General features: G+C 50.3%; 4 protein-coding genes and 5 long non-coding RNA genes across 23 annotated transcripts in view; 5 read left to right on the top strand and 4 right to left on the bottom strand.

The window, feature by feature from the left end:
- NUCKS1 (nuclear casein kinase and cyclin dependent kinase substrate 1) overlaps nt 1-382 on the top strand; it is a 25557-nt gene extending 25175 nt beyond the window's left edge. For both annotated transcript variants that reach the window (XM_070591799.1, XM_070591800.1), the window contains exon 7: nt 1-382. This exon is cut by the window's left edge and continues 832 nt beyond it. The gene's annotated coding sequence lies outside the window, so the exon portion shown is untranslated.
- A 17187-nt stretch (nt 383-17569) lies between these two features.
- Nucleotides 17570-21021, bottom strand: LOC139078907 (uncharacterized). Its single transcript, XR_011532095.1, has 2 exons — nt 20792-21021; nt 17570-18642 (listed from the first exon to the last, which is right to left on the bottom strand). It is a non-coding gene; the product is annotated as an uncharacterized lncRNA (long non-coding RNA).
- Nucleotides 21022-27889: 6868 nt separating this feature from the next.
- Nucleotides 27890-47458, top strand: SLC45A3 (solute carrier family 45 member 3). Of its 6 annotated transcripts, none has more exons than XM_070591795.1 (6): nt 27959-28027; nt 38919-39041; nt 40615-41009; nt 41830-42615; nt 43334-43599; nt 45707-47458. In XM_070591795.1, the coding sequence occupies exons 3-6, from the start codon at nt 40799-40801 to the stop codon at nt 46142-46144; spliced, it is 1701 nt and encodes a 566-aa protein (XP_070447896.1). In that variant the 5' UTR covers nt 27959-28027; nt 38919-39041; nt 40615-40798; the 3' UTR covers nt 46145-47458. The 6 variants fall into 6 exon arrangements, with proteins under 6 accessions (XP_070447894.1, XP_070447896.1, XP_008540725.1 ...); XM_070591794.1 differs by lacking the exon at nt 27959-28027 and adding an exon at nt 38468-38527; XM_070591793.1 differs by lacking the exon at nt 38919-39041 and having other exon boundaries at nt 27890-28027.
- Nucleotides 47459-49713: 2255 nt separating this feature from the next.
- LOC139079011 (uncharacterized) lies at nt 49714-52700 on the bottom strand. The gene is made up of 2 exons (XR_011532270.1): nt 52576-52700; nt 49714-50193 (listed from the first exon to the last, which is right to left on the bottom strand). It is a non-coding gene; the product is annotated as an uncharacterized lncRNA (long non-coding RNA).
- A 7784-nt stretch (nt 52701-60484) lies between these two features.
- LOC139079010 (uncharacterized) lies at nt 60485-63847 on the bottom strand. Its single transcript, XR_011532268.1, has 2 exons — nt 61328-63847; nt 60485-60873 (listed from the first exon to the last, which is right to left on the bottom strand). It is a non-coding gene; the product is annotated as an uncharacterized lncRNA (long non-coding RNA).
- Nucleotides 63848-64781: 934 nt separating this feature from the next.
- ELK4 (ETS transcription factor ELK4) lies at nt 64782-84945 on the top strand. 4 transcript variants are annotated; one of them, XR_011532262.1, is made up of 6 exons: nt 64858-65034; nt 70811-71026; nt 72003-72878; nt 74166-74282; nt 75953-76121; nt 83410-84945. XR_011532262.1 is itself a non-coding variant. In XM_070591792.1 (5 exons), the coding sequence occupies exons 2-5, from the start codon at nt 70820-70822 to the stop codon at nt 76049-76051; spliced, it is 1299 nt and encodes a 432-aa protein (XP_070447893.1). In that variant the 5' UTR covers nt 64782-65034; nt 70811-70819; the 3' UTR covers nt 76052-84945. The 4 variants fall into 4 exon arrangements, 2 of the variants coding, with proteins under 2 accessions (XP_070447893.1, XP_008540726.2); XR_011532263.1 differs by lacking the exon at nt 64858-65034 and adding an exon at nt 70300-70440; XM_070591792.1 differs by having other exon boundaries at nt 64782-65034; nt 75953-84945.
- Nucleotides 84946-90086: 5141 nt separating this feature from the next.
- Nucleotides 90087-123752, bottom strand: MFSD4A (major facilitator superfamily domain containing 4A). 4 transcript variants are annotated; one of them, XM_070591778.1, is made up of 11 exons: nt 123338-123752; nt 114865-115063; nt 113909-114169; nt 110372-110540; nt 109819-109934; nt 108675-108848; nt 96494-96641; nt 93110-93180; nt 91753-91873; nt 90549-90600; nt 90087-90309 (listed from the first exon to the last, which is right to left on the bottom strand). In XM_070591778.1, exons 1-11 carry the CDS (start codon nt 123565-123567, stop codon nt 90213-90215), a joined length of 1638 nt encoding a protein of 545 aa, XP_070447879.1. In that variant the 5' UTR covers nt 123568-123752; the 3' UTR covers nt 90087-90212. The 4 variants fall into 4 exon arrangements, with proteins under 4 accessions (XP_070447879.1, XP_070447881.1, XP_070447880.1 ...); XM_070591780.1 differs by having other exon boundaries at nt 123101-123357; XM_070591779.1 differs by lacking the exon at nt 123338-123752 and adding an exon at nt 120391-120710.
- Nucleotides 113726-123098, top strand: LOC103545582 (uncharacterized). 3 transcript variants are annotated; one of them, XR_011532264.1, is made up of 5 exons: nt 113726-113863; nt 121221-121289; nt 121691-121864; nt 122426-122517; nt 122750-123098. It is a non-coding gene; the product is annotated as an uncharacterized lncRNA (long non-coding RNA). The 3 variants fall into 3 exon arrangements; XR_011532266.1 differs by having other exon boundaries at nt 122426-122529; nt 122750-122884; XR_011532265.1 differs by lacking the exon at nt 122750-123098 and having other exon boundaries at nt 122426-122558.
- On the top strand, nt 123379-125696 carry LOC139079009 (uncharacterized). Its single transcript, XR_011532267.1, has 5 exons — nt 123379-123508; nt 123892-124184; nt 124313-124375; nt 124900-124988; nt 125104-125696. It is a non-coding gene; the product is annotated as an uncharacterized lncRNA (long non-coding RNA).
- The last annotated feature ends 13233 nt before the right edge of the window (nt 125697-138929 follow it).

Raw genomic sequence — 138929 nt, 5'->3', positions numbered from 1 at the left:
CTTGGGGGCAGGGCAGGGAATGGGGTTACCTGACCTTGTTTGAGGGTATGGGTTTTTTTTACTTCACTTGTTATCTCAAAGAGACTCGGAGCCAGCGATCCTTTTATCCTGCTACAGTCTTTAAGGAACTTAAAAAAACAAAAAAAGCAAGGGCCGCCAAAACTTAAATTACTTTTGATTTTTTATTTCATTCTCTAATGGTTCATGTTCTAAAATATATATGTATCTATTCTGTTTCTTGGATAAGATTTCACCAAGGATCCAAAAAAAAAAAAGCCTAGAATTTAAATGGTAAGATCTATATGCATCACAGTGGATTTCTTCTTAAACTGACAGTGTTTAGGTTTTAAGCAAATAAAGTACCAGTTAATGTGAAACTCAATCACAAAGACTTGAGAATTTCCTTTATGAAAAACAGGGAATTGAAATTGTTTTATGCCATAGGTATGCATTCAGATCCCATGAACGATGCTCTGTTTTTATTTGGGGATAGAAGTTTTCCTTTTCATATGCCTATCTTCCCATTTCTTCATAGAAGCGTGGTATGCAGTGCATCTTGGCTTCTTGCTACTTTATCGGACACCACTGCACACCCACTCCCGTGCCTACCTGCTCTGCTATGGGACGTGATTTCTCCTGGCTCTGTTTTTCACTGCTTCACGTCCTGTGCTTGATGGGAGTGTGTCAGATGCTGCTCCCACACTATTCAGTGTGCTTTCATCTTTTTTACTGGTGCCCTTGCTTACTGCTCATGTTGCTTAAAGCAGGAGTTTTTAAGGGGCGTAGCAGGGCTAGAGAAACCGTGCATTCAGGAGGCCTGTGGGCAGTTGATTACAGACTCTTCACATGCCTCGTGAAAGCAGTTGGGAGATAGATCTGTAAGTTTGGTCCTCCACATCCTGATGCCATGAGCTAATGGGAGCAATGTTAGGGGTCTTAGTGTGCTAATAAGTGGAAAAATTAGTGAAATTTAACCTCTGCCTTTTTATCTGGGTTTGCTTCCTTAATATCTTACTTATGCAGTTTTCTTTCTATCTTTTAAGTTACGGCATATTTTTCTCTCAGACAACTTGGCTTTCTTGCAGATGTTCCTAGGACGAAAGGTTATTTAAGGAATACTTTTACTCTGATTTTTAGGACACTTTAAGGAATATCCTTACTCTTTGAATTTTTTAAAAACAGTGGCAGAGAGCCATTTCACTGTTGCACGGTGTGCTAAAGAATGAATTTGGAGAGTTATTGCTTGGCCAACAATGCAAAATTTGAACGTAAGTAGCAGTTGGATTACTGTGTTTTCATGATGGTTAACTTTATAGTTGTGAACTTCGTAATGAGACTGTTAAAGTTGGTTCTGTTGCTTCAGTGGCTTTGTTCAGGTATCAGTTTTAACAAGGAGTTTTGTGTTTATACAGTAAAAGACCTATCAGTGTTTCCACCATGCACTTCTATTTTTAGGGGTTTATAACTCTAAGTCTTACATTCCTAGTGACATTGGGCTTTTCTTAGGTTATGTTTCGTGCAGGGTGAAGGGAGGGGTCTTTTTAAACTTTAGCCTTGGTATTTTATGTAACACGCTCTTTCATGTGTTAATCTGTACTAACATCCCTGTAACATGCACATACTTTAGAGGTGATCGCGTCTTCTAGGTTACTTGTTGCATTTGGTTGGGCTTTTTGTTTGGGATCCCTTTTTAAAAAGTTAATTCATGAGATTAAAAAATGTCATATATTTCTAATAGACTGGACAAAAGGATCTGTATCCTCAAGCGAGACAGGCTCTGAATGCCCTTTGTTTTCTCCACTTTTTATTGATGATTTAAAACACTCTAGTCTTCCCCTCAGATCGTGCATGCAAATAGGAGGACAGCTGTGGTGTCTCAACTGGAAACAGGTGCTCAATAGTCAGGCTAGATAGTGATGTCAGGACAGGTTACAGGCTCTAAGCTAACAGTAACTGGCCATTGGCACCACCCTTGTCTGAACTCCCTCTTTTTCTCTCGTGTGCCTCTGGTGAAATGGCAGTAGCATTCACTGTCTTGTTTTGCAGTGCTCAGGAAGTGGGACATTAACTTTGAAGGTGCTTGTTTGTGTTATCTGAATTCTGTATGTTAGCTCTGTTAGGTTTACCTCTGGAACATGGATTTCGGCAGCTATGCTGACTGACACTACATTCTAGATTCTTTTTTTCCAGACTTCTCCCTAACACACACGCAGCTAGAAATGGGTAGCTCACATCTTAGGAAATCTGTCTGTAACTTGCTGCTGCTTTTAGCCCTCCCCACCTCAGATTGGAATCGATGGAGTGGGCCCAAAGGATACAGTTTAATTTCAGTAATGGTAGATTTGCCCTGCTTTCTGAAACCTCTCTCGTTCCTATCTCTACTCCCTATTGAGTCCATGAAGGAAAATTTAATGGGCGTGTCCTCCTTTAGGGGGGTAATGAGTGGCAGTCTTTCAATGTGGAAGAATAGTTGATTTCCCATGAAGGAGCTTTGATACTGATTTTTTTCCCCCCATAATAACTGGCTTGCCCCAGGTTCAATCCTCAGTTCAATGCTTATTCTCGGTACTGGTTCAAATAGCATTTTCTTATAGAGAAATCTGAAGTTAGAGTTCTGTAAAGTTTTTGACACTCTTGTGGGTATGGTCAGCTAATCTGAACTTGACGCTTTTACGTTTCTTTTTTTATCCATGAACATTCAAGTAACAAGTGGATTTTAGAGGACTGGTTGGGGAAAGGGAATAGTGCTTTTCTTTAAACAAACCAGTTTAGGGGATGCGTTGAGAGACTTAGGAAGGCAAGAGCAGAGTTTAATACCTGGAGCGACAGGGAAAGCTTTGTGAAAGGCCATGTGGCCGTTGTTGCTGTTGTGAGAAATGGGAGTTTTGATTTGAACAGTTCTTTCTGTGCCTGCATCACCAGTAGCTGCACTGAGAAGAAACTATCATCTTAGGAATTTGGAAAGGAAGAAACCTGGGCTCTGGTCTTTATGGCTATCAGACGGATACTTAAACAGAACGGGTAATACACATTTCCTGCCAAGGGATATGGAAAATAAAACAAGATAGTTGCTCTTGAGGTGAGGAAATTGTGCTTTTCTCTGTGCATGGAGCTGGGTTTATTTGAAAAGGGAGTTAGTTTATCGTTTGACTATTGGACATCGAGCCAAGTTTCAATCTGCAACCCATTTTCCCCTTGTCTTGGGATAAACTTGATACAAAGTGACTTTTTAAATCCCTAAATTACACTTTTTTTCAAAGCCTAGTTCACAAAATTCACAGCGGTGCTGACTGTGTATTAACCACTATTGGGAGAAGTCCCATAAACCTGCCTGTTGCCATGCCAATGGAGTGACTGAACTGGTGACATCTGTTTGAGCATGCTTTGTGTGGCTGGTGGAATGCCACCATTGTGCATACACTTTGTACATCAGGGGTGAAGGGAGGGTTTTCTAGATTATGGGGGGAGGGTAAAATTGGGATTCTTTTTGTTATTCCTTTTTCTTTGGGGTGTAGGGGTATAGTACTCAGCTTATGCCCTAAATAACATATATAAAAACCCCCGAAGTATTGTGTGAGTGTGTGTGTGAGTGTGTGTTTGTGTATGTCTGGCAATTAAACCTTTGTCTTCTGGAAATCAGTGAATTTTTTTCTTTTTTTCCTCCAGAAGTATTTGTTACAAGATTTGTAAATAAGAGCTCTACTTAGTTTGTTTACCATGAACATGTTGCAGCAAACCTTATACACCTAATTCCTGCAAGATTTAAGGAAAGACTTTAAGATTTGCCAGGTTAAGCAGCAGCCAAGTTCTCAGTAATTGCCTTGATTCATCTTTCAGACTTCATTTTGCCAGCTCTAAAACTCCCAGTCTTCCTTGATTTTAGTCCTTAATCTTTTACCTTCTGAACAGGAAGGGTAAAAGAGAGGACCCTGCTTAGAAGTATTTAATTAGTCCATGGGCTGAGACCAGGGCAATCCCTTTCTTAATACTGCAATGTTGCTGAGTATGTGATCAGACACCAGAGGGTTGGGCATTCTTGCAATACCTTAACAGTGCTGAAATCTGCAGCATGGCGCTAAGGAAGTAAAAGTTTGAATGTAACCACTTTATTTAAAAGGTTTTTTTAATTTAAATGAAATGGGGTTGAAGTGAACATGATTTTGTTGACCATGTTCGTGAATTATAGATGCAACATGCATTGGTAGACTTGTGTGATGGTCTTTTGTGATACTTAATTTTTACATATCCCAGTCTGTATGTATCTGCATAGACAAAGAAAAAACAAACTCCTGCTTTCTTTTATTGAAGGGTTTCCAGGACTGCGTGTCTGCTCCTGAGCTCTGTTTTAAGTATGTGTATCCTTTGCTTGTATTTTGTATTAAAAACTAAGAAAAAGAACCCTTTATTGTTGAGCATGTTGGCATTGTCCCCATTATTTTTTTTCTTTTTGGGACATATAAAGCAAGTTATTCTTTTTCTGTATCTTTTTTTCTTTTGTAAACTTTTTTTTGTTTTGTTTAAAAATGGCTTTATAAAAGGGCTTTTATAACCCAGATGTGTGCTCTGTGTACTTCTTGTAATACTCTCAAGCAAATACAGTGACTTATTATACGGCTGATCGCCTTGGCCTGTCAGCTCGCAGTCCGCCTGACTTTGGTGGGGAACCTGCTTCCGGAATGAATTCTTGAGAAACTAGCAATGACCATTGCTGTTGTTGGTAACAAGAAAAGAAAACAAACAAGTCAAAAGCAGTAATCAATACTTACTTCAGAGCGTGGAATCAGGAGGCAGTAGAGTTACTAACCTTCGCTTAATCGAGGGGGCTCTGGACTGAGTGCATGCGCATTCCTAGGAACCATTTTTCTCGTGTTCATATCCAAGGTTATGAAGCGTTGTGGAGGGCAAAATTCACCAGTCATAGTACAAACATTTGTGTTCAATTTCAAGTACCGGTAAGAAATATGCTCACTGTCTTGCAATTTAGAATTAAATATAACTTCTTAGATGGAGAGCATGGTACATGATCCCTCTTTAGAACTGGGCTGATATTGTAGCTAATAAGCCTCTTTACTTTTTGACCTTTCCCTTTGTTTACATTCTTGCATTGTCATCCAAATACTGTAATTAACATGCAGACTCACCTTGGCTTTGAATTGAAATGTTTCTTGTATGCTGTTATCCCTCAATGACTAACTTTACTTTTATTTCTTCTGGAGTTGTTTGTCCCCTGTCAAAGTTGGCTTCAGAAGGACGTTAACCAGCCACTTCTCCTCATAATCTCTAGGTGTTTTATGATTAACATACCAAATTTCTATTTCAGTACAATGCTGAAGAAATACAGTCTGATTTAAAGGATTTTGAAAAGCGTCAGGTGGATAAACTTCAGAGGCATAGATGTCGGGTTTGATAAAAATACATTTGGAGCTCCCTCGACTCATCCGTGAACATTATTACTATACAGTAATGTAACACTGTAGCTGTGCAGCATTTTGCAGTTTATGAAGAGTTTTTATTTACTTATTGCCTCATTCAATTTTCCCAATAACTGTGAGATTGGCCAGATGTTTGTCATTCCTCCAATTTTGCAGAAAATGAACTGGCTCAGGTAGGGTGTGATTTGACGTGACTAGTATGTGGTACAACGGGGGTTTGGATGGGGTTGTGAGTTGTGTGCGCTCTAAGTTGGCACAGCTGTCAGTTCTAAAGCCAGCGCCCGCTGTCGTGTGTAATGGGTCCCTGGAGCCTTCTTCCTGGCGGTGGCCCTTTGAGCGCTGTGCTGTTCTTCGGCATCTGAGTGATGCCGGAACCAGTCGAACGAGTTACATCAAAGAGTTAACGGGAGAAGTTTTTTTTCAATGAGGTATGAAAATTTCTTGTTAAATACTTCAATTTACTTGAAAATCCCTGTGGTCCCCAGATACAAAGCTTCAAATTACTTAAAAGCTTTTATGTTGTGATTGTCTTAAGATAGTGACAGTACAGAGGAAAATATTAGTCATCTTGACTATATGGTCCTTATCTTCTGCCAGTAGAGGGCAGTGCTGGTCCTCCATACACTTAGCCAGGGGGGCTGTTGCTCACCTGGTCTCATTTTTAGATACTATCCCTGGGGCTCAGCATGCATGGTATCAGGATATTGTGCTGCCTGTTTGGGTTAAGGAAGTTCTGGGGTCAGTGTGCCCACTCAATATCCAAGTGCATGCAGCAGCAATCATTTCTGGATTTTAAGTGTGAAATAGGATCTCTTGATTTGTGCACATCTGTCTGCTTATGTTGTTTCCTTTTTACAATTCCCAAACTTATGTGAATAACATCCCCAAATCAGTGTATATGTTGAGATTTCAAAATACAGCCATGAACTCTTGTCCCTATTTTGTAACAGGTGTTGTCTTTTGAAGTTGCCCTCCAGCTCAAAAAATCCTGTCCTGCACAAGCAGTACTGATATGTGTTCACATAAAAGTGGTGCCTTGTGTTACTTTATCATGATGACATACTTCTCTTTCCCTCTGTTATCTTAATAGAATGGACAAGTACCCATTTAGATATGCTTTGGCTGGGCCACCACCCGGAGAATTCAGCATTACTCATGAGTGTACCCCTGTTTCAATATTGAAGTCCTGGACAAATATTGTGAAATAAATGTGTTAATTCTAGGGTAGGGAGTCAGGGTACGGCCAGAGTTTCCATCCTAGTAAAGCAAATAATTACTTAAAAATATGATAACGTAAAATGTTGGAAAGTAATAGTATGCCTTGATTTAGCTCTAAGCTGGCACCCAGAAATGATTTGTTTAAAAATCTAACTTTAGGGGCCGGCCCCATGGCCTACTGGTTATGTTCACACGCTCTGCTTCGGCGGCCCAGGGTTTCGCCAGTTCAAATCCTGGGTGCGGACATGGCACCGCTCATCAAGCCACGCTGAGGTGGCGTCCCACATGCCATAGCTAGAGGGACCCACAACTAAAAATACACAACTATGTACTGGGGGGCTTTGGGAGAAAAAGGAAAAATAAAATCTTTAAAAATCTAAGTAGATCAAGGAAGATTACATGTATGTTTTACTATTATTGATAATGGTTTTAGCTATTAAGTTGAATATCTGTATGTGTCTGGTAGTTACACTTTTCCACCTTGGGTAGGAACAAGGATATGTAGTCCGTAATCAGGGCATCCTGCTACAAGAGGTGAGGATGGATGGGTTAGGTAAGGCTCTGAAGGAGGTAGAAAGTCATTGGAACAAGGAAAATGATGGCCTAAATTTTAGGCTGATTACCAGTCTTATGACTGTAGCTGATTGGTTATGTAGTAAGTAATTCTCATCCATAATGAACTGAGCATGTACAGTGATATTATCAATAAAACATAGATTGTGAAACACTTGTCTTTACCCAAAAAGTATGTAGAGACAGGACATACACTGGATCCTCACTTTGTAACTATAAATTGGTTCTCTTGCAGGTCACTAATTCAGCCTAATGGAATAAAATACTAAGCATTTTTAAAATATGGTTTTACTTCCAAAGCAGTTAAGGATAATGATATAGAGAAGCTCTTCTATAAGAACTAAGTGTATTTAGGAGTTGTGGAGGACTCAGTTAACATTCTCCTTAGATCTCAGAACATCATCTGGAGCTGCAGTAACCTGACTTAATATCTAATGCATGCCACATCTCAGTTACAAACTCCAAGCTCCCCCGTCTAGTCTTTTCTTCCTGCCACTGATCTCATTTACTGCTATCTTTTCCTTCTCGTGTTTTTATGAATGAACAGTTTCCATGGAGTTAGTGTTTTTGAGGCAAATATGTTGTTTATACATGAACCAGGTAGCCCTAGGAGTGGTTGGGGAACCAGCATTCCTGCAGAGAGCCACGCAGTTGGCCCAAGTACAAGATAAATAGCATTTCCTGGTAAACCTGGAACAATGCAGAGCTTAGATTCCAAAGCTCCATTGTAGGGAACTGCTGGTGCGACTTCAGGTATGCGGGATATACACAGCACCTAGTTAAAGAGAGTGGTGGTTGTCCTAGACCTTGCACAATGGGCCAGTCTTGGCCATCAGCAAAGCAGGTCGTTCTTTTGCTCATCCTGCTTTCCCTCATTCTCTTCCCACACCCTCAAATGAAGTAATAAGACCTAATATTTGGCTCCTGGGCCACTCACTCTTTAGAAGTCAACACCATTGAGCAGTCACTGAAGCAGGTGTCCTGCTCTGGGAGATTTAAGTCTGAGTGGGAACACTAATAATGGCTGACAGTGGAAATGAGAACTCCTAGAACATCTCTTGCTTCTAGAATTCACCTCTGAATTAGCCAGCAATATTTATTGACAATGAAAATCTTGGTGACTATAATCCAAACCAAAAATTGGGACCTGTGATATGATGAAGAGCTTTGTCCTACTCCCCAGTAGGAAAAACAGTTGAAGATACAGTTTGGATCTCAGAATACTGGCATTTCTGGAATAATTTTATGGCTTAAGGAACTAAAGCATGAAATATTTAAAGTGGGATTATTCCAGGAAATGTATGTGAGTAGTATAAAAACTGCAACAGGTATTAAGCAGCAGAGTTGAGGATAGCACATAATGCTTACGATAGCATGAGAGTCCTTTGTTTTATTGAAACCCACAATTGCCTTTCTTTGTTTTGTGACCTGCTTTCAAGAAGCTTTGGCTGAAGCAGAAGATCCATTTACAGGATGATCTTGGGCAAGTCACTTACTCCCCACTCCCGTATCCCACCCCACCCCATGTACGATTCTCCTTTTTATATAATAGGGATAACAAAGAACTAATTTTCCTCTGCCTCCATGGGACACTGTGAGAGTGCGTGGGGCTGTGTGCACCTAACTCTGGAAAAGAGGCTCTCTATGCACCTAAATTACTGTTGGCATTGTGGACCAACTGGCCTCAAACGAAAGCAACAGAGTACCTCTAGGCAAGGTACAGGGCCAGCAGAAACCTCATTCCTGCAGAACTGAAATCCTTTTAGCTTTGTCTCCAAAGTATAAATGAGTTATTTATTAGTAAGAACACTCTTGCTCAAGGATAAACTTTAACCAGCCCACAATATAGGGTGGCTTTAGAGGGGAGGGAAGGGTGACTAACTCCCGAGGCACCTGCGCTGGGAAGAGTTTTGCTCAGTACTGTCAAGTTCGCAGAACTGATGGGAGTCTCCATGGTCTTCAGCTTCTCATAGGAAAAAAGTCACCCAGTGGTTACAAACTGCTCCCAATTACGGGACATATATTTCAAACGAGGGAGCACTCATTTAGACTGGAAAACTGATTAGAAGTACGTGTCAGTAGCATATTTTTGGTACGTGAAATCACCATATTTCCGTCTCTGGTCTTTCAAGTTTAACACCAGAAAGGAAGCCACAAAACTATGTATCAGAGCCGTTATCAGGGACAGAACCCAGGGGCCCAAATGAAGTGTGTCACTGATGTGGTGGCATCTGTGTTCTCACGGTGCTGGGGCCTCGCTCGATGCTTTCTGTGGAGGGCCCTATCAGGACGCCCTTTTACAAAGGAACAGCATCTTGGCAACTGAACCCCAGGGTCGAGCCACAAGATGGACGCCTCCCTCCTCCCCCACAAACTCTCTTCAGTCTTCAGGGAAGAAAGACCCAATTTCAACAGTAAGTGAGGAGGAGGCCTTTAAAAAAAAAGTTTGATTTATGTAAGTTGAGTAACAGTCAGACTGTGTAAATACTGAAATTCTGGTCAGGAGCCTGTTATCTTGTAATACCCTCTTCCATCAGATTTTTAAGAGCATCGTTTAGACTTCTTGTATAGATAACTCAGAAGTCGAAAGTCCGTCTTGTCATGTTATCTTGCTTAAGGAGATAGAACTGGTCATTTTGGCATTAGTAAAATTTTCACTTTTCTCAACCCAATTACCATCACTGAGTTCTGTTAATGTGCATGACACACGCTTCCCCTCATTAGGCATTTTGGACAAGCATCAGCATTTAAGGTCGTGAGAACTGGATTTTTGTTCCCTTTTAAGCATATGGTATTAAGAAAACTTAGCTGAAAAGTGGGATGTCTTTCTTCCCCCGGGCCGGCCGGCTTTCACAGCGTTCTTATAGAGTCAGCATGCTAGCTTACTCGGAGAGACACAGGCAGACCCTCGCTCTGAAAGCACCCAGTGGGGAAAGACTTCCCTGAGGAGTAAGGAGCCCTGATTTTTGAGGTGCCTTTCCCAACTCTGACAGGTCAAGTCAGTTCTCATGTATGTCAATCAGACTTTCAAAAGACATTTCTTTGTTCGGGGGCATTTGTTTTTGTGGGGTTTTTTTCTGTTTTCAACATAAAATTCTTAATTGAGAATACCCATCTTCATTTTCTAATCAGTGTGAGAGAAGAGAGTAAAAAAGTCTAATCACTAAATGCAACTGTTATATCTATTGGAAAGCAAGGTATTAAGGGTTCTGCAATCTGAGACACTGACTGCCTATGGAAAAGGGCTTTAAACCAGAGTTTCTCAAGATATGATCCCCAGACCAACAGTTTCAGCATCAGCTGGGAACTTGTTCAAAATGCAAAATCTTCGGCCCCATTCCAGAACTATTGAATCAGAAACTGGGGGTGGGGCCCAGCAGTTTGGGTTTAACAAGCTTTCCAGTTCATTCTGATGCACACTAAAATTTGAGAACCACGCTATCACGCCAAAGGATCAGCTGGACCAGATCCTTGCCCCTTTCTGCTTATTGGAAGAGTCAGCTTGGCCTAAGTGATATTACCTGAGACAGACCGGTTATTGCACCCATCTGGGTTTGGCTCCACGGCACCAATTAAAGCCTATAGTTGCATCCTTATTGGCCCTTCCTGGAAGTAATTTTCTTCACTCTTGGGTGCTGCGTCCCTCTGTAGGAGTCACCAGGGACAGACCTGACCCTTTTCTATAAATCCCACTGCCCTTATACCTCCTCTGGCATCTCTGCTTTTTATCCTGTCACTTAAGAATCCTGCCTGCTATTGGACTTAGTGCAGGTTCAGGCCTTGGTTTTGAGTTTTTTTCATTCTCTTTCTGGAGAGACAACTGCACCCAGAAAATGTCTGTCAAGCCACAGATGGTCATGTTCAGGAGTAGAGCAGGAGAACATACATAGTAACATCCTTTAAAAATCTACATCTCACCCTGGAAAACTCATTTTGGTTGTTAACTTGTACTTCTTCTGACATTAACAACATAGCTCATAATAACAGTAGCTCATGTTTTTGAGTGCTCATGTTCAAGGAATCATTTTGAACGTTGACCATGCCTTCTGTCACTGAATCCTCACAATGGTCCAATGAGATACAGGCACTATCACTACCCCCAATTTACAGAGAAAGAAAGTGAGATCTAGAGATGGTTAAACAATGTGCCCCAGATCACATAGGCTGACCACCACAAAACTCTGCAAGCTTTTTATTGACTAAAGTCAATGCTGGTCAATTGCATTTTGGTTCCCTTCACTTGCTTCCCAGAACATCCAGCCTCTAGCAGAAACATCAGGGAGCAGTGAATTGACCAAAACTGGGTGAAAAGAGAGATATAATGAAAAAACAAAAAAGCCTCTAGACGGAAAGGGATCGGGTTCTCCACCAACCAGCTGGGCCCTCAGCAAGGCACTTCCCCTCCTCCCTGAGTCTCAATTTCTCCAACTGTTAACTAGTCAGTAACATCTACTTCTCAGAGTTGTTGTGAGGATCTTAAGTGAAACTGCCTAGCAAGAGGCCTCCTGGTTGTATTTTCTCCCTGGGGTGTGAGAAGTTCATAATGCAGCAGCAGCATAAGCAAGGAGCAGCCTCAGTTGCTGAACCACAGTGCCTTTCATTCTTGTCACAGAGGGAAGTTGTTTCTCTGGCTGTGTTTTCTCTTGAGGGTAGGAGGATAGTGCGATCTAGGTAAATAAGGGCAGAAGAGGAAAGGTTGGGAAGCACCCAGCCAACTGTCTCAGCGCTCCCGGCTGCCTTCCTCTGTGCCTCCCCCAGCACCTTGCTTCAGGCCCTATCTGTTTATTTATACTGCTCCTGCAAAATAGCTGGCAAACAACAGGCTTCTCACGTATATTTGGGTACTTGTAGATGGAGCCAGACAGCGGGCTCTGTTGGAACGCCTTAACATTCAGGAAGGGCCCAGACCAGGCCCGCCTCAAAGCAACGTTGTCTCGGCTGGTCAGAACTCCCTGGAGGGGAGGAGAGGGGAGTGCATGGTGGAAGGGATAGGTGACCAGCACCCCTCATGAAACATTTAATGTGGGAGCTCTGCCTAGGAAATAGGATAATATTCACGCAAGCTGGGAGGTGGGGGCTTGGAGTGGTGTGAAGTCCCACTCAACCTCCCTCTCCAGTGCTGCAATGGATTCCTATAAAGGAAGGAGGGCCGGGTGGTGGGGAGTCTGGAACTTGCCTCCACACCTTGGAGGAGAGACTACAATGGCCAGGCTAGTACAGACCTATGGGGCTCAGTCTTGGGAGGATAGCTGGTGGTGAGTGGAAAGTGAACGTGTGAAGCGTGAAGTAGGGAAACGATCACAAGGCAGGACCTTCCTCTGGGCAGGGGCAGTCCTGCACAGCGTGCTCCTAATGCAACAAGATGGTGAAAGTATTCCACGTGTTCTACAGCACCTCACGTTTCTTTTTTGAGAGTGGCCTGTGCGTGCATGTGTAAGAGAGGAACAGGCAGAGTACCAAGTGTTTATGTATGTCGGAGGGTGAGAGCCTGGAAGGCAGGCTTCTCATCTCTCTGGAGCCCCTCTCTTGTCAATGTAGCCAAAGGACGTGTTTGCTCTCCAGGGTCCTCCCATTTCCCCAGGCTAATTACATGCCTCTTTAGGAAAGGAAACAGTTCCTCAGCTGAGCTGGGAAGCCCAAGTCCCTGGTGCCCCCTCATCATGGTGTCCTGGGAAGGAGAGGAAAAGAAGCAGCTGTTCAGCTTCTCCTTGCTTCCCCTGCCCTCTCCAGGAGTGCCCAGCCCAAGCTGGAGACTGAGAATGTACCCTTCTTCCAGCAGAAGCCTCCAAACCTGCCCGAGCATGGCTGGGACAGGCGTGCATCGAGGAAACCCAAGCAAAGCATGAGACTAGGTGGTGGTTACAGGCCGAATGTCACCAGGTCCCTGAGGAAGTGAGTTGTTTATTCATGGCCCTTCAGCTGCTGCCTGGGAGTGAGAGGGCATGTGGCTGTCCCCACCCCTGCTGTGTACAGCTGCTGGGACACTGCCGGCTGCTTTGAGTTTGGCTGGGGTAGGGGTGGAGGGACACAGTGGGGAGGCAGGGGAGATTGGCCGAGGTCCCGGGGGACAAGGCTGCAAGATCCTCCTGTCCCCTCAGGGCCTCCCTCAGTCAGCACAGTCCCTGGGAAGTGGTTTTAGAAAGTGGTCCCCCTTGGGACTACAGGTGAGGGGGACTGTGGAGGGAGCAGTTACGGGAGCAGGAAACAGCTGGGCTGCCGCTTCCCTAGGAAGGTCACTCATGAAGCAGAGTCCAGGATGTGAGGGTTGTGGGCGCCTTTCCTCTTTCCATTACTGGAGAGAGAGAGAGACAGAGAGAGCATCCCACGTCTGCCGTCTCTTCCATACCTACAGCGAGACGGAAGCTGGTCAGCTGGGAGCGAGCGGGCCAGTGTGGAAGCACACAAGAGAAGATCTCTCTGGCCTCTTCTCTTTCGCCTTTCTCCGAGCCCCCATCTCAGGGCTACTCTAAGGTTCTAAGGTTGTCAATTCTCCTTTACACAAAGAAAATGCCAAAGTTGGGGAGACTGGGATTGGGGAAATCAGGAAGAGGAGTGAAGACGAAGATGAACTCCTGGGCCTGCACTGCCCGGTCAGCAGCTTCTCATTTATTACGCTTCTGTTACGTTCAGCTCAGAGCTAAACAAAGCGGCAGAGAGGAGAAACAGGGGATGTGCTGGAGCCCCTTGAGGGCAGGCGCTCTCTCAAGTCTTTGTTGTCATTGAAATTTGTATTGAGATCATTGTAAATTCAAATGCAGTTATAAGAAATAACACGGAGAGATCCCTTGTGCACTTTGCCCAGTTGTCCTGGATGGGAGCATCTGGCAACACTGTTGTACGATGTCACAGCCAGGCTCATTCAGATAGCTCCTTTTCTTGTGTGCGTGTGTGTACTTGGTTCCATACCATTTTATCAGCTGTGTGTGTGCCTGAGCCATGACAGCCTAGACTCGGAACAGTTACAACACTACAGGGAACAAGGATCCCTCGTGTTGCCGTTTTATAATGACCCGCCCTGCCCCCCAATCCTTGCCAACCACTATCCTGTGCTCCTTTTCTAAAGTTTCATTTCAAACATGTTATATAGAAGGAATCATATAGCATGTGACCTTCTGAGACTGGCTTTTCTCTCAACGTAATTCCTGCAGACCCGTCTGAGCTGGTGTGGCATCCACAGTTCACTCCTTCGTGTTGGTGAGCAGGAATCCGCGGGATGTTCATACAGAGTTTAACGTTCCCCTGTCAAAGGACGTCTGAGTTGTTTCCAGTTTGCAGCGGTTACATATACGGCGGCTCTGAACGTTTGTGTCCAGGTTTTCTGTGAATATCCTGTGGTTTGCTATCCAGCAACAGCACCATGTGGGCACACAGTGGATCCTCAGAGAGCGCTCCTTGGAAACAAAGGACGACAGTGTGCCTCAGCACTTCTGTCCGGGGTCGGGGGAGGGGGAGTGAAGGGGAATGTGAGGATTACGGCAACGACAGAAGTTACCTTTAACCACAAACTGAACATCAAGGCACCAGGGGAAGAAAGGATCAAAAGACACAGGTCATCATCAGCATTAAGCAGCTGGGAAGACAGGAGGCTGGGGTTACACACAGAGTCAAAAGGTAAGGTTCACTCTAGAGGTGAAAGAGGGTGACCAGAGGGGAGGTGGGGGTGGGGGTGCAAAAGGGGTGACAGGGCATGTGTGTACGGTGACAGACGGTAATCAATCTTTGTGTGTGAACATGATGCAATCTACACAGAAAGTGAAATATAATGATGTACACCTGAAATGTATATAATGTTATAAACCAGTTATCTCAATAAAAAAATTTTTTAAAACACACACACAAAAAGAAAGAGAATGAGAACAACTGACAAGTAGCTTAGGACAGTGTGAAATAACACACAAGGACAGCACAGGGATGCTGAGGCAGCCCTGAGAGTGAAGAGAGGAGGGATGTTGGAAGCAGATCTGATTCAAATCCTGCCTCCACCACTCTTAGCTGTGTGTTCTGGTCAAAGTACTTAAATCTCTCTGAGATTCCACTTTTTTTTTTTGTCTGAGGAAGATTGGCCCTAAGCTAACATCTGTGCCCATCTTCCTCAATTTTGTATGTGGGATGCCGCCACAAGATGGCTTGATAAGCAGTGCGTAGGTCCAGGCCAGGGATCTGAACTGGCAAACTGCAGGCCACCGAAACAGAGCACACGAACATAACCACTACTAAGTGGTTGGCCCCTAGAGACTCCACTTACTAATCTGTAAAATGAAGATAAATATCTTTCTCATAAGAGTCATAAGGAATAAATAAAACAGAATATATAAAGTTCTTGACTCACAGTAGCCCCTGAATAAATGTTAGGTTCCTTCCTCCGTCTCCTCCCTAGCGGGAAGTAAGGGTAATAGATATTGGAGTGGGGCTAATCAGGAGAGACTCAGGAGTCTGGCTTAGAGGAAGCTCGCAGAGGGGCACAAGAGTCATAGGAGGATTTGAGCAAAGGTAGGGAGGTTGGACTCAGCAGTGGACTAAATTAGACGCAGGCCACCTCTTGGCAGCACTGGCATTGCCTCAAAGCAGACAGGAATGGGCAAGTGGTGGTCGGCCCCAAGGGGCCACCGGTTCTGCCACCCTTGGCTGAATGCGCCATGCAGTTTTGTCTGCTCTCAAAGTGAGCTTCTCCTTGCTTTATTAAAGGCCTGAAATGGATAGTGGGCGTCCCTCTTTGGAATGGCTACTGGGGTAGGCTGGGTAGGATGTCTTCCCCGCCAAGTACATGCACACTGTCCACCTACCCACCCCTCCCTTCAAATTCCAAGTCCTTGGTGCCTCCAGTGCCTTCCAGAAACTGCCTGACCCCACAGGCCTCCTCCCAGCTGTGCCTTTGATCTCACAAAGATGGTTAACCCTTTGATCCCATCATGGGACTGTCCCCAGCCTTAGGCCACTGGAAAGGGAGAAACAGAACCCTCCTTTCCCTGTTCCCACTCTTGCTTCTTTTGAGCAAACATTAGTTCCCTTTTGGCTCTCTCCTCTGGAAGAGAAGGGGATTGCAGGCTCTTGACACCCTGCTCCCTGTTCTCATCTACTCATCCCGCCTCTGGCACCTCCCAGGTCCAGGCTGGGCCAGAGGCACAGCTGGGAAGAGCCCCTGGCCTTTGAAGCCAGTATTTGGAGGGGAAGGGGCAACAGGCACTGCCCTCCCACGTGCCTTGGTCTGCTCCCTCAGCCAGTTGTCTTTCCCATGGCCCTTTGGGTCTCAGAGGGCTTCCCTCCTCAAGTATGGGGTGGCGGGAGTGAGGTAGGAGAGGGAAATTGGAGACAGAGTTCCCCTTGGGTGTGGCCATCAGAAGGAGCCCTCCCCACCCCATTCAGGGTCCTGCAGGCCACTCTAGTGGTCACAGCAAACGTCCTGTTCTGTCCCTTACTTCTTTGTGCTCATCATCCCCTTTTTCACTGAGTTTATTGATACTTCTCTCTGCCAAACTCCTGCCTCCCAAAGTGATCTTTAAAAACGTAAATTAGATCTTGTCACTCCTCTGTTTGACTTATTCTAGTGTCTTCCTGTTGCACAAGCATGAAATTCACACAATCTGCTTTCTGCTCACGTACCCAAGCCCGTCCCAGCCTCCGTCTCTGGCTCTCCTTCCACTGCTGACGCTCACCTGCCTGCAGGCTGCTCCTGCCCCGGCCCTTTGCATTTGGGTCCCGTTGTCCTAGGGCCTTCCTCTCAGATCTTCCTGGGGTGGGCTCCTCCTTAATTTTCAGTATTCAGCTCAAATGTCACCTCTTCCGAGGGTCTTTTTTGCCTTGACCTCCTTCCGCAGCCACTCCCCAGACCCTCCAATTCATCACCTTGTTTTACTTCCCTCATGGCCACCTAAAGTTATTTCGCATGAGTCTGTGTGGTTTCCTGCTGGAATGTGTGCTCCTAGACATGGGGACCTCTCCTGTCCCATCTACCAGTGTGTCCCCAGCATCTAGAGAGGGCTTAACCAATGTTTGGTTGGATGATAGATGAATCCCCCTGAGGCTGCAGTGGGGCTGGGAAAGGCCCATAATGTGGCCTTGGAGACTAGACAACCACGTACACGTCTGCATCTCAGCTTTGCCACATATTAACTGTGCAGCCCCAGACAAGTCACTTTACCTCTTTGCATTTAATTGCCCTTGTATGTAAAACAGAAGTGCTACCACTTGGCTTCATAAGATTGCGGTGAGGATGAGAGAATTAACGTGAAAGCACAAAATAGATACAGAATAAGCACTGGTTTAAAATAAATCCACATGGTTATCCAAAGACGGTAAACAGAGCCTGGACGCTGTGCCCACTAATCTCTCCTCCACGCCTCTAATCAGCTTTATCAGTCTTTTTATTTAAGGAGGCTGACACACAAGGGAACTGCGATGGAGGCCTCCACAGAAAACCACTGCCGCAGGCCAAAGCCGGAACAAAGCCAGCCCACGGCCGGTTTTTCTACGGCCACGAGTGATGAAGAGTTTTTACATTTTTAAGTGGTCAAAAAGAAAATTAAACGAAGCAGACTGTTTCGTGAAACGTGAAAATTGTATGAAATTCAAATTTCAGTGTCCATAAGTAGTTTGATTAGAACACAGCCACGCCCATTTGTTTACGTCCCTCCGTATTGTTGTGGCTGCTTTTGTGCCACAAGGGGAGAACTAAGTGGTTCTCACAGAGACCAGGTGGCCCCTACAGTATTTCCTATTTGGCCCTTCACAGGAACAGCATGCACACCTCTGGCGGACTCCGAAAGGTGAGCAACTTGTCTGAGAAGCTGCGTGGAGGCAAGCAGAAGGCCCACGAGGCCGGGGCCGCTCCCCTCCGGGGCTCTCTGCCGCCGGCTTTGGAGGGCCTGCTTCCTCCCCCCAACCCCCCAAACCCCACCCCTGGCCACAGCGGCAGCGCCCGCCTCTGGGAGCCCGAGAGGCCGAGGGTGGCACACGCTGCTGAGCCTTCTGGGGAGGCCCAGAGAGTGCCGCACTCGAGCCCGCGCTGCTGCAGCTCCCCTGACCTCCCTTTGCCCTTAGTTCTTTCTAGAAGTTGGGAGGTGGGGTGGATAAAGTGGCTTAACCTCCGGGGACGTCAACTCTCCTACTCAACGGAGGAGCCCTAGGCACTCGCTGTCCTCCTGGAAGCTGTTCCACGTCCGCACCGCAGGCCACAGGCCCGCACAGGAGGCAGCCTGTAAGAGCCCTGCTACGTTCTTCTCAGGGAAAAACAGGAGAGCTAGCTGCTCAAGCAGGTGCAAAGTCTGCTCCTAATGACAGGTCTCTCTCTCCGGGGAGCTTATAATCACCGTGGGAGGCTCTCCCTTCATGTAGCAGAGACGCAGGGGCGATGGAGCCTGTGAGATCGCGGGAGACTGCTGTGTGGCCTTGTGGGTGGGGACGTGTGCGCACATTCTCGGGGCTGTGGAAGGAAGGGACAAGAATCAAAATGAAAATGCAGAGTCTCTGTCCTTGCAGAAGCCAGGGTGCCGGGGGTGAACAGGAGGCCGAGAGCAGGGGGGCCACTGACTGCCGTCTCAAGTGCAGAGTGAGGGCACAGTGCAGAAGTGTGCCACTGCAATGCCTCCTTCCTTCTGGTCCTTCCTCCATGATCTCTGGGAAGTCTGGAGGGCTGGGGCCAAGCCGCTGCCACTGCCCTGCTCCCTCTCAGGAAGACAGGTCTATTTTACCAGGGAGCAGAGACAGACTGTTGTCCTTTCTCGTCCGTGCTCAGGGTCCAGCACCCAGTAGCCTCTGCCCCCTTGGGTCACCTTCCTTAGATGGAGACATGGTCAGAGGACTAGAAGTCAAGGCTGGGCTCCAACACTCAAGGCTGTGTGGCCCAGCAAGCCACTTACTACTTCTCTAAGTTTACATTTCCCTCCTTTAACAACACCTGTCTCCCAAGGTCACCGTAAGGAGCAAATGACATGTCGCACATGAAACCATTTTGAAAACCATAAAGCCCAGGAAGGAATACACATGGCAACGAGCTACGATCCTTGTGCCCACACCATTCCAAGGGACAGAGTGAGCCTACTCATTGTGCTAATGGTGAGACAGGCCCAAAGTGGCTGAGTGGCTTCAAAATAACCTAAGCAAAGCATGCCCCAAGCAGAGTTAGAGGGGCTGGAAGCCTCTATCACGAAGACGTTATATGCAACCAAGATGTGAGCGAAGGGAGGAAGGCCTGTCCCAGAGCCGGGAGGCCCTGGCGATGCTATCACAGGCTCTATCACAGGCAGCCCCCTGCCTGTGGTCTGATGTCAGCATCTCCCTGATAGGGCTCAGCTTCCTGTGTCAGCCCCGGCCGTTAGACGGAGACGGGGGTCTGCTTCCCGCCATCGCTGCCGCAGAGGGGCCTCCTGACCTGCTCTCCTCTGCTGCCCCTCTGCTCAGGGTGGTAGAGTGGCAGCGAGGTTTTGAATCCGTGCATTTCAGGTGGCACCTGTCTCTCCTCTCTTTTATTCTTGGAAGGTGTTAGTAAAGTTCTAGAAACCCCTGTGTGACCCCTGGGGAGCTCAGCACAAAGAGAGTGGGCCTTGGGTTCCAGTCCAGCTCTGTCACTCTGTAGCCACATAACTCTTAGTAAGTCCCCTCTCCGGTGCCATTTTCCTCACCCTATAAAATGCAGAAGTGACGCCTGTCCTGCCCACCCTCAGAGGGGTGAGGAGCCAACGGGAGTGTCTGTGCATGTGCTTTGAAAACAGTGCCACTTACATGCAAGGGACTGCTATTTTTACAGAACGGGGAGTGGGGAAGCAGGCTCAGACTGGCAGGGCGATGGGGGCAGAACCGGGCCCCAAGCCCGGGGTGGGGGTGAGAGGGACGAGGTTGGTGTTATTTCCACTCTGTGTCAGGCATGACACTTGATTCTCACTCCCACACGCTGTGGGATGGGTCCTACACTCCCCTTTTAAAGGGGCAACCTAGGCCCCGCAAAGTTAAGTCACTTTCCCAAGTTTACCGCTAGGAAGGGCAGAGCTGGCCAGCAAGCCCAGGTCTGACTCCAGAGTCCATGATGTGCGCACCCGGCCGTCTCCAGAGAGCCTGTTCTGGGTGTGAGCACAAGAGTGAAATGGGGCAGGAGGAGAAGGGTGAGCTGGAGAGAAGGAAGGGAGAGATGTGGAGCGTTCCTCAGCGTCAGGCACAGCACCTGGTCTATGAAGGTGCCAGGGCTACTGCCAGCCCACATTTTTATGCAAACAAGAAAAAGGTAGACACAGCCATGAGCTCTGCCTAGCTGTGCCAGTGAAGTGAATAACACATACACCTGTACATGGCAGCCCTCGGAGGGACTCTGAAGTTAAAGAAAAGAAAAACCCAACAAAGTCTAGGAAGCGATGGAGTTGGAAAGTAAAGAGTAGCTGGAGATGGGGGAAGAAGAAAAACTGGGAAAAAAGATAAAAATGGGAGGCATGTCAAAGGGGGTTGTCATGCAGAGGAGGGAGGGGGCAGGAGAACTCGGCCTGACCTCTCTGCTCCAAACCCGGCCCAGAGCGCTCCTGTGCGCGCTCCCAGCGCACCTGGCAGGCACACCCGGCAGGAGGGCTTGCTCCCCACTCTCTCACCTGCTGGACCGTCAGCTCCGCATGCACGGGCTGGAGAGGGATGCTCTAGCACACGCTCTTCACCGTGCACTGGACGACAACGAGGCCTCTTTTGGCCAACACGGCTGGAGGGTGCTTAGCCTCTGGTCGTGGAGCCCAGCAGAGAGGCCCCTCCCACCAGTTCCTTCTGTTCCTCTGGGGCTCCAGAGTCTGGGGGCCAGGGGCCCTGCCCAGACTCCTGGACTCAGGCCTGTGCCTCTCTTTCCCGCAGGCCTGGGGATGGATTGTGAAAAAGTGGTACCATACCTTGAGGCAAGAGGTTAGTTCACCATCTAATTATTAATTACTCACTTGCTTATTATCTTGAGCATTGCGTCAGGACCGTGAGAATGGCTTTATAGCCATTTAAGTTAGTGTCAGCTCCCCTCACCCTAGACACACACACATGTCCAGGTACAGTAGTAATTCCTTCCAGAAGTCACGCCAACCCAGCCTATCACCATAACTCCTGGCACATTCAGGCCACCCCTTCCAGCATGGGAAAACCTGCCCAGCCACCAGGATCCAACATCTTCAGATCCCCGAGATGGATCCTTCCCCATGTCATCTCGCCCACCCCTTCCCCCTGGGCTGTGTTCACTGGACGTGGCGAGCCTGTGGGACACTTAGGGAAGGGAGGTTAGAGATTTTGCAGCTTACCTCAGATGCCCAGGGAAGTCCCTCCTCTAGCCTGACTCCCAATCCTCGTGCTGCATTTCTAGTGTTTTCTCCCTTCTCTGGCCCTCCTTGCCTCCGGATGAGTGAATGGTAGGAGAGCACCTACGGGTGAGTAGAGCAGACTCCTCCTCCTTTTATTCCTGTCTTGCAGTCAGAGAGTCAGCCCTACAGGGAAAATGGGAGCGAGACCTCGGGGCCTCTTCCCTTGCTCCCTCCTGCCCCTTGCTTGACCCCTCTGTTTTCCCCACTTGGAAGAAAGTGGAGTCCCAGCCAGCACCAAACCCCCTCTGAGCGCCACGGCCTCCTGACCTGGGCTCTGCCCGGGCCTGCTGCTGCAGTGGCCGCCGCTGAGGCGCGAGCGGCACTGATTTAGTGAGAGTAAGGAAAAGGGCTCGAGCACCCAGGGGGAAGGGGCCTCAGCCTCCAGCGTGCTTCTGCTCTGCCACCTTGGGCAAGTTACTTGACCTCAGTTTCCCCATCTGTAAAAGGACGTGGCCCTGCCTCCCTCAGAGGTCCCCGTGAGAATCCAGCCTGGTGCTCCGGTGAACATGCTCTGTAAGCCCTTAAGTACAGCACAGAAACAGGTCATTACCGCGCACCGTCGCCAGCATGCTGGCCTCAGACGCCCAGCTCGGAACCACCCCACTCGGCCCTCCTGCCCTGCAGTTTTCCCACGCACGGCACTCGGTTCACTTTCGACCTCTGGAGTTGGTCTGTAGCCTTGAGACTTTTGCACTTGCTGACATGTTGCTGAATCGTACTTTTGCACCACTTTCCATTTCCCAGAGTAGACTAACCTCCACTTGTGCAGAGAATGTATCTCGTATGTTCTCTACACAGCATCACATTTAGGATTCTGTCCTTAAGACGGAATGGACAAACGCCTCGAGACTCTCCTCTAAGTATATTATTGATGCAGTGGCCTTCCTTCTTCCCAACACGCTCTGCATAAAATCTGAGACTAAATGAAGTTAAATGACTTGCTTGCAGGCATAAAGTTACTATATCCTAGCACCAGCCTGATTTGTAATTGTTACTTAATAAATGTTTGTTGAATGAGAAATGAACAACGACGGGATGCACAGTAAGTGCCAGTGCCTCTGTCTCACTGCAGAGCCCACGCTCTTTCCACGTAGCACAGAGCTTCTCACTGAGAAGCTGGTGAAAGATCTCGTGGGGGTGTGGGGCTGTGGGGCTGGCAGGCTCTGTCGCCTCTGGCTGTCGCTCCCTGTTCTCCAACCCCACCCTGGTAGTCAGCCCTCGGGCGGTCTGGGCTCCAGAGCAGAATCCCTGGTATTCACACAGTCTGCTCCTCCTCCAGGCATTTCAGAACCTAGCCCAGTTAACTAAGCAAAGCGTCTTTCCCTTTCAGAGACTTCCAGGAAGGTTGTCTGGTTCTCTCCTGGAACCCTTAAAGGGACAGGGAGAGCATTCATTACCTTTTTTGCCTCCTCCTCCCTGCCCTGAGGGAGCCCCATCAGGCGCCTAACGCCAACCCCAATCTATCCTGTCACTTGGGTTTTGGAGAGCCATTGCCGCTCTAGTTGTGGGCTCCCTGACTTGGATCATTCTGCTGATGCCCCTAAAGCATGGGAGGTGAAAGGACTCAGGACTGGCCGTAGAGAGGAGAGGGGGACGGGTTTTGTTGGCTCTCAGAGCTGGAAGGGACTATCATACTCATCCAGGCTCACGCCTTGCCTGGTGCCTGACAGCCCGGCAATCTCCTGGCCAGGCTTAACTCTGCTTAAAGCTGCCTGAGACCTGCCCCTTGGTGAACTCACCTGTGATGGGGCTGCCCAGACTGTCTCCTATGATCTAGGTTGGCCCTCTGAGGCCATTCCCTTTCAACATTGACTTTGCTGTCACCTGTAGAAAAGCCAACACCCTTCCATGGCAGCACACACTCAGCATCTCGCCCCCGCTCTCTGCTCATGGATCTCTCTGGTTTGGAGGCAGTTTTGGTCTTTCCGCTGATTCTCCAACAGGCCTGGATGGGGCAGTGGGGGGACTCAGAAGGAAGTTCAAATCCAGAGGAAGGTTGTCTTCATAGAAAGATTTCTGTTTTTCACAGTCAGATGGAAGTTTCCTGAAAGAAATACCCCTGAAAGTATTTGTTGTTTTAAAACCTTCCTGCATGGGGCAGTACTCAAATTGGACTGCCCCCAGCTGCCTTGTGGGGGCTGCATTCTCCAGCAATTCTAAGGCTCTGCCTCCCAGCAGTGACGGTCAGGGGAGAGCACAGGCAACCCTAGGGACTAGAGGCCATGGTCATCTCCCAGCCTGAAGTTCTGGAGGGACGATGCAGCTGACCAGTTCTCCCTGGGTGGTTTTAATTTCCCCCTCTCCTTGTCCACAGAGAGTTTGGTGATGGTGGAAATATGTCCAAGCTGTGTGGGTATAACCCCTCCAGGTTCTTTCTTCACCTTTCTGAAACTCTGCTCCAGCTTTCTTCTTCACCCAAACCATTCTGAACCTCTCAGTTAAGGGGGGGGGGGGGGCGGTGAGGATGTCTCCTGCTCAGGTCCCTGATGTCCCACACGCCATCCCTGTGAACAGAGGCAGGGTGAGGGGGCCCACACTGCTGAGCAACGCAGAGGCGAGTGCTCAGCCCTCTTTCTTCCTCCTTCCTTCACTTTACTTTATTCTTTCCCTTTAAACTAATAGTATGTGTTGATTCTTTTCTATTTTCAAAGGCAATTTATGATCCATCTAGAAAACTTGGAGATACAGACACGTCCTTCTAGCCCCCCGGTTCCCTGCAAATCAAATGCATCCCTCCCACTCATAGGAACCAGTATTTGCCTTTCGCTATGTCTGCCTTATCATTTCTTCTCTGCAGATACATACCTAATTTTAAAAACTTTTTATTTTGGAATAATTTTAGATTTACAGAAAAGTTGCAATTCAGAGCTCCCATATACCATTCAACCAGTTTCCCCTGAGGTTAACACAACCATAGTGTAATGACCAAAACAGAGAAATGAATACTGGGGGACTAAACTCCAGACTTATTCAGATTCTACCAGTTTCGCCGCTAATATCCCTTTTCTGTTCCAAGATCCAATCTAGTATATCATGTTGCGTTAGCACACACCTAATTTTTCAAACATGTATATCCCACTGTGCATACTATTTCGTAGCTGGCTATTTTCTTTGGCGATATATCATAAACACTTCCCCAGTCAATTAAAATTGTTGTATGTCATCATCCTTTTTAATGGCAGCAAAATGTTCCATTGTTTGGATTGGCCTTAATTTGCTTAGCCAATAGTTATTACTCTATATTTAAATTGTTTCTAATTTTTTCGCTATTATAAAGAATGATGAAATGAACATCTTGTACACACTTCTGATATATATATCTCTGGTTATTTTGCCAAAGAGAAATCCCAAAAATGGAATTGCTGTGTTGAGGAGACCCATCCCTCCTCCTTCCAAGTCCACAGCTAGGACTGCAGCCCCGCTGGTGGCCTTTACGCTTAAAGAGACTGCTCCCTCTCATCCTAGCGCAGGAGGAGAAAGACGCAGAATGACCTCAAAGGGGACCACAGCCTTTGGATGGTGGAGAGGGCAGGAGGACATGGGAACATCAAGGGAACTCCAGGTCCTTGGCAGCTCCTCAGCCTCCTTCCAGGCTGACCAGCCCCAGCTGGGTATCTTATCTCTGTAGAAAGAGGATGATGCTTTATGCTTGCTTTCAGCCCAAGGATAATGGGAGGGGGCTGTGGGTGGGGGTGGAGCAGAAGCTGCTAATGCATTTTTGCCAGCATCTTTGGTTTCTCCGGTTTCTCCAACATCCAGCCAGACTATTAGCAGCTCCCCAAGGACGGCTTTGCTCCTCACATCATCCCCCATTTCCTATAAATGGGAAGTGGCTGGGGAGTAGGGTTGTGCATGGTGGGGGAGGGAGGGGGAAAGGGAAGGGGACACAGTGGTTTTCCCACAGCTGACTTAGTGGGGAACTGAGGCCCAGAGAAGCTGTTACTTATGCAGACTGACACAGCATTGTGAGTAGTATGGGTGTTGCGAGGACTTTCTCTAAGGCTCTGGAGTCACTGTCCAGGCTAGATGACGGATTGCTGCCTCTGCTTTGTTTCTGGAGCCCAGAGACTCTGTATGTGTGTGTGTGTGTGTGTGTGTGTGGCTGGGGGAGGGGGGCGGAGTAGGAATTGGACTGAGGGATTGCCTCAGTTTCTTTATCCAGAAATGATACCCATCTTTTGACTTGTCGTCAGGATTGAACGAGTTAATGCAAGAAAAGTGGGAGGGCTGGCTCCGTGGCTGAGTGGTTAAGTTCGCGCGCTCCGCTGTGGCGGCCCAGGGTTTGGATCCTGGCCGCAGACATGGCACTGCTCATCAGGCCACGTTGAGGCGGCGTCCCACATCCCACAACTAGTAGGACCTGCAACTAAGATATACAACTGTGTACAGGGGGGGTTTGGGGAGATAAAGCAGAAAAAAAAAAAAAAAGAAGAAAATAAAATTAAAAAAAAAAAGAAAAGTGGGGCCGGCCCCATGGCCGAGTGGTTAAGTTTGCGCGCTCTGCCTCTGCGGCGGCCCAGGGTTTTGCCAGTTCAGATCCTGGGCGCCGACATGGTGCCACTCATCAAACCATGCTGAGGCGGCGTCCCAGATGCCACAACTAGAAGGACTCACAACTAAAAATACACAACTATGTACTGGGGGGCTTTGGGGAGAATAAAGAAAAATAAAATCTTTAAAAAGAAAATACATGCAAAGCATTTAGAACAGTGCCTGGCACAATCAGTAATGGTTAACTACTACCATTATTATTATTACACAAGTCTACACCAGCAGAAAAAGGGGGAGGAAGTGTTTTTACAGCAGGGGGCACTATGGCACCCTGTGCTGGGCAGGGCCTGGAAAGTGCCTCCACCTAGCTTGGTAATAAAGGGTCACCTCCATTGGGGAGGGGTGACCAGGCACTCAGGCAGGTGGCCAGACCTCTGGGTGTGGTCCGGTTCAGGATATCACACCACGATGTCTGCTCACCTCCTGAGCTCCCCCAACCCCTTCCCCATGTCACAAGGCATAAGGCCTGTGCAAAAGTCAGGGAGAGGAGGCAGTGCTCCTACTTCTTTGAGGCAGGACAACTCCCTCCTGCTCCTTCCCCAAGCCTGGAAAATACTATCGTCCCATCTCTCCTGACTCTGTAACTTTCCAGCTGACCTGGAATTCCCCCTGACTCCTGCCCTCTTTTCTGGGGCAGAGGGGACACCAGCTCAGGGACCCAGGACTCCACCCCGGTCTTTCTGCTAGCCATAAATGGTCATGCCAAAGGCTTTGGAAAGCCACTGGCGCCCTGAAGGGTCACCTGCTGGAGGGTGAGTGCTCCCAGGGAGGCAGTGCTCAGAGTTTTCAATTTAAACTTGTTTAGCGACTCAGAAGGTGGATTCTTGATTTTTCTCTCTGCCCTCTCCTGCACCCAAGCCCTCTTCCCCATAGCCCCCAGGGCTCTGTTGTGTCCCTCTTCCTTCTCTATCTCCCTTCCTTCTCTGCCTCCCAGCTGGAGGTGCCTGTAGACATATTTGGCCAATTCCTGCTTCTCACAGAGGCCCAGAATGTGGAAGGGACTTGCTCCACATCACACCTGGTTGGCGGCAGGGCCAGCATTGGAACCCACTGCCCCAGTGCCCAGTCCAGGGCTGCAGCCAACTAGGTCCTCCCCTTCGAAGGCATCTTCTTGCGATTTTGTGGTATTCAACTGAACAATCCACATAAACTGGGTCTCTCTCCTCCCCCCACCCAAGGCCAGCCTGGGTCTCAGTTCTCTGTCTCCACCTGCATTGTTCCATTCTTGTCAAAGGCATTCTAGAAACAGGTATCTGTGGGGATCTTGCTCAAAAGCTGACAAAGGGAACATTTTACTGGCAATCAACCTCTCTTACCCATACATACCGTTAAGGAGAAGGAAACATTGGAATTTGGCTTTTAACTTCAGGCAGGGGCATTGAGTTAGCTATAAGGAACCTCGTTCCGCCTCAGAGCAAACAGTAGGAAGGGTAACTCAGGGAGAATGTGACATCGCCTGTCAGGGGCTGGTCCTGGATGGGTGGGGGGCAGCTCTGCCCGGGAAGAGGGGGATGGCGAGAGCGGCGTGCGCAGGTGATGGTCGCAGCCGAGCTCCGGAGGGGAGGTGTGCCACGGAGCCGGGTGGCTTTTCCCTAAACGTTTTGGCGGCGAGCGGCGAGGGGGCGGCGCACCGCCCTAGGTAATGATAGGGCAGTCTGGGAGCCACGCGGGGGCTGCCCGTCGCGGTCGGGGCTACAAAGACAGCTTGGAGACCTCCCGCTTTCTTCCGTCGGGTACCAGCCCCGCCCCTCCACACCCCTCCCAGCACCCCGACCTCTGTCCCGCCTCGCCCCGCCCCCTCCTGGCAGCCCCAGCGCGCATGCTCTCTCCCCCCCGCGGAGTAACCTGGAGATTTAAAAGCCGCCGGCTGGTGCGCGTCGGGGGGGAAGGACAGTGGGACGAGTTTGCACGCGCCAACCCCGGGTGACAGCAGCCCGCCTTGGCCAGGTAGGGGCGCGCCCCCTCTGCTCCCGGGGGAGATGATCCCGCCGCGGGAGAGGGATGGGCGCTGGGCGGCCGGACTCCGCGGGGTCGCGCGCTTGGCGCCCCACGGGATGGGGCCGCGCGGTGCCGTCCCGGGCGCTGCGAGCCGAGCCCCGCGAATCCCAGAGGAGGTGGCGGGGCGGCGGGTGCCCCTGCGGCGGGCGGGCTGCGGAGCGCCGGGCGTCCGCTCGGGTCCCCGCCGAGCTGTGCTTTCTTCCGCGGAGGGCGGGCTGCGCTCGAGGCGCCCGCATGCCCGCTGTCCCAGGCCGGGGTGCTGCCCCTCCCCGGAGCCCCGGGCCAGGCAGCCGGCGGCCGACGGCCGCTCGCTCCTGTTGCAGCCTCCCGCCGCAGAGTTTTCTTTGGAAAGTTGCATTTATTTTCTTCCCTTGTCTCGGCTTCACCGGAAAGGGGCAGGATGAGTCACCGCACAGTCGGGACTTGGGAGCCGGGAAAGGGGCCGGGACGCCGCGGGGTCCTCGGGCTGGGGCCAGCTTGCTCGGGGAAGGGTGAAGGGTTAATAAGGTAGGGCAAGATGCCCGAGCCCTTTCGGACAGTCGCCTTGGGGCCAGGCTCTGGGCAGAGAGTTGAGGCTGGAGTGAGAGTGCGCGCGCGCGCCTTCCCGTGTCCCCTTCCCAGCCTCGGACCTCCCTCAGGGGAGGAGGAAACAGAGAGGCCGCGTTTTCTCCTCGCCTGCCGGGGCTCAAGAGGGATGGGGAGAATTCTCTGAGATCAGCAGACAGGTGCGACGAGTGGGACCTGGGCGTCCGCTAGGGCTTCTCGGGGCTCTGGCTTAGGCGGCGGCGTGGCCTGCCAGAGACGCCCCGGACCTGCAGGCTCTCTCCTGAGGGAGGCTCAGTCCTTCGCGGTCTCCTGTTTCCCTCGGACCTGGAGCCCTGAGTGGTGCTTTAGCCCTTGACCTCTGAATCAGCTTCCATCTTCCCGACGGCCGCACTTGACCTGCTCAGCTTTTCCCCTCCCCAGGGCCACTCCCTTCTGCTTCCTCTTTTCCCAGGGGCCAGAGTTGAGGGTAGGGAGGAGTTTGGCATGGTGGGTACCTGGGGGGGACTTGCCCTTCAGCTGTTATGCAGACCCATCCCAGTGGAGCAGGGCCTAAGAAGAGCCCGCTGCCGGCATGGGCGGTGGACCAGGGTGAGAGTGACTCTTCCTGGGCTCCTGGAAGTGCTGCTCAGGGGTGGGAGTGAGGCCCTGGGGACTCCCGGCTGCTTTTCCTGATGCCCTTAGCAGGTCTCTTTTAGACGGGACAGCCTTGGAGTGGGCTCACCTGCCCAAGGCCTGGGGAACAGGCTGGCATATGGGGGGAAGGGCAGGGCCCAGGAGGTGCAGGCTGGATGGGAAGCCTGAGGAAACCCAGAGAGCAACTTCTCCTCCTGAGTGAGTGGGACATTATTTGAAGTCACAGGTCTTTCTGTTGGATGGGTCCGATCCCCTCATTCCTGTCTTACCTCCTCCTCCCAGGCTTGTCATGCAGCCAGGACTCATTCTAAAAGTGCATAGAAAAATCGAGCTTGAGTCAGCAGGATGAGCATGAGGATAAAAATATAGCTGTGGATGAATGTACAGCTGTGGACATACAAGCCCCAATTTAGTGTTTTCCTGTGTACTCATGGGGTGTGCAGTGAGCTCCCCCGCCTCTCCGAGCTCCTTCCAAGGAGGAGGAGAGGGAGCAGCTGGACAGTGATCCTCGGCGCCCGCTGAGCTCCTTCGCTCCAGGCCACTGGATGTGGAGGGACTGCGCGATTCCCCTCTCTCAGCCTGTCCAGGGCTCCTGAGAGAAAAGGCAGAAAGGCGGTGGGCTGCGGACTCGTGGTAACACAGCCTTATGGATAAAACCCAGACTGTCAGAAAGACAGGGCCCATGGCCTGGCTGCTCCACCAGCTGTGGACTGTTGGGCAAGTTACTTAACCTCTTCTAAGCCTCAGTATCCCTGGCTGCAAAATAGGGATGATAATAATAATAATGATAGTACCTACCGTATAGCTTTGTTATTTATTAAATAACAAATATAACAAATACAAATATTTATAAATATATAATTATGTGTAATATATAAATATAGAGGGGCCAGCCCGGTGGCACAGCAGTTAAGTGCGCACGTTCCACTTCCTTTGCGGGGGTTGGCTGGTTCGGATCCCGGGTGTGGACATGGCACCGCTTGGCACGCCATGCTGTGGTAGGCGTCCCACAAATAAAGTAGAGGAAGATGGACACGTATGTTAGCTCAGGGCCAGTCTTCCTCAGCAAAAAGAGGAGGATTGGCAGCAGTAAGCTCAGGGCTAATCTTCCTCAAAAAAAAAAAAGAAAGAAAATTATAGTTTTATTAAATCATGCATATAGAGCAGTGACTGTTTGCCTGCCATGTGGTAGGTGCTCAGTACACGTCAGCCGGTATTAACCATATCTACTTATCCATCACCTGTCACCGAATGGACCACAGCACGCAGCCTGGGGCTCTGTCCTGGGTTCTGCCGGGACCTGTTTCTTTGGGAGCAAGGCCTCCTGGACTTTGGGGCTTCAGCATGACTGGTTAAGAGGCGGGGCTCTAGACCCGGTTGCCTGGGTCTGAATCCCATTTCTTCTTGCAAAAGTTACTTAACTCTCGGCTTCAGCTTCCTCCTCTGTAGGACGAGGATCACAGGACCCACCTCACAGCACTGTGAGCATTAGACGAGCTGATATAGGTAAGGCTCTGAGCGCAGCAGCTGCAAGTAAAAAGAGCTTGATCTGTGTCGGCTGCTGTTCCTCCGTGACAATGGAGGCAATCACTGTGGTCTCACACTCAGAAGCCAGAGTGTCTCAGCCCAGGAATTAGACTGCATGTAACTGTATGTAGATTGTGAATGGGCACATGTGCGGTTGAACCTGTGGTCCTGTGCAAAGCACACACTGGGACTGACGTCCTGGTCCCTCCCCTGTCAGTGCTGTGTGTGACTTGTTTTTTAATCAGTCTAGAAACGCCTGTCTCGCTCACCTCCTCAAGCTGGAAGTGGGTGCAGGGAGGGGATGGAGGTGAATAATATTCGGAAAGGTTAAGGCCTTCTATGCAGCAAGGATATTTGTTGTGATTTTTAGGGAAACCGTATGCGAGGAAGGGGCTGCTCTGAGGTTGGGTTTCTACTCTGTCTTCCCTCCCCAACCCTTGGGACCTTTGCACTGCTTTCTGGCATTCAGAAGAAAAACCCAGCCTGGCTTTCTTCGAACAGTCAGTGGCCCTGTTTGCTGGACAGTGAGATGAGGCTGCATCAGTTGGTACCAGGCCCAGTGTCTCGACCGCTGATGCCACTTGACTCCCAGCAATAGAGCTGGAGTGTGGAGCTTTGTCCTGTGTATTAAGTGTCCCTGCTTGGGGGCAGGGGCTGGTGACAGAGCCATCACGCGATGGTCTTGATATCTGGCCAGAGCTTCCTGTTTAAACCCTTTTTCTACTACATGGTCTGTGTTTCCTCCTCCATGGGAAGAAATTTAGAGTTTTGCCACCGACTCTGAATAACTTGTGGGACTTCTTGCTTCTGATGATGGAGAAGGGCCTGCCTCACCTGTTGGCCTTGGTTTCTGTGTCTGGAACATGGAGATGATAGTATTCACCTCGCAAGGTTACAGTGAAGATTAATGAGATAGGCGTATTTAGCAAAATGCTGCACAGACCAGGTGCTCAGTACATGCCTGTGCCCTTCCCCTTCTTTGTTCATTCTGGGAATCACTCTTGCTCGGAAGCTGGGATGAGCTGGCCCCTGGTCCCATAGCCCATAGTTCCTTGGTCACCAACTTCAGGCCCCACTCAACGCCTAGCCAAATAGGATGCCCTCTGGAGCACCCAGCCTGAGACAGCAGTCCCGCTTTCTTTCCCTACTGCTCCCTGTCATGCCCCCACGTCCCAGGCCAATCTCAAGTGTGCTTTGAGTTGGCAGACGGTGTCCAAGCCGAGAGTGCCCCGCCGAGCCCTAGGGATGTGGCGGTCTAGCTTCCTGTTCCTGGCTCATTTCTAGAGAGCTGAGCACCCAAATACCTTGCATGTGGCCCAGCCTGAATCCCAAGTACGCTGGTCAGATCACATCAGGCAGGAATCCTGACTCAGCCTCACCCGTAAGGCCTTCTGTCGCGCACCTCCCTTCTCAGGGCCTGGGCAGGGACTGTGCTCCCTGCTTTCCAGGAGCTGAAGGGCTAGTGGGGTGGGGGCGGGAAAGGACTGCAAGCCAGTGACCGGGAGGACCGCAGTAGCCAACCCTGAGGGCTGCCTGGTGAGCTCAGTCGAGAAAGGGGAATTCTTGACAGCTTGGGTTCCAGGCAGCCTGGAGAAGGTGTAGGACTTGAGCTGGACAGAGTTCAGGGGAAAGCCGTCTGCGGGAGGTGACCGTGCTCGACGTGTCCCTGGAAACAAACACAGGCTCAGTGCTGATGAATATTCCCATCTTGGGCCCAGATCTGAGATCAAAACCGAGTCCCGCGATTTTGGGTCTAGTGTTTATTCCACCGCACCTGACTGGGAGAGGTTGTCTGATGAGCGGATCCCCGGCTCCAGTGGCCATGCTGTGCAGGCATGCACCCTTTTCTGCGTAGCTCCTACCTGCTCATCTTGAAGGCTCAGCAACATGGCTGCCTCCCCTGGGAAGTCCTGGAAGAACTGAGCACGCCCCACTCTAAGGACCTGTGTCTTTACACCTGTAGCATCTCACTGCACTCTGAGTGTATGTTGTCCCTTCTGCTAAAGGGGACTGCAGTCATTCGTTTCTGAATTCCCAGCACCTTCACAAGGGGCTTGCACGTACTTGGGCTCAATAAGTGTTGGGTGAATGGGTGGACGGACAGGTGGGTGGATAGGTGGGAGAGTTTTAGTGCTCTTTGACGTTCCTTTGGGGGAGGTTCGGTTGCACTTACTGAGGCATACCTCCTCCAAGGGTGGGTAAACTAGAGCTCTTTAATAAAGAAGTCTTTTTGGAGCCTCCTTGCACCTTGCTCGCCTCTGAGTAACTGTTTTTGAGACCGTATCTCCACAGGACTGAGTCTGGCCCAGAGCCCTCTGATGAGAAAAGGGGCTCGTCACGGACCGTCGGATATCAGGGCTGAAAGGGCCTTACAGAGCATCAGATTTGAGATTCTAGAGGTGGGAGGCGGCAGAGCTGGGACCAGCACCGCGGTCTGACTCCCAGCCCAGGGCTCTGCTCAACTGGAGGTCTGCCCAGACCCTCAACCTTCTGGCGTCTTTCCTGGATACCTCACCTCCTAAGGGATGCCAGGCTGCAGGGAGGGGACAAGGGTTGGCTGTGCACAGATGGGCAGAGGTGCCTGGTCTGGCTGACAGGGAAAGTTCAAGTGCAGGAGGAGGGAAGCCTTTCAGGTTTCACTTTGCAGGGGATGTAGAAAGAGAAGGGAGCGGGGAGGGAACTTCCCAGTGGTCTGGAGACCGAGCCAAGCTCTTCATTCTCTTCCCACAGCCCTCTTACCTCATTCCGGACCGAGGGATTTCTTGGTACTGCTACCCTACCTTGTAGGGAAGCATTTATTGTGGCCCAAGTAGAGAAAGAATTTAGTTACTAATTCTAGTCCAACTCTGGGTGGGAGTAGGGAAGACAGCGATCATGCCCCCAGATGGCTTGGTTGCTTGGCTGTTTCAGGTGACTGCCAGCCCTTGGCACCCTGTGGTCTACACACTTGAGCAATGTGTAGACAGGTGAAGGATGGGTAAGTGCAGCTGGGGAGCCCTTTGCCACCCCGTGCCCTTGTCTCTCATTGGTGGAGGGCTATGACACCCCCTCCCTGATGCCATGTGGGCTTGTCAGTGAGCACTGAGTGGCCTCCGGTCCATGGAGAGCACCCTTCCTGGGGCTGGGGGCGGGGGAGTATGAGATCACATAGCTGTACGGTTGTAAGAACCTTAGACAGCAGCTAGACCAGCTCTCATTTTACAGGTGCGGAAACTGAGTCCCAGAGAGGTGAAATGGCTCGTCCAGGCCACACGGCTACAAAAGTTGCTGAAACTGGACCACACTGTTCTGGCTCTCAGTTCAGAACACTTTCCAGAATTTTCAGATGGTTTGAATTTTCCATTTAATCGTTTTTGTCTGTGCAACCTTGGGCATGTTAATAAATTTCTCTGAGAGTCCGTTTTCGTCCTTGTGATGAAATAGGAATATTAAATACCTGCTGTGCAGGATGGCACAAATGGCAGGAGTTGGAGAAGATGCGTCAGGTACCCAGCACGGGCCAGGCACCTCCCGCAGTTAGTGGGTGTCATCACTGTGATTGTTTTCCCTGTAGATGGGAACCACCCTGTCTCATAACTGGGATGTTTATCTCACCCTTCATCTCCCTTCCCAGCCTCAGACACCAGCCAGGTCTGCTGCAGTGACCTCTCCTTACCTGTGGGGGCCAGCACCTGGGGAGGCGTTTACATTCTTGGCATTCCTCTGGCCTCTGGGGGCTGAGAGAGCGCTGGGGCGGGTCGGGAGGCCCCGTGGGAGAGGGGCGTGGAAGCCGGTCCCCCTCTGACCCCTGCTGCTCCAGTCTGGGAATGAGAAAGCCTTCTCCGGGATTCTCCACTGAGGAAGCCCAGAAACCTGAAGAGGCGTTGCCAGGAGCGTGCACATCCTTTCAGACACATGGCGCAGCTGTGAGGTCAGTCGTGGTAATCTATGTTTCCTTGCCTCTTAAATGGGTCAACTCACTGTACCCATCTCAGGAGGCGGCTAGAAGATTAAAACGCTTGGAAGAGTACCTGGCATGTAGTAAACCTCAACTTAGCTGCTATTATTAATTGCAGATGAGGAAACTGAGGCTCGGGGAGGTCAAGTAGCAAGGTGACACAGTTACAGTAAGTGGTGGAGTTGGCATGCAAACCCAGGTTAGGCCGACTGCCAAACCTAGGTCACCTGCAGGATCTGCTGGGTCCGGGGACGTCTCGGCTCAGGGACCTGTGGCTCCTGGCCGGGAAGAGAGGTCTTGGGTGAAGGGCACGGGCTGTCTTGTTTGGAGGGCACTTGGTCAAGGTGACCCAGTGTGACCTTGGGTTGCAGCTGTTCCACAGAAAGGAAGTCTGCTGGGAGGCTCAGGTGCCTGGAGTCAGATGCGCATCTGTGTTCACTGTGACCATGGGATGCCGGGTGACCTGGGGAGGGGTGCCTCGCCTCCACTGGCCAAGGTGAGGGGCAGGCCAGCTGCAGAATCCCATCGCTGGATCTGAGAGGGGAGGGGAGATCCAAGGAGCTCTGGGACTGCCGCTGTCCTCTCCCCTCCCCTCCCCCACCTCTCACGTTTGTCCCCTTTCAGAAGCGGGACTGTGGCTCTCAGACAGGGTGACAAAAGCAGCTTCCCTCTGAGCCACTGCCACCTGTTGGGTTTTCACACATTGGGGGCCGGGAGGGGGGAGGGAGCCGTTGTCCTTTTCCCAGTGTCCGGGGTGTGCCCCCTCTGCCCCCCCAGGGCCTGGGATTCTCTTTGCTGCCATGTGACAGGGCTCAGGAGCTGGAGCGGGTGGGGGCCACAGCAGCTGGAAGGGGAATTGAGTGGGAAGGGGCCGGCACTGGCAGCCGGGAGAGAGTGTGATGGATTACTCTGCAGGCCGAGAGGTTTCTCCCTAATCCCCCTTTGTGTCCCGGCCTGCAGCCCCTCACTCTCTCTGACAAGCTGCTGAGCAGAAGGCTTCCAGTCCGAGGGAAGAAAAGGCAGCGCAGCGGGCAACTCTAAATCCCCAGCCCCTGGGCCCTGGGGGGCAGAGCTGGGGAGCACGTCTGCCGTGGTGGGTCTCACTCCCCACTGCCCGCCCTTGCTGTTTCCTGCCGTTCCCCTGGGTGCAGGGTTGCATTCTGAACGGTGCTCTTGCGTGTCTGCGGGAGCGCAGCGAGTTGGGGACCCCAGCTATTTGTGCAGATCACCACTGCCTTTTGTAGGGTGGGACCGGGGAAAGCAGACCCTCACTTCTTTGGAAGTATTCAAACCCAGGGAATCAAAGATTGAATGTGGGTTGGAAGTCACCAAAGCCGTGCCTGGTCTAATCCTGCGTCCTGGTCGCCTTAGCTCCCGGGGTGGGAATTCCCACAGCACAGCACCCCTGACCAGGGCACCTGTGAGCGGGGAGAGCTCACAAGGATGCGCTTGTCAGGTCTTCTGGGTGGCCAGCACGGCCTCTTTCTGGGGTCTGGCCCCAGGCTCCTTGCGAGCCGCTGAGAGGGCGGAGCTCATTAAGGGGACGGAGTCCGCTAGGTTTACTAGGTCGGCCGAGGACGTCGGTCTCCTGGGACTGAGGCAGGGGGCTAGTTGGCAGGGATGCTGAGCTGGTGAACCCCCAGACCAATTCCCTGCCCCTAACCTAGGGCGCCTGGGACAGCTCAATTTGGAATGACATTCTGGGGTCCAGTCCCGTGTGGACAAACGGGGGTCCCCACATCCGCGCAGTCTTGCAGCCTCTACTTGTGGGTTGCTCCCCACCCGCCGTCCGGGCCTGGGGCGTGTGTGAGGGAGATGGCCTGGAGTGACCCCACCCGCTCGCTGTCTGCAGCTGAGTCATTGCTCCTCGGGGCCAGCCTAGCCTGTCCCCAGTTTCCTTCTGGGGGCCTGCCCGTGGCGCGGAGGTCGAGGGGCGGCCTTCCTGCGGAGGAGCGCGTGGGAAAGCAGCGCGGCTTTGTGAGTGTGGAGGGAGGACGCGGTCGCTGCTCGGCAGGGTCAGGGCGGGAGCCGGCCGTTTGATGTGCCTGCACGGGGTGGGGGGACGCTGGCCTGCATAAAGGGCCCATAGAATTGCTGCCTGACACTGGCCGCCGCGCGCCCCCAGCGCGCCCCCAGCCCGCCGGCCCCTGCCTATCAGCGAGGGAATCCCGCCCCCAGCCCCACCTCTGGCTGCGGGTCGGCAGAGCCCCTTTGACAGCCCTCAAAGGCCTCTTTATCCAGCCCTCTGACCCTCCCTTCCGAAGGCAGCTACCAGGAGTGGGCTTGTCGCCTTCCCTCCACTCCGTCTTTTGAATTTTGAAGAAAGTTCAGGCCAAGTTTATTCCTGTTGTTCAGTTTCATTTCCCCGTGCTCCCTGGTGGCGCCTAATCTGAAGCTGGGCAAAGGGGCAGGCGCCGGGCCCTCCAGCCTGTGAGGGTCTGTCCGGACCTCCACTCACCACCTTTGACCCCTTCGGAGTGGGTCTCCCTGGGGGCCGGGCCGCGGTTTCAGGGGCGCGTGTGGGGATGGGGGAGGCACTTAGCCTCCATCCCTTACCCTCCCACACCCACTCTGCTTTCAGCTACTTATTCTTTGGGCAAATGGGTCCCAGTCCCTTCTGCTAGGGCCGGTGCCAGAGGGTCACAGTGGCACCCGCTGCCTGCTCTGCGGGTGCCCCGGGTTGCAGTGCATGGGGCGTCTAGGTGGGTTGCAGTGCATGGGGCGTGTAGGTCGCTGCTCTCTGGAGCTGGGGAGCGAGATGCAGGTTCACAAACATGCCTGCTTCTCTGGGCCAAGCCTGCACCCCCAGGGATGAGGAAAGTTGGCCGGGCAGAGTTCGTGAAGGCTCCCAGAGCTTTCTCCAGCTTTCTGGCTGTCCCGTCTAGGGGGCCCAGAGAGGAGGGGAGTTGGAACTTGAGAGGGTCTTGTCCTCCTAGAAGGCTTCCATTCCTTTTAAAGAGGTCAGGCCAGACTCCCCCTTTCTGTACCTCCACCCTCACCCCCTCCCCACCAGGTGAGCACTGGAGGCCAGCCCTTCTGGTTGATCTTCTGTTTGCCAGACAGGCAGAGTGCTCCAGGAGCATGGGGCAGGAGGATTTCAGTCAGCCGCATCTCTGAGCCTGGAGGGTATAGGGAGAACTGGATCCTGTCTCTCTGAGCTGGACAGGGGAGCTCCTGAAACAGGGACTCCGCTGGGGTCTGTCTCGTTCAAGCTTCAGTGAGAAGAGTGCCCGGGAGCTGCAGATAGGAGTGGTAGCCAGGAACGTGCCACCGACCCCTTCTTCTTGTCCCCCTCTCTGAGCCTGGGGACCGGGCAGGGCCTGGGCTTCTGTTTGTGCCCTGGGGAACGAGGCCCTGGAGGGATGGCTCATGGCTGAGCTAGTGCTGTGGGAGTCCTCTGTCGTCTCCTCTTCCTGAGGCCCTGGGGTGGGGATGAAGCAGGGGAGACCAGGGGTCCGGGGAAGACGTAAGGAGAAGAAAGGGGGGCTTTGGAAGGGAGAATATTCTCATGGGCGTGGAATTCCTCAGGCAATTCTGGGCTGGAAAGAGTAAAGTCTGGGGGTGGCAAGAGTGTCCTGGACCCCAAGGCAGAGTAGAAGTCAAAAGAGGGAGGACGGGCTCAGCAACCTAAGGACAGAGGGGTGCAGAGCAGAGCTCGCAGCCAGCCCACTTCCTACCTGGCTCCTCTCAATGAATTCCACAGCTGGCCCCGCCCCTGGTTACCAGGTAAAGAACCTCTAGGGGGCGGAGAGGCGCTGGGGAGGGGGAGGTGGCTAAGGAGCTGGCTGGTGAGCTCCTCATAGCGGGTGAGACGACTTTCCTCTCTTCACCCATTTTGTTCTCCCTTGTGGGCTAGGGAGGGTCCTGCTCGTCAGAGAGTGAGGAAGTCAGGGAGTGAGGAACCAGATTGAGGGAGGGGGGAAGGCAGGCGGGGTGATTAGTGGTTGCAGGAGAGCTGCGGTTTATTTTCAACAACAGGGAGCAAGCAGGGCTTGGGAATGGAGCAGGTTGTGGGTGAGGCTGGGTCTGACACAGCCTCTGTTTGCTCAGGGAGGACCTGGTCCCTTAAAAACCCAGAGCAGGTGAATGTCCGGGGCCCTCCCAGACTGAAGGTGGGGGGTGGAAGGGGCTGGAAGCCTTTGCACCCAGAATCCCTCCCTCCAGCCTGGATGGCACGAGCCCTTGGTCCCTGTGCAGCCTCCTGCTTTCCTGTTGTGGTGCTATGGCAAAGCAGCGACTGGGGAGGACGCGCCTCGAGCTGAACCCACAAACACCCAGCTAAGACTGCTGTCTGGTCCTCCAGTCCCTTTTTGGGGCCACGTGAGTCAGTGTTTTCACTCCTCCCCATGCCACCCCCATAGGAGGCCGTGTCCCTTCTCGAAGTGGATGGCCTGGGTCTGAGTGGGACTTTGGGGAGGAGGCTGTTGGTTGCCCAGCCTCATCTGAAGTCCCCTCCTTCCTGCTCTACCAGCTGTAGAGCCCCAGAAGGCGGTTATGGGATGGACACGTCTTACCCAGGACTGATGGCCGTCTGATTTCTCTGTGGCACAGCGCAGAGAGCACCTCCAACGTGCTCTGTAACACACAAGGCCCTGTGGGGCTTGAGGTTATTTAAAGAGATAAAAGATGTTGAAGCTCCAAATTACGAGATGCTGAGCTTGGAAGAGGAATAAGTGAGCCTGAGGGTGCTCCAGGAAGGCTCTGGGGTTGGGGAGGAGACGGGAGCCAGGCCCTCGGCCACTGTGGACCTTGCACAGGAGTAGTGCTCTTCAACAGCATTTATGGGCTTGAATCCATGAGGCAAAGGAAGGCACGCCAGACTCCAGCCACAAGTGGTGTGAGGCTCTGTCATCCGTCCCCCCGCCCCGCCCCCCTCTCCCCCACATTGGGATGGCTGGCTGGTTAGGGGACTCTCACCTTTTCTCACCATGGCCCACTCTCTACACCTTCTCTTCAGGGAAGCTAGACCTGGAGGCAACTGCCTAGGGGTGGGGGCACGGGTAGGTGCTCCCCCAGTAGGATCTCTGGGCACAGGAGGCAGGCCTAGCAGGAAGGGCTATGGGGATTTCTCTGCTGAGAATGGAGCACTTTGGGGAACAGAGAAAGGCTGCCTGGGAGTGTGGGACATCCTGCCAGCCCTGGGGTCACTGGTGTCACTGCAGTTGCTGCCAGGTGGTGCAGTTTCAAGCCCGTGAGGCTGGGCCCCTGGATGGCCCCGCTGTCCCAGGACAGCTGGGCAGCACATGTGGGAATGTTTTTTCCCCACCAACAGTTGAACGCGAAGAGAAACTCACGGGAGAGGTTTTCAGGCTCAGGTTCGTCCAGGGGAGCGGTCTTGAAGCAGTTTCAATGACAGGTTAAAATCCAGCCCAGCAAACCACAGCCTCTCCCCCCTTGCCCGTCCTCCGTCATCCGGGCACCATGGCCCGTGGCCAGGCCAGGCAGTGCAGAATAGGAAATGCTGCTCCTAACAAAGGGGAATTGAACTGCCGCTCTGGGAGGTGGAGAGAGAAAAGCAAACAAACCAGGCCGGCTGGAGGGTCTCAGGGCACCTTGATGACAGGGCCTGGGGAACTGGGAATTCCATTGGTTTGATTTCTATTTTCCCCCATACTAGCAGGCAAGGGCAATTGCAAAAATATTCCAAAACAGAGAATAACCGACATCTGTTTGGCTCTGGAGTGTGCTAAGCTTTAAAAATCATATTTACCTTATTACTTATGTCAGCCTTAGGCTAATATTAACATGAATTTCCTGACTGGGCAATCGGGGGTGACACCCAGGTGGCAGGGCCACACCATCAGCCTGGGAGTGAACAGGATTCAGAGAATTGAGAGCAAATCCTGGTTCCCAGGACCTAACACTCGTGTGTTTGGTTGTCCCTCCCTTTCAGTGTCCGAGTGATGGGGTATGTGTCCAGGAAGCACCCCATGGCCGCAGGCGTTTAGCATGGGCTGAGAACCTGGACCCACACGGAGGGCTGGCAGAAATGGGCTCCTGGCTGAGTCCCAGGTGGTCGGTGTCAGAAAGGAGAGGCCTGGGTGTCTGGAGCAGGCCAGAGACGAAGCAGTTCTGGAATGCGTGAATGGGCTGGAGCCCTCGCCGCCTGGCCCACCATGGTCCAGAGGCTGTGGGGGAGCCGCCTGCTGCGGCATAGGAAAGCCCAGCTCCTGCTGGTCAACCTGCTGACCTTCGGCCTGGAGGTGTGCCTGGCCGCGGGCATCACCTACGCGCCACCCCTGCTGCTGGAAGTGGGGGTAGAGGAGAAGTTCATGACCATGGTTCTGGGTGAGTCACCAGGCGCTCCTTCCCTCCTGCTCCAGATCTAGGCTGCCCCGGCAGCAGGGCAGCGGGGCCTCTGCCCAGAGAGCTGCTGGGCGGGAGAGGGAGCTGCCTGCCCTTCCCGAGCCTGCCAGGCCTCCATTGCTGGGGAGGGTGACCCTGGGCCCAGGGGGTCCAAGAGGAAGCAAAGAGTAGAGAGACATTCCCTGGCCACTGCTGTTCCCCTGGCCTCTACACAAGGCCTGCCCGTAGGAGCCACTGGAGAACTTGCCCTTTGCATGTGTCTGGCTGTTTATGATTTATATCTACTACCTCATTTAATCCCTTCAACAGCCCTTTGAGTTTATCCATTCACAGAGAGGGTAGAGGAGGCTTATACGAAGTTAGGTGACATAGGCAGGCCGTACAGCCAGCCACTGATTAGTAGGACTGGGGTCTTCCAGCGGGGGGCTTCCTTACCCCTGGGGCAGGCGCTGTGCAGAGGCCACAGAAGGCAGGTGGTCACCATTGTGTGACTCCTAGGAAGAGGGGGTCTGTCAGGATTACAGCATCTGGAGTCAGACTGGCTGTTGAAATCCCACCGCTCACCCTCCGTAGCTCTGTGCCTGTGTACAAGTATCACTTATCAGTTGCTCCATGCCTCAGTTTCCCCATCTTAAAATGGGGCGTTAGTGATCCTGTCATGTAGTGCTCAGCACAGCGTCCAGCACAGGGCTGGCCCTCCCTCTGGGTGATATATCGTGATCCTCTTCTCAAGGAGGTTGGCCTCCTTCCCCCACCCCTTAAGGGCCCCAGCCTCTGGCTCACACTCCTGCCTTTCTTGCAGGCATTGGTCCAGTGCTGGGCCTGGTCTCCGTCCCGCTCCTAGGCTCCGCCAGTGACCACTGGCGTGGGCGCTATGGTCGCCGGAGGCCCTTCATCTGGGCCCTGTCCCTGGGCGTCCTGCTGAGCCTCTTCCTCATCCCGAGGGCCAGCCGGCTGGCAGGGCTGCTGTGCCCGGACGCCAGGCCCCTGGAGTTGGCCCTGCTGATCCTGGGCGTGGGGCTGCTGGACTTCTGTGGCCAGGTGTGCTTCACTCCACTGGAGGCCCTGCTCTCTGACCTCTTCCGGGACCCAGACCACTGTCGCCAGGCCTTCTCTGTCTACGCCTTCATGATCAGCCTTGGGGGCTGCCTGGGCTATCTGCTGCCCGCCATCGATTGGGACGCCAGTGCCCTGGCCCCCTACCTGGGCACCCAGGAGGAGTGCCTCTTTGGCCTGCTCACTGTCATCTTCCTCACCTGTGTGGCAGCCACGCTGTTGGTGGCCGAGGAGGCAGCGTTGGGCCCAGCCGAGCCTCCAGAAGGGCTGTCGGTGTCCCCCATGCCGCCCCACTGCTGCCCGGGCCGCGCCCGCCTGGCTTTCCGGAACCTAGGCACCCTGTTCCCCCGGCTGCACCAGCTCTGCTGCCGTGTGCCTCGTACTCTGCGCCGACTCTTTGTGGCCGAGCTGTGCAGCTGGATGGCATTCATGACCTTCACACTGTTTTACACGGACTTCGTGGGTGAGGGGCTGTACCAGGGTGTGCCCAGGGCTGAGCCAGGCACTGAGGCGCGGAGACACTATGATGAAGGTAAGGCCTCGGCAGCCAGGGATGGGTGCTGCTGTGGGGGCTGCTGTCCAGGGGACGTTCATGCCTAGGGAGGTGCCCACAGCCTGTGTCTCGACTGGTAGCTGTGCATCTATGCCCTGATTTCCCCATCAGGAGAATGGGCCCAGTGTGTAGTCTGTGTGTACAGCTCCTCAAGGGTGCAGGGCAGCCTTGCCTGCAGTGTCAACAGAGCCTCAGGCTGCTCTGAGATTTTGATCAGTCCTTGCCCCAATTTGACAGAAGAAAAGGCTGAGCTTATTTAAGGTCCAAAGGGAGTGGCGGAGTCAAGTCTGGGTCTCAGGTCCGCCTGGCCCCAACGTCAGGGTACCCTCTGTGTCCCCTGCTGACTTCCCAAACCACCTTGCTAGCGCCTTCCAGCTCAGACGTCCTGGAGCTCCGTCTTAGAGCCTATGGGAGAACTGTCTTTGCGTTCCCTGTCTCCGTCCTAGCCCACAGAGCACTAGCTGAGGCTCTAGTCGACCCTTAGAACATCTTCCTCTGTCCTTAGCCAGTGGCTTTGGCCACATTCCCTGGGGTCAGTGGAAGAGCCTAGACTTCCGTTGCTACAGGTAGGGTGGGAAGGTGCGGGGGAGTGGGTCTGGTCTAGAGCAGGTCTCGGGGAGCAGGTGCCTGTAGCTCCTAATTCTGAGCCACTCCCCGCCTTCCCTGTCTGACTGCCTCTCTCCCCACCCGCCTCCAGGGGTCCGGATGGGCAGCCTGGGGCTGTTCCTGCAGTGTGCCATCTCCCTGCTCTTCTCCCTGGTCATGGACCGGCTGGTGCAGCGATTTGGCACCAGGGCAGTCTATCTGGCCAGTGTGGTGGCTTTCCCCGTGGCTGCCGGTGCCACGTGCCTGTCCCGCAGCGTGGCTGTGGTGACCGCCTCGGCTGCCCTCACAGGGTTCACCTTCTCCGCCCTGCAGATCCTGCCCTACACGCTGGCATCCCTCTACCACCGCGAGAAGCAGGTACTCGCCCTGGCCGCTGGGTGGAGCGGGCTGAGGGGAGGCTGACTAGCCCCAGCTGGTCTGGTCCAGAAGTTGAAGGCCTTCTTTGACTGGAGAGGAAGCTCCTCGTAGCTCCAGGGCCAGAGACGTGGGCTGCGGAAGGAAGCGGGTGTAGAATAGACTCTGGGAATGACTTCCTGGTGTCAGGACCATAAAGCACTTCAGTGGGTGATTGCAGGAAGAGCGAAGTCCTTCTCTGGGAATCCTCAAGAGGCAGGCCAGCAGAAGCCCTCAGTCTGGGCCGGGTTGTTGTCTGCAGAAGTAGGGACCTGGGTCAGATGACCTCTGGGGCACCTAGCTTCAGCACATGGTGAGCGGGCATGGTCTGGTGTTGGCAACACCTCTCCTTATTCAGGGGGCACTGTGGCTGATCTGTGCCCTGCTTTGGTCTCCCAGGTGGGGAAGGCTCCTTACTGCCCCCTCTCCTTCTGGTTCATCTTCCTTTTCTGTCTAATTCTCTCTTTTCTTTTCCTGCCTCACACCTTTGCCTTCGTCCCCTTCCCCTGCCCCCACGGCGGATCTCTGAGCCTGACGCACCAACACCACTCACCTGGGCACTGTGTAAGTTGGGGGCCTCACACTAACCAGCCCCTCCAGGGGCCCCCTTGTGTGCAAAGCCTCCTGACCCAGGCTTTGTGGTCACCTTTGTCCCCTCCGCTAGCCTCACTGAGTTATAGCCCTGGGTGCAGAGCTCAGAGGGGCAAGAAGTTGGAGTGTCCCGAGGGAGGAGTAGATGCAGGCCTGACCTCATAGAGCTTCCAGACTCTAGGGAAGACGTCTCTGCCCCTTGTAGGACATGAGTCGGGTAGCAGAGAAACACCTAGCTGGGAGGTTGGTTAACTGAATAGGTAGCTGCATTGGGGGCAGGGGTCGCGGGAAGGGCCAGGGTTTTGGTTTGGGGAACCTGTCCCTGAGACCCCCTTTGGCGCACATGATCAGCCTCCAGCCTCTGCTGCCCTGGCCGGGGACTTAAAGGCTGGTGTCCAGAGGCCAGGCTTGGGCACAAGCAGCCACGCCAGGGAGCATGCTGAGGGTCCTTCCCTCAGACTGAGGAGCATGTTTGTCCCCAGGGGCCTGTCCAGGCTCCAGCCTGGCTGGTCTTTCCTGGGGAGGAAGGCAAGGAAGAGCGGTCCTGGCAGGCCCATTCCAAGCAGCAGCTGCTGGCACACTTGGCCCTGCACTTCTTTGCCCACTTCTAGCTGCGTGACGAGCCCGGGCTTCCCTGGGGTCAGGTTTGAGCTCTGCTGTGGCTCCCAGGTCTAACGCAGCCACCTCAAGAACTCTCCCCTATTAGGCACTAGTGGGCAAGGGGGCAGTGTCAGATAAGTTCTGGCCTTGTCCTTAAACAAGAGGCTCCGGGTGGACGATGAGAAGGAGGTGAGAAAGCTTCAACATTAGCACAGCTGGGCTGGGGAGTCGGGAAGAGAGTGATTCCTCCCATCCACTCCAGGCTGAGTCTTCTGGACCCTGCCTTTCCCCAGACTGGGGCCATGGACCCCACAGTAGGACAGAGCTACAGCTAGGGCCTGTGACCCCAGTGGCAGCAGGCTCCTCTCCGGAGGGCAATGAGCATTTCCCCGTGGTGAAGTGTGGGGCGGCAGGAAGGAGGACGGTTAGGAGAGCCTGCGGGGCGGGTGGGTTGGGCCAGCAGGGGCCCCGCCTGTGGATTTGGTTCCTCTGTTCTCACAAATCTCTTCTCACCTGTCTTCATTCTGCCTGTCTCTTCCTTTACCTTGGGGTTCTGTTCTCTTCCTAACCTGCAGAACTGAGTTTGTCTGCCTCCTACCTGTTCTAGGAGAGGCCAGAGGAGTCCTGGACTTCCGGTTTCAGATTTGTCCCCTCTCTGTCCCCCTACCCTTCTCCCGCCCTTGATGAGGGTCTTGACTAGAAATAGACCAAGCAGCGTTCGCTCAGTTTTCTGACCTGCTGCCAGATTCTTATTATAAAAAGACCTGTTTCCCGGTTTCTTCCAGCCCCTGGGATGAAGGCCAGGGTCTGTTCTCATAACTGGAGGATCCCTTACTTGGGTACACACCTGTACCTGTCCCCTTTTTTCTCCCTCACCCAGGTGTTTTTGCCCAAATACCGAGGAGATGCTGGAGGTGGCGCCAGTGAGGACAGCCTGATGACCAGCTTCCCACCAGGCCCCAAGCCCGGATCTCCCTTCCCGAGTGGACACATGGGTGCTGGAGGCAGCGGCCTGCTCCCGTCTCCACCCGCACTCTGTGGGGCCTCTGCCTGCGATGTCTCCATGCGTATGGTGGTGGGTGAGCCACCCGAGGCTGGGGTCCTTCCGGGCCGGGGCATCTGCCTGGACCTTGCCATTCTGGACAGTGCCTTCCTGCTGTCTCAGGTGGCCCCATCCCTGTTTATGGGCTCCATTGTTCAGCTCAGCCAGTCTGTCACTGCCTATATGGTGTCGGCTGCAGGCCTGGGTCTGGTGGCCATTTACTTTGCCACACAGGTAGTATTTGACAAGAGCGACTTGGCCAAATACTCGCTGTAGACTGCTTCCAACCCACTGAGGGAAGGCCCTGTTCCAGTCTCCAGTCAGCCCCCAGGGCTGAGGCTGGCTTCTAGTGTCTGTTGCTGCCAAAGTGGTGTGGCTCTTTGCTGCCACCCCATGGCCATGGGTGCACAGCTGCACAGGTGGGGGTCTGGGGCTTCCCTCTGGCCTCTCCCGGGCTTTAGTGCTGGGCGACTGGTAGCTTTCCCGGTGGGCTTCAGTCTGGACTCCCACAGGGAAGCCAGAGGGCAGGCGTCTGGTTAGCTCCATGCTCCGGGGGGTGCAGGACTCTGCAGGGGGACATCGAGGCTCAGGATTAACAGCTCGTGTCCTGGTCAGGACATACCCAGAGAAGGGATTTGGGGAGCTGAGTAAACTCAGCCGCCTGGGCTCCCACCTCCAAACCCCCTTATCCCGTAGGTCCCCCCAGTGTTGCTCTTACGCGGCAGTTTCTGGTGTGAAACTCTCCTCCACAGGATTTGAAAGTATGAGAGATATTTGCGGGGTAGAGTCCTGAGGGGAGAGGGGAAGCTTCCTGGCTCTACAGCGCTGCCTTTCTGCTGATCCCCCGCCCCTATGTTTTATCAGGACATGGCTTGTTGGCCCCTGTGTTACCACCATAGGGACACAGGCCTTTAAATATTTAAGTTATTTATTTAACTAAGTAGAGGGGAATCAATTCCCAGCTCTGCCATGTTGGTGTCTAGGAGTTGAGATCCCCAATGATGGGGTCCCCTAAGATGGCTGTTTATCATGCTGAGCATTGCCAGAATCTCCTCCTGGGGTGATTGGTCTGGCCCCCACAGTACCTAACCCAGGAGCCTGGAATCTCTGCTCGCCCCAACTCATCCCAAATCCTGTTACCCAAGGCTGGGGCCTGGAGGAAGGTGGGGAGGGGGGCTCCAGGTTTCACAGCCTCCCCAGCCTCCCCTCCTTTCTTGGCCCAGCCTTGCCCCCCAGCTCCTCTCTGTTCCCTGTAGGCCTGGGCTGATGAAGGAGCTGCCCGCCCCCTGCCTCTCCTCAGCAGCCTCCCTGCCTCTCCTCTGGGCTGTGGCAGGACCAGAAGCACGGAGTTTGGCTCCTGGAGCCTTTATCCGTCTCAGCCCCCAGGGCATATCTGTGCTTGGGGAATCTCGCACAGAATCTCAGGAGCGCCCCCTGCCTGGGCAAAGGTCTAATCTCGGGAGGGTTTAAGTGCCGTTTGCAATAATGTTATGTCTTATTTATTTAGCGGAGTAAATATTTTATACTGTATGTGAGCAATCAGAGTATAATGTTTATGGTGATGAAATTAAATGCTTCTTATATGTTTAATTGGCCTGTGTTTATCCTTTCTGAGGGGAAGGATCCAGAGCGCTCAAATTGTCTGCAGCTTCCGTCTCATTGGAACCCTGTTTCGGCAGCTTCAGTTCCCAGCACCACCAGCAGATGGAGCCACAGACCAGCACTCTGCTGTCCTTTGGTGCTTGGGCGCCGTGGTGCTACCCCCTGGATTGGGGAGTTCTTTTGGGAATGTGGGGGAGAGGGAGGAGGTGGGAAGAGTGCGGAGGGCAAGGGAGTGGGGCATTTTCCTTCTCAAAGGGCTCACAGTGTGACCAAGGAGATGGAGCAAGCACCCATCATCAACTACAGCAATAGGAATGCACCTGTGGGTGCTGGCGAGGATTCCAACACTGCTGTGCCCCGGATCCCGCCGTTTCCCACCTTCACCCTCCCGCCAGGCTCAGGTCAAGTTCCGAGTCTCCCCTGCCTTGCCACCTCCCTCCCCCCTCCAAACCTGAGCGGCCTTCCTGTCCCTTAAATGTGAGCGGTCAGTATAGGTAACACCCTGGGCAAGGACTAGCTTTATTTTTTAAATGTTCTAAATTGTATTTAATGTTTTATTGTGGATATTTTCAAACACACAGGAGTGATGAGCCTGGTAAAATGGGCCGACTTCAACAATTATTAACATTGTGCCATTTTTATTTCACCCTCTCTCCCTCCCTCACCTCTTTTTTTTTCTAGGGTATTTTTAAAGCGCATAGCAGACAATTTCATTTCGCTTGTAAATACTTCAGAGTGTATCTTTAAGAAATTGGACTTTTCAACAAGTTGATCACAATGCCATGATCATATCCAACAAATAGTAATTCCTTATGATCGTCAATTACCTAATCCAGGTACAGTTTTCCCCACTTTTCTCAAAAATGCCTTTTTTTTTTTTTTGAGGAAGATTAACCCTGAGCTAACGTCTGCTGCCAATCCTCCTCTACTTTCTATGTGGGAAACCTGCCTCAGCATGTCTTGATGAGCAGTGTGTAGGTCTGCACCCAGGATCCGGACCGGCGAACCCTGGGCTGTCAAAGCGGAGCGTGTGAACTTAACCGCTGCGCCACCAGGCTGGCCCCTCAGAAATGCCTTTTTACAGTTAGTTTGTTCAAATCAAGGTCCAACTGAGGTAAACAACTCAGATAGATTGCGTTCAGTGGTTCTCTCTGTCCCTTAGGTCCCTCTTAATCTCCAACAGTCTCCTCTTTTTTTTTAATGCCATTCATTTGTGAAGAAGGAGTCATTTTTCCTACAGAATGGCCCATATTCTATATTTAGCTGACTGTATGTTCAGTGTTATTTAAGCTCTTCCTCTTTCCCCCTTTTTTCCCCCGTAAGCTGGTAATAATATCTAGAGTCTTGATCACATTCAGATTTGATTGTCCCATCCTAGGGGCACAGGCCTTTAAATATTTAACAATACCTCCCTACACTCCTCCTACATAATTTTGAAGCAAATTTCAGACATCATATTTCATTCTGAAATACTTCAGAATGTATTTCTAAAAGATAAGGACTTTTATTTCAGAGTCATATAACCACATTACTGTTATCGGACCAAAAAATAACACTTAGTTATATCAAATATGTATAAGCAAATATGCAGTGTTCACATTTTCTTGTCTTACAAAGTTTTTGTATAGTTTTTGTTCAAATTGGAATCAAGATAAGTTCCAAACATTGCAATTGGTTGCTGTGTCTTTTAAATCTCTTGTAAGCCATAGGTACCTCCTGAATTTTTATTTTTTTCCTTATAATTTATTTGTTAAAGAAACAGAGTTGTTTGTCCCTTAGATCATCTGGATTTTGCTGATTGCATTCCCATGGGGATATTTCACGTTTTCATTGCCCCTGTGTTTTCTGTAAATTGGTAATTAAAGTTAGAGACCAGATCAGATTTGTTTGTTTGTTTGTTTTTGTAAGAATGCTTCATAGATTTGTGTACTTCCGTAGAAGGGAATGTGTATTGTCTAGTTGTCTTTTTTGATGTTAGTCGTCCTTGATTTCTTGGATCCATTATTTCATAGGCATTGGAAAATGATGATAGTTTTTTATTTCTTCAACAAGTACTTGACTCCTTCTTTGTATTTATCAGTTTTCTTATTTAAAGATTGGCACCTGAGCTAACAACTGTTGCCAATCTTTTTTTTTTTTTTCTGCTTTATCTTCCCAAACCCCCCGTACATAGTTGTATATCTTAGTTGCAGGTCCTTCTAGTTGTGGGATGTGGGACGCCGCCTCAACGTGGCCTGACGAGCAGTGCCATGTCCGCGCCCAGGATCCGAACCCTGGGCCGCCGCAGCGGAGCGCATGAACATAACCACTTGGCCACGGAGCCGGCCCCAACAGTTTTCAAAATAATGAGCTGATTCCCTGGCCTCCCCCAGTGATGGCGGAGGGAGTTCATGGATTTAAACGTATTTGACGTGGCTCAGCCCTTTGCGGGTATTCATGCTCAGGTTGCTCCCATCTTCAGCCAGTGGGACCCTCTTCAAGCTGATTTCTGAGTCCTTTTGACAAGATCCTACATGGTCTTTGAAGGCTTTCTTGCTTTCTGGCATGACTAGATGTCCTGGCTCGTCTTGTATGTGTCCTGCCACCCACCTGGAATGAGCACTTGCCTCTGAGGCTCTCTGATTGCTTTCTGTGGGGAGAGGTATTTAGAGCCCACAGTATTGGCATCAGGAGTGCTTGTTACTGGATTGCTCATTGGTTTCAGGCCTTTTCAGTGGACAAAACTAGGAAAAAATTGTTTTAATGTAAATACACTGTGAGTTTATATTGATACTTCCAATTCAAGTTCAAGACAGTAGACTTGATGTATGTGTGTGTGTCTATGTATACCTACATTTGTATTTTAGTTCTCTAATTTCTCCCACACTGAAACAGAGCCGAAGGCCTGGCTTAAGGCTTTTGTGTGTGTCGGCGGGGGGAGTGTGATGCGAGAACATGCAGAAAGAACCACCAGTCAGCCATTCACATTGCCTTTCTGCCTCCAGCACCTAGGCCCTGACCACCAGGCGTGTGGCACTTTCTCCCTGGGTGGCACAGCGTTCTCCTCCCCACTGTGGCGGCTGTTTCAGGGTCACAAAGGACACTGCGAGTCCTTTAGCCTCAGAGACACTGCAGTGAGGGCTCCGGAGTCGCCTCCCTTGGGGCTCGGACAAGGCGATCTGGCCTGTGTCCTCACGGACCATTTAATTTAGGTGGAAAGGCACAAGCGTGGGTGAATCAAATGTGTGTGATTGGATTGGGCAGGATGCAAGTGGGAAGCAGACCATGAATCAAAGATACAAATGGGGTTTAGAGGAGGGGGAAATAGGATCTTTGTGGTGGAGAGAGGAGTGGTCAGCCTCCTCCACAGCCCTCTCTGCCCCCATCATGCCGGATCCTGCCCGTCTCCCAAGGGGGCTGGAGCCCCAGGGCCTGGCTCGTGGTCTGAGCCCAGGGACTGGAGACAGGGGGCTGGGGTGGGGTCAGGTGGGCAGTGCCCCATCCTTGTGCATGTCTGGCCTGGGGCGCCCCTCCCTGCAGAGCCGGTGGCAGTGGGAAGGGGCCTCAGGAAGAGCAGGGTGGGAGCATCCTCGGGGTGGCCGCTTGGATCTCGGGTTGCTGCTTGTGCCACTCGGGAAAGAGCCCTTGGTTCCAGGGTCAGATTTGATTACAGTGGCCTGGCAGTTTTGTCACCTTTGGCTGGAGGGCTGATCAAAGCCGAGACTTTCTGACACCCAACACTGTCACTGGATCTCCACACACATTAGGAGGCAGCTTGGGACCTTGGCAATGGGGTCCCTTGGCCCCAGTCTGCCCCTTACTAGCATTTGACCTCTGACAAGTCATTCTCTCTTTGGACCCTGGGAGTTAGTAGGTCATCGACACAGACACAACTCTAGAATTCAGTTGCCCTGATTCTGGGCCCTGCGCCCCGTCTCCTGGTACACCGTGTGGCACTTTACAGTTGCCGATTAATGCTCTCCCTTTCCCTCCTTTTCATCAAATTTGTCTGCTTTCTCAAATGCCGGACCCTATGTTACCCTGGGCTCTGGCAACAAAAACCAGGCAGCTGAGGTGGGGCTGTGACCTGGGTCCTGGACAGGGACCAGGCTCAGGGAAGCACAATGGGGGCCAGCCAGCGAGCAGCCGCGCCAGCTGCCGCCCGGACCCAGAGGCCGCCTTGCCGGGCCTCTTCTGTCACCTGTGACAGCGCCGTGTAGACAGCATGCAGGCACCGCCGACCCTGGGTCCCTTCACCAGCCACCAAACAGGCCTGCGGAGCTGATGCGACTTGCCCGCGGGCACGCCGACTCAAGGCTGTTTTGTTCTACCGTCACCAATTTTAAAAGCTGGAGGTGAGGCGTATGTAGGAAGCCTCGGCGCTGTTTTTAAAGCTTTTCTGTACATCTAATATTATTCTAAAATAAAAAGGTTGTATATATTTTCAAAGCAGAGGACTGTTGACCCTTCTCGTCTGATGAGCACCGAGCCATCAGTCCATCAACCATCACCATTCGCGGGGGGCCTGGAAGGGCTGAGGCACCGCGGCGTGAGGCTAGGAGGGGAGTGGGGACGAGTAGCCGCTGCCCTGCTCCCTGACTGCTGGGTTTCCTCACGGGAAAACAAGACACGCTCAAGTGAAAAGCTATTTCTAATGGTACAAGGCAGTTTGACAAGTGCCAACAATATATAGGAACACAAAGGACGGGCAGAAAACCACTACTAGGAGGACATTTTTAAAACAGGAACAAAGGTTATTTCCTTCTACGAAACAGGCCAGAGGGTTTTTGACTTAATGGACACGTTTGAAATACAGGAGCACTTTAATCGATCGCACATACGTTTTCTCTGTCTCGTGCATTAGTCACAAAGAAAACCCCATGTCTCAGTGATTCCACATCCTAAACCTCCTGCAGGTTGAGTGCCCCATTGCTGACCTCACTGCCACTGTCGTGTCAACTCTCTCCTGGACTAATATGGTCACCACACCCATCTCCCTTTCTCTAGTCTCCACGCCCGCCGCTGCTGCCAGCGTAAGGCCTCTGCTTGTCCGGCAGCCCGAGGGATCTCCCCAACGCCCGAGCTGCGTGCCCCGTGCTCGGTGCCCGGGACTTCAGGAGACTCACCTGCACACGGCCCCTCACGCGTGTCTCCATCCACCTTGTCACCCCCTTCACCACCACCGCCCTAGTGCTGTGGCCTCTCAAACCCTGCATCGGCACAAGGAGCTGCCCCCCACCGTTCAACAAAAGTCTGCTCTTTTGAGCTTTGAGGCCTTTGCACTTGCCGCCCCCCCCCCCCCCCCCCCCGTCACGGAAAACCCTCTGTCTCTTCTCTGTGCACTGAAATTGTGTTTATTCTCCACCTCTCAGCTTAAACATCTCCTGCGCTGGTCCCCGAGGTTAACCACTTCTTCCTCAGTCTCCTCGCAGCCTCCTCGCCCGTGGTACTCATGTACAAAATTTATTTGACTTATTCACCTACTAATTCTTTCCACAAACATTTACGAAGCAGCCAACACGTGCCAGAGCTGTGGCAGCCGAAGAGATAGGAGCAGCCCCCACCCTCTGGGAGGTCCCCCACCAGTGAGGGTTTGGAGATCCACAAAAGTAATTACAGAACGTGTGACAGTGCTGAGATGAGGGACACAGGGCTGGGGGACTGCATGGGGGGCCCCACCCCCGTCTGGGATGAGGCCTGGGGCCGAGGGCCATTGGAGAGGGCCTCCCAGGAGAAATGATGCTAAAGTGAGATCCGAAGCCCACGCAGGACTTTGCAATTGGTTCCCCCACCAAGTTCCTCAGGGCAAAAGCTGCATCTTATCCTCCTTGCATTGCCTCGAATGTAGATCTGTACGTACACAGAGTAGATGTTCAACAGATTCACTTGCTTGATTAAAGGAATTATTGAGCAAGCAAAATGAATGGGCAAACGAAGGCCATCTTCATCTTGAGCAGGTGGACAACCCCAGCCCCACACGCCTGCCCCCAGTGCTGGGCGGCTGGCGGTGGCGCGCTGGCCTGTGCGCATCACGTGGTTTACTGTGGGACTTCCTTCCGACCTTCAGATTCCGTTTAGCACTGCTCTGTGAGTGATGAGTGATTTCACATTTTTTTTTTTAACGAGTTTGTGGTTTTTGTTTCAGTTTGCTATAAAACGAAACATTTCATTTAATTTATTAATATCTATGAATTTTATGGATATTTTCCTTAAAATGCTTTAAAGATTTTTTTAACATAAAAAAAGAAAAAAAACTGAAGTTGTGAAGGGTGAGTGGAAAGAAGTTGTGGGGGTGGTGGGCAGGGGCAGGGGAAGAGGTGGGGTTACCCAGCTGGGACAGCCTTGCCTGCCCGTGCAGGAGCTCCAACTTGCCCGTCTGACAGCTCTCTTGTTCGCACCAGGGCCAGGCCTTTTGAGTGACTGTTGTCTACCTCTATGAGTGTGATGGTTTTATGTGTCAACTTGACTGGGCCATGGAGTGCCCAGACATTTGGTCAAACGTTATTCTGGGGGTGTCTGTGAAGGTGTTTTTGGATGAGATTAACCTTTAAATCGGTAGACTGAGTAAAGCAAACGTGGGTGGGCCTCATCCAATCAGTTGTAGGTCTGAATAGAATAAAAAAAGCTGACTTCTTCTGAGTAGGACAGAATTCCTCCCTCCCATGGCCAAGTGGTTAAGTTCACGTGCTCCGCTTCTGCAGCCCAGGGTTTCACCGGTTCAGAGGCTGGGTGCAGACATGGCACTGCTCGTCAGGTCATGCCGAGGCGGCATCCCACATGCCACCACCAGAAAGACCCACAACTAAAATATACAACTATGTACTGGGGGGATTTGGGGAGAAAAACAGGGGAAAAAAAAAAAGATTGGCAACAGTTGTTAGCTCAGGTGCCAATCTTTAAAAAAAAAAAAAGAATTCCTCCCTCCTGACTGCCTTCGAATTGGGACACCAGATTTTTTCTGGCTTTGAGCTCAAACTGAACCATCGGCTCTTCCCGGGCCTTGAGTCTGCCAGCCTTCAGACTGGAGCTACCCCACTGGCCCTCTTGGTCTCCAGCTTGTCAGCTCACCCTGCAGATCCCGGGACTGGTCAGGCTCCATAAATGTGTGAGCCAGTTGCTTGCAATAACCCTCCTTCTGTAGATGTACGTCCTACAGGTTCTGTTTCTCTGGAGAACCACGAGGAACAATGAGGTTTTACTAACACCAAATACATCATTGACTCACAGATGCCAGAGCTGGGGATCAGATGCCCCTCAGTTTACAGGTGATAAAACCGAAGCCCGAGAAGGAAGCTTCTTCCCACTGCGCATCTCGCCACCCATGTTCACTTCTTAGCTGAGGCTTGGACTTCCCTTAACTGGAGACCATAATTAGAAATAATATTTAAGATGCGGATATCCCTGGGAAAATAATGTACTGACATGAATTCATACGAGAATATAAGTAGCTCGATGAAATGTTTTCTGAAGAGCAATTCTGATGGGGGAGGATAGGACACAGGGTGAAAAGATAGACATAGTCCCACCCTTCTTGGAGCTCTGTGATCGATGAGTTTCTGAGACGTGCAGAAGCACAATTGGCATGGTCTGGTTCCTGAAACGGGAAGGAGGTGGCCCCGGGGACAGTGGGAGATGGGGTGCAGGAAGGGCAGACAGGCCTCCAGACCTCACCTCCTTATTGCTCCATGAGGTCAGCCCAGACCGCTCTTGTCTATGCTATGCCAGAGAAGCCGAGACTGTACACCTCTGGGGGGATGAATGGCTGGAGCTGGCCCAATCCTTAACTTCAATGAGCTCACAGAAAACTTCTGAAAATACAGACTTCTAGCAGTTGCACTTGCATCTTTTCAAAATTAACATTTTTAGCGCGCGCCGACTGCCCTTCCCAGTTACGTCGGGATGTGTCGTGGGTGGAGCGGGTGGCAGGGTGTTTGGAGCAGCGAGGCAACCAGCAGCCTATTTTCAAACCTTACATGTAACTTTTTTGCTTTTTGCTTGTATGAAACTTATGACTGAGTGTTCTCTTTGGGTCAATAGCTCGAAAGAGAAAGCCGTGTTGTGTCCAACCTGGCCAGTATCAAGGGCCTTCCAAGGGCAACGCGCAAGATGGTGAAGACAGCTGAAACACCACCATGCGAGGAAGGGGTGAGGGAATGGAGATGTGTTCAGCTTGGCCAAGAGACTCCTCAGGAGACTGGAGACAGCCTTCAGCTGTTTAAAGGGCTGTTCTGTGGAGGAAGGAACGGAGCTGGGCAAAGCTCACAGGCATACAGATCCCGCCCGATAGTCAGAGGGCGAATGGGCTGCTTCGGGAGGCAGGGAGGTCTCTGCACGAGTGACTAGAACACGGGCTGGACAAGGGGTTGGTGCAGGGTCGGGGAGGAGGTCCGGCACTAAGGGGTGCTTGGTGTACATTATTTTTAAGCACCTTCTCACCCTGAGATGCTCTGATACGAGGCTGTGGACAATGGTCAGTGGCCACAGGTAGTGGGGCTGAAGAGGGAAGTGTGACTGCTCGCCCAACCAAATGTGTTGGTCTGTTGTGTATAAAGCGCTCCATTCGGCAAGAGAGACCCAGGCCCCATCCCAGGGTCACAAACGGCTGTGACACAGAGCAGAGTGTGAGACAGGCTGCGCTCCTGTTACAGACAGAACTAGGACGAGGTGGCAGAGTCTGATTAGAAACCAGGAGACTGTTTAAGATAGCTAAGCAGACTCATGATGCAGTCTACACAGACACTGATATATAATCATGTACACCTGAAATCACACACCGTTAGAAGCCAATATGACCTCCACAAAAATAATTAAATAAAAAAATAAAAGCAACCATGGTTATATCTGAACTTTAGCAAGGAATGCCATCTTGTCAAAAAAGATGAAATCATTTGTTATGTTGGCAGCACAAGAGCATAATAATGAGATATTCATAATAGTTTCATCCTTGCTTTAAAATACTTTGAAATCCAATAAGTAAATGGAACACACAAAAAAAACAATAAAGGGAGAAGAATAATGTGATTCTGTGAATAACCTATTTGCTGTAACTGAAGAAAGAAACCTCTCATGTTCATGTTAAACAATTGATTGCCACCAAGTAAGATCTCAGAGATTTAATTTCATTATCAGAGCAAATAAATTCATTTGAAACCTAAAAGAAAAAAAAGCTAGCTAAGCAGAATGTGTCAGCAGAGGGAGATGGTTCTCAGGGAACAGAAAGAGGGGAGCAGATGACGAAGGTGTAGGAGTGACGGGCCCCTGCTCAGGAGAAGGGCTCTCTCGCCAGTTGCCCTGCTGTGCAGCCGGCACATCCAGCTGTCACGTGCGACAGTCTGAACACTGGTGTCCCCCCAAAATCCGTCTCTTGAAATCCTAACCGCAAAAGCTGACGGTGCTAGGAGGTGGGGCCTTTGGGAGGCGATCAGTCAGGAGGGTGGAGCCTTCAGGAGTGGGATTGGTGTTCCCGTAAAAGAGACCCACAGAGCTGCCACCCCTCCCACCCCGTGAGGACGCAGGGAAGGCCTTGGCTGTGAGCCAGGAAGCAGGCGCTCCCCAGAACGCAGCCAGGCTGGTGCCTCGATCTGGGCTTCCAGCCTCCAGGACTATGAGACGTGCACACCTGTTGTTGATAGGCTGCGCAGTCTGTGGTATTTGTTACAGCAGCCACAATGGACTAACACATCACGGAACACTGGGCTCGTCTAACCCACTCCTGCTCCCGACACCGTACTCCCCAGCGTCATAGTGGTCGTGATTCAGCTTTTCGTGTCAGTTTCGCTGCAGGAAAGTGTGACAGGAGCCTGTCACAGCATTTACCTCAGGGCTGTAAGCGTTTACTCGTCAGTCTAGTACCCTGACTGGAGTGTCCTGTAGCCCTCGCTCCTAGCACAGCACCTGTCCTGAGCAGGCCCTCATGGAATATCGTTAAAGGAATGAAGGCTGGGAGGAGCCGTCACATCTAATGGGGGTGGAAGTGGGCAGTGGTCAGGAGCAGCAGAGACGTCACCTTGGAGAGCTGGGCCTTCCTTGACGTGGGAGTTCTCCATTCAATGTTTACCAAGTACCTATTACATGCCAGGCACCAGGCTGGGGGACGCTGGGTGGACAAAGATGGCTGACACCATATTTACTTTCAATGAACCCCATGGGATGGAGGACACATTCCGGGATGAGGGGGCTACATAAACAAAAGGCCGGTTCCTGGAAGTGCCTGATGTGTTTGAGGGGCTGTGGTGTGTGAGGCTGGAGATTAGGCTGTGAAGGGTCACAGATCAAAACACGGAACATTGCAGGGTGATATGGCCTTTACACCTTGCCCTTCTCAGGCCTGCCAAGCTAGAGTTTGGACTTTATCCTGGAAGCAGCAGAGCAATCAGTCATTGGACACTCTAACACAGATGAGTGCCGTGATTGAATGTGCGTTTCAGAAAGTTTCCTTGTGGAGGATGGGCAGGAATCCTTGGAGACTGGAGAGAAGTTAGAAGGCTACTGCAACAGTCCTAGCAAGAGACAGTGAGAGCCTTGGGCACAGGCATGAGGAGGGGACAGATGTGAGATATTCTGGAGATTAGATACAACAGACCAGGGTGACCAATTGTCTGTGGAGGGTGAGGAAGAAGGAATGGTTAGGGATGACTGAGATGTTCAGGTAATGCTTTCAGTTGAAACTGGGAAGGATTTGGTTTGGGTGGCAGGTATGGGTAATGAGTTCAAGTTGTATATTCTGAGAAGGAGGGATCACGAGGACATTGGATGGGGAAATCCTGTAGGAAATTGGACACATGGATCCAGAGTTCAGGGGAGAACTAAGGGTCAGAAATAAAGGTTAGGGAGGTCATTGGCATTTGGGTGGGGAATGAAGCCTTGGAGAGAATGAGGCCCCTAATGGGAGTGTATTGAGGGACAACAGTCCCAAGACAGAACCCCGAGGCAAGGACAGAGTCCTTTCTTCAGAGCTGGTGGGACAGAAGCACCAAGAGACACCAAAACTGGCCAGAGAAATAGAAGGAGGATCACGGACGCTAAGAGAGGACTGTGTTTCAGGCCAGGGACCAGGGAGGGGCACCTGGTCTGCTCTGGAGGTCAGGGGAAATTTACCTGAGGGGCCATGTCTCGACTGGTCTTGGGGGATGAGCAGGAGACGGTGAATGGGATAATGCCTGGAAAGGGGAGGTCAGATCTGGCGCTTAGGATGGCCGTAGCCTTCGGCAGGGAAGAGTCGATGGTGGGGACAGTAGATGTACTGCGTAGACTGCAGAGGGAGTGGAAGGCGAGAAAGTGTAAGCAGCAAGTGGCAACCATTATTTTATTTTATTTTTTTTAAAAAAGTGGCTATCCTTCGCCCACGTTCTTTTTTTTTTTTTTTAAAGATTGGCACCTGAGCTAACAACTGTTGCCAATCTTTTTTTTTTTTTCTGCTTTATCTCCCCACCCCCCGCCCTGTACACAGTTGTATATCTTAGTTGCAGGTCCTTCTAGTTGTGGGATGTGGGACACCGCCTCAACGTGGCCTGACGAACGGTGCCATGGCCGCGCCCAGGATCCGAACCCTGGGCCGCTGCAGCGGGGCACACGAACGTAACCACTCGGCCACGGAGCCAGCCCCAGCAACCATTATTTTTTGGAGTTTGCTACTGAAGGGAAGGAAAGAGAGAAAAAGATGGGTCGATAGTTGAAAGGAGGCGTCTTCTTAGGATGGGTGAGACTCAACCACGTTTACCAGCAGAAGGCCAGGGAGGCGAGAGGCTCAGACTTGAGGCGACAGTGGATGGGGCAAGCCCATGGGGCGGTGGAGGGAGGCGGCCCGAGCTTCAGTCACACCGCACTTCTGTGTCAGGCACGTCTGTGCCTCTGAGCTGTGCTACCCCGTGCCCTTCACCTGGACGGCCTGGTCATCCCGTGAGCATTTATCAGCAGCTCTGGGGGTGGGGACAGTGCCGCGAGCTGGCCTGCAAAGGTGAACGAGACCTAGGCTCCCCTCTCAAGGACCTGGTCCAAAAGGTTGAAGAGACAAACAAGAAATTTCAGGTCAGTGTGGTGAGTGTCACAAACAGCGTCAGTACTGGACACGACGGGAGACACTGGAGGTCCCAAACCCAGCCGAGGGGCGTGGGGGACTCCCTGGAGGAGGTGGCTTTGGAGCCGAGACCTAGGGTGGGAGATAGCGGTGGGGGGCAGAGCAGGGGAGGAGGCCATCCCTAACCCTACAAATCCCCTCCCCGATTTCATCTAAACCCTCCACACCCTGGAGCACTGGAGTCATGTCCTCTGGGGGGAACCTGAGGGTCCTCCTGCCCCCCTACTCCCTGCTCCCAGCACCTGGGGTTTGTGCCTATTGGATCAACACCCCGTCCTGTCTCATATCGGTGTTTACCCTCTTGTTCACCAGGAACTTCTAAAGAGGACAGACGGAGCTTAACCACCCTGTTTCTCCTAAAGTATCTAGTGCAGCGCTCAGCACAGGGTCAATACTTCAAAGCATCTTTTGATATGACATTTTCTCAGGGCCCAAGGGCCACTATCATGGCTAATAAATTCTCAAGGGGGTCACTGGCAGGGTTAAGGCATAGAGGTAAAAAGGGAAAGGAAAAGTAGGCATAGGAAGAAAAATAAGGCTGAGTGAGAGGGCTGGGGTGGGGGTGGGAGGAAGCACAGAGATGAAGACAGAAGTGCACACACAGCGGGAGGGGGACATTCCAAACAAACTCTACCCAGGACTCTGCTCTGTGAAACCTTGCCTCTGGATTCTTCTCCATGGTAGGAGAGGTCCCATTCTCCTTCTTCTTTAGGGCCCTCCCACTGGCATCGATTCCCAGGCATATTCAATGATACAGCATCCCAGGTGCATTTTCTGAGAAGCCGGGAGAAGCTGAGAGAAAGAAGGGAGAAAAAAAAAGCCCTACAGACCCAACAATTTTCCTACTTTACGCGGTGGGCCCAGACGGAATTCACATCTCCTTCCCTTGAGAGTCTGAAGGAGGGAAGCTGGTGGCTGTGTCACTCTTCCGAATTGGGTATATAACTCACAAGCAGTTCTCTAGCACAGCAAAACTAACTTTGTTTTGCAGCTGGATAAATAAAGTTAGGAAGAAAAAAAGCTGGCATTACACATTTTCGAATTAACACCAAGTCTTTAAACTCCACCCCTTTCAGGAAACGTCCCTTAACACAGGGGGAGGTGGTGCCTTTGCTCCCTCCCCAATGCCTCCTCACCACAACATGAAACCCGTGAGAGCGCAGTTACCCCCCACTTGTCAGCTTGACCTCGCCTTCCGGTCATTTCTGGACCCTTAGCTGAATTCTTTGCTGATATCAATAGAATATCAAAAGAGGCTATGTGAAAGAACTCTAAAAACAATGGAAATCACGGACAGTAACGACGGTCTCTGAGGGTGTCAGTGTCGCTGGTCCAAGCCTGAAAATCCCTAGAAAACAGAACAAAGCCTCTGAATTTCTTCTGTAGGAAACAGCATAGTATTATACATTGGTGATTTAATTGTAATTGAAAAAGAAATTTTTTTCCAGCCAGTTATCATAAAATATACAAGAGTGGAAACAAAACTTCTGGCTTAAAATTCGGAGCAATATGTATCCTACAAGGCGTTGGTCAAACCAACCAGAATCTTATACGGTTATACCCGCGGTCGACTTGATGAGCTCGTGTCAACTAAGCTACATCTTTCCCACAGGGCGGCTAGGAATAAAGCCATCAGTTCCCTCCTCTTTCTCTAGTATGTACTCCACATCAATTTTCATAAGCCCAGAAAAAGTACGTTTATCAAAGATCAATCAAATTATTTTAGGTTAAAAATATTAGCAGAGGAGGAAAGAAGTAACTGGGTGTAGATTCCAAAGACGACCATTACACGAAGTTATTACCGAGGTGTGTTTGTGACAGGTCACTCCTGGCCTGGATAGCTGCTGAGCCCCACGCACATAACCGCAGTAGCTCACATCTTCTCACGTCATCTCTGAGAAAACAGTGTGCTGTGGAGGCCACAGCGAGGGCTGACATGTGCCAGGAGCTTTCCTCAGTCAGTCTAGAGGCCACAGAGCCTTGTTCTATGGCCTTTTCATGGGTTTTCCTCTGGATGATGAATACCTTCTGATGATATCTCATTATCAAGGACGAAATTTCTTTGCCCAGAATAATAGTCTTGGTGAAGAGGTATTTCTAACCATCATTTCACTGGCTGTCTTTGGTGAATTTTAGGGCCTTGAGAGGTAGTGGGGTTCGCGAACGCTGCCAAATTCAATACACAGATAGCCTGCATTTTATTTTCAAAGATAACTTTTCCTCTAACTGTCAATCCCCACAAAGGCGGTAACTATGGGGTCATTTAACAACAGCTCAAAGCATAGTTTGATCAACTGTCTTTTTCGTTTACTCCACCCACCACACACTAGATGTGAAAGGAATGAGTCGCTCTTATTTTTAAAGATGTTGAAAGCGAGGGCTAGAAAGGAAGCATTATAAGGGTTTTCTCAGGAAGCTCCAGCTGTGCGTTTAGGAGACTGAAAGGCTAGAACCCAGAAATCCCCGACCTTTCTTCTTCCATCGCAGTCACGCTGCAGCTTGCTTCCCACCTGTCCCGACCTGGGGTTGTCAGTGCTCCCTCCAACTTAAAGGGCCTCTCTTTATTTCACCTGCTGGAAGACGTAACACGCCATCGGATGGCTCCGTGCTTGCGTGAAATATTTCTTTAGGGAAAAGGGATACTGACTTGGGGCAATGATGTCGCAGTGAAATAGAAGGAAGGGGAAGTTGCCTTGAGATGAAATGATCATAACGAGGTGTTACTGGGATACGAAATGTCATTAACTTAGGGGAATAGAGGTGGCAGGGCTGAGACAACTGTAATGGCTAAAAACACAATCTAGGGCAGGTCAGGCAGAAAATATACGTTTGAACACAAATAAAATTTGCAAATTTTATTTGAGATAGCCCTGAGTGGCTACGGCCAAGACTGGGAAGCCATCTATCTGGTGGGAAAATGACCACACAAGATAACAAAAAAGCACAGTCTTTTTGGTTGACCAACATAACCACCACCGGGTTTGCGAAAACAGAACCATCTGTGGTGTGAGGAACCAGGGAAAGAGATTCTGTATTTATAGAATCCTGAGTGGGAAAACCACCCACATTAACAAACTTTTTCCCCCAGTTCACTAATCTGAAATTTACTTTTCTTCTAGTTTCTCTGCTGTCAACGTGCACTGTGTTTAAAAAAAGAGCCAATTTAAAAGCAGACAGACTTGCTACGACTAATTTAAGAACTCCAAAAGTAGGCTGTTTTCCAAAAATACACTGCAGTTGACAATCCTGTCAGCTCAGTCTAAAGGGTTATGATACAACTCCAGCCCCTGAGGCTGATGAGACGCCACTGCGCGTCCATGCAGAGCAGGGGAGGCCGCACAAGAGTTCCACACCCCCTGTGCTTGGTGTGGGGCTTCAAGAAGAAAACGTTCTATAAGCAACTGTTTCCAAAGGCTGTGTCTGAAACAGCCCACCTCAATAACTCTGATTGTTTCCTCTTGGTTTTTAAAATGGAAGCTGTTGCAAGAAAAAAAATTATATCATGGGCCAAGAGTGCTAGCCCCTGATATAGCCCAGATACTGCGCTAGCCCAGACACTGCATGCTCCTTTTAAAGCACATATTTCTTAACGAAAACATGTTTACATGCTTTGGTAAAATTATTTTAGAAAAGCTATCTTTTGGTAGCGTTGCTTTTACAGAAATACCTCTGTGTATTATAATTACTCTGTATTATGGTGGAGGAGGTTAGAAATCAAAGGAAGTGATGATTCTCTTCCAAAAGCCTACCAAGGGATGACAGGATCACATTTCACCAAGTGAATTCAATTAATTTTACCCTGAATTCAGTTTAAGGGAGAATGGGGTGGCAAAAATAAATGACATCACCATTAACTGGGCGTCTATGTGCCAGGTAACGCGCTAAGCGCGTTATAGCCTGTATCTCATTTAATCTTCTCAGCAACGATGCACATTGTCGTCTTCATTTTATATAAGGCACTGAGGTTCAGAAAGGTTAAGAAACTCGCTGCAGGTCACACAGCTAATAAATGGCCAGGAACAAGAAGTAACTCAGACAGTCGCCTTTGGTTTCCTGTTAAATAGAATATGCAGTCTATGTCTTGGAGGTTTTGGTCAGCAGTCCGGCTGATTAATGACTCTGCGTCCCTCCTGCTAAATTATTCAAGCAGCCTCTTGTACCAAGTGTGTCCTGGCTCCTCAGAATTGTCTTTAATGAGAACCTGGGGCTAGAAACTCTGCTGGGTGACTTGCGCGCCTTGGCTCCCCGCATCCTTACGACAACTCCAGGCGACAGGGCGCCCCGGCCTGCAGGTGAGGCAGGTGTCCGGGGCGGTCGCGAGCGTCGCCGAGGCCGCCGCGCCCCACCGGACGCGACCCGAGGCCGGAGCGCGCCCCCCGACGCCCGCGGGCCCGCGCTGGCCAACAGTCGCCGAGCGTCAACTGCCCGGGCGCCCGCACTTCGACGAGGGCGCGGGGTCGCCGCCGCCTCCCGTCCGCGCAGCGGGCCCCCGCCCGGTCACCGCGCGGGCAGGCAGGAGCTGCCCGGGCCGGGCGTGCGCCGTGCAGGCGGGAGCGCGGAGCTGCAGGGGCGGGGGGGCCGGCGGGGGGAGGGGCGTGCGCGGGGGGCGGGGGGCGGGGGGCCGGCCCGAGGGGTCGTGCGCGCGGCAGGCTGGTCTGCAGCGGGAGGGCATGCGCGGGGGGAGGGGGGCGGGCCTGCGGGGGAGCGTGCAAGTGGCGGGCGGACCTGAGGGGAGGGCGTGCGTGCGGGTGGGAGGGGCGGTGGGGGGGCGTGCATGCGGAGGGCGGGCCTGCGGGGGGGGGGGCGTGCGTGCCGGGGGCGGGGCGGCGGGGGGGCGTGCGTGCTGGGGTCGGGGGTGGGGCGTGCGTGCGGAGAGCGGACCTGCGGGGGGCAGGGGGGCGGGGGGGGGCGTGCGTGCGGAGGGCGGGCCTGCAGGGGGGCGTGCGCGCCGGGGTCGGGGGAGGGGGCGTGCGTGCGGAGGGCGGGCCTGCAGGAGGGGCGTGCGTGCTGGGGTCGGGGGTGGGGCGTGCGTGCGGGGGGGCGGGCCTGCAGGGGGGCGTGCGCGCCGGGGTCGGGGGAGGGGGCGTGCGTGCGGTGGGCGGGCCTGCAGGAGGGGCGTGCGTGCTGGGGTCGGGGGTGGGGCGTGCGTGCGGGGGGGGGGGGGCGGGCCTGCAGGGGGCGCCCGCGCCCGCCCTCCCCTGTCCCGGAAGTGACGCGCCGCCGCAGGCGGGGTGGAGCGCGGCGGCGGCGCAGCGCCGGCGGGCCGGGGTGGGAACGCCCCGAGCGCGCGCCCGGCCGAGGCGGAGGCGGTGGCTGCTGGCGGCCCGCGCCGCGTGCGGGGGCGGGCGGGGCGGCGGCGGGAGATGCGGGTGGCTGCGGGCGCCCGGCGGGCTCGGCTCGGCCGCCGCCGCCTTCTCCGGCTCCGCCGCGCCGCGCTCGAGTGCCCAGCGTGAGGAGGCGGCGGGCGGAGAGCAGCAGCGTGTTCGCGGCGGAGACCCCGAGGGAGCCGGTGAGCGGCCCGCCCGCGCCCGTCGCCGTTCGCGCCGCCCCGTCGGCGGGCGCGGGCTCGCGGCGCTGCAGGAGGCGGGCGCGGGCGGGCGGGCGCGGGCGCGCTGCCGGGGGCCCCGCCACGGCCGCCGGTCCCGCGGCGGGCGCGCAGGTGGCCGCGGGCGCCCCGGCTCTCGCCGCCCCCGGGCCCGCGGCGCTGGGCGGGGCCCCCGAGCGGGACGCAGGCCCCTCTGCGGGGAGGGAGCCGCGGGAGCGCAGCGCCGCCGCCCCGAGGGCGCGCCGGCCCGGACTTTGCGCCCCTGCGGGCCCGGCGGCTGCGGCCCCCGGCGCGCCGCATCCGGTGTCGAGTTTCGTTTCGTTTTCTCCTGCCCAGCACCCCGCCGCCCTTCCCTTTCCGCCGAGGCGCCTTCGCCCCCGGAGGCCCGGCTGGATGCGTGCCCCGGGGGCGGCCCTGGCCGGGGGCGGCGGGCGGCCTCGCCCGCGCGGTGGCTGCTGCCCTTCCGGGCGGCGCGCTGGCGCCCCGAGTGTCCCCGGACGGCTCGCCCGTCTCTGGCCGGCGGGTCACGTCCTCCCGCCGCCGCCCGCCGCGCGGAGAACGAGCTGCTTCAGTATTTAGGGCCGTCAGTGGGGTTTTCCTTAAGATGTAGTGTGACTCCACTTCCCCCGTCAGGAATTCTCTCCTCTCTGATTTTATTGAAACGTTGAAACCGCACAAGTGGATTCGGTTGCATTGTTAGGGAAGTGTCTCCGGTTTCCTTGTAATGTAACAGTGTACTTTTAACGTTCTCAGCGTAGGATGCGATACACCTGGATACACCTGGTTACTTTTCGACGACCACGATGACTTAATTCAAAAGTAGCCTTGATACGTTTCATAGTTTGGCTTTATTTTATCTAGACAGCACGCTGAATTTGGAGACTTTTTTTTGGATCTTAGCTACTGTTTCTGAAAAATAGTTGAGCCGTGGGTCACCACAGCAACTGGACTATGTATTATAAACACGTTCAGGGTGGAAAAGGTTTCATTTAGCAAAGACTTCCTTTCCCTGATAAGTCAGTTTAGCACAGGGATTAACTACTCTCTTGGAAGTGTTAACGTAGTTAATGTTTTCATCATTTAACCCCTCAAAAGTCAGATTCCTTCATTTGGATCAGTTAAGAATTTCCCTCCATTATACTTTTACTAAAAAAAAAAAAACTCTTTAATTATAGAAAACTTGAGATTTTTGTGAGGAAACAAAGGTTTTTGGTTTTTTTAAACTGATAGCAAGAATAAAAGTGTATATATATATATATATATGTATATATATATTTTTTTTTTTTTGAGGAAGATTAACCCTGAGCTAACATCTGCCAATCCTCCTCTTTTTGCTGAGGAAGACTGACCCTGAGCTAACATCCGTGCCCATCTTCCTGTACTTTCTGTGTGGGACGCCTGCCACAGCATGGCTTGCCAAGCTACACCCCCCGGGATCCAAACCTGCAAACCAGGGCCGCCACAGCAGAACGTGTGACCCTAACTGCTGTGCTACCAAGCCAGCCCCTAAAAGTATATATATATTTTTTAAAGATTTTATTTTATTTTTTTTTTCTTTTTCTCCCCAAAGCCCCCTAGTACATAGCTGTGTAATCTTCTTTGTGGGTCCTTCTAGTTGTGGCATGTGGGACGCTGCCTCAGCGTGGTTTGATGAGCAGTGCCATGTCCGCGCCCAGGATTCGAACCAACGAAACACTGGGCCGCCTGCAGCGGAGTGCGCGAACTTAACCACTCGGCCACGGGGCCAGCCCCCCTAAAAGTATATTTTTTGACTCTTCATTTCACCTTTGTAATTTTTTAATAATTGTCTTCTGGAATTTTTTTCCTTTAGTTCTCTTTTATGGCTGAGGAAATAATTGAATTTCATATTAATAGCACACTTTTAGGAACTAAAATGAAGAGGTTCACCACCTTTTCAAAGAATAACTTGGGGCCGGCCCCGGGGCCGAGTGGTTAAGTTCGCCCACTCTGCTTCGGTGGCCCAGGGTTTCACCGGTTTGGATCCTGGGCACGGACATGGCACTGCTCATCAAGCCATGTTGAGGCGGCGTCCCACATGCCACAACTGGAAGGACCCACAACTGAAAAAACACACAACTGTGTACCAGGGGGCTTTGGGAGAAAAAGGAAAAATAAAATCTTTAAAAAAAAAAGAATAACCTGACATCAGAATTGAATAAATAAAATATTCCTTTAAAGTACCCACTGAAGATGTCTATTTTATGTCTGTTAGTTTTTCACAAAAGAAGATTCTTTTCCAGTACTTCAGTCCAAAACCACAAGGCCCTTTTTCTTTCCTCCTAGCAGCCTTCTATCCCAGACGCACTGTAAAGTCCTGCAGAGGCATCAGCGTTTCCCACAGCTGTTAGGATCTGCCCTGGAGCATCCAGCAGCTCCCCAGCATTTGACCCAGTGCGCGCCACGCCCCTCCTAACCAAGGGGCATGCCGAAGTTAAACCCGGAGCACCTCGGGAACACCCATGCTTTCGGGAGCCTCCCCTTGCTCAGGATGGCACTTGTGTGCTCATTGTGGAGATGTTGACGGTTGTTTTTCTTTTTGCATGTATAGCCTAGCCATTATACACCTAGGGCTCAAGCGTTATCGACGTGATAGGTATTAAGCCTGTAGCATTTGGTTTGGGGAACTTTTCCAAAATCAAATGAAATTATAGACACCAAGTGTGTAGTAGCCTTGAGATTGCGGTTCTCTGCCTGTCTTTCCTTCTGTTGTCATCATCATTTCTGTCTCTCTCTCTCTCTGACACCCCTATAAGCATTCTTGATATGAAGAGGATGTCTGGAAATGTGGAGACTGAGTTTTTTGGTTAAGCTAAAATTTACTAGAGAGTAGTTTGGACAGATTTAGACTGACAGTAGTTGTTTAAACGGGAAACGTAGTTCAAAAGTAACTTGCCATGAACAGGCATCATCAGAACAAAGGCCTTTCTGGTAAATTCAGAGAAATGACAGGGAACACACCCACCCTCCATCCCCCACTTGATGGATATAATATAAAACTACTATTTTAATCCAGTTTGAGTGAGGCTGTGGGAAACTATGATTTCGAGTGGGCATGGTTATTTAGCATTAAAGTAGCGCCTCCTATTTGTAGATTATCATCACTTAGTAATACTTCTTTACAACCAGCTGGTGATGTGAATGCTTTTATCTATCTGGGGCAGTGGTTTCCTTAAGGAACCCAGTACGTGGCTGTGATGAAAGAGACCTGGACCCATGGCCTCAGCGTCCCCATTAACTCTCACGTTGGGAGGCATCTCCCCTCTCTCTGTGGTTGCCCCATCTCTACTTTTGGACGACAGTGTCTGTATAACCAACTTCAAAGTGATAACTGTGGGGATTATTGGAGGATGTTTTGAGTGTCTTAGGAAAGTTGTAGAAACCCAGGTATTTTGCACTATAGTTCCTCATTTCTGCCCTTTCTGGAAGCAGGCATAGTTAACCCTTAAGGACCCCATCCTCTGTGAGTTGCTTGTTAGAATTAGGCTTCTCAGGCCTAACTTTTGTTTGTAGTGTTTTTAACGTCTTTATTGAGGTAAAATTCACCTAACATAAAATTTATCTACTTAAAATGTCCGATTTAGTGGTTTTAGTAAATTCACAGAATTGTGTAACCACAACCACAATCTTAAATTAATAATATTTTCATCATCCCATTAGCAGTCACTCCCTATTCTTTTCCGCACATCCCCCATGCCTCAGCCCTGCATAACCCCTGATTTACTTTCTGTTTCTAATAGGTTTGCCTATTCTGCACATTTCATATAAATGGAATCATACGATATGCGGTCTTTTGTGGCTGGCTTCTTTCAGTTAGATGATGGTTTCAAGGTTCATGTTGTAGCATGTATCAGTACTTCATTCCTTTTTCTGGCCGAGTAATATTCCACTGTACGGTTATACCGCATTTTGCTTGTCCATTCATCATTTGATGGACACTCAGGTTGCTCCTACTTTTTAGATGTTATGAATAATGCTGCTAGGAACATTTTTGTACCAGTATCTGTGTTGACGTACATTTTCATTTCTCTTGATTATATACCTAAGAGTGGAATTGCGAGTCGTGTGGTAACTATGTTAGCATTTTGAGGGACTGCTGGACTGTTTTCCGAAGTGGGCGCCCCATTTTACGTTCCCACCAGCCGTGTGTGGGGGCTTCCCGTCCTCCGCATTGTGGCCATCACTGCTCCACTGTCTGTCTCTGATGACAGCCATCCTAGTAGATGTGAAGTGGTATTGATTTCCATTTCCCTAAGAACTAATGGATGTTAAGCATCTTTTCATGTGCTTATTGGCCGTTTGTATATCTTCTTTGGACAAATTTTTTTCAAATCCTTTGCCTATATTCTTTTTTTTTTTTTAACTGTAAGAGTTCTTTATATATTTTTAATCCAAATCCCTTCTGATCTGAAAATATTTTCTTCCATTCTGATTGTCTTCTCACTTGATTGTATTGTTTGCAGCACAAAAGTTTTAAATTTTGATGTAGTCTAATTTACCTGTTTTTGTAGTATTTTATGGAATCGAGTTGATTTGTTTTCAAGTCCTATTAGGATCCATTGAGATCTCATTCCTAGACAAAGAAAAGAAGGTTTTATTTTTGTGTGTGTACAGTTGAGTTATAGGTTTCTTAGGATGTGCTTAGGTGTATTTGCCCAGAGTTTTTGCCATAAAGAATTCTTCCTAACAGACAAAGTGCCTTGAGGTTTTGAGCAGAATAACTTTGTGGGAGCATTTCCTTGCTGCTCCATGATTGAACCGATGGTTATAACCAGGATGATTTTTTTCTCCCAGGAGAACATTTGGCAATGTCTGGAGACATTTTTGGTTGTCACAACTAGGCAGGGCTTGCTACTAGCATCTAGTGGTAGAGGCCAGGGATGCTTTTAAACAAACCACAATGCACAGGACAGGCTCCAGGAACAAAGAATTATCTGGCTCAAAATATCAGTAGTGCCAAAGTTGAGAAACTCTGGCCTAAACAGGAAGATCCTAAGACTTGAGATATTGAAAAGTTTTTCAGTTCACATCTGGATAATTAAATAAAGTTTGCTAATCAAATCAAAGGAGGATGGACTCTCTGTGGACAGAATGGTGACAGAACTTGTAAGTTAAATCAGGGAACAATTTGCTGAATTTTCAGTGCCGCCAATTTATATGTAAATTACATTTGTGATCATGGAAACTATTTGGAGGAGAAATAGCAGTCGAGCAAGAGTAGATTATTCCTTAGACCTCCAGGACACCTGGAGACACGCACATGTACGTATCCTGGCAAATGGACCGACTCGGTTGACTTAGGTACTGCTGAAATGGTGGTCTCCTTGGAGAATATGGCGATGAGTTTTTAAGGTAAAATTTAATAACTGATACTCTGGTGACTAACAGTCATTGGTCTGCCCCTAGAATTTGTGGAACTAGGTTTTCCTCCCAGCAAGGCTTTTCTTCAGCAGCGTGGCATGCTTAAGTGTCTGGACTTAGGATCCAGATTGCCTGGAGTTGAATCTCAGCTCCACCATCTCCTTGTGTGACATTAGACAGGTTACTTAACTCTTTTATGAATCAGTTTTTTCGTGAGTAAACTGAGGCTGTGGTAGAACGTCTTACAGGATTGTTGTGGGAATGAAGTGGAGTCGCACATTAGAGCGCTGACGGCAGTGCCTGCCGTCCGGGGTCGTGTGAGTGCTGGCTGTTAATGTTCTGTGTCTTCTGCCCCTTCCAGCTCTTTGCTATGGACAGTGCTATCACTCTGTGGCAGTTCCTTCTCCAGCTCCTCCAGAAGCCTCAGAACAAGCACGTGATCTGCTGGACGTCTAATGATGGGGAGTTCAAGCTTCTGCAGGCGGAAGAGGTGGCTCGCCTCTGGGGCATTCGAAAGAACAAGCCTAATATGAACTATGACAAACTCAGCCGAGCCCTCAGATACTACTACGTAAAGGTAGTACACATCCTCCTCAAAGCAAGAATTGTTCTTTTCTGTTGAGGTTGTTGCTGCTAATGTCTTGGTTTATTTTAATCCAATTTATTTTATAGGATGAAAGGTGTAAATGATCCAGCTATACTTAGCAAACTCTTACTCAGTACCTTACTCCCATTATACGTATTTTATTCCTAATTGCAGTTGTCTTTCAAGAAAAAGTGAGTATAGGGTTGAAATAAAAGGAAATTTGAGATTCTCGGGGGTAAATATTCTTTTATATATCATGATTTACTCTTAAAATGATCATATATGTACATGTTTTTAGCTTTACTTAATTTTTACTTTTGAGTTTAACCCAGAGAACACAAGTTAATACTTTAAAGAATAGCTGTTAATACATAGATTTGATTTCTTAGTTCAAATGGTAATTTTTTGTGAATTCATATTATTTTGAATACATTCTTTGGGCACTGAAGTAAAATAAATGGCTCAAAATGATAGAGTCATGAGAAGCTGCGATCTTAGTTTCTTTCACCCGTCAGTGGTTAGTCTTAGCAGTTTTCTTGTGTGGAGACATGAAGTAGGAAAGCCCTGGAGCTTTTGAAGGAAGTGGGAGCCTTAGCAGAAGCGGTGTTCTAGGTGCCTTTGTGCGTTCTCAGGATGTGTGTGGCTTGTCCCTGTGGAATTATCTGAAACTGCAGTTCAGTGCGTTTTGACTTAATATAGATATTTGGTTGAGAGTGTTAAGAATTAAAATCTTTCAGCTTTTATGTAGCATGTAAGTTCAGCTATTAATAAAATATTGAAATGTTCTTCTCTTATGCTCCATAATAGTAGCGACTGTGTTTGGCATGGCTAGATAAATTTAGATGATTTTGAAGCTTTTAAGTAAACTACTTGTCAAATAGAGAACCTCACTGGGTCAGCCTTTTCATGAGCTGTGGAAGGTAGGTTTATAAGAAAGTATAAGAATGCTTATTTTATTTGTCTACAGAATATCATTAAAAAAGTGAATGGTCAGAAGTTTGTGTACAAGTTTGTGTCTTACCCAGAGATTTTGAAGATGGACCCCATGACAGTGGGCAGGACTGAGGGAGAGTGCGACATGCTCAGCTTCAGTGAGGTCAGCAGCAGCTCCAAAGACATGGAGAGTGGGGGGAAAGAGAAGCCGCCTCCCCCTGGAGCCAAGACCTCCAGCCGCAACGACTACATACACTCTGGCTTATATTCTTCATTTACTCTTAACTCTCTGAACTCCTCCCATAAGAAGCTTTTCAAATCTATAAAGATTGAGAATCCAGCTGAGAAACTGGCCGAGAAAAAATCCCCTCAGGAGCCAACGCCATCTGTCATCAAATTTGTAACAACACCTTCCAAAAAGCCACCAGTTGAACCTGTTGCTGCCGCCGTTTCTTCTGGCCCGAGTATCTCTCCATCTTCTGAAGAAACCGTCCAAGCATTGGAGACTTTGGCTTCCCCCAGACTGCCTTCCCTGGAGGCCCCCACCTCTGCCTCCAGTGCAACCACCGCTTTTCCCACCACGCCTCCTCTTTCCTCCATGTCCCCATCTTTGCAAGATCCTCCAAGAACACCTTCCCCACCGCTGAGTTCTAACCCAGACATTGACACAGACATCGATTCGGTGGCTTCTCAGCCAATGGAACTTGCAGAGAACTTGTCACTGGAGCCTAAAGATGAGGGTTCATTTTTGCCAGAAAAGGACAAAACAAATAGTTCATCAAGATCCAAGAAACCTAAAGGGTTAGAGTTGGCCCCAGCCCTTGTGATCACAGGCAGTGACCCAAGCCCACTGGGAATATTAAGCCCCTCTCTGCCTACAGCTTCTCTCACACCAGCACTATTTTCACAGGTAACTTTCTTTAGATGCCACCATTGTTTGCATTTACTCACCTCTTTAAGCAAATCCAGAATTTATAATCTCAAGTTCTCATTCTGCTACTTCGATTTCTCTTGGAAAGATTATACATAACCCAGTGAAAGTAACCCAATTGCTCACTTCAGTTAGGATTGCCAAAATAAAAGGTTTGGAGTATTGTGTTAAAAAATTTATTGTTCTACAAGTAAATAAATATTTTGATTTTTTCACTTCTCCCTAAAGAAAATAAGTATTCTCTCTCTCTCTTTTTTTTTTTGGTGTTACAAAAAAAACAGTGATAATCTCAAGTTAGAAGACAGTAGGTTCTGAGAACCTTAAGAAAAACGACGAGTGTGATGCTGAGTAACGAGTTTATGCAGTTAGCTTAGGAGTTTCTTTTTTTTTTTTTTTAAAGATTGGCACCTGAGCTAACATCTGTTGCCAATCTCCTTTTTTTCCCCTCCTTCTTCTCCCCAAAGCCCCCCAGTACATACTTGTATGTTCTAGTTGTGGGACCTTCTGGTTGTGCCATGTGGGAGGCCACCCAGCGTGGCCTGAGGAGTGGTGCCACATCTGCACCCAGGATCTGAACTGGCGAAACCCTGGGCCACCGAAGCAGAGTGTGCGAACTTGGGCCACCACTCGGCCACAGGGCCGGCCCCTAGATAGTTCTTAATTTGTTTGTCTCATTAAACATTTAAAAAGATAGGTTATTCCCAGACTTTCTTATTATTAAAGAAAAAATATGTTGTTGACTCAGTTACCCGTTATTTCTCAATACCTGAATTCAGATTGTGTTTTCTCTTTGGAAAAGAACCTACAAAAGGCGGGTTAGAAAATTTTTTTTTTTTTAAAGGTTGCCAATCTTTTTTTTTTTTGATTGCTTTTTCTCCCCAAATCTCCCCGGTACATAGTTGTATATTCTTGTTGTGGGTCCTTCTAGTTGTGGCACGTGAGATGCTGCCTCAGCGTGGCCTGATGAGCGATGCCCTGTCCGTGCCCAGGATCCGAACCGGTGAAACCCTGGGCTGCCGAAGCGGAGGGTGTGAACTCAACCACTCGGCCACGGGGCCAGCTGCTAGAAAATACTCTGACCTTTATCTTTCTTAGTTTGTCACAATAATTTCTGAGTTTTTCCTCGTGCTACAATTTCAGACTTGGAGATATTTGGAGTGGCTAACAGGACAATATTTGGGTTCCGGGCTATGTGTGTATGATTACAAGGATAGAACATAATGCTGTTAGGTCACTGAGTGAATATTTCTGTTCTGTGTATTGCAGACACCCATCTTACTGACTCCGAGCCCCTTACTCTCCAGTATCCACTTTTGGAGCACTCTCAGCCCTGTTGCTCCCCTGAGTCCAGCCAGACTGCAAGGTGCTAACACGCTTTTCCAGGTAAATTACCTAAAAGCCTGTCTCTTGGGAAGTGAGGAAAGAGGCAGCCAGGCGGTACCCACTCTTCAGCTTAATCGTTAGGAAACTACTATTTAATAAGTGCTCTGGAAACTACTATTTAATAAGTGCTCTTTAGGTTTATTTTTGAATTTCTTTGTTAATTTTCTAGCCAGCAAACAGCTCAGATAAATATTTACAGCAGTGTCTTTCCATTGTTTACTGTTACATACATTTGTGTTAGACCAAGAATTGTTCAATACTGAAGTAAATTTTGAGCTTGCCCAATTTTTTCATCATTTTAAATGCTAGAAATCTTTTTTCGAAAAAAAACATAGGCACGTATGTATTCATACAAATACACAGATACATGTATATGTGTTTTTATAGCTGTTGAGGGCATTTCTGCACATGAGTTCCTCCTTTTAACTGAAGATTTTACAAAGAGAGAACACTCTTGAGAGTAGTATATCGAATACTCCATATCCCCTCACTCAGAGTTGACATTTATCAACATTTTAAATATATGTTTTTGAAAATATGATATTATGTCTTACCAAAATCTTAGGAAAGGTCTTATAGTGTTTAACCATTATTTTGCCCAAAACATCCAGACTTTATAACTTGTAGGCTTTCTTGTGGTTGATTCATTCACTTATTCAGGGGTGACCCCCTGGAACATTTTCTCATGTTTTGTAATTTAACTTTTCATTTGTTCTTTTGGAAATGAAATGGTAAGGAAAAAGAAGAAAGTTAGCAATCTTTCTACTTTTATGTTTTGTTTTTTTTTTTTAAGATTTTATTTTTTTCCTTTTTCTCCCCAAAGCCCCCCAGTACATAGTTGTATATTCTTCGTTGTGGGTCCTTCTAGTTGCGGCATGTGGGACGCTGCCTCAGCGTGGTTTGACGAGCAGTGCCATGTCCGCGCCCAGGATTCGAACCAACGAAACACTGGGCCGCCTGCAGCGGAGCGTGCAAACTTAACCACTCGGCCACGGGGCCAGCCCCAACGTTTTTTGTTTTTCTGCAAAAAGTTCTAAATTACTCAACAGAAAGAGTGTTGAGAACTTTCCATTCATTTTTACATTTTTCTTTGCCTTTCATAAACAGATAATTGAGTTACAGAGTGATCTGTGAGACTGTAGGCAAAGTCATAGTGCTCACGTAGCTTCAGCCTGGACTCTCCCTACAGAATTCGTCTCAGAATACATGATGGGGACCCTTTTCTAGGATGAGCACCCTGTAACTATTTGTACCAGTTATAAATGGAGTTAATAGATGGGCATCTCTGTCTGGACCTCTTTTTGACAGTCTGATGTGCTTTATAATTGAATTAGACTCCAAAGTGCATGTTGTCATGTACTGAACTTCCTAAAACCCTCATTTGAAGTTAACGTAAACCTGCGTGCCTTAGGATGGGGGGCGGGGGTTGTCCTTTCTGTTCCATCAAGGGAGGCTGGAGACTATTAGTATTTAACATGTCGGACAAACAATTGTTTTCTTTAAAGTTTTTGTTATGACATCATATACTTCCATGATAAATAGTTACTGCCTTTGTCCTGTGAGCCACTGCAGGTGGCTGTCATCTTCTGCCTCAGGGAATATAGTAGGGACAGAACGTGAAAGCTGGGTTGAGTAATAGGATGATAATGTGGTTTTTTTTTCTTTCTCAGTTTCCTTCTGTACTGAACAGTCATGGGCCGTTCACTCTTTCTGGCCTGGATGGACCTTCCACCCCTGGCCCATTTTCCCCAGATCTACAGAAAACATAACCTATGCACTTGTGGAAGGAAAGAACGAAGGAATAAAGAAGGAGAGACATTCAATGTGGCTACATTTGAAGTGAGCAAATGATAGTTCCACAATGCTGATAATAGACTATTGCGATTTTTGCCGTTCCTTATTGAAATGCCTTTTTAGGCTTTTCTTTGAATAAGACTCAAGTTGGATTGTGTATAAAAATGCCTTAATTGGAGTCCTAACTCCACCTCCCTCTTTTTCTTTTTTTAAAATGTTTTGAGCTTTGTGTTAAAGAAATTTTGGTTTGTGTTAAAGAAAATTCTGGCTATGCTTTGCAGGAGCAATTAAGAACAAAGTTACTCCTTCTGCCTTATTGGAACCTTTTGACCAAGAAAAAAATCATGCTTTGAGTATATTATTTAAAGAAATATTAGTTAAGTGAAATTGGCCATATCTTTAGGACTAAGTGTGCTCTGTTGAATAACTAAAAGTGAGCTGTGCATAAGCAGCGGAGGGAAAAGAATCATTCGTTTTCACACAAAGTAAGATCGGAGCAGTGCTATTGGGGAGATTGTATTCTGCTGTGAATGTAACCTGTGTAAGCAACTCCACAAAAAGGCATCTTATTTACATTTATTCAGGATGGGTCGCTGAGCCATGTGTGTGATCTTGTCTGGACCTGTCGACAGCATGGTGCTAGTCTGTTTAAGCATAGGAAGATTTTAGACCTGGGGTGTAAGACTGTTTGGAACAGCCAGTGAGCATATGGGACCCGTGTCTAGCACAGAAATGTTGCCTGCTCTCTGGGTAATGTGATTACACACCCATGGGACACAGCATGGTAAATGGTGGCCTTTGGGATGATGAACCTGGGTTTTGAAGTTTTGAGGCATCTCTGAAGTGAAAGACTCAGTCATATAACCTGGAACAGCATGCGGGGCTCTTCCCAGGTAGAAGACACCCAGTATGAGGACCCTCTCTCTTTTTTGTTTATTTTACCGCAGTTTCTCCTGTATATTTATTTTCTTTTAAATTGAAGTTGTTAGAGGTTGTGATAGCTTTTTGTTGTTGTTTTTTTTTTGGTGAGAAAGATTCACCCTGAGCTAACAACAGTACCCATCTTCCTCTATTTTGTATGTGGGATGCCACCACAGCATGGCTTGATGAGTGGTTTGTAGGTCTGCACCTGAGATCCAAACCCCTGAACCTGGGCTGCCAAAGCGGAGCATGCGAACTTAACCACTGTGCCGCTGGGCCAGCCCGTGATAGTTTTAACGATGTGATTAGGAAAATGCAAAACAAAATGAAGCCTCAAATCCGTGGTGAGCTAAAGATGTACTTCTTTCTTTTTTTTTTTTTAAAGATTGGCACCTGAGCTAACCTCTGTCGCCCATCTTTTTTATTTTTCCTTCTCCCTAAGCCCCCCAGTACATAGTTGTATATTCTAGTTGTGCGTGCCTCTGGTTGTGGCATGTGGGACGCCGCCTCAGCGTGGCCTGATGAGCGGTGCTGTATCCGCGCCCAGGATCTGAACTGGCGAAACCCCGGGCCGCCAAAGCGGAGCGTGCAAACTTAACCACTCGGACTCCAGGCCGGCGGCCCCAGATGTGCTTATTTCCTTGAATTTTTTTTTAATTATGGAGGAGCAGAGTTCGCTTGGAAATGCTCCTACTTAGGGATTGGATTATTCATATTAGTATGAAAAATTTAGGCCTTTGTCTCTGCATTACCAAATTTATGAAACATTACCGTGTGGTAATCAATGCCAGGTACAGACAGATTTGTTGATGCCCCCAAACTGAATTGATACAACATCACAGTGGAATCTTTTGAAAAACTTGGCTTCAAAGTCCAGAATTAGATTATATACTGCTACTGCTTCCACCACCACCACCTCGTCCATTAAACTAATGTTTGAATCCTAGAAATAGTTCCTATGATTGAATCATATGAATTTAAATGGAATGAGGGAGTAAGGACTTGAGAGCTGCGAATGACACTGATACAAAACCAGCTTCTTCCAGAGGCTAATGTTCCCTTTCACTGTGCGTATGCAGTGTGGGGAAGCTCTAGCGTGAGCTGCCGAGGCGAGCTCGTTAGTGGCCGAGGGACAGCATTCAGGGAGCTGCCTTTCTCTGTGTCGTGTTGGAGACCTGTGACTGCCTCATTGTGGCTGTCAGCTGGAAGTTCTGTCCCTGAGACGTGCAATAGTGGTGTCAGAAGGTGGAGTTCGTGATGGGGAACAGACAGACTGGACTGTTTCCCGTATCAAATCATTTAGTTTGCATGCCTGTTTGAACTTAGACCTCTCAGCAGCACTTTGGAATAGTTTTCTTAGGCTAATTAACATTTTGTACATTAAATAAGTAAATATTGATAGCTTGATTTAACTAGATATTTTAAATTTTGAAAGCACAAAAAGTGTTTTATCTTTTTGAATTAAAGGAGAAAAGCCATTGATTTGTTTTCACAGATGACATCTTTGATAATTGACTGTCTTGGCACAGGGCCACCTGGGAGCCGAGGGCACCATTCAGACTCAGTCAGAGCAGCTTCTCGGAACGAGTTCTGGGGGGTCCTCTGTGGACCCATCCCGGAAGCATCCGAGAGGCGTGGGCCTCAGGACGCGGTGAAGAGCTGCGTCTCCCTGAGACCAGCTCCTCTGGGGAAGCTTGTGTGTGTGTGTGTTTCCTTTTTTAAGTGAAAGTTTACAACCTTAGCTCGAGTGTGTGAGGCCGACCATCCTGTTTGCTCACTCCCTCCTTCCTGGAAAAGTCTCAGCGTCATGTTCTTTCCAAACACCCGCAGATCATCAAAAGGTAGCATCCCACTTAAGATCGGTATTCCCTGGAGAGGTTTACGTTTGGGAGCTGGAGCTGGAATCCATCACTAGTCACTTTGCCAGAATGAATGCTGTTGAAAAAGGAGCCCAGGTTAAGGCTGGGGAGCAGATTGAATGAGTTTTTGAGGTGTCTTCTGTGATTATCTTAGCTTTTCATCTGCTCTGGCCCATCTCTACTCAGTCATATGGTGGAAAATGTTTAACAACCAGGCTCTCTGAAGGGGGAAAAAAGCCCTAAATTGTAGCATTTGCCACTTTCCATGACGTAAATTTCTCCTCCTGTGGCTGATTTTAAGCCCCCACCTTGGAGTTGAGAAGGGTGCACACAGTTGGCTCAGAGGCGCTCACTCAGCCACCAGACCACTGCATTGATTTTACCCTCGGATCCATTTTCACATTATTTCTAATTGTTTTTCTTGTTCACATGCTTATTTTTAAAAATACAAAATTAAAATTGCATCTGACTTTAGTAATCTTTTCTTTAATGTTGTATCACAGTGCTTTTGTGATGTTACAGCATATTGTGTGTGTTCAAACAAGGGTGGAAACTTCCACTGATTTTTAAAATTTATACATAATGGAAGAAAAGAGTCTAGAAACCCTCAAAAGGTCATCCTTAAACTTCTTAGGGTTAAAATAGAGGTTTAATTTTTTCACATTTTGATGGTCCTAATATAGGTAGAATTTTTTTTTCTTAAGATTTTTATGGGGAAAGTAAGCCCATGAGCCTATGTGGTAAGAGGACAGATTCTTTTTTAACTGGAAGAATTCCTACTTTATTAGAGATCCAAGAAACCTTGCCTGACTGTTGAACCTATTTACCTGTCACAACTTCTAGTTTTCTCCACACTGTGTGTCTCTTAGGCCTGGAGGGGAAAATAAATCAGAGGCTTGCAATTCTGGAGCTGTAACCACAGGCTATAGATAGTGTCACTTCAATTCCGTTCATACCTGCATTGTAGGATTTCTGGTCTAATGACATTGTTTCATCCTGAGCTCAAAATTTGTGCTATAGATTCTAAAGTTCCAGAAGGCAGTTTTGTATTTTTCTAGTGAATTTAAGCACATTAGAGGCACTCGTTAACATTTCAGAAAAGCAGTCTCCAACCTTTTTGAAAACACACATCGATCAGTAAAAGTTTTTGAACACAAATTCCGTATTGCAAATTCGTATGTATGTTAAGTTATATACTGGTGTACTAAAGTATTATGTACATTATGAGACGTAAAAATAGAAATTAAGGATGGCATAAAGTGTACCCCGAGGAAAGTCCTGGTATTTTCCTCCTGCACCCAGTAGGCTGTCCTGTGCACCCCCTGGCAGCATGCACCCTGCCTTCCAGACCACGCACTGCAGCTGTCGTTTCTCAGTCTCATCCTGAAAAAGGGGGTGCTCTTGCTGTGATGTGTGGAGAAATCTTTCACGTGTCTGGTCTGATGTTCCTGTGAAGTCTCTGGCAAGGGTTGGGAATTTTTCAGGAGAGTTTGTCATCAAATTTCTGAAATTTCATATTAATTCTTTTTCATATTGCCAAATAACCTATTACCAGATGTTTTCCAGAGCTTCACACGTATTATTTTTGACAGCCTGTGGTCTATTTCCTCTTCATATTAGGTATGAATCTAATTTACTTTTCTTTTACTAGTCTGCTAACAAACTTCTTTTGGCCTTGTGTTATATTTTACCAACAAACTGAGAATTATTTCAAGTTACTTTATGTTAAAATATATAATAACCTCCTTTTTTTTAATAGAAACTAGATATTTTTTTTTTAAAGATTGGCACCTGAGCTAACATCTGTTGCCAGTCTTCATTTTTTTTCCTCTTCTTCTCCCCAAAGCCCCCCAGTACATAGTTGTAGATTCTAGTTGTAGGTCCCTCTGGTTGTGCTGTGTGGGATGCCACCTCAGCATGGCTTGATGAGTGGTGCCATGTCTGCGCCCAGGATCCGACCCTGCGAAAGCCTGGGCCACCGAAGCAGAGCGCACGAACTTAACCACTCGGCCATGGGGCCGACCCCTATAATAATCTCCATTTTTTTGCCGCGTTAGTGTTTGACTTTTTTTTATTTGTAACATTTCATCATCTGAAGAAGTACTTTTCTTGCTGGGTCTGTTCTGTTCATCGCTTCCTTTACTATTTATGTGTCATTTCCCCATGGCAGAACTCTGGAATGGTGCCGAGGTGCTGTTCTCAGGTTTGTGAACAAGTGTGGAGACGAGTGCGGGTCTCTGTGCGGAAACCTGGACGCTCCTAGTGCATTACTAAACCAACAGGAAAGTTAAAAAGATTGCCCCTGGTGTCTGTGACCCGTGATCTGAGGGCACGGCAGAATCTATTATTCCTAAAAGGGAATCGAGACTTGTTCAGTCCATGGTAGCGAAGTGGAGGTCAGCCGTAATTGCCTGTCCCTCACAGGGACTCTGACCAGGGAACGAGTTCAATGGGAAGGAATTTGTTAATTACCTTCTTGGTTTGGGGTCTAAAATAAGTGTTTTATCATTGTTTAATGCTGCTGGCATTGCCTGAAACAAGGTGCCCTGTTATTCCTCTTATGTCATCAGAATTCTGCTTACTGAAGTTGAAGTTTTAATCTTAGAATCTAGAGTTCTTGTGGGTGGTAGTGTATTGAGCAAGAAAAGCAGGCGGTTTGATTTCATTTCTCACACTTGGTGGAACCTGTTAGTGTAAAAGTCATGTTTTGACTTGTAAACAGAGCAAATCTGAAAGGTGGGTTGTTGATGTAGTATCATGTTCCATTTGAAGCTGCCGGTTTCTGCAAGCTACTTTTCTGAAAAAAAATTGTAAGTGATAGCTTGACAGCCTACCAGAAAATAGCAATTTCTAGGGGGCTGCTGTTCACACTTAGCCATTGTGAGAGCTGGAAACCCACAGTGGTTTGCGTGAGAGGGGAAATGTTGGCTTTAAGCTTTCTTCAGAAACCAGGAAATTCAGGCTGTTGTTAACATCATTTGAAGTGAAACCTTTAACAGGAAAATTCATGAGGGATACAATCAAACATAGTAAGTCTCTTGAACTCTAATCTTTCGAATATAATACACATCAGGAAGTTTTATGAGGTTTAAATTTTTATTTTTAAATATTTAATTGGGAGACTAGAGAATTTCTTTCCAGGTCATTCTGATTTATTGGCTGAGTACATATATGTCTGTGTACATAGACTGATTTATTGACTGAGAGTGTTTATGTGTGTATAAATAAATCTATTTTTCAGAGGGAACATATATTATTCATCCTCTTGGATGGCTCCTAGGCTATTTTATACTAAAACTTAAAAAAAAAAATTGGCTGCACTTTGCAGTTGCCACTTTTTAAAAATTAATGCCTTGCACATTTCAGTTTTTTTAAATATATAGAATCATAGGCCTTAAAGATTAATTGCTTGCCAGGATTTTAGAAATACAGCGCTACATATGACATACTCTAAACAAAGTCATCTTAAAATATTCGCTAAATGTTCATGTATTATCGAGCAAATAAGGCTATCCTTTCTTAAAATTTCTACATTACTTTTGCTTTTGTGTAAAATCCTTATTACCCTGGTTCTAAATTTCTGAGAGAGGAGGTTTACGCCAGAAGTGGTATTTCTAAAATACAGATTTGACCATGGATTGATACCGTGGTGGAGGAATTCTGACGTTGTAGCCTAGTTTACCCTTTTAAACTGTACATAATAAGCATTAGCAGAAACCTCAGAGTATCTTGGGCTGAATATTCTTCTCAACTTTGCCTTGTTTCCCATCTCTTAAGGGCCCATTCTGGTTCTCATTCCTTCCAAGGATTATGAGCCAAGCTGGGACGGGCCAGGTTGGGGTGCCCCATGGCTGGGCCAGAGTTCTAGCCAATGGAATCACTCAAGTATGCCCAGAGTTCAGGGTGGGAATGCCATATACTGGTATTAAATCACTTGGCACTTTTTGGAGCACCATTATTAGCACTGTTTTGTTTTTAATAACTGGAAGCACTTAATGATTATTTCGTTTGTTTAATTTCAACTTGAGATTGTGGGTCGGGGAAGTCAGTTTATGTCTTGTTTATGTTTTCTGGATCTTAAGACTATTTGGAGAAGGGATAAATGTATTACCTAATGAGCCATTATTTGGCTGAGACGTTTTAAAATAATTTACAATCTTTTAACATTGTGCTTTGTAGAAATATAAGACTTTTTTAATGATTTAATGGGATTACACTCAACTTTGCAAACTATCCTATTTTAAGTTTCTTTTCTCTTTAATTATTGTTGCTTATTGTCTGTTATGTAGGGGGCACATTCTCTTCTAAGACATTTCATGTTTTTTGTTTTTGATGGCAGGATTACCAGTGGCCTTTACATGTTCTTTACATCCATTGCTTATCTGATAAAGTAGCTTATTTTATGAACTTCCCTGTTCAGTATTAGTGAAATTAAGATGCATTATATGTAAAGATAGCAATTAATACAGGTTTTTTTTTTTTTTTTGGCACCTAACAGCTAACAACTGTTGCCAATCTTTTTTTTCTTTTTCTTCTTCTTCTTCTCCCCAAAGCCTCCCTAGTACATAGTTGTATATTGTGTTCGTGAGTGCCTCGGGCTGTGCCATGTGGGACGCCGCCTCAGCATGGCCCAATGAGTCGTGGCATGTCCGCGCCCAGGATCCGAACCGGCGAAACCCCGGGCCGCCGAAGCAGAGCGCGCGGACTTAACCACTCGGCCACGGGGCCGGCCCCTGTAATTGATTTTTGATTACTCGAGGCCTGTTTATTCCGTTTGGCCATTTGATCTTTTCTAATCACAGTCTTATCTGTCCTTCACTTTTGCCTTCTAGCAGTTTCATCTGTTTTTGTGGGTGGGGAGGATTAAATATGAAACTCAGCCCAGTCATTTTGCTACTGGTTAGCTTTGGTTTGAGGTGAATAAAATTTTTGACTAAAATTAGTTTTTTAGAATTATGCCCTTTATTCACCAAATAATCAAGTTGGCTAAAAAAAAATGTGTAACTTTGCATTTTGAAGAACAAACTAAGAATTTCCTCTGAGCCCTCCTGGATCTTCAGGTGTGGACATGACTTGACAGTTAAATGACGTGAAGTAAGACACTTCTGATTCTCCTTCGCCCAACCTGTCACTCAGAAGAGAGGCTGTGTCTGCCGTGGCCTCAGCACAGGACAGGCGTGTCCTCTTACGCCGGGTCTCAGTTTGGGATCTGTGGTAATAAGAACCTGTCCGGGTGCTGTCCTCAAACCTAGACCCACCCAGCTGAGAAGACAGTTACTCGTGTATTTTATTAAACTCTCTCTCTCATAATGTCCAGTATCCCCCACTTTTGTATAAATGGAATATTATATATAATGCAAGTACACACCCACCCAAAGGAATGAATAACTGTTAAAGTGTCGTTAGTAACTTGTCTTAATTTCAGTGTAATTTACATTATAGGGAGAACTTCAAAGTATTAAAATCACTTGGTTTCTTTTCTTTCTCCTAAAAAAGCAATTTTAAAATGATGGTAACTGCTAATGTTTATTAAAACCACGTTAATTGTTGATGCAACTGGAGAGAAACTGCCATGTCTTCTAGCTCAGCCGTCTGATGTAACCTGTTGGGAAACAAAGGGTGTTGTCTTGGGGTTGACCAGGATGACGGTCACGGACCCTCAATTCCGTCTGCATGTGACCGAGAGACTTGACCCAGAGTTTAGGGCTGAGAAGAGGCGCTCGCCCTTGAGGGCTTTACAGTACGCTGCTTCTAAGAAAGTGTAGTCGATACTCAGTGCGTCTCCAGACCTAGTCAGGGGTTGCTCTGAATAACCAATCAGGTGATCATTTTTTCTATCGCTTCAAGTTTTATGCAAAAATTTTGTTAAATTCTGTAATGGTGATATGCATCTTTGTAGAAAGATGATACATTAAAAACTATTTTATGTAAGAACTGACAGAGGCATTTGCTTTGTATCCAAGCTGGCTTTAAGAAAGCACTGTAGCAAATTTACTAAAGTGCAAAATTATATAGATATGTTAATAGATATATGTGCAACTAGATATGGACAATTGTATTTTTTTAAATAAATATTTTTAACAAAATGACGTTCTGAATTGATTATTCATTTCCGTCCTCTCACATCCATTGAGGTAAGTAGTGTTTGTCTGTGCTCAGTGTGGGTAAGGAGAGAGTTCAGTTTTCCCCGTGATTAGCATTAAAACCTGGCCTTCAATTGTTTGATGTGTATCTGCATTACTTTTTTTGTTTTGTTTTGTTTTTTTGGAGGAAGATTAGCCCTCAGCTAACTACTGCCAGTCCTCCTCTTTTTGCTGAGGAAGCCTGGCTCTGAGCTAACATCCGTGCCCATCTTCCTCTAGTTTATACGTGGGACGCCTACCACAGCATGGCTGTCAAGCAGTGCCATGTCCGCACCCGGGATCCGAACCAGCGAACCCTGGGCCGCCGAGAAGCGGAACGTGCGAACTTAACCGCTGCGCCACCGGGCCGGCCCCCTGTATCTGCATTAAACTAATTAATACGAGAGTTAGGATAGGTGGTGAAAGGGGATTGTAAAATGGTTGTTGATATAAAAAGGAATTAAAAGGGAACTGACAAGGTTGAAAAATTATTCACCATGTGAAATCTCTTTATTTTAAATTTTATTCTTTTATTCCAGCTCTTGTAAGAAGCAAGTTTTATTATTTCTGCTCTAGGCACTATCCCTTCATGTAGTTTTTGAGATAAGAAACTAGAAACTGCAGTTTGTTTAGCAAATGAAATTAGGCCTTTTTAGAACTGGGTCAATATAATATACAGGAGAAAGTGGGGTTAATAGGTGGCGAAATCACATCAGAGAGGTCTGTATCCTATCTCTAGGTGAAAATAAGGAGAGAGAGTAACAAACCGTCCAGTGTGGGGCAGCAGCTCACTAACCCTGGTGAAGTGTCACTTCGGGGGGTCAGTGGGCAACATGCAGCACAGCTGGGTGGGAACAATGGATGAGGAGGGCTGGGTTCTCCCAAACCGCTCTTCTCAAAATACGTTACCTAAAACAGTAGTCCCGTGAGGTCATCCAAGTTTGGGAAGTGGGGTCGTCTCCCTTGGAGACTCAGAATGCATATGAGAATATTAAAAGCCCTGAGAAGTCCTTCAGGAAGAGCCTGTTTAATCCACCATTTTCTAATCTTTCTGTTGACACGTCCTCTTTTGAGAGACATAATGTCTATTTTGCAGTCACTTTCTGCGTTTTATAGATGCATCTAATGACAAACTGATGCCCTAACGTTGGGTATTTTCCAGGGCTGGAATTATCAGGTAGGAGATACTCATTAACAGCTGTACGATTTCACACTGATTGGAGTGCACCCTGTAACTGAAGGGAGTCCTGGAAGATGACTTCACTTGGAATAACCTTAAAGTAAGAGGACAGTGCATAATGAAACAGGAAAGGTAATTTCTTTTCTTCTCTTTTTTTTTGAGGAAGATTAGCCCTGAGCTAACCGCTGCCAATCCTCCTCTTTTTGCTGAGGAAGATTGGCCTGAGCTAACATCCATGCCCATCTTTCTCTATATATGGGATGCCTACCACAGCATGGCTTTTGCTAAGCGGTGCCATGTCCACACGCAGGATCCGAACCGGTGAACCCCAGGCAGCCGAAGCAGAACAAGCGAACTTAACCGCTGTGCCACCGGGCCGGCCCCAGGAAAGGTAATTTCTAATAGGTGGAAAGCGTCGGTGTCAACGAGGTTGCTGGAACATCAGAGTTGATTGTGGGATTCCTGTGTGCTTTGAATACATCATCATCGACAGAAACCCTTCTCTAGTTGAGGTCGCCTTCCTTCCATGTTGCCAAATCCAGTGATTGATGCTCAGACCTCTCTGGACCTCGTGGCAGCACTGATTACTTCCTCCTTGAGATATCCTTCACATGCCTTCTGGGAGACCACATTCTCTCCTGAACTTCCCTCCCACTTCTCTGGCCTCTTCTCTCATTGGATCTCCTGGATCCTATTTTTTCAAACTCCTAGGTGTTCAGAACCCCAGGCTCAAGCTTCCAATCCTACAGTCACTCCTGGGTGACCTCGTTCAGTCCCATGGCTTTAAACATTATATTACTATATATATAGTACATACTAGATGTACGTGACAACGAAACTTTTATATTTGGGCTTGACTTCTTTTCAGCTCTAGACTTATATCTACCAGCCTTCTTGACATCCAAGATGGTGTCATAAAATGAGCATGTCCAAAACAGAACTCTTGAGTGCCCCCACTGTCTTCCAGTGTTAAATGGCCTCATCATATACCCAATTACTCAAATTAAATGACTTGGGGTCATCAGGGATGCCTGATTCCCATCTTTGTCTCACACCCCACACCCAATCCATCAGCAAATTCTGTCAGTTTCAAAATATAACTTGAATCCAGTCACGCTCACTACCTCCGACGCTAGCAACATTGTCTAAACCACCATCATCTCTTACATAGTTTCTTGCAATTGTACCCTTACTGGTGTGCCCAATTTCATTCTTGCCCCCACAGTCTCTTCTCCGCACAACAACCAGAATATCACTTTTAAACATGGAAATCACATCATGTCCCTCTCCTGCTCAAACTCTCCCGATCTCAACAGAACGCAAAGAAATCCCCCACTCCTACCATGGCTTCTCTGATCCAGCCCCTCACGACCACTGCACCGTTTTCTGCCCTCTCCCCTTTCCGCCCTCACTGAAGCCACGCTGGCCTGCTCGCTATTCCTCAGATACTACGAGCACCTCCGTTCAGGCTAAGGCCCTTGCACGTGCCGTGTCCCGTGCCTGCTACCTCCTTCCCAGGGACTTGGCTTGCTCCTGCATATCGTTTAGGTTTCTGCACAAATGGTGCCTCCCTAGATAGGCCTTCCAGAGCATCCCTTGACATGCTACTCGTATCCCTTGCCTGCTGGATTGTTTTTATGGTACTCAGTCATCCCTCGTCCTGCGGCATGTTCTCTCAGTTTACTATCAGGTCTTCAACTGCACTGGAACCTCTGGGAGGCGCGGACTTCCATCTCATTCTCTGCCGTATCTCTGCACCTAGATCAGTGCCTTGAACAGAGCGGATGCTCAGTAAATCTTTTTTACATGAATAGATGAATTCTCTAGAAGACTTCCATGTCCCCGTGTCTCCCGTTATGGAATCGGGTGTACTGGCGGGTTGATTCCGCGTCTGAGGAGCAGAGGGGAATCTGGGAAGCGGGTGGCTCCACAGCACTCTGAGATGTCAAACTCTTAGGAGACAGGAAAAAAGCCCTACCTACTCTGTAACTGATTGCCAAGGTGGGATAAACACCCATCTGCCTTCCCTTGTTCCGACTGCATGTGAGAGGGAATAGTGGTTCTCAGTCCTGTGCGAGTTTTGTTTCTTCTAAAGTGTCAGCCATGTGAACCTATAGTATGAGAGAGACCTGTCTTCAGTCATTCGTTTCTGAGCTCACATAAAAGGATCAATTGTCCTTCAAAATGCTTAGTAAATTTAAAATATTTTGGGAAAGGTACTCTTAGATTTGTTTCAATCTTGTTTGCTGTATTCACAAATTAATAATGATCACTTTAGATATAGCCATTGATTCTTCTTTCTAAATCTGTATAAAGAGGGTGTTTTCTTGCAAAAACCACAAGAAAAATACAGCTGTTTTCTTTTGCCCAGGTCAGTGACTAGAGTAGATTGCCCGTTTAAGGTTGGCTGCCATGTAATACTTTGACGTATTTACAGACATAGCTGAAACTCTATCTCTAGACCACCAGCTTTCAAAAGAATTTGGATCTGTTTGACTGACAATGAATATGTACCAAACACATGAACAGTTTCTAAGCTGCTTATGAGGAGGTTTTAAAAATAAAAATGTCTAACATTTATTAGGCAATTTCTGTGTCAGGCATATAATAATTGCTTTACACAAATTCACTTTAATTCTTTCAGAACTTCTTTGAGGTAGGGTAAGGCTCTTTTAGAAATGTCACTTTACAGATAAAAAAGCGAGGCTGGAAGAGCCTCAGGGCCACACAGCTGGAAGGTGAGGCCAGTGCTCGAACCAGGTTCGCACTGCTGCTTGCGTTGCTGGCAGCGGGAGCCGGCTTCCGTGCCAGGATAAACCTCCAGTGTCGGGCATGGGAACCACGCCCCTTGGTGGCTGGGTTACTGAGAACTAGGATCCACTTGCTTCTTATGTGCCTTGGCGTGCTATGTCAAGGTACTTCACATGCTAAAAAACCTTGACAGTTTTTTTCTCTAAAGAAGATGTAAAGTTTAAATTAGATATTTCTGAGAAATTCTTAGTGCTGTTTCTACACTTTTTATAAGTTAATATCAGGAAAGAGAAATAGAACATCCATCCATTCTTCCAGGCAACTTATGGACCGATTATCATTGATTATTAGCAGTGGTGTGCTGGTCAGCGTTCAGCAGCTGGCTCTCCAAGGGGAAAACAAAGCCATGGCTTGTAGCTTCTGCCAATTTCTGTGATGTAAATACCCCCACCGTGGCTGGTCTCAAGCTCCCCACATGTTATCACTGAGAGCGGAGCTGGAGAGAGGTGCAGACGCACACCTCCAGACAGTATCTCCACCCTGTGGGTGCAGCAGACACAAGCTCGAGAGTGCAGATGGAAGACAGCTAGGAAGTGATGAGTTCGAGTATTACCTTTGTTTTAATGTAATTTAAATTTCTGTAATGTAATTTTTAATATTGGCTGCGCTTTACATACCAGCTGTCAAAATGAAAATTTAAGTCAGTTTTTATAAGCTGGTATAAGCTAGCCCAGCATACCACTGAAAGGTCTCAAGGTATCTCAAAGATAGCAAAATTCAACTTTTCCGTTCTGTTTTTTTTAAGGTATGCTTTTTTTTTTGGCTGAGGAAGATCAGCCCTGAGCTAACATCTGTTGCCAATCTTCCTCTTTTTTTGTTTTTTTCTCCGCAAAGCCCCAGTACGTAGTTGTATATCCTAGTTGTAAGTCATTCTAGTTCTTCTGTGTGGGATGTCACCACAGCATGGCGTGATAAGTGGTGCGTAGGGCCCGTGCCCGGGATCCGAACTGGCAAACCCCAGGCCACTGAAACCGAGCGCAAGAACTTAACCACTCGGCCACGGGGCCGGCCCCTCAATTTCTCCTTTTGATGTTTTAGATTCCAGATGAACTACTGGAATCAGCAGCAGGAATCTGAGGGACTTTGGACTATTAATAAGTAGAAAGCACACAAATCCTTTGAGCATGCCAGGGAATAACTGGGGGTTTGATTCATTTAAAATATATCTACATACAGCAAGGATCATCAGGCTTTACAATTTCAACCTATTTTTTCAAATTTCAACTAAGAGTGATCTTCAAACTCAGGATGTGGTCCATGCAGGAGGCGGCCAATGAGCGAAGCATATGGCTGTCTTCTTCCTTCCCATCTGGGCATCCTGGACGGCTCTTACCAAAAGTCTGAACCAGGGAAGAAGAAGTTCACTTGAGTAGCCAGGTAAACCACTAATGATTTGCCCAGGGAGGACCCACATACCAGAATTCAATTTAATTTCTTCTACCCAACCAAGTGTTAGTGGAGAAGATGTGAACCAGGTGTTGAGAGATTGCCTCCACTGCCACCTCCAGCTTCCTTAAACACTGTGTGCTGGTGCTCAGGAGGCTGGAAGTCCTTGCCTGCCTCCTTCGCCCAGTTTTACCTCTGGTAGCACTCCAAGTTTTCCATTCCAAGTGATTTGTCCCGGGTAGAAACTACAAAAGAAAAAAACAGGCCGCAGGCTTCAGCAGCTCCGATTAGTGGCAGCCAGCACCCGTTCTGAGAGCTCACCAGGCTCTCCGTTTCTCTGCCACCTCTGCTCATCAGGGAGCCAAGTGCAGAGCCAGACCTGCTAGTTCCGGCACCCTGTTGGTGAAGGCGGCTCGTCGAGCCTAGCCTCTAGGGCTTGGGAAATATGTACTTCTTTTTGTGCCCCATGAACAAGGAACTCATTAAGGGTTGCTCATTTGATATGCAGAAAATATTTCTTGAACTTGTGGCCTAAACGAAGGCTCTGTGCTGAGCGCCGCGCTGGACGACTGGTTCCGGCCGTCTCAGAAGTGAGGCTGCAGTCAGGGCTGACCCGGGGCCCCTGCTGCTCTTCCGGACCCTTAAACTGAGCATTTAAAGGGGACCTATGTCCACCTGTGAGAGACAGGACGGTGGAGCCCGTCTCTTCAGGCTTCCTGTGATTCTTTCGCTTTCTATGGAGAGGATGAGGGCCCTGCCTGGCACCTCCTCTCAAGGACTGGCTCTCTGCACAGCTGATGCACTTGCCGGGGCTGTGAGCGCTCTGGGCGGAAGGGCAGGGGAGGGCTCAGGGTTATGAAAACAGCTTTGGGACTCCCCCTGCCTGGGGTCTCTAGGAGGGAGACTATTCTTAGGAAGCGTCTCTACCCTGAAGGAGCTTTTCTTCACCACTCGGCCTGAAGGACTTCTTTTTGAAAAAGACCTGGACTAGAGTCGAATCCCGAACTGCAAAGAGATGGCCAATTAGGCTGCTTGGCCGCGTTCTAGCCAAGGAGGCAGCCCCTGCCTTTCAGGGCCCGGCACAGGCTGGAAAGAGATTCTTGGCCCGCGGTCCCGTGGCGCGCTGGGATGCAGGAAGCCCAGTTCGCAGTCCCTGCCCCTCTGCTCATGGAGAAACCATGAGTCAGCCTATCCCATTCCCTCCTGTGCTGAGAGCCCAACGCAGACAATTGCCTGGCAAAGCAGGAAGAGGGGAAAGGGAAGCTGCAGGAAAATAAACATTTCCTTGCATTTTACTTGGAACTGAACGGCATTTGTGGCGTGCTAAGATCCATAGCATCGCCCAACTCCCCCCGCCTGTTTTCCTCCTCTTGTGTAGAAACAGATTCTTTCCTTACCTGATGAGAGTCCAGGGTGCATCCTGTGGAAAAACAGGAGCAAGATATAGAAGGTAAAAGCCAAGCAACCAAAGATCACGCCGCAGACCAGGAAACTATAGCTGCCCCGAGCCTGGAAGACCTGCCAAAGGGAAAACACGGAGACAGGCCATCGAACCGCACACGGAGGAGGAGTGGAGGAAGCAGCCTGCTGGGCTCGGCAGGTCTGCCAGTCAAGTTCAGGCCCGTCACACCAATAGATAGAAACATGCGGAGGAGGCACGTCCTGCCCTCCTTTCAAGGCTATGTTTCTGGAGGAGGCAGAAATCCTGCTCTAAGGCAGGGGCTGAACCTGGTGACCCCTGGAGTCCCTTTCAGCTCTGTGTCTGGGACCTTCTGAAAATCTCTAAATCTTCATTAAAACTCCAGTCATGCTAGGTGTTTCTATGCCCACAAGGCCTGACCAGAGCTTTGCAGAGGATATCTTTATATATTTTCAGCCTTTTACTATGGAAAATTTAAACATATGCCAGAGTAGCCTATGGAACGCCCACAGACCCATCACCCCACTTTAACCATCAGCGCCGCTCTCCCCTGTGCCCGCGCCCCCTGAACGAGATGACCCTGAAGCACACCCTGGCCATGATGTCGCCTCCACGCAGAGGCTACTGTGAGATGCGGGGGAGCAGGGCCAGAGGGCAGGGCAAGAAGAGGAAAGCAGAGTAGTGATTAGGGGCATTCTGGGGACTGAGAGACTCAGGTTGGAACGGCATCTCTGTCAGTTACTAGAAGGGTGATGGACCGAGGGCAGGTTGCTTAATTTATCTGAGCTTCAGTATCCTCCTTTGTAAAAAGGGGAATAACAATATGTATATTGTAGTTTTCAGTAAAAAACGGATATGGTTTTTTTCCTGGTAAACAAATAAAACGTGGCTATGTTTGAAGAGGACTGGGAGAGTTGGCCCTTGATCAGGGGAGGAGTTGGGCAGGCAAGCTGGCCCCTTGCAGGGTGGCCTAAGGCTGGGAGAGGTGGAGTAGAGAGTGGGAGGTGAGAAAGGATGGAAAGAGAGCTGTGACTGCAGCTCCAGCCCACCCCAGGCTCTGAGAGCTGAAGAGCTGTCCCACGGGGCCCTCTGGCCCTGCTCCCAGACATGGCTGCTGTTTGCTTTGGACTGTACCCTGCAGCCTTTCCCATCTCCAGGTCCCAAATTCAGAGGCTCAGCTTTCAAGGCTGGCGCAGAACCAGAAACAGGTAACACCGACGGAGGGGGCCCTTGCTGTGTGGATGCTCGGGGAAGGGCCAGCTGGGTTCAGCACCTTCTCACCTGCCTGGAGGAGTGGTCCCCAACTGCTCCCCCGCCCAGAGTTTCCCACGTACCGAGCCAACAAGCATCTGGAGGGCCATCTCACCAATTCCTGCCCCGATCACCAGCACCGTGGTCGCACAGCCTAACCGAAAGAGAGGATTTGGATTAGTAAAAGCAAGTTAAAAGACAGAAGTCAGCTAGCGTAATCCAGGTTGTTTCTGGAAAATGGCAAGGCTGCCTAAGGGGACTACTTTGGATTCCTAAGATTTCTCAGACTTTAGCCCTTATCTTTGCTTCAGGAATGCTTGGGTCCTGTGTCATTATGGTCCTTCCTTGTTCTGAAACCTTCAGTTGCTCACGATTGTCTTCAGGGTAAATTCCAAGTTGCTCAGACTGGTATTCAGGGCTCTTCGCAATCTGACCACCACCTTCCTTTCCAGAAAGATTTCCTGGTCTCCTCAGGCCAGCGCTCTGCCCTAGGCATACCAGTGTCTTCACTGCCCTGGTGTTGCCTGACCAGCCACACCGCTGATGAATCTGGCGACATGGCACACACCTTCAGAGCCCAAGCTTCAGAGTCAGACTTGGGTCCCAAGCCCAGCTGTGCAGGTAGCCTACTAGCCATGTGACATTAGGCAGGTTCTTCCCTTCTCTTGGTCTCCTGCTGTCAAATGGGCATGATGACACCACCTTCACAGGGTGGCTGTGTGGTAACTCCGAAGCAACCCGTGCAAGTGCACAGTGCTGGCAGAGTCCACCTCGAGCCCGGGCCAGCGCTCCACTTCGACCCTTCGCTGCTGCCTTCAGGATAAAGTCCAAACTCCCTGATGTGGTTCGCAGGCCTTCATCCCCATCCCTGCTGAGAGCTCTCACGCTCCCTGCTGACCTGCCCTCGGCCAGCAGGACTACCTTCAGTGTCACCGGCGTCCTCACGCTCACCGCTGGGTCTGCCATATGTGCTCACTCCCTCCAGAACATTCCTGCTCCTACTCCTTGTCTGGCAAGCTCCCGTTCATCTTTGAAGTCCTGGCTTAGTTTCCCTTCAGTCATCTTCTCCCCGGCCCTAACCCTGCATTCCTTGCTCTGCCTCTGTGCCCCCTCAGCGCCCCGCCGTCACATACCCCACTGTCTGTGTACCAGGCGGCCTCCCCACCAAGAGAGGACTGCGCCAGGAATGTCAGTTCCAGCGGCATCTACCGCTGCTGATTATGAGCGCAGTGGCCAACGTGCGGTAGACAGTGTTTTCGAATGAGACAGATCATCATCATCCGCCTGCGGCTTTCGGTGCTTCTTTTAATCTCGCTCACATTTAGACCCATCCTGGGCCTTGGCTCTGCCCTCCCACACCCCTCCCCGGAATGCCTTTCCTCTTTCCTTCTGCTTTTCCAAATCCTGGGCCAGCTCCCACCCCATCTCCTCCAGGAAGCCATCTCTAGATTCAACACTGGCCACTCCCTTCTCTGAGTTCCAGCAGCACCCATTGTCAATTCTGCTCGTTCATTCAAAACCCTTTCAGGACCTCTGTGCGTCAGGCACTGTGCCAGACACTGCAGGGAGTCCGATGGATGATCAAAGTCGACACAGATGCTGGGCACCTGTGAGCCAGTTAAGCTGCTAAATCAATTACATTTTCTCTGATGCACAAACAATCCTAAAAGGTAGGTATTTGCAAGCCTATTTTACAGGCGAGAAAAGAGGCTCGAAGAGTTGAATTGCACAAGGTGACAAAGCCAGAAATGGTGAGGCAGGACTGACATTCAGGTCTGCTGATGACCTCAAAGCCAATGCTCCTGCCCTTGTCCCCTGCTGATGCCCATGGGAGCATGGTGTCGAGGAGAGGATGTGGATGATGTAGGGACGAAAGCCTTGAGGTGGGTCAGACACGAGAGGCAGGTACAAAGGAGGAGGCACACCCTTCCAGCAGAGATCAGGGAGGCTTCCCAGAGGGGGAGGGGGGAGGGCAGGAGATAAAGGGGTGGGACAGAGTAGAAGGGGCATTTCAAACAGAGGGTTCACCATGTGCCACAGTGTGGAGGTGCGAGACGGTGTCTGTGCCATCAGGGAAGAGAAAATAACTCCACGTGGCTAGAAGGCAGGCTCTGAGGGGCAGTGGTGGGGAGAAGCCCGGAGGAAGGAGGAGCTCCGCAGGAAGATAGGAAGACTGTGATCCCCTCCGGGTTTGAAAGGACCCTCTGCATCAGGCGGAGGACGAATCAGTCAGTGGTCCCCTGGCTACACGCTAGGATCACCCAGCTGCTCTGGACCCACACCATCAGACTGTGTGCAGAGGAAGCCCAGGCTTGGGTGCTGCTACAAGTGCTCCAGGGGATATTAACGTGGACCCAGGGTGGAGGACCACTGATGGAGGCAAATCTGAAGGCAAGGACACCAGCCCAGACCTGCCAAGGCCGGACGGAAGTGATTAGAAATTGGGAAAAGCTGGGCGCCGTTAAATATTACAAGTGGGTAAGTGACGATAAACCCTTGAACTAAGTCAGGGACAGTGAGAAATGAGATGAAGAGGGCGGATTTGAGTCACTATTTGCAAGCGGAAAGAACCGATATAACGTGATTATTATTATTAAACCCTAACATTTGTTGATCACTTAACCTCCGTGGGATACACTGTGTGACGGGTGATACCAACATTGTTTCATCACTTCATTTACCGGCTTGAGGCATGGGGACATCCTTGGCTTTCCAGGCTCGGGGTCTCCGTCTCCGTTCCTGTGGATAACTGAGTGCGGGCTGCTCCCCTCGGCCCCAAGTTCCCCCACTTCTCCTCCAAAGAAATCTCTCAACTTTAATGCTGGTTTTCCAACACTCGAGGGCTTCTCTAGTTACTTCTAAGGATAATGTTAAATGTTCAAAACATAATTATTTTTAACTGGTTAAAAAACGCATCTTTGCTATATGTCCTTGGCAGGCTACAGAAAGGGGAGGAGATTGGTCAAGAGAATTAGAGGTTTTTGACATCAAAGAGGCTGTGTCACTCCCCAAATCAGGCGTAGAGTCACTGTCCCTGTCCTCCACACCCCAAACAACATCCACAAGAGCAACAAAGCGCGGAGGCACCCTTACTAAGGTCTCACACCCCTGCCTCTGCCGGGACTTCTCCCGGGACAGTGTTCTCCTTGGAACCCAGAATCCCAGCACACCCGTGGTACAGCATGCCAGCTGTGGGTGAGCAGACACTACCACGGGAAACAAACAACGGCACGCAGCTTACTGCATCCCCGTGGCCTGAAATCACATGATGCAGGTGTCATGTTGAGTGGGGAGCTTCGTGGTCAGAACGACCCCCGTTGTGAACCTGCTCCCACCAGAGTGGGAGGGGAGCATCATTTCTGCAAGGAGGCAGGCTGATCTGGCTGGAAGACCAGAGACGACGGGGGGTGGGGGAAGGGGCGCCCAGCCCGAGGAAAGGCCTCTGCGCTCTTACCCTGCCCGCTCACCTCTGTACTGCAGGATGTCCTCAGTGTAGGCCAGCATGCTGGGGAAGGAGCTGCTGAGAAACAGGCCCAGGCTGGCCGTGCCCAGGAACAGGAACACGACGTTGTAGGAGAGCACAAGCAGCACCAGGAACGTCACCATCACACCGACCTGTCACAGCAGAGATGGAGGCCACTAGAAACTGGGAAAAGCTGGACACCCACTGAGAAAAGGAAAAACCGGGAGCCACTGTCCGACTTGGAGAGCGCCTCCTCCGGCCCCGGGCGCAGCGCCACGTAACCAGGGCACCGCCCTGTGGGAAACGGGGGAATTGCACCTTCCCTGGTCCGGCGCCCACCGAGGAAGCCCCGAGGATCCGGGAAGGCGCCGGGAGGCCAGCCCACCCAGACCTCTCCGCAAACGGCCCCACACGCTTAAGGAGCGTTTGATGAGGGACGCCCGCCTGGCCCCGGGGTCTCATCTGTCAGCGGGGGGCTCCGTCCGAGGCATCGGCTCTCTCTGCCCCGCGGGCCGGCGCCGTATGAGTCGTCCACTCCTCGTGAAGAGGAGCTGCCTCTCTTTCCCCAAAAGGCCTGTGTTCACAGAGGGAGCGTAGGGTAGCCGGAGAGGGGCGGGGATGGCTGCAGGGTCCCCACCGTCTGGGAATCCTTGCAGACCTCCCAGGGAGCGGGTCGGCGGCTCGGCAACCAGCCTCCCAGGTTCGGCTCAGATGCCCTCGGGCAGATGCTAACCTGTACGGTCCGAAACCCCTGTGACTGGCTGTGAGGGCAGAAATCTTTCCAGTTCAGTAAGGGTCTCCGTCACCTGGGCTATCTTTGTTAAAGTAACCCTTTTTCTAAATTCTTTAAAAATGTCAGTATTGAATAATCTCCGCGCAAAACACATCTAGGAAGAAACCCAGGCAGCACAGATTGGGAGGCAGAAAATCCAGGTGTAGGTATAAGGCCGTTGTTTCTCGTGGGCTCTGGGGCTTTGAAGCAGGGATCTCTCCGATTCCCAGCTTCCTACTCTTCCTAGCTGCTTGAAGGCTGGGTGAGCTGACAGCAGGGAAGGGCTTAGAGTGTGAAGCTGCAAATACCGTCCTGGAATTTGTGTGTCAGCTTGTCTTAACGTCTCAGGAGATAAGGGTCTTCTATAGAAACCCCCCACTTTGAGGTAAAAATCTCCTGGGTGAGTACATCTGCTTCTAGAGAAAACGAGATAAAATTATAGAGTAGAGAGTTGGGAGGTGAGTAAGGACCACATCTAACCCCCACTCCACCAGGCGCTGTTTGACAGACAAGGAGCTGAGCGTGAGGCGGGAAGGGACTCTCACCCTCACAGGCGGATCCTGGGGAATTTGCTGACGGCATCCGTGAGCCTGGCCCTCACTCACCTCTGCTGTAGGGGCTCTTAGGCGCGAGACTCACTCATCAAGGGGCAGAGGCCTTACGGGGAAAGACCTGCTGCCTGGAGAGGGATTGGCCATAAACAGGGGCTCAAGGAAACACATTCTCTTCACGATGAGGGGACAACATGAAAGAATCTTTCATGCAGTAAAAATACGAAAGCAATGGACACGTCTATGGTTCCTAATATAACGTATTTCTTTGGCGCAGAAAATGGTCCCACAGCTCCCTCTGCTCTTTCTCCCACCTCTGCCCAATTTCTAAATGTTGGCCCAGGACTCTGTTCTGGCTCTTCTTTGTCTGCATTCTCTGTTCATCCAGCTCCACAATTTCAAATATCTCTATGCTGGGACTCTTAAATCCACGCCCGCAACCATGACCCGAGTCCAGAGCTCCGGACTTGCATATGAAACTGCCCCTTTGATCCGTCACTGGGATGACTTACGCAGGGGATCAGAACTGGTGACCCCAAAATGTGTCTTTTTGGATTGATTATTTTTAAGGACAAAAGACTCTGAAAGAAGCTTTGACCTCCCCCACTAACTGCCTGAAAGAATTCAGGGTAGAAGCCCTGATCCAGCACAGGCCGTCACCATGGATAACTCTGGATGTGGTAGTCTGGGAGGACCCTTGAGAAGCCCACTCTCGTCAAAGTTCTCTCTCAGGTCACACTGTCTATAGGTGGCCCAGCAAACACTTGTTTACCAAACATTTGCATTTTCATCTCCATGTGAACTGCCTTCCTCCCCTTTGAAGTCCCAAACCACTACCCCCAACACCCTTCTCTGTCCTTAGCTGAAAATGATATTTAAGGTGGCGGCTTCTGCCATTTTGGCGAGTTACTCAGTTTTCCTGGGTTTCTCCTATGTATACATGTTATTAAACTTTGTTTGATTTTCTCCTGTTATTCTGTCTCCTGTGAATTTAATTCCTAGACCAGCCAGAAGGACCCAGAGGGGAGAGGAATAATTCTGCCTCCCCTATAGTTTGGTGTCCAGGATGGGACAAAACTTCACTGGCTGGACGCTCACATCTGGGCTGCTACAGCTGAGAGATCCTGGACGCCTGACGAGAGCCAGCAGAGGTGCGAGTTCTTACACAGGTCTCCGGGATCTCTGCCTGCAGGGTCCAGTGGAAGCGAGAGTGGTGGGTTTTGTTCCTGTGTCTAAATTTAGACTAGCAGGAGAAAATAACAGTGAAGCTGGCTTCTTGGACTCCGTGAGTCTGGGAAATTTGGTTTGAGTTCTCTTGGTTTATTGAGTCTTCTCCTCTCAGAGACGGTCGCTATTTTTCCTTGTCTCTGTCTTTTGTGTCATTTTTAATAAAAAGAAGAAAACATAGGGCAAGACACAGGCATCTATAAGCCCATCGTCTGGGCCGGCCTGCGGTGAACTTTGCTGTGGTTTAACATGTGCGTGAGGTGACAGCTGTTGCTAAGGGGCATCTTGAAAGCCAGAAAGGCTGCAAATTTGGTGGGCATGGGGGGAGCAGTTAAGAGCCGTTCGGGCGTCCCACCTCAAGAAGCCTCCTGTGATAGGATAAGTTGGTCACAGAAAGGGGTAAAATGACACAGGTCCCCTGCCTACCTCAAGCAAGTGTCCGTGCAACAAGGTACTCTGTAAAGTGCACATGATCCCCAACCCCACGGCACCCGCCTCCGACGCATTAGTTTGGCTCCAAGAGACCCAAAGCGTAGCTACAGCTGTTAACGTACATGCAAGATGAGGCTTTTCCTTTCATCTTGTTCTACGTCTTGAGAGCTTGGCTTTGTGACCTCTTTGGTCTCTGCCATCTGGAGGATGCACACACAGGCATGCATCTTGGCAGCTAGTTGAACAGACTGGGGTTCCAAGATGCACTCTCTTTGTCGGGCTGAGTCAGCTTTCAGGGGAGTTTGTCATCAGGGGTGCCCAGTTGCTTTCATAATGGGCCTTTGTTGTCTCAACCTTCATTGCTTGTCAATGCTGGTACTATACCATCCTTACTGCCTCTGAAATGAAGGCCTTTGCTATCTTGGACTATTTGGGGAGTGAACTTTCTGGATCTTGTGAGGGCGGCTTCTTTTGCACTCTCTCTTTTGGGGTCACCTCTTGTGTCCATGATTAACACATAAAAGGATTATTGGTTTGAGTCACTATTAAGATCCTACTGGTCAACGAGCAGACGATGGGTCATTTAAATTGGAAAAACTTCTAAATTGGAAAAATTTTCAGAGAGGTCACATCATGATTGTTTTATTGGTACCTACGAAAAGACCAAATTAAAAAGGAAATACAAAGAAATAATGACTAATTTTAAGAATTTAATCAAATTTGGAGTCTCAGCTTCCTCTTATGGTCTTACAGATGCTAATGAAAGCATTAATTGACAAAAAAATAAATAAAAAGCCCAAGGGAAAGTCAAGGAACTCTTCTGCATGAGGTGAAAATTTTTAAAAGAGTTTTAAAAAAATACATAAGGTAAATAAGACAAATATTAAAAGAGGGAAAAACAAAAAGTAATCAAAAAGGGAAGAGTCATGAGACCCATCTCAGCAGGATGGAAATCTTAAGATGGTTATTAAACAAAATGCGATAAATAAAGCAGACATTAATGGGCTTAAAACAAAGGTTTGAATCTAGCACTGCCTGAGGTTGGGTGGGCCAAAGGGACCTGCTACCAGGTCCCCCGAGATTAAAGGGCCCCCAACAACTCTGCTCTATTTACTCTAGTTCGGAAAAATTTGAAAAGCCAGAAGGCAGAGATCACAAAAAAACACTGTGCTTGGAGCAACAATTAGGCCACTTAATCAAGTTAAAGATTGACAAAAGGACATGGTCCCTTGGGTGAACCATGGGGACTCAAGCCTTTTAAACAAAAATGGGTAAAATAACGAGGAGGTGGAGAAGAGAATTCGCCAGGACTCCCTGATACAGGAACCCCACAGCTGTTGTACCAAAAGCTATCGGTGGGACCCTGAGTCAGGCTGCAATTAGACTGAAAAAAACAACAGAAGACGTAAAGGTATAAAGGTTGATAGGACTATAAAGCTTGGAATGTTTGAACTAATATCATGCAAAGAGGTTTTATCAACTTTCCCTGAGCGGCTTTCCTTTGAAAGTGGATGCTGTGTCTGGCTGGGAACATGTCCCCTAGCCAGCACTAGAAGCCCGAGACTTGTGGATGAAGTCCTAATAGGAGCTAAGATCAGAGTATAAGACTTGATGGAGTTCAGATGAAGTTTTGTAGGAAAACTGAGACATTTGCGGGCTTTATGTGAAGTGACTGTACTCTTTTTCTCCTGATTGTATTACAGATTGCATTGTGGGCACAGACCCTGTGTCTCACTGGGGGACGTTTCCCCTGCCTGCTCCTAAGGCAGCGTACAAACCTGCCCTTCAGACGGTGTTAATTAAACACACAAGGGGAAGTCACTAGGGCTGCCTGAGCTCACACAGTGTGAGATAAAAATTAGAGGCTAATATCAGGTGCTAATAAAAAAGATAATAAAAGCTCCTCCCGCCAAGGTAAACTGGTCTAAGGTTAAACTGTACACTTAGAAAGACGGCCTTTGTTAAATGCTTTGTGCAGATTTTTAAAGGTGTAGTACATTGTCCTAAAGTTTTGAAACAATAGCTGTGGAGTCTGTGTGTGTGTGTCTATATGCATGTTATATATGTGTGACATTTTACCTCTGGATGGTATAATTTCTAAAAGAACTCTGTTTAATTGTCTTAAAGTGTGTGTGTCTATATGTATGTTATATGTGTGTGACATTTTACCTCTGGATGGTATAATTTCTAAAAGAACTCTGTTTGGCTTAAAGTAAGTGCTTATAATAAATTATTCCTAAATGTAATAGAAACTAACCCAAATGGTTTTCAGGCTAACAAGATATAAATTAATCTTTTGTAAATGAAAGCTCATTTAAGTTTGTTGGTTTGATTGAAATAAGCATATCTTTAGAATTATCAACATCAGATATGATGTGGACATGCAGCCTTTATTAGGCAAATAAGCTTATGTTATCTCTGTTACAAAATTTGTCAACAAAAATAACTTAAAATGATAAGCTAATTTTGTCTAATGTCTCATGAAGTTTTTGTGAATAATCTAAACATAATTGTTGGGAGCAAATGATTTAGATGTGAGATAAGAGTTTATAGATAAAACTTTTAGCAATAATTATAGTTTATGGCAGGTGTATTTAAAATAAATTCAAAAATCTCTTTGGTAACTTGAAACTTTGAAGTTTTGCTAGGCTAAATTAAATAAAAGAAAATTCATTGAGTATCCAGACCATTTCCAAATAAGATAAAATAATGAAACATAATTGCTAAACATGTCTAAGTTTACCTACTTTTGTCTTATTACAGAGAAACTAAAAAGTGTTTGGGTCTATTAGTAAACATGTCTTGTGTTTTATTTAAAAGATTGTACTATGAAGTAGCATGTTTCTAGAAATTATAAAAAGTATTTTTAAATCTGCCAAGCCAGAGAATGCTAATGTAAGAGACAGTTCATAATTGCTTACTTCTTAGTTTTCACCAAAAATTAAGGTTTCTAAGGATTAAAAATTCTAATTAACGAATGTGATTAAGGCTACTAAAAATAAGGAAACATCTTTGTATTCAAGGAAAGTAAGATGTATGTTTTCAATAAAGAAGGTAGAAGAAAGATATTTTTGTTTGTTAAAAACTCTAGAGGGGCCAGCCCCATGGCTGAGTGGTTAAGTTTGCGTGCTCCACTTCAGCAGCCCAGGGTTTTGCCAGTTTGGATCCTGGGCGTAGACCTGGCACCGCTCATCAGGCCACGCTGAGGCGGCGTCCCACATGCCACAACTAGAAGGACCCACAACTAGAAATACACAACTATTTACCAGGGGCCTTTGGGGAGAAAAAGGAAAAATAAAATCTTAAAAAAAGAAAACTCTGAGAAAAGAGTTTAGTGCATGGTCAAGTTGGCTAAGGATAAAATGAATTTAAGTAAGTGAGTTTCAAAATCAAAAGTAAGCTGGTGCAAGGTTAAAATTTGGTGTTCTCTCTCTTAACAGGATAGTTTTCTTAAACTTTTTGTCTGCTCTCGACAAAGAAATTGTAAAAGGTTTTTCTTTTCCTTTGAGTAAATCTACCAACAAGACAGAAATTCTATGTTTTGTCAAAATAATTTCCTATGTTCAAAAAGGCTGAGGTCTGTTAAGAAAATGAAGGTTTTTAAAACTGTTTAACTCTCTGTTTGTCTTTAACATCTGTTGTCACTTTGGTTAAATGGATAACTAAGAATTGTTTCATACGGACCTGATACTAGGTGGGTAAATGTTATTGATATGTGTTAAAAATTATATGACATTTCTAAAATTCTGACCTGTCTTGATTATCAGTCATAAATTCTAGTTATTATCTTAAAATACTATATGCACAAAAATAGCCAAGTTTGTCAATTGCCATTGTGAAGTCTTTTCTCATTTACAGACGGTTTCGTTTTACTGTGCTGTTGCAAATATGTTTCATCTTCAGAGATTCACGGAAAAGACTCTCATACTTACTCTAGAATACAAGTTTCTGATAAACTTTCAGATCATAACACTGAACTGGGTGAGGAATTATAGAACTAATGGAAAAACTGACGACTTCACGAAACTGCTAACAGAAGGTCAAGGTCAAAAGTTGATTACATGGGACTAAATGAATTAATGAGGATGATTACAATGTTTATGACTTTTCATTTGAAATATTGCTGATTTTTAAATATTTTGTTTTCTCAGGTTTAAGGAAACTTTTTTCTCTTTTCTCTTAAGGTAACTATGACTTATAGCAACTTGAAAAATTATACCTTTGTGAGCAGAATTGAAACATTTATCTTTTTTCTCCCTACCTGATCCCTCCAGAATTTGGAAACTCTTAGTGAGTGAATATTCTTATTTTCGTGGCAATATAGTTATTTGCATAAGTTCAATAAGAATCTGTTCTCCTTATAACAGGACACAATTGGAAACATTGGTTATATTGCCAAAGCTTTGACTGGAATGTCATATTTGCGAGAGACATGCATAGACTCAGATATGACCAAAACAGCTTTAAGGGACAAAGATTGACTTTATAAAACAAATAAAGCCAGTTGGAAATACTGGCCTGGCAACTTGCTTACAGGGTTCCCATCAACCATACCAGGTGAGTAAAGGTTACTTCCTGGAAGATGCGAAGAACCTCAGGACATTTTGGGGACTTTGAGAAGAGAGGAATTCACCCAAATCTAAGGTACTGCAGGCAGAGTCTGATAAAAAGTCCTTGGCTTTCCTGACCTCAAGAGGCCTTTGAAATTCAATCTGAGATATCTTATGAAAAGTTCCAGCAAAGCAGATTTAAAAGAGCCTACGTGATCACCTGCTCCTGTTGTTGTACTATGTAAATAATTGGGCCAAGTTCATTGAAACTAGACTTACTTTACAAACTAATGAGTCTTCATTTGGCTATCTTTGGTAAAAAAAAAAAAAAAAGAAAAAAAAAGAGGGTGATTTTAGAGAGAAAAATTGTTTCAGTAGAAACTACAATATTAGATTTCAGTTCTGTTAATTGTCTTTGAGGTTTTTGTTTCCTATCTGTAAACTGAACTGGATCCTGAATTCTTCTAGTCTCCTGAAATTTCTGGCTAAAAATTTCCTAACTAATGTTTTCAATTTTTTCCAACATTTTCACTTGGAATCATTGAGAACTGAAACCACCCTTGTTCCTGAAGCCTTGCAAACTGAAGCTGGGCAACCTGATACAAACTTCAGAGAGATCACCACGATAGCCCATCCTGAGACAGTCTGCATACCTGCTACTGTGTCAGCCCCTCAAAAGGATACCGAACGCTCAATGGCATCATCAGCGACTTCTCAAGATGCAAGAGATGCTTCACCCTGACATCTAGAGATCTTCTTGACTGGCTGTCCCCTGGGCTCAGAAACTGGGTTATAATTTGCTCCAGCCATTTAACCTTGTTTTTCTTTTTGTTTGCATAAAAGTGCTTATTAAATCCCTGATTGCTTGCTTATACATCATAGGCCTAACTTTGGGAGCCCACCTGAATCACTGCCTCCTGAAATGAATTTAACTGGACTGACCTGTCATCAGAACTAAGAGACCAGTTCATGAGATGGAAACAACCTACCAACTCAGCTTCTGGACTGTGAAACTTCTTAACATTTCCAAGCTGGGACTGTGGGGGATCATAATCTGCCACCCCAAAATGTGTCTCTTTGGCTTGATTATTTATTTATTTTCTGCTGAGGAAGATTCACCTGGAGCTAACATCTGCGGCCAATCTTCCTCTTTTTGTATGTGAGCTGCCACCACAGCATGGCCACCGACAGATGAATGGTGTAGGTCCATGCCTGGGAGGGAACTGAACCCGGCCGCCAAAGTGGAGTGTGCCAAACTTAACCACTAGGCCACGGGGGCTGGCCCTGGCTTGATTATTTTTAAGGACAAAAGACTCTGAAAGAAACTTTGACCTTTCCCCTAACTGCCTAAAAGAATTCAGGGTAGAAACCCTGGCCCAGGACAGGCCGTCACCATGGATAACTCTGGGTGTGGTAGTCTGGGAGGACCCTTGCGAAGCCCACTCTCGTCAAAGTTCTCTCTCAGGTCACACTGTCTATAGGTGGCCCAGCAAACACTTGTTTACCAAACATTTGCATTTTCATCTCCATGTGAACTGCCTTCCTCCCCTTTGAAGTCCCAAATCACTACCCCCAACACCCTTTTCTGTCCTTAGCTGAAAATGGTATTTAAGGTGGCGGCTTCCGCCATTTTGGTGAGTTACTCAGTTTTCCTGGGTGTCTCCTATGTATCCATGTTATTAAACTTTGTTTGATTTTCTCCTGTTATTCTGTCTCCTGTGAATTTAATTCCTAGACCAGCCAGAAGGACCCAGAGGGGAGAGGAATAATTCTTCCTCCTCTACACCAACAAGGTGGGCAAAAGAGAACTCCTCCTTTCCTGCCCCAAACCTGCTCTTCCCCACGTCAGTTAATAGCATCCCACCCACCCAGCTGCTCAAGCCCTTGTATCTAAGGTCCTTGATTCCTCGTCCCTCCCTCCTACATTCCAGCCAATGGCAAGTCCCAAAATGTTTCACAGAATCTTGTCCCACTCCCAATTCATCCTGACCATCCTGACCTGGCCACCACCTCCCCTGCCTGGACTGTCGTAGTGGCCCCCGCGTCTCCTGCATCACTCTCGCCCTGTATAATTCGTTCTTCTGCAGAACAACCAGAGTGTGCTTTTAAAATGCAAAGGAGATCATGTCCATTCCTACTTAAAACCTTCTAAAGGCTTTCCGCCTACTTAAAATGAAATCCAGAATCTGGCTTTCAGAACCCTACAGGATTTGGCCCGGGTCTGCTTCCCCAACCTTGGCTCTTTCTGCTCCCTGCCCGGACCCTGCCCACCATACTCTCGCCAAGTTAGTGGCCCTTTGGCTCCTTTCGCCAGCAGTGCCCTCTGCCAGGAGCACTCGCCCCTTGCTCTTCAGGGGGCTGGCAGCTTCCTGAGAGTTAGCGGTCAACTTATGAGCCTGGGGTAGAACCAGTACCTTGAAGATGCTGTTTCTGCTCCCCCACCACCACCTGGCCACCCCACTTACAAACCACACACATTTCCAGGCAAGCCTGACAATCTCTAGACTTGGGGAAATTTTAAAAATACCTAACTCTCTTATTTTAGCCTGGGTGACAGAAGACTGAGTATGCCCAGGGTGAATTAGCCACTCTGCCAACCAACTGTCCTCCCACTGGGTGCGGCCCCCCCCTCAGTCTGCTTCCCACCTGCCTCCCAACTCCTCGTCCTCATCTCCGTGCCAGGGCCCACCGTCCCCCTCCCCTGCCCATCTTCCCCAGTCTACTGTAAGCAAGCTGGAGGCAGAGCCCTCGGCTGAGAGCACTTGGCAACCCCGCAGCCCCCTGGAGAGGCCTGCACAGAGTGCGGACGCATCAGCCAGCAGCAGTGCTGAGAACAGGAGCGCTGAGAGCAGGCTGACTGTTAATTGAACAATGAGAGGACTACTCAGAAGTAGTCGCCGCAGCTACGAGATGGTCACTCGGCAGCTGCAGCCTCGGGGAGCTGGTTCAGGGCTGTTCAGCTGTAGTCCCAACAGGGTGCCCATCAAATGCTTTAAACACCTGAAACATCTTCAAACATCCTCTCTACGCCCCCGGAATCAGAACCTCTGGGCTAGAGGCCCAAGAATCTGTATTTTCCAAAAGCACCTCCAGTAGGTCTAGTGTCTTGGGAATCACTTGCTCTAGGGCAGTGTTGCCCCAAACCTGCTCGATGATGTGAACCCTGCCCCAGGATGCCTGTGTTAAATATACAGATTGTGGGCTTCTCCTCTGGACATTCTGACTCACAACGTCTGGGCTGGGCCCAGGAATCTGATTTTCCTTTTTGAAACCCAGCACCCCAGGTGAGTTCTATCATCAGGGCCTAGTCCTGTGGATGCTTCAGACCTTCTGCCTTCTCTCAAACCCAGAGTCCCACCCCACGCCCCTCTCTCTAAGCAGCTGGCCTCATGCCCCACAGAGGCTGGCCACCAGCAGAACCCTCACTCTTCCACGTCACAGACTTGTGGAGTCCTCGCGCCCCCCGCCCCCCAGCTCCACGGGCCAAGCCGTCCTCACTGGGCTCAGCACTTCCTTCCGCACCGCTCACCCCCTCCCCCTCCCGGGCCTCCCCCACTCCATCACTCTGACAGTGCTTCCTCCCCTGCCTACATACAGGCTCACACCACCCAACTCGTGTCACACAAAACTGCCTTCAGCTCAGAAATATTTGTAATGTCCATGCTACCACTTCCCACCTACCTCTCACCCTCAAACTCTGGAGTTTGGCTTCTACCCTCCCTAACTCCCATGGACGTTGAATAGAAATTTCTTTCTTGAAGGTCATCAACCAGCACAAGGGCCAAATCCAAGGGCCTTTCTTGGGGCTCAAGATCTTTGGTCTCCATGGCCCCAACATTATTTCCCACCTCCCACTCCACTAGAAACTCAACCCAAGGAAGCACTTTCTGACAGTGGATTGGGCTGCCTGGAAAGGTAGTGAGTTCCCAGTCACTGGAGGTATTTAACAGATCGTGGATCCCTTGGAAGGGCTATTACAGGGGTGATTCAAGCCCTGGTGGGAGGTTGGGCTAGATGACCCTACAGGAGTCTATAATCTGGACCCCTTTGTCATAGATGGTGACATGGACACACAATGGGGCAGAAATCTTCAGCCCTTACTCAGGCCAGGCCTCCTGCTTCCCAGGCAGAGCAGTTCCTTGAAGCCCGTCCTACATGCCAGTCTGGCCACTTAAGAATCAGCTGGGAGAGCTTCAGAATGCAAATTCCCAGGCCCCAGCCCAGCGATGGTGACTCGAAAGGCCATTGTGTCCCCGGCCTCCCCTAGCCACAGGGCTCCGACCAGCTGGGCACCAAGGGGAAAAAGAGGGGACCAAGGCCCGCACCTGCTTCTCTCATACTCCTGGCAGGCTGACGGCTGGGATCTGCTCCACACACAGCAGTAGCCACCTCCTAAAGCCCCTTCCTTTTATGGGAACAAAATCAGAGGCCCAGAGAGGGGAAGAGACTTTTCCAAGATCACATGGGCAGGCTCCATCTACGGGATTTCCATCCCTTCCCCACCAGCATCTCTCTCCTCTCCTCTCTTCCCTCTGCTCCTACCTTCCCACCCTGTCGGCACAGTCCAGTCCCGAGCAAATGTCCTGGGGCAGTGGGAGAGCCAGGAGAGAATGCTTCTCCTGCACCTTCAAGAAGTGAAAGGAGGCCACTTACCACATTGATGAAAACCATGGTGGCTGGCTTCACTTTTGAGGAGATGGGGATGGAAATAAGCCGACCCAGAGTGATGAAGCCCCAGAAGAGGCTGGGGAGGTAACCGGCCACCTTGTGTCCCACAGACAGGGGTTTCTCCACTGCATAGCTGTACACGAAGGCAGAATATGCCCCCTGTGGAGAGACAGGCCCTGCTGAGCACGCCTGCAGACCACACCTCTCAAAGGAAGCCGAGGCTGGGGCAGGCGTGCTATGGGCGCGGGGAGGACTGTCCTGCTCCTAGAGGCTCAGCAAAGGGTGAGCTGAGACACAGCTCCACACACAGGCCTGAGCTGAGAACAGACCCTGGGGTGCCACAGCTGCGGAGGTCTGGGGGTTCCAGGGAGGTGTCTCTGGATCTCCCCAGGGAGTCCCGAGGGATCTGGCATGCAAGCGTTCCACCACGCCTTCTGTATGAGGATTCCACAGAAGGTTTTTTGTTGAAGGAAGGTGCCGCAGCTAAACAACGGTGTGCACACGCATCCCACATTACAAACGAGGGCAGGGAGAAGTCACTTGCCCAAGGTCACCCTGAGAGCTGGAAGTCAACCAGTACCGTCACGAGCACTTCCCACCAGGTCATCTAAGTTTTTTCTGGCCTTCTCTTTGGAGAGTCCCTCATATGGCAATCAGTTAGTCAGCCATTCAAAACTGTCTTAATCTAATCCTAAGAGATTTCTGGAAACAGGCACTAAATAGGGCCCAGGTCCTGCCTGCAGCTTGTTTACATTGCGGCTTGAGAAGCCCAGGATTGGAGTGAGTTCCAGGAAGCCGAGTGCCCCGAGGTTTATTTGGAATGACCTCTACTTGAGGGGACAGGGCTCTGCTCCTTTGAAAAAGCGTGGGGAGCCTGTCCTCAGCAACAAACCAGGCAGGCCCCCATCCAGAGTCAACAAAAATGAAAACAAATGGCCGGGACAGAAGGCCATAGGCTCACGGGGCTGTGAACGAACTGGAGACAGTCTTCCCCGGGACTTTTATTTAGTTTGAATTTCCAAGTTGACTGTAAGACATGTGAGGTCTCTAGGAAACCTGGGTGCTCCTCCTTCCCCTCACCGTCCCCAGACTCGAGCTTGATAAGGGCACCCTCCGAACGCAGGCTCACCGTCATCCCATCGGTCATGAACAGGACCAGGGCGGCTGTGATGTGGATGGCAAAGAAGGAATACGGGGCTCCTTTGAAGTTCTTCCTCTGGCAGCAGCTGAACAGGTCCCCGTGCCCTGGGTGAGACACAGGAACAGGGGTGAGCCTCAGCTACTGCTCCCTTCACTCTGCACGCCCAGAGGAAGTGGCTGAATGAAGAGCCCCGGCAGGATCGGAGACCCCTCACTACCTCCCACCTTCTCTAGCTTCCAACCATCTGTTAGGGACAGCCCCTCCACATCTCATAGTCCTGGTGGAAGCAAGGCTCAGAGAGGTCAAGTAACTTGCCCACACTGACACAGGTGGGGTTAGGCAGAATGGCGGTTGGAGCCAGAAGTCTGCCTTCCTCATTCTCCTGGCCAGGTTGCTCCATCTTCTGCCTCAGGAGACCATTAAGTGCCAAGGTGTTTTTTTCCAACCATTATCACCTGTGATCTGCGTTCAGCCTGGGGGTGGGGTCCTAGGGAAGCCTCAGTGTGGGGCTGTGAGCACAGAAGCTCACGAGAGCCCCTACCTTGGTGGGGCTGACACTTTGGGGGCAGCGAGGAAGCGTCTTCCTTCTCAGGAGGCTGCGTCTCCAGGGCGAGCTCGTCCGCAGACAGGAGCAGGGGCCTCCTCTGAGGGCAGCAGGTCAGCAGCCGCTCTTTGGACAGCAGAAACAGCACCGCCAGGGGCACCGGGAGCTGGAGGTGAGCAGCGGTCAGGAGAGCCCTGTTCCCACCGGGCTCCCCCTCCCACGCCAGGCCCACTGCTTCCACCTCCACACAGGTGTAGGGCACGCACAGTGTCTGCGCAGTCCTGGGAGAAGACAGCTCTTTCCTATGGGGGCCACCTAAGAGCCATCCCCAGCTAATGCAGCCAGGTGCCTTGACCCGGGGCAGGCTGGTGCAATTGCTGCCCCATCTTAACCACATCCGCCTCCCTGGGACAGGTACTCATCACATGCAAAGCTTGGCCTCGTGCCGTACCTCTGCTGGCACCTCTGCTGGCACAGGAGAAGTGCCAGAGGCTAACTCATTTCTAACGGCCTGAACAGCGCTGGCGCTGGCTCCCACCCTTCAGGCTGTGAGACCCCGTGACGATTTACAAACTTTTCATTTTGTTCATCGCAGCTCTATAAAATGTGCTAGGCAGAATTACCCTCATTTTCCAGACGGGGCAAATGAGGCTCACAGTTGTCACTTAGTCATCACCTGTTACAACTGGAAGAGACCTGAGCAGTAAGCTGGAGGCCCAGAGCGTTAGCACCCAGTCACACGGCGGACGCAGGGCAGGGCTGGACTGGGGCCCAGGCATCCCACAGCTGTGGGTGCCGTCTCCACCTGAGGGGCTATCTGGGGCACTATACCCGAGGAAGGCACAGCGACTGTCCTCAGGGGCTGTCTGGGTGACATTACCCCCCGGGAGGGCACAGAGGCTGTCCTCAGGGGCTGTCTGGGTGACATTACCCCCCGGGAGGGCACAGAGGCTGTCCTCAGGGGCTGTCTGGGTGACATTACCCCCCGGGAGGGCACAGAGGCTGTCCTCAGGGGCTGTCTGGGTGACATTACCCCCCGGGAGGGCACAGAAGCTGCCCTCAGGGGCTGTCTGAGTGATATTAACCTCTGGGAGGGCACAGAGGCTGTCCTCAGGGGCTGTTTGGGTGATATTACCCCCCGGGAGGGCACAGAGACTGTCCTCAGGGGCTTGGTGTCTGGAAAACAGAGACATGGGCTCCTTTTGATTGAAAAAATGCCAGCTACAAGCAACACGCACACACAAGCTTAAGGGTCCGCTCACTGCCATTTACCTCAAGCCGCTTAGGCCTTCCGAGCTCCCCAGAGCCCCGCGGACGCCTCCTGCTCCACCGCCCCCCAGGGCGCCCTGCCGGCACTGACCCCCCTCGCTGCCAGGAAGCGCCTCACGCCTAACCTCTGCCCTTCCTGCTGCACCCCCCCCCCCCCCCCCCCGTTCCTCCTGCCTAGGAAAGAGAGGGAGCCTGGGGCCCGCAGAAGCTTCCCAGGCTGACAGGCTTCTCTGGGCTCACAGGCAGAGCAGCGGGGAGACATGGAAGTCAGCGCACTGCCAGCCCCTGCCTGGTGCCGCTCAACAGGAGCCTCCCCTTCGCCTGGAGCCAGGCTGGCCCATCCGGGCATTTCCCCATGCCCCCGCCCTATCGCTCCTCTGTGGGCACCTTGGGAGCCTCGTCCACACTCCAAAACAAGTTAAAATCAGACCTCCTTCCCCTCAGTGGCCTTAGAGACACAAAGTGGGCCTGAGTGGGAGGAAAACAGCCCTGCCCTCAGGAGTCCCGGGTCTGAAGGGGGAGACAAGCCCTCCCTCCAGTCTGATGGGGGAAACAGGAAACCCACATGCAGAGGCCTGCAGTGGCAGAGTGCCCGGGTGAAGGCCAAGGGGAAACAGCTGTACAAGAGGCGATCGCTCAGGTGGGGCTTTCCAGGGAGACGGCCAGGGGGAAAGGCTTCACAGGGCATTGGCTTGCGGGGCGCAGGAACACACACGATCAGCATAAGAAGCCCATTCAGGGAGGCAGAATGCCAGGTGGGCTGTGCCTCTGTGTGGGTGGGGGTGGGTGTGTGAGCACGTGTGCAAGTGCGTGCCCACATGCATGCACAGCGCCATTCTCTTCTGTGCTGGAGTGTTTATCTTCAGACACAAACCAATGGAAACAGCCCGGAAACCCTGCAGCAAACACAGTGCCTGCAGTCTGCACCTTGTGGGGCCGAGCAAACAGCCCTCAGGCTCAGGCTGGGCCTTCCGGTTTCCCGGTCCTGGAGGCACAGCCTTGACACTGCACCAACAGTGCTCCTGCCCTACGCTGGTCCCCTTGGAGGGCACAGGCCCCAAAGTGGGCCTGGCAGAAAAGGGAAGGAGCAGAGGGAGAGGGGTGTGTTTTTGAGAGGCCCCAGCGAAGATTCTGCTACAGAAGTTACAAAGGAGAAGAAAGAAAGGAAAAATGAGCAGTGACCATGGGGCGGCAGGGTGGAGGTTTGTGCGGGAGTCAGGGTTCCGGCCCGGCCCTGCCTCTTGCTAGGCCCGATCAGGGCCCCAACTGAGCCGGTGTCACCCTGCTGCTCAGTGGGCCTGGGTGGTCTCAAAGGCCCCTTTCACGCTGCACATGCGGCATCACTGAGGCCCAGCAGTAGCTGGGCAGGGGGTAGTGCCTGAGCCCAGGCTGCCTGCCTCTGGACAGCTGATGAGTTGGCCTGGTGCAACAAGAGGCTCTTAAGTCAGGGTGGCAAGCTGTGCGGTGCCTCCATCCCGCAGCCAGGCCAGCACTCCCCACCCCAGCCCACCCTGCGCCCAAGCCAGGAGGCCAGGGCTGGTCCTGTGTTCATAACAGTCCTTCCCAAGCTAGAGGGGGGAGAGCAGAACCCACCACCCTCTGGCTGCAGCCTGGGCTAATGTAGGGGAACTCCTCTTGGGTTGCAGAGTGCCAGAGGAGGTTTCCAGAAGGGATCCGAGTCAGTGCTGACGTGGCAGGGGAGGATGAGAGCCAGGGGTACAGAGGGGCCTCAGTGAGGGGCCCAGTCACGGTGAGGTGGTCTCTCTGCTCTGCTCCCACCAAGGCAGCCTTGGCAGGCAGGGTCATCTCGCGTCTATCCCCCGGCTCACAGGAGCCCACCTCATAGCAGGCACAGGGGACTCCCACCAGAGACTGAGGGTCCCAGAGAGGAGCGTGACACGGCCTGCAGTGCTCCCAGCTCTGCTTCATCTGACCTGGGAGGAAAAGAGCTGGTTTCCCATGGAGCCTCAGACGGCCTGAAGGCTGGCCCTGATGTCATTGTGCTAAACCTGCTCAGGCACTGCTCTGCCTGCCTTACAGTCTCGACCACAGGAAGTCACGACTGAAGAACCTTCCGGATGATCGCTCACCACCCTCTTAGTGTGCAGATGAATCCCTGGGGGTCAGTTCTCCCCTCTGCTTGCCTTCCTGAGGGCACACCTCAGCCCCAGCACCTTGCTCAGAATCAGAAGACTCTGCACTGGGAGCTCATATGGACAGGTATGTGTGACTGTCCCCACCCAGCCCTGTCCCATTGGCACTCACATTGATCAGGGCCATGATCCAGAAGGCATAGGACACACGGGTCCCTGCCCCGTCCTGCGGGGGTGGCCCAGGGAGCGACTGGTTAGACCAAGGCCGTGCGTCAGCATGGTGCTGGCCCAGGACCCGGGATGCATGGAATAGGTGGCTGCCGGAGCTGGCGTTGGCTGTGTTATTGGCAGGCAAACAGCTGGCCTCAGACAGGAAGGGGTCCGCGATAAGAGGGCTCAGCAGAGCCCCAAAGCCCACAAAGAAATGGAGAACCTGTGGAGGGAGGAGAAGTGGAGGGTGGGGGATGGCTCAGGCTTTATCCCCCACGCCCTGTGTCCCATCTGGGGCGCCCCCGCCTCGCTCCAGCGTGGGGAGCAACAGGGAGCGGGAGGCGGGAGAGGGGAGGGAGGAAGCTCCTCTCAGCCACCTTCCTAGCCTGGGTAACTTGGTGACAGTGGCCAACCCCTCCTTCACTCTCCCTTCTTTCCCAAACCTTAACCCCTGACGGGCTGTTCCCATGTTAGTATCCACCACCTCACACCCCAAAGGCAAGTGGGCTTTAATAAAGAGAAAGGCTGAACAGGTAAGTGGGAGGAGAAGGAAGGAAGAAGAAATAAGATGACAGCGAGCCCTCCCATCACGCCACTTCCCAGTTCACGAAGAACCTCCTCTCATCAGCATGTGGCCTCCGGTGGCCACCCTGCAGTGCCGGAGGGGTCATCGCCCCATCCGAGAGATGAGGGGACTCAAGTCCAGAGAAATTGAGCGACTGCCCAGGGGTCCCAGGTGGGCATGGCCACACTCAACTGAGACCTTGGTGCTCTTTCTCAGTCACCACCCCGGCCCAAGGAATAGATACTTAGCCCCAGGGAGAGGGCCGAGATGGCGGGGGCTGGGAGAGACAGACAGAGCCCAGGGAGCTCCCCGTGCCCTCCCCCCGCCCGGCCCCACTCCCGCCACGGGCTGACCTGGAGGAAGACGGCCGAGTCCTTCTGGTACATCCTCACCAGCTGCATGTTGGCCACCGTGTCGATGCAGCCCATGGCCAGGCCGGCCAGCGCCATGACGGAGGCCAGCACCTTCACGTCACGACAGAAGGGGATGACGGCAAACACCAGGGAGATGGCCAGAGAGGAGGTGAAGAGGGCCCATAATGACTGGGCCAGGCTGAGGAGCAGAGGGGTGAGGTCAGCGGAGGCGGCTGGCGCCCCTGGAACGCAGAGCCCCCTCTTTGTCCTCCAGTGGCTGAGCGGTCACGGGGAAGCTGAGACATCTCCGCCAGCCTCTGGTAGAAGCGGAAGGCGCTTTGGAAGAAGGCTGTCACTCATTAGCTACGGGCTGTGCGTGAGATGTCTGATATGTCTCGGTCTCCTCGGATAACAACCCCGACCGCACAGGTGGCTGTGAGAACTGAAGACACTCTGTAATGCCGTGCCACGGGCACCTCACAAGGCCCAGCTGCTATTATTTTACCCATAGGCAGGTTCTCATTGTTTTCTTAGACTTTGAATTGTTTACTTACAAACAATGCGCATCCCTCTCAGGGGATATTTCCATGCCTCTCAGGGATGGCGTGAGGGCAAGCTGCTTTGAGCATTGCAACGGAACAGAGTCAAATGCACGAGACTGGAGGTGGGACCTGGGATGGAACCTGGACCCAAAATTCCCCGAGCTGGGCTGCAGTCTGCCCTCCCCACGCAAGAGTGGAAAACGTCTGCAGGCACCAGGCCTGAGCTGCCTGAACCAAAGCGCACAGCCCAGGTATTTGGGTAATTTGGTGACCTCTCCATGGGCAGAGGTCTCGGGCTCTGTGCCTGGCAAGTGTCCAGAAGGAAGGCCCTGTGGCCGTCCCCACAGAGAAGTGTCTGAGTGGTGACCTTCCCCCCACCCTCCAGGAGCCCATAGCAGGCAGCTGAAGGCCTGCCCCACCATGAGTGATGACGGCCCGAGCAAATGGGTGCATGGAGTAGCTGAGGCTCCACCCAGTGAGCAGACGCTGAGACAGGGAGGGGGCCCTGGATCCTCTGGGACCAGTCTGAAAGGCAAACTGGGGCGGGGGTGGGCAGGGCAGGAGACTGGGTAGCAAGAAGGTGCTGGAAGGGAGGTTGTGGAGGAACTTTCTCAGACGATGAAAAGTCGGAAAGCCCCCACACCCTCCATCTGGCTACTGGACCTGGGTGTGGAGGTGCCTATGTGGCAGAAAGGCCTGTCTGAGTTTCCAGCACATTGAAGAAAAGAGGGAGGCCCCTAGGAGCCCCCAGGCTCTGCTACTTTTTTCCAGGAGATTCTTGCCTCTGACCCCCTGGGCTCTCAGCTTTCCATCTTGTCCCATCTTTGATTAAAATCCTTTATAGGAAGGGTTCTGCTGATAGCAACAGCTCGTTATTTTCTCTTTCTGCTTCCCAGGCTGATCTGCCGGGGAGATTACTGCCTGTCCCCAGCTCAGAGCTGTGAGGGGGAGGAGGGACTCACTTTACCCAGCATTGGGAGAGAAACAGGGGGGTGGTATTGTGGGAAGGCCTGTCATGGTCCCTCCCGACCCCCTCGTTCCTCTCGGCATCACTGCTCTGCCGGCCGAGCACGGACAGCCCGGGCTGCCCACTGAGTTCACGTGTTTCTGCTTCCCGCAAGCTGGGAGCCACGCCTCACTGCCCTCCGTGGCCCCGGCAGAGGAGAGGCCCACACTCTCCGGGCTGATAAAAACGGCAGGCTCTCACAGCAGCCCTTTTCCCCTTCTGTTCCTGCACAAAATAGACTAGGCAGTCTCCTGGGTGGCCTGACGTCAAGGATAGCAAAAGCGTCCCGTCTCCCCCTTAAACGTTCCCCCACTGACCCGGTACACGGACCTGACAGTCCCACCACCTCGCTCAGCACTGGGTGGTGAAGCACAGACGCACTAAGTCAAGGGCAAACACTCCTGTGAGAGTTTACATGTTATCGCTGTGGCCCTGGAGAGCTTGACAGTGGCTAACAAGCAGTCCGGTGGCAAAGTCCCGAGGGAACGGGGCCCGGGATCAGCAAACTGAGAGAGAAGCAGCTGCGGGAAAAGAAAACGGTAACTAACACTACCGTGCACACGGGACAAAGAGCATCTGTCTACAGTGTCCAAGACATCTGGTGCACGCGACAATGCCGTGAGGGAGACTTTGCGATGGTGCCTATCTGACCCATGAGTAAACTGAGGCTGAGAAACGCTAAGAAAGTAGCTGACAGAGCCTGACTCAAACCCAGGTCTTCTGACTTGATAGTCCCTATGTCACGCTGCTTCTCCACGGAGGAGTGTGTGTGCAAGTGCGAGTGTGTAAAAAGGCTGCTGCTGGGCCACAGACCCATACAGGCTGGAGAGCGAGGTGGCCAGCAGGGAACACAGGCCACATCCTGCAGACCCCTGGTCTCAGGGAGCAACGGTGAACAGTCGCCGGAACACGAGCCCCAGCGGCCCCTCTGCCAGCATCATGGGAGCTCAAATGCTCCCTCTTATAACTGCTGGCTCCATTGCGGGCTTCCCACGGCATGTGCTGCCGCCCGTCCACTGCGGGACCCCATGCCCAGACGGCGCTTGGCTCTGAGAAGGTGCTCCGGGCAGGGGTGCTAGATGCTGCTGATGAAATGGGAACAGTGCTTGAGGGAGGCTTGTCCCGTCACCCCACATGGGATGGCCAGAGGAAGGCGGCTGCAGACTGTCGAGATCCTGGTGTGGGCATTGGATGGGGGTGACAGAGAGAGAGAGACGGAAGCAAAGAGATGAAGAATAAAGTCGGGCAGGTTGACAGAAAGGTGCTGGGTGAACAGCAGGAGGCTCGGGGTTGGAGAAGGGCTGGTGGCCAGTGGGCTGCCCCGTGCAGGCCTCTCTTCTCTTCTCTCCCATTTGTACCCTCTCCCCTTCTCATTCTTAAGATGCCCGCGGGGGCTTTTCGTTCCCAGGCCCAGTGACAGGCGGGAGAGCCGTCAGGCCGAAAGGAGAGGCTGGACGGAGCCTGGCCCGGGAAGCTCCCTCCCCGCATCGCCTGCCAACGCCTGGGCTGTGATGTGAACTTGCCGCCCTGCCAGCTGGGGCTGGGGAGGGCCGAGCCCGTCCTGGGGCTGGGGTTCCTGGCCATCAGTGGGATGGAGACCTGTTCCCAGTAAACAGTGACAGCTGCACCACAGGAAACCTTGTTTGGAACCCCCCACCCTCAGCAGGCTGTGCCTGGGCATTCCAGAAATCAGCCTGAACAAATTTCTTTAGAATGGTATGTTGTTGCCAAGTAAAAAGGAGTCCCAGATACATCCCAGAGCCAGACTGAAATACACTAATTGGTGCGGTCACTTAATGGTTTGGTCAACAGCCCCTTCCAGGAATGTGAGTAATTGAAAATTATAGAATAATAATGTGGAAACAGCTTTGGCAGCACGGATGTGGTGGGGTTTGTAATCAGGAGACCGGTCCTAGGCCCACCTCTGCCACTTCCCAGCAGTGTGGCTTGGGGCAAGCCACTTACACTCAGCCCCTCTGAGCCTCAGTTTCCTCCTGTAAAGTGAAGACAGTAAGCTCTGCCTCGTGAGGCTGCCTTGAGGGGTGAGTGTGACGTTACAATGCGCACTCACTGGGCTCTTCCCCTGGCACCTGCAGAACGCCCTCCCCGATGCTCACCCCCTCCCTGCTGGCCCCAGGCTCCCCCAAAGATCACTGCCAGGCCCAGAGAAGTGCGCTCAGCAGAAAGGGTCCTGGATTCCCCCAGGCGCTGCCTCTGTGCCTGCTGCAGGGCCCACGGGGCGACCCCGGGTGGCTGGTCCAGGAACTGCTAGCGAGGCAACAAGGACCCAAGAGTCCTCTCCTTCATTTTACAGAGCAGGAGACGGGCCAGAGCGGGGAAGAGCAGAGTACTGCCGAGCCAGCTTTCTGATGCCCAATCCAGGCAAAGGCCATTGGAGTGAACGTCCTTCCCCTGGTCTTGGGTTCAGAGGTTAATTCAGGCCAGTGAGAGGAAGAGCCCCACGCCCTCAAGGCACGCAGAGACCCAGGAACGGTCTAGGCCGTCTAGGGATCCCTTCCTCAGGAAGCCTGAGAATGTCGAGTTACTCATTAATGGCTCCACACGGAAGGTGCGAATGCGGAGGGAGAGCAGGGAGCCAGGTCCTGCCCCAGCCTGGCACAGGCTCTGCTAGAGGGGCCTGCCCGGCCAGTTTGCTGTGTGACCTTGAGCACACGGCCCCTGGCAGCCCCGTGCTCTGCCATACCCAGAGGGCACACGTGATTACCTTGACCTGGCCTTGCGGTGGGCGCTGGCCCTCCTGGGGCTGTGAGAGGAAAGGCTGCTTGGCTCCCAAACAGCGGAAGGGCTTCAGCAGTAAGGTGTCAGCCAGCCCGTCTGACCCTCCACTCCCCAAGGTGGGGAAGAACGCTGGTGAAGCCCAGCCCCAGGCCCCCAGTGTGACTGACCCCAGGGCAGGCACTGACCCCAGGGCAGACACTGCCAGTCTGCTGACACTCTTGCTTCAGGGATCCTCCTGTCCACCCTGGAAGATCTCCTTCTTTGAAGGACCATGGCAGAGGGCCACAGCGCAGAACCGAGGGAGACCAAGGGGCATCCCCAGCCCTTCTCCACCCTAAAGGGGCAGGCAGCCCCGGAGAGCAGTAGGGGCCTAGGACAAGAAACCAGGAGACAAGGTACCCCCTGGCAGCTAGGGCAGGCTGGAGACTGCAGCACAAGCCAGGGAGAAAGGGAAGGGAAATACGGCTGAATAATATTCCATCGTGTGGATATACCACATTTTGTTTGCCCATCCACCCAATGATGGACATTTGGGTTGCTTCCATTTTTTGGCTACGAGGAATAATGCTGCTATGAACATTCATGTGTAAGTTTTTGTGTGGATACATTTTCAGTTCTTTGAGATATGCGCCTAGGAGTGGAATTGCTGCAGGGTCATATGGTAACTCTGTGATGAGAAGGGTTTTTAAACCAATGACCATGCCTGGTGCCAGCCCCCTGGTGGGCTTTCGGCCCAGGTTTGTTGCATGCTGAAAGGTGGAGAGGCTGCAGGAGGGAGAGGCAGAGGCTTTCCAGACAGAAGACTAACCAGGGCCCAGCTCAGAGGAAGGAGCTGGCTTTTGCACTGTGTTCCAGGGATGCAGAGGGCCAGCATCTTGGGAAATCCTGCATGGAAGACTGGGTTTCATGCAAGGGGCAGGAGGGAGTCAGAGCTGAGTTTTGGGCAAGGCAGGACTTGCAGGAATTCAAGAAAAAAATAAAGGTAGAGAAGGAGATAGTGAATAGGGAAAAAAGAGGAAGAAGTCAACAAGTCTTTAATTAAGAGGGTGCAGGCAAGGGAGAGGACAAGGGGAGACTGGGAGAAGGCTGGGGAGCCTCTGGAAGCCATTTATCTACCTGACACCTTTGAGACAAAGGGGTCTACCCAGGGTGGTTAGACAGGTCCCCAAGAAACCAGAAAGAAACCCGAGGCTCTTGTCTAAACACCTCCTCCTCCTTCCTGTTTGACAAAGCACATACCTAGACACCCTGCCAACCAGGTGGCTTCGTGTTCTTCTCTTCTCTGAATGGTTTCCTGCTCACAATAAGCAAGACTTTCCCAAGGAAGGTCTAGTCCAGATTCTTCGGGCTGTAACTGCACCCCTTTCTTTCTAGGCCTGCATGTGGCAGCCTCGTTCAAGATCTCTGTCTATGCTAGAAGCCAGAGAAAGCGAGAGCGAGAGCACGAGCTGGTCCTGCCCTGAGCAGAGGGCTCCTGTCCTCCCCTGCACCCACTCTAACAGCCAAGGCCCTCCACACACAGTCCTTCTAATGCACAACGCCGGCAGCCAGGGCCAAGCAGTAGGCAGGACTTGAGCAGGAACCCTAGAGAAAGAGGCACTGCCTCGACTCTCCGCCCCCACGCGCCGTCCCTGCGCGCTCTCCCCGTCCCCCGCAGCAGCTGGCCCTTGGTCTGTTAAACCAATCCCCTCCAGTCCCAGCCAGCAGTAATCACTTCCACGGAAAAGCACTGGCAGGGGTATTAGCATTTTAACTGAGACGTGGAGAGGAGAGGCCCCGAGCAGCTTTAGAGGCTGGTTTGGGGGAGGCGGGGCGGCCTGTTTGTTCTGTTTGTTGTGGGGGATGGGGGACTGTGATGGGCTGCCCAGCCCTGGCTAGGTGGTGACTCTCATCTGCACACAGGCCACCCCCGTGACATCCCTGCATTGCCACTGAAGTCTGCTTTGCTCTTAGCCAAAGGAAAGGGCTCTTGATGACATCTTGTCTTGGGGGTAAGAGGACTGAGGTTCAGAATTTAAACCTGAAACACTGACAGGCCCGCCCCCCCCCCCCCCCCCCCCACCTCTCAGATCCTAGCTGGACGCTCCAGAGGCCCACAGCTTCCTCCCCAGGAGTAGCAGCTCAGGAATACGCAGCCCGTGAGTATTCATAGGGATCCTCATGCCGTGTGGGTGCCTGGCGAGTATAGTGCATAACTTGTATCCTGCAGAGTTGAAGCTGACTGCTCATAAAGCAAGAGGCATTGCCAAAGTATCTGGTTCTAGCGGCATATGCCTGGATTCAAATCCTGACTAGGCCTCTTAACAGCTATGTGACTTGGGGCAAATTTCTGAACCTCTCTGTGCCTCAGCTTTCTTATGCATAAAATGGAGATAACAGTACTCCTCTACAGGGTTGTTGTAAAGATTAAATGAGTTGATACACGTGAGGTACTAAGAACAGGGCCTGGCACTAAGTGCTCAATATTATTGTTACCATTATCACTTTCTTTTCTGTGAGCTGGTTTCCTGCTAAAAGACCCTTTCCACTGCCTGCCCAGAGCCCCCGAGGAGTGAGTAACCCTGAGAGAAGCACAAAGCAAAGGAGGAAGAGATGGCCCAGCTGGAGGGGATCTCTGCTGCCTTCACAAAACCTGGCACGCCAACCTGCCATTTAGAATTACCCTCATCCCCTTCCTGTTCTTTGCACTACACATGTTCCTAAGAAGTTCCAGGTAAGGGAGCTTCTGCAAGTCACAGCACTTAAAAAAAAAACAAACAGAAAACACCCTGATAGGCTTCTAATTGAACCACTAGGCAGAATCAGAAGGGACCTTGAGCTGCTTCGTAAGATGTCCTGCGTCTCACATGCATCCAGTCCTGTACAAAACCCACAGAAACACCAGCATACACAAGGAGACTTGCTTCTTAAGGGAATTTTTCAGTGTACAAGAGGATTTTGGCCATGGGGATAATCACTCCCTAACGGATGACGTTTTGTCAGTTGGGTGGCTGTGTCTCTGTGACACCTGTACTCCTCTCTCATCTCTGGAAGTGACATGGACAGGAAAACCCACCCTCATGGACACCTCTAGGAGTGAGTCAAAGGGCAAGAGCCCTAGGCCCAGATGGCCCCCTGAGGTTTCCCGGGGATAGCCCAAGCGTTCCCAGGCCATCTGCTTGCTTGCGTCCATGCAATCCAGGAAACCCCCCAGCCAGGAGCTGGGGCTAGGGAAGTCTCTCGCAGCCTATGGCTTGCAAATCTTCTCTGCTCTGCTTTGGGTCTGTTTTCCCAGCTGCACTAGGAAAATGAATATTGCTGGCTTTCCAAAGGACTCCAAGGACGTGGCCCTGTTCAGTTCGAGCAAGAGAATCAGGCTCTGCAATGGTATCCAAAACGGTATCTCTGGGGCATGGCAGGCAAAGTCCAGAGCCCGGCCCTTGGGCAGAGGCCAGGGAGGAGTAACATGGTGGGGAGTGGAGGGGGACCCCTGCACCAAGGATGGAAGCGCCCTTACCAAGCTTTGGGTGAAACACCTGTGCCTGCCCCCATGGCCCTAGCGGGGGAGGTCCTGTATGTCTGCCTCCAGGGACCAATACAGGAACCCTGGCCCCCTCAGGAGCAGGACCACGCAGGACCCTCCAGCCCCGTGGCCACCGGGAAAGGGAAGGGACAGCCTGTGTCGGCTGGGCTGGAGCTGACAATTAAGTGGAGCGCGCCCCAGGGCGCTCGTCAAGCCGCAGCAAGCTCTGGCACCTAGAGTGGCCCCTGAGGCTACACTCCCACTTTCCTGCCCCCACCCCCTTCCAACTCCGCTCCGGCAGCAGGGGCTACGGACACACCTTGGACCTCCCACCTGGGCAGACTCCACCACTCCGCTCCCCAGGGGTGTGGGTGGGGGGAACAGGCGTGAGACACGGTGTACCCCTCACAGGGGTGAGCGAAGGCAAGTAAATAATCCAGAAGTCACCTTGAGTCCCTGGAGAGAGTTTTCCGGGGAGAGCTGGGGTGGGGGAGGAGGCAGCCCTTCGGCTCAGGCGGCGCGGCTGGCGGAGCCGGGAGGGGTGGTCGCCGCTGCCAGGAGGCGGGGGCAGCGCCGAGGGCGGCGGGAAGGGAAGGGAAGGGAAGGGAAGGGAAGGGAAGGGAGGTTGGGGGGTGGGCGCGGAGTGCGGGCGGCAGCGGGGCGCGGGCGCGGGCTGGCACTCACGTCCTCTTGCAGACGCCCCCGAGGGCGCTGCCCAGCAGGAGGCAGAGCTGCTGCGAGAAGAATACCCAGGAGATCTGGGGCAGCGAGCTGTGCGTCTGGCAGCGCAGGTCCAGCAGCGTGGGCCCCAGGAAGGCGATGCACAGGCCGAAGCTGAAGAAGACGCTCCAGTAGGTGAGCGTGGGCTGCAGGTTGCGGCGGAGCAGCCCCGACACGCGCCCGTCGCAGCCCATGGCCCCGCTGGCGGGCTCCCGGCTGCTGGCCCGAGCGCGCGGTGCCCAAGTGCCGCGCCGCCCGCGGAGGGCCGCTCGGGCCCGGGAGGCCGGCGGCCGGCGGGAGGGGCGGGGAGGGGCCGCCCCGCGAGGGCCCCGCCCTCGGGCCCAGGGAGCGGCGGGGCGCCTGTGCGGCCCCGCGGGCTCCGCGTCGGGGCCCGCGCCTTCCGCGTGCGGCGCCGGGCGCAGGCCTCCCCCTCCTTCCCGAACACACAGGCTCCCCTCCTCCGGCAGCGGGAGAGCGCCCAGGAGCCACTCCTCACTCCCACCCCCTCTCCCGCCCAGCTCCCCTCCCACCAGCCTCCTTATGCAGCCCGGAGGGTCGGAGGGGCCTGCGTGCCCATTTTAGAGCTGGGCAACCTGAGAGCTCGAGACGTCCTGTATGGACGCAGAGACTGGAGCTGGGATCTTCCGGCGCCTCGCCTAGGCTGGGGAGAGCTACAAGCCCGCCCCAGACAGCAGCCTGGCCTGGGCTCTGGCGGTGGAGGAAAGCACCAGCTCTCCCCCCTTAACCCTGGGGGCTTCACAGATGGACTCCGAGGGTCTGACAGTGCCCCCATCTTCCCCCGGAACAGAAGGCAAATCTCCTACATACTTTCTTTTTTCTTGGGAGGGTATTCATGGCTTTCATTAGAAGCTCAAAAGGGTAAGCACAGTGCCCTTTAAACGGAAAACCCTAGAAGCTTCCCGTCTTCTTCACCCTAAGCTCCTCCGCGGAGGTCCTGAGAGCCGGTCTTCACCTGCCGCATCTCACCTGCGCAGTGGACAAGTGCGGAAAGGAGGAGGATGTAGATGTCCTGTCCACACTCCTGCTCTCTCCTTCTTCCTAGTTGGGGGAGGGGAGGAGAAGAGAGGGGGCAGGAAGGGAAGGATGGCCACCTGGAGGAATCTCAGAAGGAATTCGGACACAATCTTCTAGGAAAAAAGAGTTATGGGGAAAATTACCTTTTTGCTGGAAAAACAGATGGGAGTGGGGTGGGATGGGAGGGTGTTAGCCTCCAGTCCGGGAGTCCTTGGAGGAGCCTGCAGCTGACACAGGCTGTCCACCCCCCAGGTGGCCAGGGGGCTGGTGGGTCCTGCTCCTGAGGGAGCCAAGATGTGGCTCCTGCACTGGCCCCTGGAGGCAGAGCAGTAAGGCCCTACAGTGTCACCTCTGCCCAGGTGTTCTAGGAGCCGTGACATGACCACTTGCACCAAGGGGACCAGGGCTGAAAGGGCTGAGGAGGTGGGTGGGTGGGTGGGTGCCCCCATGACAACTTGGAATGAGGTGGGGGCAGCCACTTTCTCTTGCAGGCACTGCTCTCGTCTCACAGTGGCACCCAGCATCTGCTCCACCCCCCTAGACTGAGCCCCAGCATCCCTCTGGCTCAGTCAGTTTGTAGGTGATGACAATTGCTTATTCAGTGGTGATAATGGTGGGCCTGCACAGGATTTGTGATTGAATAAAAAGTTATCCTCTGGGGGGAAAAATCAGAGAGTCCTCTCTGCCACTCACAGAATTCCAGAAGCATAAGCGCTCAGAGTTGGAAGGAGTAATCTCCAGCGGAGTTCCCCAGCCTCGCCCCATCGTTACTGATCAAAGCTTGTCAGTCCTGTTCTTGACTGATACCTCTTACTGATGGGGACCTTACTTATTTCCCGAGGGTCCAGTGCCGGTGTATGTCGGCTCTGGTTTGTAGGAAGGGTTTTATGCTGAGCTGGAATGCTCCTGCCTGTGGCTCCCCACTGCCACCCACAGGACAAGGCTCCCTGCACGTTGGTCCTTCCCACACAGAACCCCTCGCCCTGGCGCTTGGCTTCTCCAGCCCAACACCTGAAATTCTTTCATAAGTGCCTTAGAAGGGGCCCCCCATCTACATCATTCTCCTGGTTCAGCTCCTCTGGCCACAGAGGCAGTGAACCTGGTACCGTGAGGCAGCCCGCAGAGCCTGAGGTGTTAGAAGCACTCATTCGGAAGCTTGATCTGGCTGGTGGTTACACAGATACGAATGTGTAAATATTCATTGGGCTGTACATTTATGATTTTTGCCTTTTCATGTATGTAAGTTATACTTCAATAAAATAATAAAAAGTAAAAATGAGTACATAAACAAAAGCAAAGTGAGACACCCCACCATGAAGGCAATACCCAGCCCGCTTGTAGTCAGAGGCCTTCCTCCCTTGCTGGGCTGCAGGGCCCTTGAGCTGAGACAGCGGATAAAGAAACAAGCACCACAGCATGGTACATTTGGCCATGGGTGCTCCGAGAGCCTGGAGGGGCGAGTGGCTACTTTTGGCAGGGAAGGCTTCATGGGAGAAGCGGTGACTCAACTGGGTCTGGAAGGATGAGTGTGTGGAGAGGTTTGGCTTTTTCTCTCTCTTCTCTTTCTCCAGCTCCTCTATTTTCCAGCATCGTCACATTATGCACTCCTCCAGGAATCTCTCCCAGAAAAATTCTATCCAACCCCCAAATTCCAGCAAGCACCTAATCCACTCCTTGCCCCCCACAGGCTTCACAGTGTCAGCTGTTATATTCCACGGACTGTTAGCTTCCTCTTCCTGCCACCCTGCCTCCCCTGCGGCCAGTGAAACTGTGGGTTCTATATTTACCTGTATTTCTGACTCTCCCTGCCCCTCCCAGGTGCCTTGAGGAACGCCTTGCACACAGCAGGTCCTGGAGGAATGGCCGGGGAACTGAATTATTTGTACAACATCTTTACAATTATTTTTGGGTTTTCGTTGACATATCTTATCTTCAAGTGATAACAAGTTCCTCAAGGGCAGAGGCTGTCTTTTATTTCCATCTTGCTGTATTCAAATGTCTAGCCCTAGATGGGCTGTCTGTGGTCATTCTTAAATTTGAAAGACAAAACCTTAGCTGGTCCCTTAGCCACTCTCTGATTTCCTTCCTTGTAAATTAGAAGGGAATTATGCCTGTCCCTCACAAGCTTTGGAAAGAAGTTTGAGACCCTCAAATATGGAACGACTGAATAGGTTGGCAGAAACCTTCTGTAGGAGTGGAGAGTTCTCAGGCTCTTGCCCTGAAATCTATTCATCTGCCTCAAGGGTCTCTTCCTCCAGGAAGATTTCTCTGACTTTCCCAGGATCCCTCCTTGGGGCTCCCAATCTAAACCATTGCTAATGATCTGTTTACTGCTGCTCTTCCAAGGCAAGGGCCATGGGGTTCGTTCTTCCCTGAGTGCCAGGATTGACTCCTTGGTGAGAGGTTTTTGACTGCACTGACTCCCGCTTACACCAGGAAGTTGATGAGGAATAAGTCAGCTGTGTGTCTTGGGCCATCCGTAGGTGAGCTCCATCCTGCAAATACTCAAGGAGAAAGCAGACGAGATAATATAACACGGAGTGAGATGAGAGCTAGGTACCCTCACCACGATCCTCTTACCTGCGCAGCTGCCCAAATTCCTTACCCATCATGTATATTTTACCCATCATGTATATTTTATTTTTCTTACTGTTTCTTACTATTAGAATTGAAAACCTTGGGGCTGGCCCTGTGGCCGAGTGGTTAAGTTCGCACGCTGCGCTGCAGGCGGCCCAGTGTTTTGTTGGTTCGAATCCTGGGCGCGGACACGGCACTGCTCATCAAATCATGCTGAGGCAGCGTCCCACATGCCACAACTAGAAGGACCCACAACGAAGAATATACAACTATGTACCGGGGGGCTTTGGGGAGAAAAAGGAAAAAAATAAAATCTTAAAAAAAAAAAAAGAGCTTCCTCACTTAAAAAAAAAAATTGAAAACCTTTAATATATGTATTTTTTAAATGTACAAAGAGGAAAGCTCTGATTATCGCAGCCTAGCGGGGAGTCCCTGGGATTGGGCCTGATTTCATGCTTGGCAGGACCCTCTGCCCTTGGTCCGTGGGGCCCTCCGGTCTCTGCTCCCCAGCCTCTCAGGAGGCCAGGCAGGAGCAGTAGGGTGAAGTCTCCAGTTCCAGGTTGTTAAGCACATCCTACAGCTTCTCTGGCCATTCTGGGGCCTGAGGCCACCCCCCACCTCTCTGTATTTTGTCTTCGCGGCCTCCATATCAGTGCCTTGCTGGCCAGAGTGAGTGGAGTGGATTGAAAGGTGCTATCTAGGGTTGGCATGGGGCGGGTGGCAGACAGCTTGGTGCCAAGGATTGCACTCGGCTGATGCAGCCACCCTACCCAACGTGAATGCAAACAGCAGAGATGGGGTGTGCATGAAGACCCTCCTTCACGAAACATCCGGATGGACTGACTTCTCAGCCTGCGTGGAGGGTGAGTGGGGTGGTCACTGCAGGTGCCAAGAGGGACAGGAGCAGCTGAGACGGCCCAGAAGCAGCTTAGAGTTAGACCAGAGGCCACATGCATGCTGGAGGGATGTTGCTTAGTACCTGACATTTAGTTGGTATTGAGTATGTGCTAGTGCTTAAAAGTGCGAGTTGAAGCTAGCCTAACTTTGATGAGAGCTGGAAGGACTCTGAAATTATCTAGCACAGCCTCCCGCTCAGAAACAGAATTTTGTTTACAGCATCCCTGCAGGTCGCTCCTCAGCCTCAGCCTCAGCATGCCCAGGCTTAGGGTCACAGGGATCTCCTCCAAGCTGTGAGACCTGTGAGAAACTGAGCCTCAGTTGTCTCCTCTCTAAACTGGGAGAATAATACCTCCCTCACTGTGAGAAAATGTAGACAGAGTACGTAACACAGGAGCTGGTACACTAGGTTCTCAATAAATTCCCCTCCCCCTTCACACAAACTACTCTCCTGGTTTCGTACACGAGAACAGTGGCTGACAGTGTGTCCTTGGGCCAGCAGCGTCAGCATGTCCTGGGGACTTGTTCAAAATGCAGATTCTCAGTCCTGCCCAGACCTGCTGAATCAGAAGCTGGGCAGGGCTGGGGGGTGAGGGGTCAGTAATCTGTTGTGTAAGCCTCCAGGGGATTCAGATGCAGCCACAGGTCGAGAATCACGGCTCTAGAGCCACAGAGGAGAAGCCTCATTCCCGTTTTGCAGAGAGCCATTCTCTCTGTGTCTTTGAAGACATCCTGCATGTTGTTCCTAAATTTTATTGTTCCCAAGAATATCCTCTCAACTTCCTTCGGCTATTCCTCATTTACCATGCATTCCAGACCCTCCCATCCTTACCACCCCATCACGTCATGCTCTAATTGCCAGTGACCCTCAAAAAGGGGAGCTCCCAGCTCCTCCCAGGGCTCCCGAGTGGTCTGAATAGCAACAGTGCAATGGGTTTCCTGCCTCCTCTTCTCTCAAAAGCTTGACGGTATTTACTGAGCACCTGCTCTGTGCCAAGCGGATAACATACAATTTTTTTATGTTAATTTTTTTTTTTTTCTGAGGAAGGTTAGCCCTGAGCTAACTGCTGCCAATCCTCCTCCTCCTTTTGCTGAGGAAGACTGGCCCTGAGCTAACATCCATGCCCATCTTCCTCTACTTTCTATGTGGGACGCCTACCACAGCATGGCATGCCAAGCAGCGCCATGTCCGCACTGGGGATCCAAACTGGCGAATTCCAGGCCCCTGAAGCGGAACGTGCGCACTTAACCACTGTGCCACCAGGCCAGCCCAACATACAACTTTTTAAAAAACTGTTTTATTGAGGTTAAACTTACACATATTAAAGTACACAAGTGTTAAGTGAACAAATTGAATTTTTACATGTGTACACACCCAGGTGACCACCACCCAAATCAAGATAGAGAACGTTTCCAGCACCCACCCCAGAGACAGTAGTGTGCTTGCTCAGTGTTATGTCTACGAAAACAGTCGTTCACTCTTTCTCATTGTTGGTAGTGTTCCGTTTTACACACACACCACTCTTCGTTTATCCCGTCTACTGCTGATGGACAGTCACCTTGTTTCCAGTTTGGAGCCGTTCTGCGTAAAGCTGCTGTGAATGTTCACGGCCTTGTCTTTCAGTGGATGGGGGATGTCAGCTCTCGTTCTGTTGAGTACACACCCAGACATGGAGTTGCCAGCTCAGAGATCGGTCTAGCTTCAGTAGAGGCTGTCAAACAGGTACCTACAGTGACTGTGCCAGCCTACACTCCTGCTGGAGTTCCGGGTGCTCCACGTTCCCTTCAGGGCTTGGCCTTGCCGGTCGTGTGAATTTTAATTAATTAATTAATTAATTTTTTGAGGAAGATTAGCCCTGGGCTAACATCTGCCACCAATCCTCGTCTATTTGCTGAGGAAGACTGGCCCTGAGCTAACATCCATGCCCATCTTCCTCTACTTTATATATGGGACGCCTGCCACAGCATGGCTTGCCGAGCAGTGCCACGTTCACACCCTGGATCCGAACCGGCAAACCCAGGGCACGCCGGAGCGTGCGCACTTAACCGCTGTGCCACCGGGCCAGCCCCGGTCCTGTGAATTTTAACCATCTTCTCGGGAGTATATTGGTACTTCAGTGATTTTCATTTTCATTTCCCTAACAGCAAATACTGTTCAGTATCTTATCACATGCTTATTGGCCACTTGCATATCCTCTTTTGTGAAATGCCCCTTCGTCTTCTGCCTACTTTTAAAATTGGGTTGTCTGTCTTTTTAAAATTTATTTAGGAGTTCTTGGTATAATCTGGATATGAGTCCTTTCTCAGTTATGTGTATTGTAAATATCTTCCTCTTGTCCATACCTACATTATCTTTAATCTTCACAATGATGCTGTGAGGTGGGCATTGTTATCTCTATTTTATGGATAAGGAAACTAAGGCTCAGGAAGGCAGAGAAACTTGCCCAAGGTTACACAGCTAGTAAGTATCAAAGCTGAATTTTGAGGGGCTGGCCCTGTGGCCAAGTGGTTGAGTTCGCACGCTCCGCTGCACGCGGCCCCATGTTTCGTTGGTTCGAATCCCGGGCGCGGACATGGCACTGGTCATCGAGCCACACTGAGGCAGCGTCCCACATGCCACAACTAGAAGGACCCACAACGAAGAGTATACAACTATGTACTGGGGGGCTTTGGGGAGAAAAAGGAAAAAAATAAAATCTTAAAAAAAAAAAAAGCTGAATTTTGAGCCCAGGTCTCCAAAGTCTGGATCCTTCCCGGGACACCACCTGCCTCTGATGTCCCACTCCTACTTGCACACCTAAGACTTGTGCACGAGCTTGCAGATGTTAGCAGGGCCCCCAGGACGCGCTGTGGAAGCAGGGCTTCCCATCTTGTCCATGCACCGTTGGTCTGTTGAATCCAGGGATATGACTTGGTGTATGTGGAACAATGGAAAGAATCTGGACCGGGGAGTGCACAGGCCTGGACCAGATTCTGGCCCCGCGCTTGGCTGTGTCACCTCAAGGCTTGAGTTGTAAGCCTGATTTTCTTCAACTATAGCACGTCAGGTTCTCCCCATGTGGCGGAGAGTGAGGAGAGAACAGGTGAAGAGCCCCCGGGAGACGCTGCCAGGCTGCTCACGCCTCAGCCGCCTTCCCCTCCCCCGAGTCTCGTTTAATTTAGGTTTGGGCTCCTCTTCCCTGCCCTCCCTTCGCTTTGGGTCCCAGTTCAGCCATGTGACAGTAGGGCTGTTCCAGAGCAAGGATGACACCGCGCATTCGTGATGCATGACTACTAATACTCATCCAGATCAGTGAGAAAAGCACAGAGCACAGGGCGCCGTTCTCCACCCTCCTCTGTCCTGATTGCCTTTCCTTCAGGGCTAGATGAGCCCCCTTCATCCTGCGGGAGCTCCCCACCCACCCAGGGCTGCCCCAGGCACCTGCCTTGTGCCCCCTCCATCTCCTCACTCACCACCCTTCCTTGTGGTCACCAGCAGGGTGTCTGGAATGTGGACCAGCTGTCAGCTCCTGAGGATGAAGGTTGGATCACACGTGAATCCTTGGGTCTCAGGGGCACAGCACAGCAGCTGCCTGGCACGTGGCAGGTGTTGAGAAAATGTCACCTACTCACATATGTGTTTAATTACTGTAACCTTGAACTTATGAAAAACTCTGAGGCTAGAAATAATATTCATAGAGGGTTTCATGAGGGATGTACAAGTCATCTATTTACTTCAGTAGTTCTCAGACTTGACTATGTGTTAGAATCACCTGTAAGCTCAGAAAAGTCAGACTCTCTGGTCGATGGAGTCCTGTGTTGGTGTTTTGCAAACGCTCCCCACGGCTTTCTAATGTGCAGCCAGGGTTGGAAACCACTGCTGCAGGGTCTACATTTTACCACCGGAGAGTTGCTTGCATAGCCTACACCATTTAGGCCCCTCATTAAAGTGCCTTTATTGAATTACGCTTGAGCTTCATGCCTCGCCTGAGCACCCCTGGGATATGCTACTGGAGATCTGGTGGGGATGTTGCTGCCGGTGGGCCCCAGACAAAGACGCCCCAGAGGGATTTCTATTGGGCATCTGCACCAGGAAAAGTTGCCATTCTCCCAAGCAACTAGTTTGCGTGTGTCTTAAGGACGCTGGGAATCATTTAATTAACACTATTTTCGAAGCTTGTAGCAGCTGCGAGAAGGCCCACGGTCACAGGCATGGTCCACTTTTGTCACCTCTATAGAATTCTGTGGTGTGTGTTGTGTCCTGCTTGATTCCTCTTCATTTTCTGTACTTTTCTCTTCACCCTCCTTTCCTCATTTTTGTTCCCATAATAGTGCTTTTTAATTGAGACATAATTCACTCAGCACAAAACTCACTCCTTTAAAGTGCACAGTTCAGTGGGTTCTAGTATATTCGCAAGGTTGTGTGGCCATCACCACTACCTACTTCCAGAACGTTTTCATCACCCCAAAAAGAAACTCTGCCCATTAGCAGTCATCCCCATTCCACCTCCCCTCGGCTGTTGGCAGCCACTGGTCTTTTTTCTGTTTCTGTGGATTTGCCTATTCTGGACATTTCATATAAATGGAGTCAGATGATATGCAGCCTTTGTGTCTGGCTTCTTCCACTCAGCATGGTGTTTCAGGGTTCGTTCGCGTTGCAGCGTGTGCCAGTACTTTATTCCTTTTTGTGGTTGAATAGTATTCCATTGTATGGATGTACCACATTATTCTGTTTTTGTGGTTGAATAGTACTCCATTGTATGGGCATACCACATTTTGTTTTTCCATTCATCCACTGATGGGCGTTTCGGTTTCCACTTTTTGGCTGTCGTGAATACTGCTGCTGTGAACGTTCATGGACAATATTTTATGTGAGCATGTTTCAGTTCTCTTGGGTATACACCAAAAATGGATTTGCTGGGTCATATAGTAATCCAGGTTCAACTTTTTGAGAATCTTTTCTCATTTAAAGAAAACCTCTTTTTGTCTTGTATATATCTCTGTAAGCCGCTACAAATCTTTCTTTTTGGAATGAGGCAGAGTAAAAATAAATAAATAAATCACAAAGCACTCCCAAGCCATCTGTCTAATAATCTGTGCTAGGATTTTGCCAGGATTCTGTACTGAGCCATGTGGTCTATAGCTTCCAGAAATACCTCTGTCTCTATGAAAACCAGAACATTGTCTCATCTCCACTGTCCTCATCATTTATCTGGGTCGTTTTTCAGTCCTACATGCAAGGTATGTCATGCCTCTGGTGTCTAACTCATCTGAATCTGGCCCCAGAACTCCTCTGCAGCCACACAAGCTCTCACTGTCCACCTTCTCGCCTATCTGGCGAGGTACTTAACATTTTCATATCCAAGTAATTCATGCATATGGTTAAAAATAAAGTGGAACGAAGAGCCCACAGCAAACAGTCCCACCTCTTCCCTTCCTCCTCCGGTCCTGCTCCACAGAGGCACCTGCTTCTCACTCTTTTAGCTCTTTATTCTGGGAGTGACCTCCACATCTCTGAATAATATGCTTACGCTGCTGTGTCTAGATTTCTCTATTTTAAACATCCTCCACTGATTTATGACCATGAAAGATGAGGATTTATTTCATATATATCTTCCAAACAACCCTCCTCCCACCCTGCTCCCAACATGGTTATATAGCTGTTTGCATTTAGTTCCTCTAAATAAAATAAAAATAAATCTGCTGATTACCTTTATTGCTTTAAGTAACATATTTATATCTTTATTTCTCATCCCACTGCTGTTGAGAGTGGTTTTGACTCACTGTTTTGTAGGACAAGGATCCTTTCCCTTTTGGCTCCCTTCCCAACTTCTCTTCTTTTTTATTTTTAATTAATTAATTTTTTTTTTAAGATTGATGCCTGAGCTAACATCTGTTGCCAATCTTCTTTTTTTTATTCTTCTTCTCCCCAAAGCCCCCCAGTACATAGTTGTGTATTTTAGTTGTGGGCCCTCTGGTTGTGCTATGTGGGACACCGCCTCAGCATGGCCTGATGAGTGATGCCATGTCCATGCCCAGGATCCAAACTCGCGGAAGCTGAGCGCGTGGACTTGGCCCCAGGGCCGGCCCGCCAACTTCTCTCCTCTGAGCTTTTACTTTAAATGCTCAAGGTTGATAACATTTATGTTCTGATCTTCTAATCGTAGTGAGGTCTTCGTGCTTTGCCTGTGCGTTGGTTCTCAAAGTTTGAATCCTGTCGACAATGGCTTTTTTTTTTTTAAAGACTGGCACCTGGGCTAACAACTGTTGCCGATCTTTTTTTTTTTTTTTTTGCTTTATCTCCCCAACCCCCCCCCCCCCCCGTACACAGTTGTATATCTTAGTTGCACGTCCTTCTAGTTGTGGGATGTGGGACGCCGCCTCAACATGGCCCGATAAGCGGTGCCATGTCCGCGCCCAGGATCCGAACCCTGGGCGGCCACAGTGGAGCGGGTGAACTTAACCAATCCCTTCGACAATGTTTACATCTATGACCATGCAAATGCTGCTCATTGCAGAGCCAGCAATGTCCTTTCCTGTCTTTTATTTGTCTCTTTCATAGTTTCAGATTCCCTTTCTTCCTCTCCTCCTTTCTCTTCTCTTTTCTTTGCCCTTATGGTTTCCTCACATTTGTTTCCGGCTTTTCAGCATATCGAGTGTTTGATTTATGAGGCCGCTTTCCCAGGGACCCCTGAGGGCTATCTCCCATACGCTCTCCTTTGGACCTGTTGCTTTCTGTCACAACGCTCTCAGTCTGGGATTTGTTCCTTCTCTGATGCCCTGGGCTGGTCCCACTGTTTTCTCCTCCCTCTCTCCCTCCTTCCCTCCTCACTGCCTCCCTCCCTCCCTTCCTTCCTCCCTCCTTCCCTGCCTCCCTCTCTTTTTCTCCTTTGTTTACATTCTCATTTTGCTATACCTCAGGTAGTTTCTTAAGAAGGACCACGTGGTACATAGATTTTCTGAGTCCCTGGCTTCTGAAAGTGTCATAGCTCCACCCTCACGCTTGAATGGTAATTTGTACTGATATAAACTTCTTGGTTGAAATTTGCTTTTTTCACAGAATGTTGAAGGCATTTTTCTTGCCTTTGCTAATGAGAATCCTGAGGCCAGTCTGATTCTTATAGTTCTAGAGGTAAATTTTTTCCCCTCTAGGGAAATTTTTAGGATCTTGTCTTTATCATTGCTGGTCTAGAATTTCACCATGATGGTGCTTATATATGGGTCTCTTATTCACTCATGTGTTGGGTTCTTGGCATCCCCTTCACATTTAAAAATTCCGTCCTTTAGCTTTGGGGAATTATTTCATTTTCTTATTTGAGAATTTCTTCCCTTTCATTTTCTCTGTACTTTTTTTCTGGATGTGCTCTTATCCAGAGAGCAGACTAATTCTCTAACTCTCTTACCTTCCAACATTTTCTCCTGACATTTTTATTTTCATAATCCTATCTTTAATTTCTGGTAGCTCACATTTATTTTCTGGTTGCTCCTTTTCATAGCGTCCTGTTCTTGTTTAGGGTTGCAACACCTCAAATTTCCCTGAGGATACCTACTAGTTATTGAAAGTTTCCTTCTGTCTTCTGTTTCCCAAATTATTTTTCTTCTTATGGAGCATCCTACCCAACATTTATTTATCCACGTCTCTTTTTATGCTAGAGGCTTTTTTTCAAATGTCTGATGGTCTTTGTCTTTTCATATTTAAGAGTGAGGCCTGGCTGCTCAGACAGCAGATTTCATTTCACTTAGGCAAGTAGCCTGCGTCTCGGGGACTCCAAGTAATAGAGGGGGAAGGCCCTTCTTTAGGGTCGGTGAACTCTCTGATTGGAGATGAATCCCGGCTGCCCTACCTGTTGCTTGGGAATTGACTGTTGTATAAAGGGTTGGCTGATCCTGTGTCTCCTGCCTCCTCTATACTGTCCAGCCCTGCGGCCTCTCGGAGGCCTGAGCCCCTGTGGCTCTGCTGGGATGGTGTGCAGCTGCCTCAGCTGCCTCTGCTTCTGGGTTCTCTGTCCTCCATCCACTTCATCAGTAACAGCTCTTTTCTTTTCTTTTCTTTTTTTTTCCGGTGTGGAACATTGGCCCTGAGCTAACATCTGTTGCCAATCTTCTTTTTTTTTCCTTGAGGAAGATTGGTCCTGAGCTCTTTTCTCCATTTCCTAGCTCCTATACATTTGCTGAAAATGTTCATCTTCAGTGGCCTTCCTCCTGTTCTCTGCATTAGGAGAATATACTTTTTCTCAGTGCTTTATTGTCATTTTGGTGGGGTCACAGAAGGAGAAATGACAAACACATATAGACACACATTCTGTCTTTGAAGGAAAATCTTCAACTCTCTCTTAGTGTGTCTGTTTTACCTTTTTCAGAATGAAGGTCATTCTCCTTTGCATAAAACGAGTCAAATTAAGAGTTTCGTCTTCCTGATAACCCTCTCTGCACCTGGGAAGGGAGGCGCCTTCCTTCTCAGGCTGCTCTGGTCCCCGCCGGCACTCCACTTCCTCACCCACCAGTCACCCTGTCAGAGACCTCTGCGTCCTCCGTCCAGATGCCAGATCATGTCTCTGTCCTGTCAATTCCAAGTCCAGCACATTCCTGGAATTCACAGCTCCCGCTCCATCCACTGCCTTTGTCCAATGCTTCTGACCGAGCCGTGAGTTCCGAGCGGGTCTCGAGCACCAGCGCAGCCCCTGCTCGCGGCCCGCCTGCCTCCAGCCTCCTTACACGCGGCGTCAAACCTGATTTCATCCCGCGTGTATGTCAAAAGGGAGACATTTTAAAGCAGTTAGCATCACCTCTCCAGAGGGCTGTTTGGCAATGCCTGTCAATGCTGACTGCGCCTCCCCCAGCTGCGCTCCACTGCTGGGAAGTTACCCTGCATATAGAGTTGCACTTGTGCAAAATGATGTGTGTGCAACGGTATTTATTGCAGCACTGTTTATAAAAGCAAAAGACTGGAGACAATCTCAATGACTATTAGTAGAGATTCGCTACATAAATTAGAATACATCCATATAATGGAATATTATATAGCATGAAAATGAGAAAACTCTTCATATATTGATAGGAAATAGTATCTAAGATATATGAAGTAAAAAGGATGCAGAATAAGTGGCTAACACTTGTGTAAAGGGGGAGAAAATAATATTTGTTTATCTTCTTGTCTGTGCGTAAAACCCCTGGAAGGTTACGGCAACATTGACTGAGCCCAAGGCGGACTAGATGGTGGGGGGTGGGGTGGAAGGGCCCTCTCACTATGTGCGCTCTTGTGCCTTGTGAATTATGGTGCACATGAATGTGTTGTCTATTAAAAATAAATAAAATTTAAAACTCCCCTTTGTGTCATCTCAATTTAGTTTTTTAAAAAGCATACATATTATCCTAAATTATTATAACTTGTATATTAATCTGTATATACTCTGAATTCAGAATATGTTCTAATATGACATAATCTTTTAATGTGAAGTATGCATTTTGCTATATTAAAATGCCTACATATTACATATTGTATCTATCATACATATACTCTTTTTAAAGGTCTCTTTATAAAAAAGAATCCAAAAGAAAACATCCAAATGTTAACAGTGGTTATTTCTGGGTAGTTGGCATATGAGTGATTTTAATTTTCTTCTTTATCCTTTTTCTGTTTCTCCCTCAATTTTTTATGATAAAGATACATTGCTTCCAATAATCAGGAAAAAGTAATGTATGCTCCCTCCTCCCCACTGTCCACAACATGAAGCTCAGCCCCTTCAGTGTGCCCGTCGAGGCCCCTGCCTGCACCTCTATCCTCTTTATCACCCACCTCCACGGGACGGTCCGTACCCCTGAACAAGGCCCCTGGGCTGTTCTCCTGTCCTGTAGAAATGTGACCCAGCCTGTCCAGCTCGAATGTCCCCCCCAGATAGAATCAGTGGCGCCCTCCTTTGTGCCCAGGTAGCCCACTGTCTCCATCTGGACTGGATTCCTCATGTGTGCAGCCCTTGTCTTATAAGTCACTGTGCTTCCAGGTGTGGTCCAGGCCCTGTCTCGCAGTGAGTGCCGGGAAAGTGGGGGCTGAGTGTTTCCCTGTTGCCTCGTCCTGCTCCTGCGAGATGGAGGAGATGCAGGCGGTGAGCATTACTGTCGGCTGCCGCGCTCTCCGCTCAGGTGTCTCCTTTCTGTTTGTCACTTTCTGCGGTGCGGTCTTGGTGTTCTGCCTGACCTGGCTGCAGTCCTGTTCCTCTCCTGGTGGGGCCCTCTGCCTAGCGGCGTTCTTCAGACAGCACTGCATCTTCCGATCCAATGATGGGTACCGGCTCAAGTCCCAGTGGTCCACTTTGAGGGAAAGGGCTCTCCCCAGGACGGCTGTTCTGCCCCGGGAGTGGGGAGGGAGATGAAGCCCTTTCCTCATGTGCACAGGACATGAGGTGACATTTCCCCAGAGACTTCCAATCTCCCCCAGGAGCCTTGCAAGCCTTCCTGCCTGCCCCTCTCCAGAGGGAAATTGGCCAGAAAAGGAGGACATGAAAGCAGGAGGAGGGACTGAAGCAGGCCCAACCTTCCATCTCCTTTCCTGCAGGAGTGGAGTCTGACTCGTGCGGGAGGACAGGGCTGTTGGAGAACCCCACTCCTTCCCAGTCCTCAGAGCGCAGAGGCCCAGTGACTCAGACTGCTCTCGGCTCTCACCAAGCCCTGCCCCTGGTTCCCCCGGAGCTGAGCCTAAAGGCGGAGCAGATGTCAAATTCCCCTCCCCTCCGTCGATGTCCTGGCTTGAGAGACACTAATAGAGACTCTCCCCCAGTCCGGCTGCTCCACTCTCATCCTTAACTGTGTTCCCGGGGAGATTTACCAAGAGGAGAAACTCCAGCCTGAGAACTTGGCCATTGGGCTCCATTTGCAGCGTCACCTCCAGATGAAGGCGGCTGGGGCTGAACTTGGACGTGATGGGCACACGGCCCTGGACGGACACAGGCTGTTAGCTATGAAGTCCAGACTATTAAAAGTCTCCCATGTCCAAGATCCTTCCACTAATAAGCAATAGTAGCCAGTATTTCCCGTGTGCTTAACATGTGCCAGGCGTGTTCCGAGTGCTTTC

This window comes from Equus przewalskii, chromosome 23, assembly GCF_037783145.1.
Source record: "Equus przewalskii isolate Varuska chromosome 23, EquPr2, whole genome shotgun sequence".
In the NCBI taxonomy this organism is placed as follows: Eukaryota; Metazoa; Chordata; class Mammalia; order Perissodactyla; family Equidae; genus Equus; species Equus przewalskii.
The sequence above is the reverse complement of the archived record's forward strand: the minus strand, read 5'-3'. Positions and strand labels throughout refer to the sequence as shown.

Excerpts from the sequence above, each read along its gene's own strand:
- SLC45A3 (XM_070591793.1), top strand. The coding sequence starts at position 40,799 with ATGCGTGAATGGGCTGGAGCCCTCGCCGCCTGGCCCACCATGGTCCAG. Across the intron at positions 41,010-41,829 it reads GTTCATGACCATGGTTCTGG|GCATTGGTCCAGTGCTGGGC; the intron begins GTGAGTCACCAG and ends CCTTTCTTGCAG. Across the intron at positions 42,616-43,333 it reads GCGGAGACACTATGATGAAG|GGGTCCGGATGGGCAGCCTG; the intron begins GTAAGGCCTCGG and ends ACCCGCCTCCAG.
- ELK4 (XM_070591792.1), top strand. The coding sequence starts at position 70,820 with ATGGACAGTGCTATCACTCTGTGGCAGTTCCTTCTCCAGCTCCTCCAG. Across the intron at positions 71,027-72,002 it reads TCAGATACTACTACGTAAAG|AATATCATTAAAAAAGTGAA; the intron begins GTAGTACACATC and ends ATTTGTCTACAG. Across the intron at positions 72,879-74,165 it reads CACCAGCACTATTTTCACAG|ACACCCATCTTACTGACTCC; the intron begins GTAACTTTCTTT and ends TGTGTATTGCAG.
- MFSD4A (XM_070591778.1), bottom strand. The coding sequence starts at position 123,567 with ATGGGCTGCGACGGGCGCGTGTCGGGGCTGCTCCGCCGCAACCTGCAG. Across the intron at positions 110,541-113,908 it reads GGATCATGGCCCTGATCAAT|CTCCCGGTGCCCCTGGCGGT; the intron begins GTGAGTGCCAAT and ends GCTCACCTCCAG. Across the intron at positions 93,181-96,493 it reads GGACATCCTGCAGTACAGAG|GCTGTGCGACCACGGTGCTG; the intron begins GTGAGCGGGCAG and ends TCTTTCGGTTAG.